This window comes from Lygodium microphyllum, chromosome 3 (genome assembly GCF_053477565.2).
Source record: "Lygodium microphyllum isolate KBCC chromosome 3, Lygodium_microphyllum_v1.1.10, whole genome shotgun sequence".
NCBI classification, from domain to species: Eukaryota; Viridiplantae; Streptophyta; class Polypodiopsida; order Schizaeales; family Lygodiaceae; genus Lygodium; species Lygodium microphyllum.
Genome location: NC_141137.1, coordinates 150,244,640 through 150,388,818, shown reverse-complemented (window position 1 = coordinate 150,388,818; position 144,179 = coordinate 150,244,640). Strand labels below are relative to the sequence as shown.

Sequence of the window (144,179 nt, the reverse complement as noted above, 5' to 3'; positions counted from 1 at the left end):
TGATTATTCACACCCCTTCAAGATCTTCAATTAGTGAGGGAGAGTTGCCTCTCTTTTGTCCCACTATCTTTTTCGGCATCTACTTTTTTTCTCGGTGGGTATATACATAGCAAGTGCATTCTATTTTATGAAAACATAGATGAAATGCATTATTGAAATAAATCTTTCAACCTTTTATGATATGCATGGATTGATCGTTCAAAAGAAAATTGAAAAATGAGAATTGTGAAAAATGAGAATCGAATGAGGGTCTTACCACCACAAATCAGTGACTCACTGATTGAAATGCTTACACTTTATAATTCCTCTCTTCCTCCCTCTTTAATTCTCTCTCCCCCTCCTCGGCCTCTCTCTCTCTCTCTCTCTCTCTCTCTCTCTTTTCTCTTCTTTTCTTTTAGCTCTCCCTCCCTCCTTCCCTCCCTCTATTTCTCCCTCTCCCTTCCTCCTCTTTATCACTATCCCTCTTCTCTTTCTCTTTTTTCTTTTCCTCTCTCTATTTTCTCTATTTCTCTCTCTCCCCCTCTATCGTTGTCTCTCTCTTTCTCTCTCTATTTATTTTTCTCTCCCTCCCTAGCCTCTCTCTACTTCTCTTTCTCTCCTATCACTACAACATATAGACCCAATAGTGACGTTTAAAGCGACGAAATTATTCATGGAAAAAATTACCCCCGTCACTACTATTTGCGTCGCTATTAGCGATACGATCGATTCGTCGCTATTATCATCGCTATTTATGTCACTATTAGTGTCGCTATAAGCATCACTATTTGTGTCGCTATTAGCGTCGCTAATTGGGTTAGCGACGCTTATAGCGATGGTTGCAGAGTAAATTTTCGACGCAAATAGTGCCATTTACAGAGGGGAAAAAAATTAGGTGGCAGGGCATGCAGCCCTCCCACCCTTCTAGCTATATGCACTAAATATTCTTGCATAATTCATTTGCCAATGTCACCTACACCTAATGTCTAAAAATTGTATATTAGATTTTTAAAAAAAACCTGAATCCTTTGACTGCAAAAGATAGATATAATTAATTTAAAAATGTATTTCACATGGAGCTTTTTCATCACTTTCTTAGGCCCAAGAAGAAAAAGAGCTTGTGATTGCAAAAGCTAGATATAATCAATTCAAAAAAGTATTTTTTCTTCACTTGTTAGGTCCAAGAAGAAGAGCTTCACTTCAAGCTTTCATTATAGTCAGGACCTTGAGGTATGAATAAGTCCCATTGATCTTCTGCTCACTCCAACTTATTCCAAACTTGTTCAAGTTTTTTTGGGGGAGCATTTGGACATCTGTAAGAGTTATACCATGGTGTTGGAGCCAGAAACATTTATATAGGGAGTGGTAGTGTCTCTAAGCTCTACTTCTTCCTTTATGTTTTTACCTACGTCCAAGTCATCTCCCATCTCTTCTTTCTTGTCTTCATCCTTAATCTCAATGGATGGAGGTGTTTTAAGATCAAAAGAATCAAGCTCATCCTCCCCCTTCTCAAACTCCATTTCTTGACTCAGACTAGTTGTTGTACTCTAACTAGATCCCTGAAATTTTACCAAGTGATTTGGTAAAGATATCGGCTACTTGGTCTTCTGTCTTCACTACAACACAATGCCGCCATACACGCGTCCATTACACGCGAAAAGTTACGGGCGCGTGTATGGTCGTTTATACTTACAGCAATATCGGGCGCGTGTATACATGCATGTAACAGCGCGTGTATATGCGCCAAGTTACGAGCGCGTGTATGGTCGTGTATAGTTACAGCAGTATCAGGCGCGTGTATAATTGCATGTGAGGGCGCGTGTATTTGCGCGTTAAGTCTGTCATAATACACGCTCTATTACACGCGACACAGAGCCTAACTACAGAAATCCATTTCTTTTCAAAACAGAAAACCATTAAGTTTTAAAAATGTCATTGTGCATTGCAGTGTTTACAAACCATTACAAAATCCCACTACATGCACTTACAACAACGTAATATATTGAAAAATATATCTTCATATGGTTATTGAAAGACAAAGTATACAATAGAAATGTCATGAATTTGGAACAATACAGTGATGGATTGGTTAGGGTTCGATCTCATCTTCAATAAGATCCATCCTTGCCAAACGATCAACATCAATATCCATTTGATCAATTTGTAAGGCTACGATTAAATTTATTCTACTATCGCTATTTTGCCCATTGATAATGGTACCGATGCCTTGATCATTCTCATCATCATCACCATCATCCTCAATGGAAGGGTCATCCTCATGATCATGAGAAATGGCACGCTCATCCTCATTATCATGATCATCTACATTGGCATGTTCGACATCATCTTCTTTGCGGCTTGCCACATCCTCCATATGCTCCATATCAGTGAATGTATTATACATTACTTTGGAACGTGGTGCAATAGGGATGACATACCACCATTTACTGTCATGCACCATTGGCAGATAGATAACCTGCTCAAATACACATAATTCATTAATTAATTAGCATATCAAAAGTCAAGGGGTGCGCGAGCTTAGATATATATGTACATGAAACACATTTCTAAAAAAATGCATACCTGCTCACATTGTTGTGGCAATACGAGCCTATCTTTCTTTGTTTGCCAAAACTTTGTAGAGTCAATAGTTACATAGCCACTTGCATGGCGTTTTATCGTTGCGTTAGGCCCTTTTTCCACCACGTTCATTTGCCATTTGACATCCAAAACATACACAAAGAAGCGGCGAAAGTCAAGTCTGTATATATCTTGGATTGTGCCACAATAATCATCCATTTTTCCATTGGCTCCCTCAAAGCTACTAATGACACCGCAATCTTGTGTATTCCTCTTTTCATCTATTCTTTGTGTTCGAAAATGCTTGCCTTCACACCATATAGCATTGAACATAGTGCACTGGACCAAAATATAAGCAATATCTATGTAAGCAATTAATGTGAATAAATATGAAAAGCCAATCACTTACAAAGAATGCAAATTTACATTTGTTCTATGTACCTTTAACATGCATCCTCGTGCATACTCCCATTCTTCCGCCGTGATATGCAGCCCCTCATCTCTCTCTGCTCTCTCCATTTCCTCATGCAACCAATCAACATGAATATCATTCGGAAGTGTTGCTAGATGCTTAGGGTACGCCTTACGAGAGCCATGTTGCCTCCGAAAGAGAGCTCTGTCTGCTTGCCTTTTTGTCTTTGCATCCTCGTATCTTGTAACCCATCTGCTCATCACATCACTATTAAGGATGCAAGTGAAATTAAGATCATCAATCAATGTTCTCTCAATTACTTTGCTCTGTCCTTTTCCTTGAGGCACAATAGACGTCATCCTCAAGTCCTCTTCATTGCTCCATAGTCGCGGCAAAGAGCTATCCACCTGATCAAGAAATTCTGATATATATACAAGAGACTCTTGTATCAACCAACCCTCAGCCATGCTTCCTTCGGGCCTTGCATTTTGCCTCACAAAGTCTTTTAAGGTCTTCATGAAGCGCTCTAGGAAGAACATCCAACGGGCATGCACAGTGCCACATAAAGCAATTTCATCCACTAAATGCACAATGAGATGTAGTTGACTTGTGAGAATGGTTCGCGGAAAAGTCTCCTCTACCATACAAACCACCTCCACTGCCATAACACGCGCATCATCCAATGTGGCTGGATCAATTGCTTTGGAACTAACATATCTGAAAAATAAATGCACAGTACGTTATACCTCATGCACATTCATTTTGCAAGGTATAATGAAGGGTGATCTTACATGGGATTTACATACCTCACAAGCTCGCCCATCTTATAAATACATCTTTTCAAACTCCTGTCTGCACAATGGTCGATGCTAGTAGGTAGTATGAACTGCGCACATAAGAGCACATGTATATTTGGGTTAGGGCATTACAAAATTTAATTTCAACCTACAATAATTGGAAAACACTTACTTGGAGCATCTTGTGCCAATCGTGGGACTTCAACCCATGTAGTTGCTCAACCCCTCTTTTCTTAGTGGTTGTAAACGCTCCCTTCAACGATCTCATGCATCCAGTGGGAGTACGCAAAGTGGTGATGGCTTGCTTTACCTGTTTCTCCTCCTTCTTTGATATAATCCAAGGAGCAGGCGGAAGACGAACGTGCCCACCCTCCTCTCGTGGCCAAGCTTGACGCATACGTCCTGCGACCTGCAAGTCCTCCCGTACGCTAACATTGTCTCTTTTACCAATAACATGTTCCCAAATACTAGATCCCACATTCTTGAAGATGTGCATGGGATCAAGAAGATGGTTGATCTTGAGATGGGTCCAATATGGTAGCCGGAAAAAAATGGAGTACCTACACAAGGGATTGCAGACTGTCATCTTTATTCCAACTTTAGAGACTACACAAAACAAGATTGAAAACAATGGAGATGTACCTGTTCATGCCATCTGGAGGAAGAACATTTGAAGACTCCCAAATGTGCTTCCAATCTTTTGCACGAAGTGTCTGTGGATGAATGTTCCTCTTACTAGGAGCATATTTAGGGTGATCTGATGGGAGAAATCGATGATGATTATCGAATATGGTCTTACACAAACCATCAGCATACTCATGTACCAATGAAGGGCCACATATAGGACATGCATGTTTACCCGATGTCCTCAAACCTGTTAAAATAAAAAAAAAGTTAGAATAATAAAGTCAATAGTTATAATTGATATAGCTAGTAGTATTAGAGTCGGGAGGTAGTTAGAATTCTTACCAGAACAATCGCTGTATCCTGGAAAGTCATGCATTGTCCACATCAACACTGCTTTTAAGTCGAAGTGTCGAGAGGAGGGAGGCATACTAATGTCCACTACCGCAACACCTCTCCATAGTTCCTCCAACTCATCAATCAACGGTTCAAAATAAACATCCATATGCTTGACTTTATGTTTCCCTGGAATCAGAAGGGATAACATAAGATGTCCCTTCTTGATCGCCATTGATGGTGGAAGGTTGTAATTCACCAACACAACCGGCCACACGCTGTATGTGGTGCTCTTGAAACCAAACGGATTCACTCCATCCATACCTAGGCCAAGTCTCAAGTTTCTGGGCTCTGTTTTAAAGCTGGGCCACTCATCTTCAATATGCTTCCAAGCAGGAGTGTCTGCAGGAATTCTCCACATGCCATCATCCGATCGATGCGAGGAATGCCATGACATGAGCTCTGCTATGGATTTGCACTTGAACATGTGTTTGATGCGAGGAATTATAGAAAAGTGTCGCAAGACTTTACGAGGTACATCAAAACTCTTCACATCTGTTCTATACCTTGCTTCACCACAAGTGGGACACTGTCGAGCCTCCTTATGCGTCCCACGAAAGAGAATGCAATCATTGACGCATGCATGTATGCGATCATAATCCAATCCTCCAAGAGATGTCACATAGCGCCTCGCTTTGTCTCTTGAGGTGGGTAGTCTATTCCCCTTTGGAAGCATGTTTGATAATAGCCTGCATCCAATATCATCAATTAGCCCATAACCCTAAACCCTATACTGTAAACCAAAAACCACTAACTCAAATTTGCAAGTTACAATGCTTACTTCAATAATGCATCAAGACTTGCATTGCTCCATCCATAAACTGTTTGTATATTGAGCAGTTCAAGTGAAGCACGTAAAATAGAGAATGTGCACCCTTCAAAAACCGGTGTCGATGAAGCGTTGTAGAGATGCTCTTGTTCCATATCATTGTCGTCCACACCTTTGCGATCATCCCTAAAAAGATTCCGCACCATGTCATCAAACACTTCCTCTTCCACAACTTCGTGGGGTGCAGGGCTATTGTCATCCCTTTCCCACTCATCTCCGACAACAGATCCCGAAGCTCCAGCATCATCTCGTCGACGCTTTGCATGCTCTCGCCGTGCGTATGGCACCATGTTAGGGTGTGGTACTGCATCCTGCTTCAATCACAGTATATATATTACAACGCGCTCCATTAATTTGCACACCATGAGTTATTTTAATACTTTCAATTCACATCTTCTCACCTCTAAACCTGTTTGAATCCATTCTCCATACATCGAGATGTGATTCAATGTAATTCGACGCGCTCGTACAATGCACCCTTGACATCAATTACACGTACACTTGATCCTTTGTGCCAGCCACACGTCACGATCACGATGACGCATTGTCTCATCCTCACCAGAACTGCTTGAAGAGGATGATGACATGCTATGTCCAAAATAACCAATACAGAAGTAGGATCAGTTTTTAGTGAAATCATACACATCCTATGCACAAAACAATGGATACACAAGAACAATCAGTTTTTAAAAAAAGTATACACAGTCTCTATGTCGCGTGTACAGGCGCGTCTACTCTGTGTGAAAACGCGTGTATGAGGGCGTCTGCGTTTACCTACCGCGCGCGTCGCTTTCTTTCTTTCAAAAGCCCTCTTTCAAAACACTTCTTCTTCTTCTTTCTTTGTCGCTACAGTACCTCTGCCTCCAGCTCTTCCAAACCCCCGAACCTGCCTCTTCCAACCAGCCTTCTCCCTCTTGGACTACCCAAAAGAAGCAAAGGGTGCAGACAACACAGAAAGGGAGAGAGAAGCAAGAATCAACGAACTCACTTTTCAAAGACTTTTCAAAGAGGTTGGTTGTCGTTTGTTTGTTTTGGCAAATCTGTCACTTTCTTTCTTTCCACCCGTGCTATGTGTACTTGAAAGCGACAGAGGATAGAATTTATAAGTACATCTGACCATTTCGGTGGTCGGTCCCTTTCAAAATTTTTATCGTCGGTACCGCATGTAGCAGCGCGTGTAGACTCGCGTCTGGTCTGTGTGCACAGACAGTACACGCGATTTTACACGCGGTTCTTTTCACGGGCCGGTACACGCGCTGTGTCTGTTCATTTTTTTCTCGAGTTTGAGCTGCAAATTTGGGCACCATGTCTGTTCATTCTTTACTCTTGAGTTTTAGCTGCAAGTTTGGACTTGGATTGCGGTGTTTTTCATGAATTTCGTCACTAATTCGAAATGAACTTCTTCTTTTAGCTTATGATCTTCTACTAATTCGATGTCCTCAAGATAGAGGAAAGAGAGAGGAAGGAATTCACATGCATTCTATATGTGCTTAACTATTTCTCTCTTGACCGATATGGTCCGTTAAGATAGAGGAAACAGAGAAGAAGGAATTCACACACATTGTATATGTGCTTAACTATTTATTTCTTGACAAACGACATCCGTCAAGATAGAGGAAAGAGAGAAGAAGGAACCCTTGTGTATGTGTTTAGTCATTTCTCCCTTGATGGACAATGTCCGTCAAGATAGAGGAAAGAGTTTTTGTTTTTCATGAATTTCGTCACTAATTCGAAATGAACTTCTTCTTTTGGCTTATGATCTTCTACTAATTCGATGTTTGGTATTGTAAGAGATATGTTGATTTTCTAGAATGGTAGATATATGTTGTAGGTTATATATTGTAGGAGATATATTGAGGAGATATATTGTAGGAGATATGTTTATTTTTTATATGCATGTTTTGCTTGGTTCATTGAGGCGGAATTTCGACGCTTTGCAGATTCTTCATGGATCCAGGCTCTTCCTCCGATTCGTGGGCATACGCCACTTGGATGATGGAGATGATAAACCATTTTGGGCGCCATCCTAATCCAGTGGAGCTGACAGAGTATATGTATGCCCATCCTCCTCCTAGACTCCCAGGTCACACCGCGCCCCCAAGTACACAAGCCTCTCCACTGCCGTCTACGCCTGCGAGTCCGGCGAGACGTACCCCTGCGCATACACGCTCACCGAGGAGACACACCCCTGCACGGACACACTCACGCACACCCTCCTCTGTACCGTCACATGAGGGCTCACGGCCACCATCACGTGCTCCCTCACAGCCACAGTCACGTACACAGTCACGTGCAGCCACCCCTAGTCATGGCTACTCCTGCAGTACAGATGAGAGCCGACGCCGCAGTAGGGAGAGCGGGAGTGGAGGATGCGGCGGGTGCTTTGGTGGGGGGGGTAGTAGGGCACGCGGTGAGAGAGGGCATGGAGGGAGGCATGTACGAGGAGACAGTGAGGAGTCGGAGGAGGCGAGAGAGGTGGAGGGAGAGATTTTCTACGATGTTACGGATAGGGGCAGGGTAGTCATGGATGCGAGAGGGAAAGAGGTGGAGTATATGCGGGGGGTAGTTTCAAACATGTATAGAAACTGTTTTGTAAAATTTAAAGATCAGGATAGCCGGTTAGTTAGGGAGGTCCTAGATAGTGTACATAGTCGGTACCCCAATCCCCCACGAGCGACATTCTCGGATGTATGGGGAAGGACGCGAATAAGGGAGATCTTAAGTAATAAAAGATCTCACCTTAAGAAACTCGCGTACGATGATGGGGTGAATGTAGCTGCAGGTGGCTATCCTTGTGAGAAACCTGCCACTGCCCACAAACGCGAGTGGAAGGAGGCAAAGAAGCGCGCAGAGGGAGGCGTGAAGAGCAGGCAGCATGTGAAGGCACGACGGATCCAGATGGAGACCATTGGATCGTCGCATTTCGGATCTGGCGGCGTCGAGTCGTGGGAGGCAGAGTTCGTAAGTAACTTGCCTCTTTATTTGATTGTTTGCCAAATTCATTGATTCTATGATTGTTTTGATCTTACAAACTATCTTGATTATGTTACAGCGACGGGTTATGGGGAGGAGGCCCACAGCCCACGAGACTGGGTATGCTCGCCGCAATAGCAGACGTGACACGTGGGCCATCTTCAGAAACGAGGGACGTATTACGGATGCGCAGTTTGACGCGGCCATGAGACCATACGGTCGACCGGTACTTGAAAACTCTAAATGAATGATTTCGGTTTATTTAATTGCATATATATGTATACTTACATACGGTATATTTCTTGAATAGGCACAAGCTGCTGATGCTCCTGCCCCTGATGATCCAGCCGCCACTGCTGATGTTCGTGCCACTGCTCCTGGTGGAGGCGAGCACCACTCATCGGAATATACCGATGGGAGCTCCTCTGATCATGGAGAGAGCACAGGGTCCTCATCATCCTCTGATTAGCTTTCAGAATACTGTAGGATGTGGTTGTACAAAAAAATTTTGTAACTGAAGCCACATGGGCTTTTTTGCACCTAGCTCCCTATTTGACTTTGTATATATTTGTTCCTAATTAAAGCCATGGGCTATTTTGACATATGGACTCCCTTGTACACAAATGTATCATGTATTGACAATGTATTGAATCGTGAGTCTTGAGTCGTGTATTAAGTTTTAGATAGTAATATTGAATCGTGTATTCATAGAGAGTGAGTCTTGATTCGTGTCTTGAAATCTAAATCGCTCTTTTTTTATGGTGCAATGCACCAAAAAAAAAATCCAGAGAGTGCCTTTGGGTGGCTGGATGCTGGAACAGCATCCAGGCACCCAAAAGCACTCTCTGGATTTTTTTTTTCCCTCTGTAATCGCGTGTATAAGCGCGTGTCATCTGTCAAAATCGCGTATATTTGCGCGGATAGTCTGTTAGATTCGCGTGTAAATTTGCAGCAAAACTGCGCAGAACGCGTGTATGGGGTCGTGTATTCGCGCGACTGACTGTCACTGTACACGCGCTTTTACACGCATGTCTCTGGCCGCGATGATACACGCGCTATTACACGGGCCCGACACTTTTTTTCCCAAGTCATTTTGTGCGGCTAGGAGCGCGGGTATGAGCCCGATCCCTTGTAGTGCTTTACATGAAGTAGATCAATCTGTCCTGCAAGTACCATTTCTCTGATGAAATTGTAATGAATCTCTATGTGTTTGGATCTAGCATGATAGATGGGGTTGCTAACTAGCATCCATATACACCTCACGTTGTATATAAAACCCTCACACTACTCCATATATACCTCTTTAAGCAAGTCACCATTCAGGAATGTATTTTTGACATCCATTTTTCATAATTTTCAGCCCTTAGAAGCCACTAATTGAATGACTATTCTCACCATTTCCATCTCGGCTACCGAGCTGAAAGTCTCCTCATAATCTAGGCCATATTGTTGTGCATATCCCTTTGCAACGAGCCAGGCTTTATACCTTTCCAACAAACCATGTGACTTGCATTTATCTTTATAAACCCATTTGCTTAAATACATTGAGTACCTCATCCTTGTACTTCCGAATGTACAGCCATGTGTGTCAGTTGAAATCATCTATCCAACCGACACTAGATTCTTGCAAATTTTATTGTGCCATCTATCCAATCGATAATAGATTCTTGGTAATAGAAGGTACATGTAGTACATCATGTAGGTTCTTCTTTCTATCATCATAGCTGTAGCATTCTACCTTCCTACTAGTGGGTTGGCTCGCACTCGTGCCCAAAATCTTTCCATCCCTTTCAGCTCCAAGTCTTGCATGACTTACCGAACAACGTCCTTATGAAAAGATCTTTTTGGGATGAGAAGCTTGTATCCGCATTGCATTCTCCTTATCTCCCGAAGGGTGATAGTGCCCGGTTTCCATCTCCTCTTCTTCTCTGGTGGTCATTGTGCTCTATGGGGAGCACATGTTACTGCACTAGAGGAGGCTCCACCTTGTGCTCCAGGTGGCGGGCTTTGGCATCACTACAACAAAAAGGCCTCATAGACGCACTTCTAGACGCGATTTTTGAATATAGAGAAAATCTTACGGGCACTTTTATCCGCCCGTCTATTTGCGCATCTACCATGTCGCGCCTATAATCGCATGTATGAACGAATTTACACGCAAAAATAGACGCGCAATAGATGCACATATACACGCGTGAATACATGCGTATAATAAACCAAAATTTCTATTTATTTAATTCATTTTGCGCATCTATTAGCGTGTCTATTTTGCAGTTAGACGGGCATATAGACGCGCGTATAGACGCGCTTTTACAAGCACTGGTAGACGCGAACGGAAAATAAAAAAATCTCCTTTAAAAAACAAGATATTTAATTTCTTTTTTAAATTTGAATTATCTAGCTCGTGTATAAGCGCATGTACTCTGCACTATAGACGTGCGTATAAACGCGCATTTTCTGCAATTTAGATGCGCGGATAGATGCGCAAAACAGAACTGAAAAAAAAACCACATACTCTCTGGTTTTTTTTTTCCTCCTCCCATACATCAGATTGTGCATTTGGGAAAAAGACAATGTATCTTACGGGCACGAGAATTGAAAATAAAAATCCATGTATTCATTATAGATCAAAAGCATTTACATGGAAAGTTTAAGTGCTTACGACCTAAAGCGTGGCCGCAAGCAGTAGGCTCAAAGATCAATCATACATATACAAGAAAACAAGGCCTCATGAGGAGGTATGGTGCTCCTCTACGAATCTGAAGAAGAAACATCTTCGCTAGTACTACCATGGCTACTAGCGTCGCTATCCCCATCCTCGCTATGCTCCACATCCGAGTTCACCTACACACACAAAAGATCAAGGTTGCTTACATAGACATGGTGGAGGAAAAGTTATAATTAGCTATACTTTTAATAGGAAAGTAAGAAAAACATACCTCCTCTGGCTGTCGAATCCTCATAGCCTAGTTGTATTGGTCCTCAGTGATGAGACCCTCCTCATAGAAGTGAAGCCATGTGGCTGCATGGTTATGGCCTCGATGGTAACCTACCTCTCTAGGAGTAGGTATCCTACCAACGATAGTAGTGTGCAAAACAATTATGATATATACAAACAATTATGAGACACAATATATTAGAACAAATTATATAAAGAATTGAAAGAAATATAAATTTAAAAAAATTAGAAATAAAAATATACTTACAAACTCTGCCTCCCACGACTCTCTGCCACCTGATCCGTAATGCGACGATCCCATTGTTTTCATTTGGATCCGTCGCGCCTCTGCGTGCTGGCGACTCTTCACTTTCTCTGCTGCTTTCTTCTTGGCTTTCTTCCACTCTATGCAGTGGCACATAGGTGGTTGGCTATAGACTCCATGCCCCTCCTCCTGCCTCCCCAGTGAGTCCCTGGCACGTGTCATGAGGTGGGATCTTTTGTTGTGAAGCATATCCCTAACTTTTGTGCGTACCCAATCATCCGAGAATCGCTGACCCTCAGGATTTAGGTACCTCCTATGGACTGCCCTCAACACCTCCTCCCACAAGCCGCTTTTCTGATTTTTGAAGACAATGAAACAATCTTTATACGTCGCATGCACGACGCTCCTCATGTACGCCATTACGTCCCTTCCTTCATTATCATGGAAGATGCCACCAGCATCTGTAACTCTATAGTACTGGTGTACAATCTCCTCTACGTGATCTACTGGTGAGGGTGATCGCTCACCACCTCCTAGGCAACCCCTACACAAGCCTTGTCGTCCCCCTTGACTCTCCCTCCTCCCTCTCTGTCGACTACCTTCTACCTCACTGGATGCATGTGCTTCTGCAGATGCACGTGCTTCTGTAGATGCTTGTGCTTCAGCCGATGCACGTACAGGTGCTGCACATGGAGTACCTGCATATGGAGTACCTGCATGTGGAGTATCTGCATGTGGAGTTTGGGAAGTAGTGCTAAGCAAAGACGTCAGAAGAGTTCCAGACATGACACTGAACACCTCGTCCGCTGTGGGACAGCGGCCAAGGTGTCTGGTCATCTCTCCCATGAAGTCTTCCCTACTAGGAAAACCTCCAAAAAATGCATTGACCCCCCTACCAAACGAGGCCAATGTATCATTGATCATGCGATCCAAATCCAGGTCATTGCTAGATAAACCAAGATATGACATCTGCAAAAAAACACAGGAAAAAGACAAATTTATTTGCATACAAAAATCATATATTACCTACATTTTCAAAGAGCTTTCTTTAGACATTGAGCGTAAAACTTAAGTGCTAATGCTTCTCATAAACAAGAAAACTGATAAACACAAACATGGGATTGGTCACATTCATCATTGCAAAAATATATTATTTTTTATCAGAGTTGGAAGAGCTGGCATGTGTATAACCACGTCTAAATTGCAGGTTAGATGTGCCCTCAGATGCGCTCCCAAAGTCAACCTTCTGTCCAGCGCGTCTATATTCGCATCTAAGATGCAGCACAGACGCGCTGTTAGATGCAAATTCCAGGTCAATCTATGCGCGCGTGTATCCTCACATGTAGATTGACCTGTACACGTGCCAATACACGCGCTCTAAGACGCGCCCTCAGACGCAATGAGAGGACAAATTTTTTCGTGTCTATACTTACGTCTACACTGAAATGTAGACGCGCTATCAGACGCGCATAGTCGGCTGATTTTAGCCCGACTGCCATTGATGATTTACAAAATACAATACATAATGGAATCAGAAATCTTAAATACACAGACAGAGCAGAGAGAGAAAGAGAGAAACAAAGAGAGAGAGAGAGAGAGAGAGAGGGGGAGAGAGAGAGACTCACCTTGGGTGTTTGGTATGGCGGGTGGTGGCGCTTCTTCCTTCTCCTTCTTTCTCTCCTTGGTAAGTTACCCTCCCTTGATGCTTGCTTGCTGCTTTTTCTTATTCTCCTCTCTCTTGTTCTCTCTTTCTTCTTCTCCTTGGCTTTCCTTTTTCCCTTCTTGTGTGTTTGAAATGAAAGAAGAGGACGTGAGTCATGAGGAGGTGAGGCATGAAGAGACTAGGTGAGGCATGAAGAGACTGCATGTCGGCTAAACTCAAGCTTCAGAACCGCAAAAAACGCAGGAAAGGAAAGGCGCAGTTTGAAAAGAAATGATTTAAGTATGGTTTGAATTTTGACGTGTGCGTCTATTTTTGCGTGTATATGCTCGTCTATTGTTCAGATAGACGTGAGTATAGACACGAACATAGACGCAGAAATAGACGCCAATATAGACGCGTAGATAAACACGGATGTAGACGTGTATTTAGGCTTTATCATAATTTTTTATTTTTAAGATAAGTTTTGATAGTGAATTCTTATCATAAGTTTTAATGTATTTATGATGATTTTTGTGTATTTAAAATTGAGATCTTATGTAAATATATAAATGACAAATATTTTGATGTTGTCATGAATTAGGTTTAATCATGTTGACGTCATCATCACCTAGTGCGGTGCAAGATAATGAGTCAATGAGCACATCCTCAAGTGAGGATGAAACATTGCGTCTTCATAATCGAGATGCATGGCTACGACGAAAAATTAAATGCATGTGTGATCATTGTCGAGGGTGTATTTTTCGAGCACGTCAAATTGCAATGTCACACCTCAGCTTGTATGGAGAATGGGACCGAGAAAAATCACCGGTATTCATTGTTTTTTTTTACCACTAAGATTGCTAGTCTATGTTACGGGAATTATATATCAACGTACATGAAACTCCCTTTTGTGGTTGACCAGGATGCAGTGCCACATCCTCAGATGCTCCCTCCCGGGTGTTGAGAGGCTGCAAAATGTCGACGCGAGGAGGCAGAGTCTTCAAGAAGAGTAGAGATTGACGAACATGATAGTAGCCCTCATGTAATGCTCCATTAAGTCATAGAGGATGAGATTTTGGACAACATGGTACACCATCTATTTTTGCAACCGCTTCAGGGAGAAGGTCACTCTACGAAGCCAGATGATCCACTATATGTAGCGTCATCTACTCCGTTGTATGAAGGTTGTATGTACTCCATTCTTCGTGCATCCCTCGAGATACTTAACTTGCAAACAATTTATGGATGGATTAATGTCAGTTTGGATGTGTTATTGAAGTAGGTATCAATTCAGTTTGGCTTATGAATCATAATATTAGTTGTTCTATTTTGAAATCAGACATAAAGATATGTTGGTGGTTTTTTAACTCACTTTTAAAAATATATGTAGGTTATTATCACAAATGCTTCCAAAAGGAAACAAATTGCCAACTAAGAGAGAGCAAGCAAGATATTACTTGACATCTCTGTGAGGCCTCGATTATGTCAACATCCATGCATGTGTCAATGACTGTGTCTTATTTCGTGGGATTCATGAGTTTGCACGAGAGTGTCTTGTTTGTGGCGAATCAAGATACGAAGTGGAGATGAAGTCAATGGATATGCCTCGTAAGGTTTTGCGACATTTTCCGATTGTTCCATGTATAAAACTTATGTTCAAGTGCAAGTCTATTGGAAAGCTCATGTCATTGCATGTTAGTCATCGTTCAAGTGATGGAAAATGGAGGATCCCTGCAGACACACCGGCATGGCAACATATGGATAATTTGTGGCCCGTTTTCAAAGAAGAGCCAAGAAATTTGAGATTTGGTTTAGGTATGGATGGAATCAATCCATTTGGCATCAGTGTATGGCCAGTGGTATTAGTAAACTATAATATTCCTCGATCCATGGCAATTAAAAAGGGATAAATAATGTTGTCCCTTCTGATTCCTGGAAAGCACAAGGTAAAAAACATGGATATTTACTTAGAGCCTTTGATTGGAGAGTTAGAAATGTTATGGGAAGGTATTGAAGTGCAAGATACAAGTGCATCTGCATCCTCTAGAGATTTCACATTGAAGGCCATGTTGTTGTGGACCATGCATGACTTTCCAGGATTCGGAGAGTGTTCACGTACATGTATGCAACTCTATATTTGAAATTCAAGACTTGAATCAATTGCATTTTATTAATTCACTTGTTTTTTCAGGTTTAACCACATCAAGATATCATGCATGTCCTATTTGCGGTCCCTCTCTAGTTTCATCTAGGCCGGCACGTTTAAAGAAGGTTATCTACGACAATCATCATCGATTCCTTCCTATTGACTATTCCAAATATGTTCTCCCTACTAATGGAATGACTTCACAATCTCTAACTATTCGAGATTGGATGGAGAGATGGATTAATGCCGACAGCCACCCTCCACTCGGCATGAGTCGGTAAGAAGTGCATTTCTCTCGATTGACTTTAAAGTATTTAGCATGATGAATTGTTTACATAATATATTGTTTGTTTGTTAGGTTCTCTATATTTTTTCGTCTTCCATACTGGACTGAACTCAAGATCAGTCACCTATTGGACCCCATGCACATATTAAAAAATGTTGTATCCACATTATGGGATCACTTGATAGGGGCTCGTGATTTAGGTAATGTAAGGGAGGATTTACGTAACATTAGTCGTATGAGACGAGCCTGGCCATGCATTGGACCCAGAGGAAAGATTGAGCTACCCCATGCACCTTGGATGTTGTCAAAGAACGAGGAAAAAATAATGAAGGAATAAATATATAGCTTTCGAACACCCACATGATGTATGAGATGTCTCAAGGGAGCCTTCATAAAGAAAAAGAAAAGAGGTGTGGAGCAACTATCTAGTTTGAAGTCCCACAATTGGCACAAAATGATTCAAGTAAGGGTATCTCTAACCATGAATATAGTAATTAGTGGAGTAACTATGTGTAAACTTTGGGGTATGATGACTTTTTCCTCAACTAATCATTTGATCTATGAATATTGTTTACATTCAGTTCGTACTTCCGACTAGCATATCCCATTGTGTATCCAAAGATGTACGTGATATCATTTACAAGATGGGAGAGCTTGTGAGGTGTGTATACATTGTATTTTTTCATTATATATCTTTGAATTTCTACACAAAAATAAACAATTCTCAAATACATCTTGACAGATACGTGAGCTCGAAGGAAATTGATCCAAACACATTGCAAGATGCTCGAGTATTATCTATTGAGGTGGTTTGTTTGGTGGAGGAAATTTTTCCTTGATCCATTTTGACTACTCAATTACATTTACTCGTACATTAGATTAATGAGATCGCACTTTGTGGGGCAGTTCATGTAAGGTGGATGTTTTTTCTTGAGCGCTTCATGAAAACCTTGAAAGATTTTGTGAGGCAAAAAGCACGACCTGAGGGAAGCATGGCTGAGGGTTGGTTAGTGCAATCATCCCTTGTTTATATCTCTGAATATCTTGCTGAAGTGGATCCCTCTCAACCACGACTATGAAAAAATGATGAAGACTTGAGGATGACCTCTATAGTACCTTAAGAAAAAGGAATAAGTAAAGTGCTAACAAAAGAAGAACTTCGTAGGTTAAATAGTTTTTGTGTGCTCAATAGTGATGTAATGAGCAAATGGGTGACACTATATAATGAAGCAAGGGCAAGAAGAAAAAGCGAAAGACAAGAATTTTGCACTAGATATGGACGTAATGTCTCATTTCCAGATCATCTAAATGTGCTCCCACGTCATATTGATATAGATTGGTTACATGAGGAAATGGAGAGAATGGAAAAAGAGGAGGAAATTAATATATCTCAAGAAGAGTGGGAATACGCACGAGGTTGCTTATCAAAGGTGAGACATACTATCAATTAATTTGTTTCTATAAGTTTTATTTTATATAAATAATTGACATGTTTGATCTTTTATCTTTTACTACTAGTGCACATTATTCAATGCACTTTGGTGTGAGGGTAAATATCTTCAAACTCAACGTATAGATGAAAAGAGAAATACCAAAGATTGTGGTGTCCTTGCTCACTTCGAGGATACCAATGGTACCATGGAAGGTTATTGTGGCTTGATCCAAGATATTCTGAAGCTTGACTTCAGACGATTCTTTATATATGTACTGGATGTGAAGTGGTTTAAAGAAGTGGTAACAAATGGTGAGCATTGCACAATCAGACATCATCCAATTGGTTTTGTAATCATTGACTCTATAAAATTTCACCAAAACAAGAATGACATATTAGTACTACCTCAACAATGCGAGCAGGTATATATGCAAAGGCTAATTTTTTAACATGTATACATGTGATACATATACACAATATAATAAGTATTTAAGTTTCTTGCTTTTGTTTTTCAAATACAAGTTGTGTATCATCCAATGGTAAACAATAACCGATGGTGGTATGTCATCCCTATATCTAATCATTCAAAACCAATATATGGTAATATTACCGACATGGAGATAGCAGATGACAATCCAATAATTAATGATGATGTACATGATGACAGCATAATGGATGATATGTGTGATATAGTACAAGATGAACCTCGCGAGGATGTTCAAGGAAACGCAGAAGAAGGCAATAATGTGATTGTCGATGATATTGATGAAGTTATTGAGCAATATAGCAACACATCTGATAGTGGGATAGACTTATTTGTTTCATTACCTCTTGGTAACATAGACCTAGAAGTAGATAGTTTAGCAAGGGCTGATCTCATTGAAGATGAGATGGATCATTCATTGTAACATACTTAATTTGCTTAATGATACAATGTGTATTCCTAATTCTATGGTTTTTATCATGCGCACACGTGCATACTCAAGAATCAATAGTCAAGTTTAAAGTTAAATTGAAATTTTCATAATAAAAAGGAAGTATTTTTTATCATCTTCAAGTAGAGAAATTACGAGATACATATTGCAATGCTTGCTACTAATTGTAAGGTTTCTATCGCTTGCCGCTAATTATTTATATCAGGCTTGTCAACTAGAGGAACTGCCATTCATTAGAGAGCAATGAAAAAGTAATTATTAACTCTATTTTTTTAATTCAATGATTCAATGTGTATTCTTAATTCTATAGTTTTTATCATGCGCACACATGCATGCTCAAGAATCAATTTTAGGTGGTTAAATAATTATTAACTTTGGTTTTTTAATTATGTGAATTGTAATTTTAGGTGGTTAAATAATTGTGCGTATGCTGGTGCATCTATATTGGCATCTATTTGCGCGGATATATAGACGCAAAATGCACGTCTATTTACACGCACTTATAGACGCAATGATAGACGCGCCCGACTTTGCGCATCTAACATGCGTGTCTATGCCTCGTTTCTGTTGTAGTGCATGAGGCCCTCCCATGACCGAGAAACGGGGACATGCTTGCTTGGTGCCTACCATGCAAGCTCGAGGAGGGCAAGATGGAGAAGAGACAGAGGTTGGGGGTTCCCTCCTCCTTTGTAGTTGTCCCCTCTCTTTTATTGGATGCGGTGGCAATGGTAATGGCAGTGGCAGCCTCTCTCTCTCTCTCCCTCTCTCTCAATCTCCCTTGTGTTGATCTGTCTCCCTTCTTCTCTCTATACATCTCTTCATCAACAAAAAGAAAAATAGAAGTAAAGAAAAGAGAAAAACAAAGAAAGAAGAGATAATGCATTTACCTCAAAGCTTGAGAAAGAATCCTTTTGCGCTTCTCTCCTTCTTCTTCTTCCTCTCCTTCATGGGTTCCCTCATTCTTCTTTGCAGTTGTCCCCTTTATTTTTGTGGTGAATTGGCAGTGGCAGTGACCTCTCTCTCTCTCTCTCTCTCTCTCTCTCTCTCTCTCTCTCTAATCTTTCTCTCTCTCTCTCCCTTGCGCACGTTGATATCTCTCACTTCTTCTCTCTATACACTCTTCATCAGCAAAAAAAAAAGAGAAAAGTAAAGAAAAGAGAAAAACAAAGAGAGAAGAGATAATACACTTACCTCAACGCTTGAAGAAGAATCCTTTCGCACTTCTCTCTTTCTTCTTCTTCTCCTTCATAGGTTCCCTCCTTCTTCTTTGCAGTTGTCCCCTCTCTTTTTGTGGTGGATTGGCAGTGGCAGCTCTCTCTCTCTCTCTCTCTCTCAATCTCCCTTGCGCACGTTGATCTCTCTCACTTCTTCTCTCTATACACTCTTCATCAACAAAAAGAAAGAGAGAAGTAAAGAAAAGAGAAAAACAAAGAGAGAAGAGATAATGCACTTACCTCAAAGCTTGAAGAAGAATCCCTTCGCGCTTCTCTCCTTCTTCTTCTTCTCCTTCATGGGTTCCCTCCTTTACAGTTTTTCCCTCTCTTTTTGACTTCTTCTCTCTATACACTCTTCATCAACAAAAAGAAAGAGAGAAGTAAACAAAAGAGAAAAACAAAGAGAGAAGAGATAATGCACTTACCTCAAAGCTTGAAGAAGAATCCTTTCGCGCTTCTCTCCTTCTTCTTCTTCTTCTCCTTCACGGGTTCCCTCCTTTTCTCTCTATATACTCTTTATCTCCCTTGCACACGTTGATCTCTCTTACTTCTTCTCTCTATACACTCTTCATCAACAAAAAGAAAGAGAGAAGTAAAGAAAATATAAAAACAAAGACAGAAGAGATAATGCACTTACCTCAAAGCTTAAAGAAGAATCCCTTCGTACTTCTCTCATTTTTTTTCTCTTTCGGGAGTTCATTCCTTCTCCTTTAAACTTGTCTCCTCCCTCTTCGTGGATGGCGACAGTGGGCAGCGGCCTCTTTCTCTCTCTCTCTCTCTCTGTCTCTCTCTCTCTCTCTCTCTCTCTCTCTCTCTTTTGCTTGTTTACAAACCTATAAAATTCCATGCTCGGGTTTTGACACTTTTTTATGAAGCCCCTCTCTCTCCCGTTTTTTATTTCTCTCCATCTCTCTCTTCCTTCCCCTCCCTTCTTCTCTCTATTTCTCTCCCTCCTTCCCTCCCCACTCTCATTCAACTTATCTCATTGCAAAGACAATCAAAGATAGAAAATAAAAAGCTTAAGAAACAAAGATATTGAAAGAAATGTCATCCCACCTTTCTTTATCTCTCTCTCCCCCCTCTCCCTTTACTTGTATTTATTAACCTTCTCTCTCATTCTCTCATTGTTTTCCTATTTCTCTCTCCCTCTCTCTTGCTCTCTATTTTCTCTCTCTCTTTCTCCCTCTCTCTCTCTTCTTTTCACTCTCCTTCCTCTCGTTACCTTACCTTTATTTCCTACCTCCTCTTCCTCTCTTCCTTCCCTCTCCCTCTCTCTATTTCTCTCCCCCTCTCTTTCTTTCTCTATTTCCCTTTTTTTGTTTCCTCTCTCTTTGTTTCTCCCCCCTCTCTCTCTCGTTGTTTCTCTCACTCATCCTCTCTCCCTCCCTTAATCTCTCATTTCTTTCTTCCTCTTTCTCTTTATTTCCTTTCTCTCCCTCTTTCTCTTCCTCTCCCTTCATTCTTCTCCCTCCCTTCCTTCCTCTCTCTGTTTCCATGTATCTCTTTGTAAATAAAAACAAAAAAAGAAAACAAGAGAACACAAAAATAAAGCAAGAAGAGGCAATGTACGTATCTCAAAGGCCTGAAGATGAAACCCTTTGTACCTTCTCTTTGCTCCTTCCCTCCCTTCTCTCTTGCATACTTCTCTTTCTCTTCGTGATAGCGGCGGCGGCAGTGACAATGGTGATGAGCTCTCTCTCTCTCTCTCTCTCTCTCTCTCTCTCTCTCTCTCTCTCTCTCTCAAAGCTTTAAGCTCTCTCACCCTCTCTTTCATTCTTTCTCGCAAATGTTTTATCGGCAAATGTTACGCTCGGGTTTTCGAAATTTTTTCCTCAGACCGGCATCGCTATTAGTGGCGCTATATGTGTTGCTATTTGCGTCGCTATATGCATCGCTATTTGCGTCGCTATTTGCTATATGTGTCACTATATGCATCGCTATTTGCGTTGCTAATAGAATTAGCGACGCAAATAGCGACGCATATAGCGATGCATATAGCGACACCGATTTTTGCGTCGCAAATGGCCGTCGCTATTGCCCCATTCCCTTGTAGTGTATCTCTATTTCTCTCTCCCTCTCTCTCTCAATATTCTCTCTCTCTCTCTCTATTTATATATATCTCTCTCTATTTCTCTTTTTCTATCTCTCTCTCCCTCTCGCTATTTCTCTCTCTCCCTTCTCATCATAACTTAGATGAGATAATGGTATCATAGTCTACATTGCACTTTCATGTATTAGTCAACTATTTGTCCATTGCTTAAGTCATACTTTGATTTATTAGAAAACTACTTGGCCATTTATGTAGCATTAATCAATCATGCAACTTTGATATTTATAATGTGTTCCTATTATTGATATGATATTATTCCATCCCATGTTTTTTATTTGATTTAACCTCAAAAAATTTAGCTAGAAAAATATAAATGTGGCAATAACCTATCATTCTTCAATTCTTGAACTTGGGTTGTGTATACTACATCTATCCTATATACCTATCAAGTATTGTGGGGACGGGCATGAGAGAGAGAGAGAGAGTGTGTGTGTGTGTGTGTGTGTGAGTGAGAGAGCTATGGAAGAGAGAGAGAAATAGAGAAAGAGGAAGTTAGAGAGTGAGGGAGTTAGAGAGAGTGTGAGGAAGTAAGAGAGAGACTAAGGAAATCAAAATAGTAAGAGATAGAGAGAGTATGTGATAGGAGATTATATGGTATTTAAAAACTAATTAACCTTACTTAAGTGACATTTAAATGCACGTGTTGCTTATGCAAGGCTTATGCAAGGGTTACCATCGCATATGCAATGCATCACTATATTTGAGGAATTGATATTGGAGGCACGTTACAGTGCCCAGCCAATTCTATGACTATGTGGATCATTAATCCTTATAAGAACATCAAAGAATATATTGTTTGTGCAAGAGTTTTATTGAATTTTGTAATGGTGAAGAAAATCGAAAAGAACATTTAGGAGATGTAAGAAAGAATAGCTTTAACACTACAATGGTGGAGCTAGATGTATTAATGTCCTAAGATGGGATGAAACATGAGAGATAGCTTGAATGGATGAGGAAATCTTTTGGTTTTTTTGGGGGGAGTCACTATGTAAACCCTGTATATCACGTGCATTCAAATGATATTATTAGAAAATACCCTTTCCTTACACGTTGTAAGGTAATAAAATGACCCTTTTTCCTTTAAGAAACTTATAGATTTTTTCAAATTGTAACTAAAAAACCCTTTTTGTAAATATAATCCTATATTTTTTAGTGAGTAAAATAAACCTTCTATTGATTGCACATGGTGCACTTACATTTTCTTAGGTGAACAACCCCCCCCCCCCCCTCGAGGAGGGAATGTAGGAAAAAGAAGCTTTAAGTGTATACATAAACCTAACTGGTAAAAATAGAGGTAAAGCAATAATAGAGTTGGAGGAGGTAAAAATGGTAAGAGAAAACATAAACCTATCCTAAAATAGAGGGAAGCTGAGAGATTCCTTTTGGGAGGAGAGAGCCAAATAGCTTGAAAAGTGGACGAACAAAAAAATGAGATTTGAAAGGCAACCAATGGAATGAGAGAAATCTAATCAAATATTAAGAAGTTGGAGGACTCATATATGGAACAAAAAAATGGACCCCCAAATGTACACTTAGAGCATCATGCTAGCTAACATTCAAGGGTAAAAAATGTTGTAAGCCTAATACTAGGGTCTTGGTAGGATTAGTTCTCCCACAATCATAGCATGTATGCATGATATGTATGCAACTTGTACTAAATACTATTATGTGTTCTCGTTATTTTCTTCTTTATGTAATTTGTCAAATGTTTTCCATTGATCAAAATTGATTATGTTAATAGCACCTTCAATCCAGAGATATCAATGTCATTATATGCATAGTGTTTTTAGTGACTCACATCTCATTTTACAATAACTGTGAGCACTAAATTTGTATGCATATTGATATTTCTTCTCATATTATCATGAAAATACTTATTCTTTTTAGGCCCACAAAGTTAGGCATGTTGCTACTAGCAATGGTGCAAAAATACCTAACAAAATGGTGCTTCATTCTCATTCATGTTCGAAAGCCACTTCAAGCATACGACCACCTCCCCTTTTTTTTTGTAATGTGTAGATTATATTAGTTGCAAAAGTGGTAAATATTTACATCACCCTTGAAGGGTTAAACAACTAGCTACATAAGTAGCTAGAAGAGGGCTTAAACTCCTATCCTTTTCTAGCTAGCTTCTTAAACATAGCACAAAAGTTAGCAAAAATGCTAGAGGCAAACCGAGAGGGTGAAGCATACATAAGAGTGACATGACAAAAGATGACATTGTTTCTAAGTGACCAAAGGCTAAGGAGATTGATCCCCCTAATGACCCCCTAGATCTTCTCTAAAATATCATTAACGTTGCCTTGATCCCCCAACAACATTTGTTTCTAGCTCGCCTTGCAATGAACGTCATAGGTTTTAAGGGGAAAGCATGCACCCTCCCCATGTGGCCACCTGCCTTGGAACCCATTTTGCATTGGAAACCACATGAAAACTCCCTCAAAAAATCCCTCATGTGAACTGCAACTCTTTCTATCTCTCTCTCTTTCTCTTTGTGGAGTCTATGGAGAAGAAACCATGTGTGAACAGGACCCAAATAACTAAATGTGATTATATGATTATGAAAGGACTTCTGATCAATTAACAATTAAGAAGCAATGCATTATTAAACATATGCATCATTATGAGACATGATTCTTAGAGAATATATGATTAGCTAAGAGCCCTTGCTTGTGCATGTCAATTGACTCGCACATTGGTAGGCAAGAAGATGAAGAATCAAGGACAGGTGTAAGTGTAGAGTAGACACTTGCTCCCATTGCCAATGAGCCCAAGACCATGTGGGATGAGAGAGAAATGTAATGGGAGGAGAGAGAAAAACATTTTAGGTGAGGCTTAATTAGGAGGTGTCAATGTTAACTGGTCATGTGTGAGCATGGGTCATTGTAGATAAAGCGAGCAAACCTGAGAGAGGCTTCCCATGGGTCTACCTCAAACAAGGTCTAATGACTAAAACAAATTACACAACAACATTCCCATGCCAAGAGAATCATGGATGTTTCAGACCTCTAGTATGTAAACTTACCATTAAGGTAGCTTGCTCACCTCCAAATTTGTGTGTTTACAAGCTATAGGCGTACAACAAAAGTTTCAAACTTTTGGACTTTAGCAAAAGTTGTAGAACACAACGATAGCAGTTCGAAAGGCTTGCCTATTGGTCAATTCTAGGCTTTGACCATTCTGTAACGGCCTCGTGGGAAGCCATTCTTAGTAGCTTCATTTTTTGTGACTTAGTTAACCGGTGAGAGTTCCCCATTATCCCAAGTTCAATTCAAGACTATATGAACTCGTGCAAGTCAATTGAATTAAGACCATGGAACATTGACTGAATCTCAATACACAGGTTAAAAATGAAAAAACAGATGGATTAAAGAATAACAAAGCACACGGGGATCTTTTTGTTGTTGGCTTAATCATGGCGCTTGGTGTGAGTTAGATTATTGTTTTGTTAGAACTTTTCTTCTTCTGGGACCCTAACGGCGGCAGACGATGCCCCCGCCGGTGGAGGAGCTGGTGCACTTGGCCTCGAAACGGCCGGCCAGGGAGGAGGAGGTGGAGTCGTCAGTGGCGGCAGCAGCTTCGAAGTTGGTGCAGGCCTGGCAGTCGGTGGCGAAGAGGGAGGAGACGCGGAACTTGTTTTCGCCGCCCATGATGGGCATCGGCACGCCCACCTTGACCGGGTTCTGGAAGCCCGGGCGGTAGGTCTGGCCGAGGACACCGTCCACGCTGGCGGTGAGGTCGTAGAACTTGAACTGGACGTTGAGGTGGGCGAAGCAGTCGTCCTTGGGCAGCTGGTAGTGGTGGACTTTGTCCTCGCTCTCGCTGATGGGCACCACGTCGGCCGTGAAGGATAGCAGCCCGTCGATCACCACCTCCACGCTGTTGGCATTAGCCAGCCTCTCCACGCGCACCTCCTCCTCCGGCGACTCCCACGTGGACACGCTTCCCGCCGGCAGGGCGAACTCCTGGCCGTCGTACGCGAAGAGCAGCTGGTCCACGCTGGCGTCCCAGGTGGCCACCTTCTTGACGGAGATGCTGAAGGAGTGACCGGCGCCGTAGCGGATGCCCAGGCCCTGCACCCACGTGTAGTCGCGCTTCCGGCCCTCGGGACGCAGCCCGATGAAGTGCGCGTTGATGTGGAGGTTGCGGTCGTTCACCAGGCAGAAGTCCTGGCCGGCCTTGCCGTGGAAGTAGAACATGATGCCGTCGCCGCCCACGAAGCGCGGGTCGTAGCATACGGAAGCGTATCCGTAGCAGTTAGGCTTGCGGTCTGCGACGGTCGGACGTCATGATCAGGTGTTGCATTAGCGTTTAGTAATTAATATATATTCTTTTCGGTTGGAAGATCTTATGATTTCCCAGTCTGCAATTACTGCTATTGTAGGAAAATGCTGATGTAGTTCAGTGTTATATACTTACGCTTGCAGCTGGTCTCGCACTTCGGAGAGCAGTCCATGAAGCACGCGCACTTGCCCGGCCTGGTGTCCGCGCGCTTGGGGCATTCCCTGGGGCACCTGAGCCTGGTCCCCTTGCACCTGTTGTTGCCGATGCACCGCGCCGCCTCCGGCTCGTTGGGGTCCGCCGACGTACGCACCATCACGTACTGCGTCGCCGGATCGTCGGTGTAGGGGTTGTACGCCTCTGCCGCCAGCAGAAGCACCAGAGCTGCCACCGCCAGCACCACCACCGACGCCAGCGCGCCACCCACGCTAGGCGCACGGAGCAGGAAAGCCATAGGTGATAATAATGATAAAAAGATGCGGTATGTTGATTGCTTCGTCTTCGATCCTATCGATTATATTCAAGCTGCTGCTGGAATATTGCGGCTGAAGACGACGTACTATCTTTTTCCTGCTATCCCTCGGGGTCTGCTTAATATACCACTAGTAAAACTTCGTGATCCTACGCAGCTCCCACCGACTCCAGCCACAAACATCGATGATCATCCAGTGTCAACGCGGGAACGTGGCCTAGCACGTCGAAGTCATATCTCAGTCCATCCCTCAATATATGCAAGGCACGCCGTCGCACGTCCTCCGGTTAATCAAACTCATTATTTTTTTCCCATTTGCATCCTTCATGAACGTGCTTGTTTATCTATGGACATCAACGATACCCTACGAACATACTCTAGCACTAGCTGGTTTGAGTGTAGGTTGAGGGTGTGTGAGTTCTAACCCTGGTCCCGGTTCCTCTATGGCACAAATCATTTATCATTTCACATTCAGAAAACGATGAAACCCACGTTGTATCTGACCGGTAGAACCTCACCACGAAACAAGTGAGGTTATTGCCTACGCCATTGCTCACTAGTAGCTAAAGAACCATTAGAACATACTTGCATTTGTTACCATATGATTGATGACTAGTAGCTAAAGAACCATATATGATTGCTGGCTAGTAGCCAAAGAACCGTTGGGACATACTTGCATTTGTTACCATATGATTGATGACTAGTAGCTAAAGAACCATTTATGATTGCTGATCGGTAAGCTAAAGAAGTGTTAGAACATATGATCTCTATACTAGAGCTTCTAGACAGTAAAATTGCTTCTACTTACATTGTTACCATATGTTTACTAAATAGTAGCTGTTGCTTCTTCTTCAAGGTGTTCGTACAAACACCACAACAAATGTTCCTAGAGTTTTGAAATTTTGTTTGTCACCAAGTATTTTTCAAGCGTAGGTTTTTTGCATTGCTAGTATTTCCACCAATTTTGTAGATTCTAAAGAAATTGAGAATGTTAAGTTGTAGCATTTTGGGCTACAATTTTAGATTTCAAGTTCCAAAAAATGTGTCATATGAATATCCTAGAAGTTATATGTCCCCTTACCATGACATCCCCTTGACAATAAAAACTAGGTCCTATTTGCAACAATTATAGATTACAAATTCCAAAAGTTTGTCGTATGCATAGTATAGAAGCTATGGTAGGTTGTAATTGTCATTCCAAGTAGAAGAAAATTCAAATACTTTAATATTTTTACTCCTCATACCTTATGCCTTCAAATTTGAGAAAATATAATGGTTTGATATTAATTTCAAAGTTTGAAGCCTCCATGAAACTAGAAAACCAAAACATGAACCTTTAGCTATACCATGTGACTCAAAGGAAATCCTCATGTGCAAACCTCTCTTGCTTCTTTGAGTTCCCTTATACTTGTCCAGAATCTAACAACAACAATCCTGGAACTCAACATTTTTACTCTAGGATTTACCTCAAACATTCATTGGAACATGTTTTGCACTCAAGGTGTTGACCAGCTTTTGTGGAGGATATGCCCTTCTAACAAATGCAGAAAAAATAATTCTAGTTGAGAAGCGACATACATTGCAAGTGTTTGGCATTGGATATGGATGCCAATCTTTGCGGGCCCCTTACATATCGTATACCGCTCATGGCATTGCAGTGGGGGCTCGGGAGTTGCATCCTTATGCAAAACAAGAATTCTTGTGGTGGAGGAAGTGCAAGGTTCCTATAGAGCCTACCCCTCAAGGAGTGTTGGGTATAGAATCAGTGCCTCCAACGGAACCAATACCACTTGTATATCTGCCAACCTTGGGTGAAGAGGGTGATGAGGATGGCAAGAATATGAAATTGTCCCTTTCAAGCTCAAGTAGCAGGAAATGAATACCTTCTTATTCGCTCCTTAAGCCCCATCTCTGGCCTTGTCTCTCCCTAGAGGCCACCCATTATTAAAAAAAAATCAATTGTATACGAGTTATTATATGCTTCTTGTCTCTTTTTTTAATATTTTTAAAGCAAAAGCAATTTTCAAGTTTTGGCACATTCTTTTTGCTTCTTCTAACCTTATTTTGTGCAAAATTAATCTATAAAGCCACTAAAAAACTTCCAGTGGATTGTTTGCCTTTTGCGCACCACTATCATCTCTTATATGCCTAAAGTATCTAGTCCTTCCTTGGTAATGGGACTTCTACATTCCTTGGGTGGATCAAATCAACAAACTCCCATACTACCTTGCAAACCAGGGACTGTGACTATAAATAATACGATGCACATAAGAAAAGATATGGAATTAGTTAAGTGCTAAGTAGTAAGTTCAAGGCCTACTGAAATTCCATATGAAGTTTGAAAAAACTCAAGTGCTATCTGCTTGATTGTGAGTTCCTTCCAATTAGTTATTTTTGTCATTTACTTATCATCTACCTTGAATGGAATGAGTTGGATTGTTTGTATCTCATTCCTAGAGAGGATCAAAACCAAGTAAAATGGGCCTCTACATTCAGAGAGCAAAGCTCCCATTTCGCATGGTAGTGACCTCTTTTCATGGTCTACCTTGATATCAGGGAATTACAGTGTTGGGCCCCTCATTTCTATAGAGGGTCACTATCAAGTGAGAAAACACCTCCCTCAAAGAGAAAGGGTCCCATTCCCCTTGGTAATGACCCCTTTTGTAGTTGTCACTAAAGCCTCATATTTGCTTTCCCTTTTTTTTTAAACTTTTTTTTTAATCGAAGTAGCCTCCTCACGATGTAATGCATGAAATTTTTTCTCCCCACGCTGTCGAAGGGTTTCGAAAGCAATGTCGCGACTTCAGAAGTCCTTGATAAATTTCAGGATAGAAGATCAAGCAAGTGAATGAAGTCTAATCTGTTATGACTGCAATTACTTATTGTGATGTTGATCAGTTGGAAAGAACAATAATGTTCATGATCATACATAATTCTTTGTATTGAATGAACCAGTAATCCTTCAAAAACATGGAAGAGTTCTGCATGGTATATATCATGTGTTTGCTGTAAATTCACTGTCTTTTCACTCAGAATTCTATGCAGAAATTTTGTATCAAGTAACCATGAAATACTTCAGCCAGTTCTTAAGGATCAAAATTTGACACTACAGGACTCTCTAGCTTTTATCAAGCTATCAAATCTATTATCCAATCAGTGATTGCACTCCAACAAAGTGGACATTCTTTACATGTTACAGCACAGGGTTTGTATAAACAGAAATGTCTCTGTATTTCTTGACAGTTTGGATAGGCTTCAAATGTCTCTGTATTTCTTGACAGTTTGGATAGGCTTCAAATCCATGAATTTAGCAAGTGTGGTTATGAGTATGGAGAAGTCAATACACCAAAACATTGGAGAGTAGGAATGCCTTGAAGCGACATTTGAGCTTTTGGAAAACATTAGCAACAGGATTCATAGTATTACACCTGTGCCACTGATGATTCTGCCGCCCTGTATCGACTCCTCAAGCTTTGCAAAATCATTTGCAAACAGATCCAAATTCAAAATCAATTGTATTAAAGCTTCTATTGTCTCCTTAAGCCCTTTCACTTGACATTCGTGTGATGGTGGCACTGGCCCAAATTGAAGCTCCTTTCGCATCGCAATCTCCCAAAATCTGCCAATCTCTTGTCCGGAACCATGAGCACACTTAATCACCCCGCTTCTGACACTGTCTAGAATCCGACTCTGATTCTGCTGCTGAATCCCCCAGTCTCCAACTCTGATGCATGCAATCTTCTCAACTCTGAACCTGCAGAACAGGCTGCATGTTTTGCTTGCTAATGATCACTTCTGTCCTCCTCGGTGATTATGGGTTTTACAAGAAGGGTATCAGTCTAGCTATCACAAGACGGTATCAATTTGTAGAAACATGATGGGTATCAATCTATGGAAACGGGACAGGTTTCAATCTGTGGAAATGCGACGGTTTCAATCAGACTGGACAGCGCTGCCCTTTTGCAATGAGTCGGCCCTGTTGTTCCATTTATCGTCTGCATCATTGTCCTCGATTTTGGCCTACACCTCTACATCTAAGGTTTTTGAACGACCTACTTTGAGACTCCTCTATCACCACAGAGAGCATCGCAAAGGATGGAAAGGAATCTGTTGCTACTTGTGGGTACCATCCTGGTAAGCATTCTCGATCCAATCATCTACAAACCATAATTCTATTTTTGTCCTTCTGCATTTGATATATCGAACAATCTTCCTTCATAGCTCTCCTTCTCCCTTTCACCCGTCGTATGGAGATTGCCTGCACCACTCACAACAGCTTGAGTGCATCCTCTTGAATCATCGATCACCACTAACTCCAGCTTCTGTAATCTTCTTCAAGCTTTTTCCTTTCTTTTCGTACGCTCACGACAATCAGAAAAAACTTCCCCCGCCATCCCAAAATACGAATCTCCTTCCAAAAATAATTGGTATCTCCCCAGAAAAGCCCCTTCTTGCCGAATTTTCCTGTGTTCTTCTGAAAACACTTTTCCCCCCAAAAATAGCCTTCAAACTTCGAATCTCATCTATTGTCATATTAACAGAAAAGAAGCCCAGTAATTTTTGAAACTGAGTATTGCTGCTTCGTCTCTCTTCCAACAAATTTGAACACCTTGAGTCCCGTCAAATGCAGGGTTTCTCTTAAGACCAAAATTCTGCTCTGGACTGTACATAATAGCCTTCAAAGCCAGAATATACAAAGTATTTGCAAGAAATTTCACCCAACAAGCCTTCCTGACACGTTCTCCATAGATCCCATAATCTTGGCTTTCAACAAAAGCCTAAGATGACAGAAAATTATTTGTCCCTATTTCAGAAATGATGAACTCAGTACAAATGGCGCACAAGTCCTACAAATCAAGAAAAGAAGCAGCAGCCAACACACGAAATGCATTTCCATCATTCAACTTGGGATGGTGTCCATAAAGGTAAGCCAAAGAGATAGCCATTGCACTCCATGATACGACATTTCGAAACGGTAAGCGAATAAACATACTCTCTACTTCTTGTATGGTCCCATGTGCTCCATACATACTCACAAGGCCACTACCAACAAAGACATCTGAAGTATAACCCCTCATACAAGCATCATGATGCAATGTCTGACCAATTTCCAGAAACCCAAGTAGAGGCAATTGTTCCTTCCAAACAATAGCTTCTGCATCTGTAAGTGCACCACAGGCTTGAAGGGCAATCATGTATGTCAACTCATCACGACTTATTTCTTTCTCTTGCTTCAAACCCCTCTTCACTATATTACCCACATAAAATAAAAGAGCAAACATAATGACTAAGTATGTACAAAGTATCAAATCACACACACAACTTTTGGGTGGTTTTCACACCTCGAATGCGCAGCAATACGACAACGCATCCTTCATGGAGGTTTTGAATTTGTCAAGGGCCTTCTTGAAGTTGGGGAGATCCTCAATGGAACAAGGTGTTTTGTCACAATATAGGAATAATGTGTCCTTCAGCCTTCTTGTTTCTTGCTCTTCCATCATCCTTGTGGTCTTTGACTACATTGTGTAGTGCTTTCCATTGGTTGTGATGAATACGAGAAGAACCTTCTCCAGGCTTTCCATGGAAGCCCAAAAACCTTCATGCCTTAACCCCACCTATCAGGGGTTTCTTGGAAACACTATTTCCATTTTTGGATCTCTAAGAATCAGCCTTGAACACAACATTCCCCCCATGGATACCAATGTCTAACAAAACCCTCTCATTAGCCCTGATAGCACCGTCTGTGGCATTTTGGGGTTGTAATTTCCATGCAAATCCAATGTACAGATGCATAATTGTCTCAATTAATTTTCACAAGGTATGCAGTGTGTACATATCGATGTTTGTTAAAGGAATATCTAGAATGGCCTAAAAGTTTGGATCTTTAATGTGTCTATTAGGTGCCTTGTTCCAACTAGTGGCATTGCACTCCTTGGCCATGGCCATGAAGTAAATGCAATGACTCTTGGCAATAGCACATTTGGACACATTATACATGCACTTTAGTATCTTTAAATTTGTGGCCAGGTGCCACTCCACTTTATATTGTCCAAACCCTTTGACACTTAGTTCCTCCCCTAATTATTGAGCAGTTATCGTCTTTGGGTATAGAAGTTCATTGAAACACCTAGCTCAATACTTCAAAATATTTTGTGTCAACTTGAAATGCTCACAACCACCAAATATCTTACTCTGATTGCATGCTAAGGTGCACTAAGTTCTCAAACCCTTCACCCCCCTCAGTACATGGTTGAACATCCATGTTCATCAAGGTGAAATTCATAGCCATTTATGATGTTCGAATCGGATACAATTTATGGTTTGTCACAACCTTTACGAGAAACTCTCTCCATTTTCTTGCCCTTCACAATGTTAGTTTAATCCATCTTGATAACAAAAATGGCAACCCCATTTGCATTTGCATGCTCTAGTATGTAAAACATGATCATTGTTGTTTGCAACATCCTCAGGTCAAAGAATATGCTCTTATAGTTATCATAGTGTAGCACTCTATTTTTTTGAATGAAATGGCTTCCCAAGGATGTCCAAGACTTGTTGGTTGATGTTGCATCTTGTTTGTTGAACTGAAGATGGGTTTGGAATCAAAGACCCCTTGACTTTTACACATGGAAGTCAAAATGGCATTGGGTATTTCACATTTTTCTTCTTCAATATCTCTTGCATAACTTTGAAGAGTTGGGTGTAGCCTTGACCTTGTCTAGGGTGCTTTGCATGTCCTCTTTGTCTAGGCAAGACCCTTGCAAGAGCTTTTCAACACACTGCTCCTTCGCTTTCTTAAACCTCTTCTTGGTCAATATTCTTCTTACGGCTTTAGGAGGAATGATATTGACGAAGGAAATTCGGTATGGTAGCCTCTATACTATGCCAAACTCCCTTCTACCAAAAAGTGAATGAGGTAAGGACACCCCCTAGTCATGGCAGAGCGGACTAGGACACTATGCAAGAGGGAGAGGAGCTTGTGAGGAAGAAGAGAGGAAAACTAAGAGAGGGAGAGGGAGAGAGAGAGAGAGAGAGAGAGAGAGATAGTGAGAACTACAAAAAATAGATGAATCAATAAAACTTAAGAGGGCACAAGAGATGGAGAACCATCAAGACATAACCAATATACATAATATGGACACCAATAGCATGGGCTTATTACACTGTAGAGCACGCATAAGCTATAGTAAGGGAATGAAATGCATAAGCTCATGAGAGAGAATGGGGAAGGCTCAATAGGGCTGAAGAAGGCCTCTTGGCTCTCTCTCTTGCAAATTACAAAGGAGAAGGCCTCTTTATATAGCCCTTGAGGGTGTTTAGGGAGGAGGTTAAGATAGAATAGGAATTAACACCTCCAAATCTGCATTAAGGCGGTTCCACCAATGTGGAAGCTCCATCTAGATATTTTGTTAATCAATTTTGTACTTAATCAAGTTCCATCATAGGTGAGTCGTCTCCATTCTCCCCCCCATAGCTTGAGTCCAACTTAGAGCTCTCCTATAAAAAAATATAGAGAATCTTCATAAAATAAGATCATATCTAGCAATAATGGAGAGAGAGTAGTGAGAATTCATACATTACTACTACAATTAAGGATGATTTGAGGGTGATTTAGGAGGGGAATTCTAATGGTTTATTAGCTTGAGAGAGAGGAGAAGAGAGGAGAAAGGGTTGGGAGTCTAATGAATGATGTTTTATGGAAGTGTTAAGTGTGGGGAAGAAACTGTGGGTGTGTATAAAATTGGGAGGCGTTCTCCACTGCAGTTGGAAAAAGTTGGCGTCCACCATTTTGGCCATATCTCTCGATTCGTAGCTCCAAAAATTTATAAAAAAATACCTGCCAACACTTTAGCTTACGTGCTACAACTTTCATGCTGAAAAGTTTTTTGGATTGGAGTGGAAGTATTTTTAAAAAATCTTACAAAATCATGTGCGTGATTTTTCTTCCACTAATGCTTCCAAGAAGGGTCCCATTTGTTTGAATAAGGCTCCAAAGCCATGACATTATAAGCCTCACATGCCCTTTGGATGGCTCCAAATCCATTTCATGTCTTTTCGTTTCACATTACATATTTTCCCTTCACCTTCCTCCATTGATCTTTACTCTTCACCCCCCCTTGGTAAACCGGTCCATGAAATATTTCCATCCGGTGATTTCTTGGATTTCCCAAGAGGTTGTTTCCACCCTCTTCTTTATTTCAAACCTCCAAAAAATCAACAAAGTGTTAGACAAATATTTTTTTGTGACTTTCTCGGATCATATAGCTCCCCGCAACCTGGCTAGAGGTATTTATGCCTCTAGATACTCTTTGGTATCTTGAGCTAACCCCACCCTGATGTGATAGGGTTTTAAGCGCCATCCATTTACCCTGGTCTTGTACACTTTTCCCTCAATGTCTTGAAGTTTGTAGGAGCCATTGTTGAATTTTTTTGTGACCCAAAATGGTCCCTCCCACCGGTAGAGAAACTTGCCATCCTTTCTTTTATCAAAGCGATTGTCATATCGAAGCACTAAAGATCCCTCCCTGATGTTTTTATCTGTTAGCTTCTTGTTGAACTTTTCTCTACACTTCTCAGCTTCTTGGGAGTAGTGGTTGATGGCTTCTTCACGATCCAATTGTAGCCTCTCTAGGTCCAATAATCTTTTATGTAACTTCTCCTTTTGAGAGCCTACTGTGCCACCTAATACCCAAAGGCTAGCTAAATTCACCTCAATAGGCAAAAGAGCCTCTTGTCTATAAACTAGATGAAAATGTGTGAACCCTAACATGGTTTTGAAGGAGGTTCTGTAAGCCCATAGAGCTCCATTAAGGTGCTTGTCCCAATCCCAGGGCCTTGAATATACCTGTTTGCTGATGATTTTACAAATCATTCCATTTACCTTATCCACCAATCCATTGCATTGAGGGTAGTAAGGGGTAGAGTGTTGTCGTTGAATATTTATCTTTTGCATGAGTTCACCCACCACATTAGCTCTAAACCCTGGTCCTCTATCTGATAGTATTTCAAGAGGGGTACCAAACCTACAACAAATGTGGTCAAAGATGAATTTACTCACTTTCTTAACAGTGATTCTTCTAGTTGGCATAGCCTCGGCCCATCTAGTCATGTAATCTATCCCCATGATAATATACTCTTTTCCTGATGGAGTGCATGGTAGAGGCCCTATGGCATCAATTCTTCATTTCTCAAAGGGTCCATAGACCTTGATTGGGGTTTGGGGTTCTGCTATGAGCCGTCGTGGTCCTGATTTCTGACATGCTTCACATGTTTGACACCAATATTTGACATCTTGGTGTAGACTAGGCCAAGTAAAGCAGGCTTGTAGAACCTTTCTACTTTGTGACGTCATGTGCAAAGTGGCCTCCACACACCTCATCATGGCAAGCTTTTAAAATTTCTTCAATTTTCCACTTTGAAGGCACTTTCCTAAGTACACCATCCTTACCAAGACAATACAAACTATCATTTACCATGCGATATCTTGTAGCCTTCCGAGCTAGCCACTGTCTTTCTCCCTTAGTTAGGTGTTTGGGAGCTTCTCCTTGCTCTAAGAGGTGTAGAATATCTTCTAAGTCTTCCTTGCCTTACTGAAGTGGGAGTTTGATAGCCACTGCTTCCACCACTGACTCATTCAACTCTGATGATGCTAGATGGTCCGCATCCTTGTTCTGGTCTCTTGGCACATGATGTACTTGTGCCTCCCTAAATATTCTCATAAGAGATTTGGCCTCTCTCATTTTACTAGAGAGATTTGTATTTTTGCATGCCCATGTACCTTGCATCAGCCTTACCAATAGCATAGAGTCTCCAAAAGCATTCAACCTCTCGATTGAGTTACTAAGACACCAACAAAGACCATGAATTAAAGCTTGATATTCTGCCTCATTGTTAGAGTGGACACATTCCAAGATGATTCCTTCACCATAGATTTTCTCTCCTAAAGGAAAGAAAACAACAATGCTTGCGGCTGCCTTATCCTTAGTTCTCTTGTATGCACCATTAAAGTAGAGGCTATAAGCATCTACAAGAGTATTTATGGATGGGGGTGGTGGAAGGTCCTTTCTTTTCACCCTGATATTTTTTTCATAGCACCTGTTTGTCAAAATATCAGCCAGGCATGCTGAGTTGTTTTTTCAACCTGCAATGTATAATCAAACTCTTGAAATTGGACCACCCACTTTGCTATTTTGTCAGAGATTTCCATATGTTGTAGTGCATAGGGAAACATATCCTCCACAGTGATAATCACAAACCTCTTTGGAAGCAAATATGGCCGAAATTTTGTTACTGCAAACATGAGGGCCAACACTAGTTGTTCCATGGAGGTGTAAGCCTTCTCTGAGGCTTTCATGAGGTGGCTGGAAAAATACACAGGCCTCATGAAGGATGTTTTTGGATCTTTTTATAGGAGAGTAGCACCAATGGCCTCTTCTCCCATGCTAGGGTTTACAAAGAATGTTTCTTTCCAACAAGGCTGGACAATTATAGGAAGTGACCCCAATATTTTCTTTATCTCCTTAAAATGTCCTTCACTTTGTTCACTCCATACAAGTATTTCTTGGCATGGTAGTTGCTGCAGGGGATATATGGCCTGAGAGAGTAAGTGTATAAATCTACCCAAATATCTTAGCTTTTGTAAGAAGGAGACTAATTGTTTGATGGAGGTTGGGGAAGGTAGAGCTAGCAATGTTTCTACCTTTTTTGGATCTACCTCAATTCCTTCAATTGACACTATATGCCCTAGTAGTGTAATCTTGCTTTCCCCAATGTGACATCTATACTATTAGTTAAAGGTGGGGGGCGGGTGCCATGTGGCAGTCCCCCACCTCCCCCACAAAAAAAAAGAGAACGCGGGGGCGGGTACCACGCGTCCAGCACCCCCCCGCAAAAATCGCACCTGCTGCGCCGGGGCAAGCCTAGGCGTGGAGCGCCTAGTTTATCCTTATTTAGTTGTCCACCCAACCTAGCTAAGCAAGTAAATCCTTCATCAACCTTGCGTAGATGTATGTTCCTTGAGCTGTAAATACAAAACTCATCTATGAAAACCCTTATGGACTTACCAAAGTAAGGTTGGAAGACCATATTCATGAATCGTTGAAAGGTTGCTGGGGCATTTGTGAGACCAAAGGACATGACCCGAAAGGAAAAACAGCCCATGGTGTGATGAAAGTGGTCTTCTTTTGATCCTCCTTTGCAATGCGAATCTGGAAGTAGCCAAAGTAGCCATCACACACTGTATACCGCTCATGTCCCGCTACTTCATTCAAGATTTCATCCTGAAATGGGAGAGGGAAGTGGTCCCTCTTTGTTGCAGCATTTAGTGGCTTGTAATCTATGCATACTCGCCACTTACCATTTTTATTTGGCCTCACTACTACTGGGGAGACCCATTCTGAATCTTCCATTGGGTATATGAATCCTGCATTCAAGAGTCTCTTCACCTCTGTCAATAGTGCATCCTATTGCACAACTCCTAGTCTTCTCAATCTTTGTACTATAGGTTTGCTTCCTTCTTTTAATTGGATGTGATGCTTCATTGCAATGACACTTGTAATGTGAGTATAATCAGAAATAAACAATGATGCATGCTTCTTGAGAACATTCACATAACCCTCCCTTTCTTCATCCTTTATATCCTTGGATACCATCTTCTCTAGGCTAGCATCCCACACATCTTCTCCTTGGATTCTTGGGTTGTCTTCTGATGAGGTAGGTTCCTTTAAGGTGATGCCCATAACTTTGAGAGTGCTATCACTCTCTCCACTTGAACTCTCTTCCTCTTCTACCGATGAGGAACATCCACTTGAGCTCCACTCATTGGCTGATGTTTTTAGTTCAAGGTTCTCTTGGCCCCCACTCTTCAAGTTATAAACCACCTTTTGATCATGGCCACCCACCTTACGTGGCCTCAACTCCAGATCCCCTGTTGTCCAATCTTGTGTAGCTCCGATGCCCATAAGCCAAGGTCTCCCTAGGATGAGGGGATATCCTTCTCCCTTTATACTGGCATAACATAAACATCCACTGCTGCAGTGATTCCAAAAACAGAAACCCTCAAAGCTTTCACTACACCCACACATGTGACTGCATCATTGTTGGCCATCTTTTCCCTAAAGGTTGAGGATTCCATTACTTCTAAGCCTAATTGATGCATAAGCTTTTCTGTCATGACACAAACCTCTACTCCACTTGATGTATATTTTTCGAATCTTTTGACCTTTGATTTGAGCCTCCACTAAAGGCACTATATCTTTAAGGCCATATGCCTTGATTGCACTAACCGTTTTACCTTGCCTTACCCTTGTGCTTACCATTTTTTACCATTGTAGTCATAGCTTTGGAGAGGCATGAAGTAGTTGTGGCCAAGTAATTTTTGGCCCTTGAAAGCTTACATCTGCTATCAGATCATAAGGTTGTGTCCGAGAACCCAAAGGAAAGTCAAAGATATCAATTTTAGACCTAGTTCAAGTCTTTCTCTTCTTCCCTTCATCTCTAAGTGCCCGTGATGTACTTGCCTCATTGATTGCTTCCTTGCTTGCCTTAGTTTTGGACACGTACCCACTTGATAGGCATGGTCTCTACTACATCTACCTTTATTTTACCTCTCGCTATTTCTTCTTGGAGCCTTCTATCCATGACCACCTCCTCTATTTTTATGACATTAAAATTTGGTTGAACAACAGAGGTTTCAGCTTGAACATAAGGTGATTGTAAAATTGCAGTCGCTATTAGCGTTGCAAATTTACTGCACGCATCGCTATTAGCATCGCAATATGTGTCACAAAGCATCTCTATCATCGTCACTATCTGTGGTTGGTATCAGCGATGCTGATAACGATGCTCATAGCGACTGTTCTATGGCATTGCTAATACCAACGTTTTTTACGACGACGGGGAAATTTTTATTTATGAACATTTTCATCGCTTTGAACATCAGTATAAGGCCTGTATCTTGTAGTGACTATTTAGTGGAGAACCCCCCATCACTTGGTAGTTTTTTAGTAATTTTGATATTATTTTGTGCTTTTTATTTTTTAATATCAAATATTGTTTGGTACTCCCATCCCTTGGCAAAGAACCCCCCCCATTACTTAAGAGAGGACTCCCATCACTTGGTACTTTTTTGATATTTTTGGTGTTGTTTGATACTTTTTGATATTTTTGAATATCTAATATTATTTGGAGCTCCCTATCCCTTGGTGGAGGATCCCCCATCCCTTGGGTAGAGGACCCTCCATCACTTGGTAGTGACCCTCATGGGAACATTTTTGGAGGGACCCCCATCTCTTTGCAGAGGAATCCCCATCACTTGATACTTTCTAGTACTTTTGATATTGTTTGAGAGTGGATTCTTAGAGTGCACTTTAAAGTGGAAAAAAGCTCGGGAGGCCATTAAGGACCAACTTTTCATGTAAAATGAAACGGTTGTGGATCAATGAGCTGGAGTTTTCCAAGATGGAGTTTGATGCCAGGATCCCAATGCAAGTCTCACTTTCTCGATCGGAGTTTGTTTGACCCCCCATTTAATACCTGCAAGGTTTTGCATTATAAAGCAGCCATGTGATCCGAAAGTCGAAAAGTGCATGACGGTGGCTAGGTTATAGAGTTCGACATCACAAAGCCAATTGTCCAATCGGATCTCAAATTGGAGTTCGTTTAGGCCTCCATTTGTGAAAAAACCACTTAGGCCAAAGTGTGAATACAAAAATTTGAACTAGTTTTTTAAAACAAAAACTTAAGCTTAATTAAGCTTTAGGGAATGAAAAGACACAATTTTTGAAATGGGGGGGGGGGGGAGGGGGGTTTTCGACGCCCCCAAAATCATTAAAAAATATCAATTTCCTGATGTTGATGATGGAAGAAATGCTTCAGGCCTTGAGATGCTCAATTTCTTTGCCCTCCATCACGACAAATTGATTAAAAAAAGATGCATTAATGGAAGAGATATGATTTTAGTATTTCTCTCTCCTCTCTCCTCTTGTGGTTTGTTCTCATGGATTAGTATATGAGAGAAGGGAATGGACTGAGATGAAAGAATTTGATCGTGCGATGATGCAAGAGCATAAAGAAGTATAGATTGGGGTTGGACGAAACCATCAACGGCTGTTGGGACGCGTCAGCGAGCCTCCAATTGTGAGATTTTATTATTTTATAATAAATTTTAATTAAAAATGGTTTTAAAATTTGTCTTTGATTGCCAATGCTTTGATTTATGAGTCATATTCAAGAAATCAAGAAAAATCAGTCATATAATAATTCTATGCTAAACACATAAAACCTGCAACTATGTGGTTTTTAGGAAAATATGTGATCTTTGGGGTTTTGTCGGTGCATATAGTATTCTTATGGGTTCAAATATGATAGGAAAATTATTCTTAGTAAGATCAATCATTCTAAATTAGTAAATTAGAAAATATTCATATTTATTTATAAATAAATAGAAAAAAATTAAAAAATATAAAAAATAGATTTCTCACATCTCAAAAATAAGAAAAAATAAGATTTGTGTTTGTGGATGTATAGTAAAGCTGAACCATGAGGTTTAGCCTTAGTTCAACCCTCTCTTTATGTTAAAGTGGATTTTTATTGCTTTCGTGAAAAAAAAACATGGAAAATCTACATTAAACCTACCAACGTGCATACAAAATCCTAAGGTGGTAGGGAGAAGGTGATTGTTAAGTGGTTAAAGTATGCCAAATTCTGATTTTTTCTAATGCATGACATATAGGATACGTGTGTGTTAAAATTTAAGGGGTCTAGTAGTACGAGAAAGCTCAATACTAGCCTTAAGCAACGAAACACTCTCGATTTAGAAGAAAAGCATAAAAAGAACTATCTTCGCACTTTCACAATGCTAGTTATTAATGAATAATTTTTTTTTAGCATGGTAATTATACACAATTGCATTGCACGCACGATATGATATCATATCCTTGATGAATGACAATTGTTTTGTGAAGGATGACCTACATAGAGAGCATGAGGTACCTTAAGCCATGGGGCTAGATATTCCATTCCACTACAAGATACAGGCCTCATAGTGACATTCCAAGTGATGAAAATATTCATTAAAAAATTTACCCTCGTCATAGCAAAAAAATGTCAGTATTAGTGACGCCATAGAACAATCACTATATTCGTTGCTATCAGCGTCGCATATGTGACGCTGATAGAGACGCAAATAGTGACGATTTGTGACGTTAATTGCGATACTAATAGCGATGCATGCAGTAAATTTATGATGCTAATAGCAACGATTACAAGGAAAAAAAATTATTTGTGGCAAAGCACCAAGCTGCCTTGCCATAAATAGCACTATGAGCTTTATTTGGGCCATACAAAAGAGTTACAGTAAAGTGTACAATGCTCGTCTCCATGAAGGCAAAGTTTACTTGAATCCATAAGACTGATACATAAAATCAATACAAGATTGCATAATGAAAGCGACGATAAAATCATGGCAATATACAAAGATGATAATAAGATATTTCATAAAAAATGCCTACATGAATCACATGACAAAAAAAAAAGAGGATGTGCGCTCCACGGATCCAAGGGCGAGCTATAGATCCTCACCATCGGAAACCTCGTCCCACCGCAAAGGAGCATTGAACGGACTCTATAAAAAAAGAAATAACTACACATCAGTCCACCATACAATAATGCATTTTAATTAAAATTAGTAACCACGGACAAGAAAGATGAGTGACTTATTGGGCTCTGCATAATGAGTCTCTAGGCTGGTGGGATCGCGGTTTGTAATGGAGTACTGCAAAGAAAACCTCATTGGTGGCTCTTCGTTGAATGACTACTCCAAAGTGTTCATATTTCTTTGAAAATAAGGCTTCAGTCGCCATCCAAAATACGACTATTGGAAAGACGATGGTTAGTACAAGGGATATTGCAAAAAAAAAAAGCAAGCAGAACAAAAGAAACACTTACAAAGTCCTCCAGATAAGTCCTATGGCCGCCACTCCCAAGATGATGGACCATTCCTGCCTCCAATCATGCCTCCAGTCGTGCCCTTGCCACCTTGCACTGCTGTCTCCAACATCGTGGAGAATCTGTAGCCTCCTCCTTGAGTCAGTGCCAATCATCTACATCTAGCCACTCGGGATTTGAGGACCTACTCTTAAGTGCCTTGCGTGCGTCCGATCGTCCTCTGTGTGACATGTACGTACGTATACACCCTATCATCCAGCTTGTGGAAAACCTATCTACTGCATTGGATACCAGAAACTCCTCATGCTAGGATGGTACTATGTTTTTCTTTCTCCCCTCCGGTATGCTCTTCCAATGATCCAAGACATTGTGTCAAAAAACTTGTTGGCACAACTCTTTCATACGAGCCATCACCCTCCTCCCCTCATCATTCATGATGATGGTTCCTATCTTATCATCTACAAGGTATCAATACCCCTCTAGGGTATGCCTAAGATGTGTCCTTTCCCACCTGCAACCACGCTCCTCGGCATATTCAACAGACCCCTATACATTTGGTATACCTATGAGGGTAGTATCTCTCGGAGTAGTACCCATAAGGGTGCCACTTGTGACGGCCGAGAAAAAGCTAGAGTGACTAGAGGAGACATTCACGTAGGTGTGACAAATCCCATAGGTGATGCAACTCTAGCAGAACGATAAGACGGAGACACTGCGTTGGTGCCTCTACAATAACCACCTAAGCCATGCTTTCTCGAATATGCACGAGATCGAGGAGTAGCTCCTGTATTCCAAGCTGCTTACATCCATGTCTCCACAGCATCCCCCAGAACCACTCCCTCTGTCCCACCCAAGTCTGGAGCGTTGACCTCATCTACTGGAAACTGAAGCATTATAGTCACCAAAGTAGATCTAACAAAATGGCATGATGGTGTCCAAGAGAGCTCCTGGTCTTCCATATCTCTGAATCGAGCCATCTGATCCCAAGACATACATATGAAGATCTCCTATAGCTCCTCGTCGCTCATCCCTCGACTCATCATGCGGATCCAAATATCCACAAAGATCACCTGCACAAACAAAAATTGATGTTAGCATAGTCAATATAAATCAAGCAAAGCATGGTAATATAAATCTTCAAAAAATGATCTTACTTAAAACTTATATCTTATGTACCCTTATAAGCAATTCATCAACAAATTGAGTAGGTGGATGCTCCAAGTATGAAGTACCCTATGGTCTAATGTGAATCTCATGACACAACTTTCCGTGCACTGGAAGGTCGATAGATAGGTCACCATAAAAGCATGAGTCAACCTCATTCTCAAAGAATTCTTGGACTCTTGTATTTCCATCATTGTTACCTAATTTTGGCTCCTCTACATGCTCCAAGCTTTTGGTGGCCTCCACTCCTTGCAATATCAACCTCTCTATTTGCATATTGTCCTCATCTATGCTGGGAACATTGCTTTGATCATATACTCTTGCACTTTAAGGAGCTAAAGGTACAATATACCACCATCAAAGTTGTTAAGAATTTGGATAGAAAATTACTTGTTCAAAATCACGTATAAGAGAGATTTAACTTTTGTGACATGTACCATGTCGCAATAAAATTTAAAAAAATATGAGTTTCATAGGCTTGTTCACAATGGGCCAGTAATACAACGTGTCATGTAAATCCGTCCATCTTTTTTCACAATTTATTTTAAGAAATCCAGATGAACCTCGTCGAACTATTGCCCCAGCTCCTTCAAGTACCACTTTGAACCATTGCACATCAAATAGGATCATGGAGTAGCTATAGTAATCCACTGTGATAATACTTTGCAAGTTCCCAAAATACTCCATCTCATCTATAACCGTGTTTGGATCCATTGTTCATTGTCGGCTCTCTTGCTCGAACTTTGCCATGATACCACAATTTGTTATGGAGCGCATTTTTTCAATACGCTCCACACGGAAATGCCGTTCGCGTGACCACACCGCATTGTATATTTTGTATTGTACATTGAAAGAGTCAATTAGTTGTCGCATATAGAATCTAAATATGATAAACCCTAAACATGTCGTTACCTTTGGACTATATCCCCTCGAGAATTCCCACTCCTCAGTTGAGACCTCCTCCCCTTTGCGAGACGCTACAGTCAATGCTCCATGCAACCATTGTGTTGACATAAACCACGACATCTCATCCATGCCCTTGAGATATCTAATCAATCAATGGAACATACTACGTTGAAATTCAGATCGCGCTTCTTCTCAACCTTTCATGGCTTGCTTGTACCTAGCACTCCATGTCTCCATGGAGGCATGGTGCAACATACAAAAATGACCATAGCATACTGTTGTCTAAATCTACCGTTGGTAGCCATTGTGAAATATGCACTAATGCCTCGAACACCAACCAACCTTCAACCATGCTACCTTTTGGCTGAGCTCGTTGTCGCACAAAGCCTTTGAGGGTTTTCATGAAGTGCTTCAAGAAGAACATCTATCGCATATGAACAGGTCCACCAATCTCCACTTCATCTACAAGATGCACAAGAAGGTGGATTTGTATCGTGAGCATGCTACTAGGCAGGTATTTCTCAAAGTGATAGACTGTCTCCACTGCTCCCCCCTTGCGGATTCAATAGAGGACATCTTAATCTCCTTTTGTGAGATCCATTTCACTAAGGTTGACAACCTGTAAATTGCCCCATGGAGTAAGGCATCATGCGATCGCGATCAGTAGTACAAATTGCTACAAATGAGGAAGTATTATGGAAAACAACTACACTCCAAATAGCAAAATATGCAGGCCACTTACAATCCATTTGTAGTACAAACCTAACATATATTATGCCAATTCATTCATAGTACAAACCTTATGTAACCAAACATGTTCCAACACCTCTATCCAATGAATACAAACTTGAACGAGCTATGATAGATATTACCAACTAGAATGAAAGCCTACTTACCTGAGCACTCCCTGAATCCCAGAAAGTCATGCATGGTCCACATAAGAATGGCTCGAATATTGGCGGATCATCGACCATTGTGCTTGCTCATATCTTCCACCATGACCCCCTCCTCCCACAAAATCTTAAGCTCGTCAACTAATGGACGAAGATACACATCCATGTTCTTGACTTTATAGCGGTTAGGAACGAGCAAGATAAGGATGAGGTATCCTTTCTTCCTAGTAAGCGATGCAGGAATATTGTAGTTAACAAGGACTATAGGCCACACACTGTAAGAAGTTGAGCGCAGACCAAATGGGTTCACGCCATCCATAGCAAGACCAAGCCAAAGATTCCTTGGCTCTCAAGTAAAGCCTAGAAAGATAGAGTCAATGTGGCTCCATACACGTGAATCCGCAGATATTTTTTAGACTCCACCTATGGATCTATTCTGTGCATGCCACATTGTCAAGCTTGCCATGCTGGATGTATGAAACATGTGATGTATACGGGGGATAAGCGACAAGTGTCAAAGGACTTTTTGAGAGATGGTTTGCCCTTGCGAGTCCTGTCGATACTTGTGAGCACCACACTTTGGACATGTCTCCATAGTCTTGTATTCTCCTCGAAACAGTACGCAATCGTTGATACATGCATGGAGACTATTGTAGTCCATGCCAAGCTTTTGTAAAACATGTCACATAGCATCATGAGACTCAGGCATGGTATTTACAAGTGGTAATATATGATACTTTAGTAACTTGAAAAAAAATTATAAAACACCTTAAAAAAGCACAAATTTTTTAAATGATAGTACAGAAAAGAAATCAACAAAGCGTCCGTAGAAGGTACCTGAACAACTCGATCACACTTACATCTCTCCACCCGTATTTTGCTTGCATACTTAGAAGTGCAAGCAATGTCTTCAGGTGAGATACTCTACACCCATCATATAATGGTATGGATGCTTCCTCTCTAAGTGGATCAGATGTCTCGACATCCATGGGCATCAATGCATCGATCGTCTCCTCCATCTCAGACTCCAAGATTTTAGAAAATTCTGGAAGGCTACTTGTCTCCTCAGGTATTGATGGTATAGATTGGGTAGTACCTTCCAAGTGGTGGATTGGCTTAGGCACTCCATCTATCGCACGCCCACAAACTCTTCTAACTAGCCACAAAGGGTGCACTCCTCCTCGAGATGAGAGGTCACCTCCTTGTAATAAATTTTACAGCTATATCCAATGTTTTGTATATAATATTTAATTGGTGTGCAAATATAATGCATGATTGATATACATTATCGTTTGCTCAAAATCTGAGATTGCTTGATCGATGATCTCTGATTGGAACTCGTTGAACGTCATACATGTTCCATAGAAAATTGACGTTTTCGTCTAATTGCCGTCTACGTTACAATAAACAACTTGTTTTTGTTATCTTTTATTTTTTCTTTCTTAAATTGTTTGAGAAGGGATTTTTTCTCTTGTAACTCAACAAAATTAACATATATAAAGTCTCCACCTGCCTACAGATGGGCCTATAGTATGTAAAGTTTAATATGCTATGCATAGGGACGAGGGAGTAGCTACCCTACGTCGGAGTGTTTCCCGTCCCACCGTGGTATTGCACTGGACCACTACTACTACTAGTACTCACCTTCTCGAACACACCAAAGATGCACCTTTAACAAAACCTCTCTCTCTCTCTCTCTCTCTACCACCACCACCACCACTACTACTACTACTTGCCTTCCTGAAGCATCGAACATACCCAAGGAGCACCTTTAACAAAACATCTCTCTCTCTCTCTCTCTCTCTCTCTCTCTCTCTCTTCTACTACAACAACAAAAAAACAAAAAAAGAAGAAATTAAAGTACTACTACTACTACCACCACCACCACCACAACAACAACAAAAAACAAGAAAAGAAGAAATTAAAGAATTGCTACTACAAAAAAAAACAAGAAAAGAAGAAATTAAAGAACTACCACTACCACCACCACCACAACAAAAAAATAATAATAATAAAGAACTGCTACTACTACAAAAAAAAAACAAGAAAAGAAAAAATTAAAGAACTACCACTACCACTACCACTACTACAAATAAGAAAAGAAGAAATTAAAGAACTACTGCTACCACCACCACTACTACTACTACCACTACAAATAAGAAAAGAAGAAATTAAAGAACTACTACTACTACTACAAACAAGAAAAGAAGAAATTAAAGAACAAGATTTTACCCTCCCTTTGTTTTTTATCCATTCATTCTCCTCTCTCCCTCCCTCTCTCTCTCTCTTTCTCTTTTACTACTACTACTGCTGCTGCTGCTGCTGCTACTACCACAAACAAAAAAAGAAGAAATTAAAGAACAAGATCTTACCCTCTCTTTGTTTTTTATCCATTCATTCTCCTCTCCCTCCCCCTCTCTCTCTTTCTCTTTTTTTAATTATGTTTCATGTTTATTCCCTCTCTATCTCTCGTTCATTCTTTCTTTTTCTCTCTTCCTCTCCTTCTCTCATTTCATCTTAGGACACATCATTTTTAACAAAAGCAAGCAAAAGAAAAGGAGAAAAATAAAAAACAAACCAAGAGCGAGAAATACACTCACTGCAAAGGTTCGAGGATGGATTCGGCTGCTCCTCTTCGCGACGGGGACTCCTCTTCGCCCTTCGTATACTTTCTTCTCGTCTTCGCAAACGGTGGCAATGGCAGTGAGAAGCTCTCCATCTCCCTCTTTCTCTCTTTCTCTCCCTCTCCCTCTCAATTGCACGATGCAGTTTGCTCCCTCTTTCACTCTTACCCGCAAAATGCCGTGCTCGGGTTTTGGCCTACTTTGTTTTCGTCTGAGTACCGTTACTATTTGCGTCGCAAATGCAACGCAAATAGTGATGCTACTAATATGCGTCCAAAATGGCTATTGCTATTCTCCTATATCCTTGTAGTGTTCCTTGGGAGTTGTTTAGTAAGGATTATCTATTATCTCTTGGATCGATCAATCAAAAGAGTAGACTATGTTTCGAATGTGCTCTATGTTCATCGCGCATATCTTGGGGCAAATCCCAGAGGTTTACGAGAACCGTAGTGGAGCTGTGGTAATCAATCGAGGGGCTCTCTCTTTATGTGTGTTTATGTGGTGAATAATACCATTATGTTTAGGGACTTGCTCTGAGAAGTATGGGGAGACAATGATCCGCTGGACTAAGAACTATAGAAACACAAAGTTCTTCAACTCTCTTGACCCTGAGGCTATGTGGGGTAGTTTGAGGTGTGTGGTAGAGGCCCGGCTAGTACCATAGAGCCACTATCATGCCTATTTTAGGTCCCAAAAGGTGGTATGTTTTGAGGGAGCCACTAATAAGTAGTGGATTTTGAATTTTGGTCAATAGGAAGGACAAGTTTAGTAGTATATACCAAAAGACAGTGAGATAGATTCAAAGGACCATCAAGTCGAGCTTTAGAAGCAAGAAAGGGCTGAATGAGCTAGACGACATACTCAAATTATTAGAATATATTCTTCGCAAAGGAGTGGTTCGATATCCCTACAAGGGAGGGGTTTTAGCAACCCTAGCCCTACGTATAGTCCGTTATAGGAGGAGGAAGTTCCAGTACTTCTCCTCTTCTAGTTCATCAGCCCACTTTGAATGGAGTAATAGTTTCCATCATTCAAACACCTTTAGTGAATCGGGTTATTACAATGGCGTAACCCATTGTAATCCCAACAGGAATATCAGACTCACCAGTTGCCTTAGGATTTCCACTACCCAATTTTCATGGGTTAGTAGAGGAAGACGCGGAACTTTGTATCAACGAATTCCAAAAGTTAATATTTAACTCTCGAATCCAAGATGTGAAGGATACTTGATGATGTTCTTTAATATGACTCTGAAAGGACAAGCTCTGCAGTATGGTATCATAGCCTAGAGGCTGGAACCATAATTATGATTAATTTATTGTTGGTGGCCTTTCGAAAGAGAGTTTGCCACTAAAAGGGGAGGTCAGTATTGGCTATGTGTTCTTAATGTAACATGTAAAGAACCTCATGAGAATGTTCGTGGCTATGCCAAGAAACTAAAGGAAGTATTTCGTAAGTTACAAACCCATATTTCTATTTAGCTGCTGCTGAGTTGGAATACTTTTTGAATGGGCTGGACTTAAACATTCAAGTACAGTTCAGTAGTGTTGCTCTTGCTGACATTGATATAGCTATAACACGAGCAGAGGAGGTAGAGTTGCGATTACAAGCGGCCTATACCTCTAGGGCAAACTAGAATTCGAGTTTAGGTGTTGAAAATACTTTGGCATTGACAAATGGAGGAGAAGGGATGCCCATGAGTACTCCTAGTGGGAGATAAAGCATGATCCAAAATCTACCCATGTTGCCAACTCCTTCCAATGTGACTAATGGGCTCCAATGCCTTGGCTAAGAGAATTAAGAACAACATTACCATATTTAAGCAATGCCTCCAGAAGCTACACCGAATCACTGGGATTTGCAGTATCTTTTCAAAGAGGTGGAAGCTCCACAATTACTTTTGCCTTACATTTTGGCATTATCCTTTTCTTTTGGTAGCTAATGTACTTCATTGGCCTAGTGTTGTATTTATTTTGGTGCCTCTTAAATATTTTGGGTCATTTTAGAACACTTTAGTACTTTTGTTACATTTTCATCCAAACAGTTTTGCGCATTTTGAAACATTTTGGTATATTAGGCTTGGTATTGACCCTCATATACATTGAATGTTGTATGGATCACCACCAAGTGAGGGAGGCCCATCACTATGGTAGAGGGTACCCACATCACTTGGTGGTAACCCCCATATGCACGAATGCCCTACGGGTCACTACCAAGAGAGGGGGGCCCCTCGCTAGAATGGAGGGCCCTTGCATCACTTGTAGTAACTCTCATATACATCAATCATTCTATGGGTCACCACCAAGCGAGGGAGTCTCTCACTATGGCAGATGGCCCCCCTTCACTTGGTGGTGACCCTCATGTGAACTTTTTCGAAGGTCTGTCCATTGGTACTTTTTCAGTACTTTTGGTACTCTTTAGTGGAACCCCCCATCACTTGGCACTTTTTTAGTACTTTTGATATTGTTTGGTACTTTTTATTTTTGAATATCAAATATTATTTGGTACTCCCATCACTTGGTACTTTTTGGATATTTTTGGTGTTGTTTGATACTTTTTGATATTTTTGAATATCAAATATTATTTGGTGCTCCCTATCGCTTGGTGGAGGACCCCCCATCCCTTGGGCAGAGGACCCTCCATCACTTGGTAGTGACCCTCATGCAAACATTTTCGGAGGGACCCCCATCTCTTTGGAGAGGACCCCCCCTTGCATGTTACTTTCTAATACTTTTGATAGTATTTGAGAGCGGATTCTTAGAGCCCATTTTAAAGCCAAAAAGAGCTGGGGAGGCCCTAAAGGATCAACTTTTCATGCAAAATGAAATGGTTGTGGATCGATGAGCTGGAGTTTTCCTAGGTGGAGTTCGATCTAGGAACCCAACGCAAGTCTTGGTTCGTCGATCAAAGTCCATTAGACCCCCATTTAATCCCCGCAAGGTTTCACATTATAAAGCAACCATGTGATCCCAAATCTGGAAAGTGCATGACGGTAGTCTGATTTATAGAGTTTAACATCGCAAAGCCAGTCGTCTAGTCAGATCTTGAATCGGAGTTCTTTCGGCCTCTGTTTGCGAAAAAAACCACTTAGGCCAAAGCGTGAATACAAAAATTTGAACTAGTTTTTTCAAACAAAATCTTAAGCGTAACTAAGCTTTAGGGAATGAAAAGACACAATTTTTGAAATGTGGGGGGAGGGGGGACACCGTTCTTTTTTGCGCCCCCAAAATCATTTAAAAATGTTAATTTTCTGTTGTTAATGATGGAAGGAATGCTCCAGGCCTTGAGATGCTCAATCTTTTTACCCTCCATCATGACAAATTGATCAAAAAATGATGCATTACTGGAAGAGATCTGATTTTACTCTTTCTCTCTCATGTCTCTCCTCTCTCCTCTTGTGGTTTGTTCTCATGGATTAGTGTATGAGAGAATGGGGTGGGCTGAGATGAAAGAATTTGATCGTGTGATGACGCAAGAGCATAAAGAAGCATAGATCGGGGTTGGGTGGATCATCAATGGTTGTTGGAAAGTGTCAGCGAGTCTCCAATTGTGAAATACGTACATCATAATATGCAGTTTTATGAGCAAAAGGTAAATTTCATTGTTTTATAATGAATTTTGGTTGAAATTTGTTAAAAACAATTTTCTTTGATTACCAATGCTCTGATTTATCAGTAATATTGTTACAGGTTGTGATCTGGACAAGGATCATAGGGCTTTGATAGGCCTTGAAAAGAGCCACATTTCCATACAAAAATATTTGAAAATGATCAACCATAGCTCCTACAATCAGCAAAAAACCAGGCCCTTGTCATGAAACCCTAAAAATCCACCATAGCCAATTTTCCACTCAAGCTCAAAAATCTCATTATTTTCTCTCTCTTGCCACCTGGAGCAACACACTGTCACTCTGGTCTATTTTCCCAGCATCAAATCAAGGAGGGGAGAACTTGGAAAGATTAAAGAATGATCGAAGACCCCGAACAAAGAAGATTCAAGCTCAACATCAACACAGACATAGTCTCCACATAGTGTGTTTTCACACTATCATTACTTGTGTCTCTTGACACATTGTAATCTGCTCTTCCACTGATAAATCTCAAATTTCTGAATTTGATTTGCTACTGTTTCCGTAAGTCTAACATGGGCAAAGACTCTCCAACTACTCGTTTCAAAGGAATCGGGTTTCACACCTGGCAGACCTGCATCAAACTCATCCTGATGAAGAAGGGGCTCTGGGCCATTACCACTGGAAAAGAAAAGAAGCCTCATGATGCGGATCTTGCTATAACTTGGCAAAAGAATGATGATAAGGCCCAGGCCATTACTGGAGCTAAACGATAGCTATATCCACCATGTGGATAACTGTGAGACCTCACAGGATACATGGAAGAGACTTGACACCTTGTTCGGTGCACAGTCTAAATCATCAAAGTATGGTCTCCTGATTGAGTTTTTCAGGCTTGAAATGAAGTCCAGTACATCACTTGCCACACATCTAAATTACATGGAAGTACTTCTAACCCAACTTACAAGAATCAACATTAAATGGAAGAAGATGTTTGCATTGGTGTTCTACTTAAGAGTTTGCCTCCTGAATATAATAATGTATCAACAACCTTAATCAACATGCCAAATCCTGAACTTGTTGATATCCAATCATCACTGTTAAAAGATGAAAAGAAGCTAAAAACTAACGAAGAACCAAGTACCTCTAGAGATGAGCATGCATTATATGTTGGCAACAGGTACAAAGGCAAGAAGGATCAGCTCTTTTGTGACTTGTGCAAAAGAACCGGACACACCGAGAAGTTCTGCCACGCAAGGAAGAGGTCCCAAAAGGCCTATCTAGTTGCAGTCCAAGAAGCCCTTTAGAACAACATATCCTCATCAAAAACCAACATAAACCCTTCAAACATACTCAAAACATTCCAAAAACTTCAAAAAATCTTCAAATTCAAATAATCAATCACCAAAATCAACCATTCAGCAACAAAAACAACAAAAAAATCAACCCAAAAAACAAATCATTTCCACACTCAACATATCCCCACACTTAGAAAGGAAGTGTCCTCATGACCTCAGAAAGAAAAGTGAAATAAAACCTCTTAAAAATCCTTCTTAGGTCGTGGATACACCTCCCAAAAGGTGTGCCATATGCAAAGAGGCACCAGAGACATCATAGTGTCCTGTGAGATCTGGCTTCTATCACTGTTCTTCTGTAACCTTCTGTAAATCTTCATCAACCACTTCTTCATTTCAATTAGCTTGAATAGAGCTTCATTCATCCTTTTCTAAAACAAGAATAGTTCCCAAAACATCCATACATCCAACAAAACACTCAACAAAAACAAATTGAATAGACCATAGAACAACAGGACAACAGAAGAACAAAACTATATAACCTTATATAAGATCAACAAAACTGTAAAAACCACAAAAACCAAACCAATCTTTCATAAACCTTTTAACAAAACCTCAACCATCTCTCAAAACATCCATTCAACCATCTCAACTACCAAAACAAAAACACAACAGAACAAAACAAAAGAAAATTAGACCTTATAGAACCAAACAAAGAGAATCACATAACCCTTTAGAACAAAATATCCTCATCAAAAACCAACATAAACCCTTCAAACATACTCAAACCATTCCAAACACTTCAAAACGTCTTTAAATTCAAACAATCAATCATCAACCATTCAACAACAAAAACAACAAAAAAACAAAAAAAAAAAACATTTCCACACTCAACATATACCCACACTTAGAAAGGAAGCATCCTCGCGACCTTAGAAAGAAAAGGAGAATAAAAGCTCTAATATTTGCTAAAAAGAATCTGCAATCCATCACAAGTCACCAACTACTATCACATCCCCAACATATTAGCTTCATGGAACCTGTATCTAAAACACATATGAAAGGAAAACCAATAATACCAAGAACCATTCCAACATCACAAAACCAAAATAACTCAAATTATTAAAGGATATAAAAGCTTGGCATCTAAGTCTTCAGCTGCAACCATGTTATAACTAACATCATCAATCTTCACATCTTCATCTTCATTAGCTCCACATGATCAAAAACAAAAAAACACATCACCCAACACAAAAAATACCCATATACAAATATAGTCTGAATGGCATGGATCCTTAAAAATTGGAGAGAAAAAAGGAATTTCCATTAAGAAAAATATGATACAATCATAAAAAGATCCACTGCTAAGTAGGATGAAGGTATCTCTTCTTAAATTGCATACTAAGCTTGAGGTGCTCCAAAGCTTTACTCTCATCAACAAAATGCTGAGGCACATTTTGGAGGAATTGTAAACAACACATCTAATGAACCTGGTAGGGAAGGCTTGTGCAAAGTAGTACAGTACATCCATTTGAGCAACAGCCACATCCACATTTGGATTGATGGTCAATGAGGGGATACTCTTCCGAGCATTCAGATTTGACTGTTGATGCATGAAAGAAAGATACCAACAAAAATGAGCTGCAAGACGAAGAGTGGTATCCTTGGAAGTAACATGCACTTTGGAAAAATAAAGATAAGAGTTCAAACATGCTGCAGACGTATCCCAAGACCCTGGAATAAGAGGCCAATTAAATATCGGTCCTGTCATAGAATCATGCAGCGTCCATTATCTTCAACGGAGAATGTCATGATCATAACTAGGAGTATCTAGCACTGACTGAGGAGGAAGGTTAATATAATCGGAGGGAGAGGGTAATGGAATAAGGGGAGAACATTGTAAAGGGGGATAAGATAAATCATAGAATGAGGGTAAATGAAGTGATAAGGAAGGTGGAAAAGATGGAGAATTCAACAAAAAGGTTCAAAGGGAATCCGTTGAGAAAAAGAGAAGGAATAGGAAGAGCAATAGGTGGAGGTTCAAAAGGGGTAGGAGATAATGTGGGATCAGCAATAAAAGGACAAATAGTAAAAATAGGGATATGAGGAGATCCAAAAGGGGTAAAAGATAAAAGCGGAATGGTGTGACTAGAGAAAAGAAGGGAAACATAAAAAGGGAAACAATATGCCATAAAAGAATAAGAAAGGAGATCAGCAAGATCCAAAGGATAGAAAGAACAATGAAAATTAAGATCCTGGAAAAATGACTCAGTAAATAACAAATGATCAGCAATAAAGCTCAATAGTTGGGTTTGTAATGGCTGGATATTGGATTTATGAAATACACTCCTAAGATGAAGAGGTTCCAAAGCAGTAGCCTCCAAAGGTGAGTGCCAAGCATGCCCTCTATACCAAGATGCCTGCTCATGATAAGTCTTCAAACTTGTTGCTAGTAGAAGCTCAACTGAATGCACATACATGACAGCTTGTAAGATCACATCCCCCACATAAGCATTCAAGTCCTCCTCATCAGGGATTTGCAAATGGCTTGTAAGATACATGAAAGATAACAACTGGACCTCATGGGAAACCAGCTCATCCATGAATCTATCAAATACAGCTCTCAGTAAGTCTACAGACCACAGATTTGACCGCCCATTCTCTGAAGGTTCCAAATCCACATTGCTTAAAGAAATATACAAGGAAAATTATATTTGATCCAAAGGGATGGAGGAGGAGACACCAATTCAGTATAATTGATAAAATCTTGATGAATGTGATCCACACACTATTGAAGGCGGTCCACTTTAGTAGCAAACCCATCCCATAGTTTAGGTTTATATTGCAACTGATCAAGCTTCTCTTTGAAAGACAAAATAGAAGATACAGGAGCTCGAGGAGGAATAGAAAGAACAACCACCTTTTGATGAAGTTCTTCAATCTGTTTCTTTTGGGACTCTATAGTTTTCTGAGAGTGTTGCAACTGACCCTCACTAGTACCAAGTTTACTAGTCAAAGTGACCATTTTCTCAAGGGCAGAATTTTTCTCAAGCATCAGAGATGCATTCTCCTCCACCAATTTAGCAACCTTAGATTCCAGCTCTTGAATGGTTGTCTTCTATGAATCCATTAAGGCTATGGCAACAATCATTTGTTTATGGATGTCAGTGAGTGTAGCCCTTTCTAAAGATAGATCCTCCAGTGCCTTACTCAATTGACTGGTTAGGGAATCCACCTTGTCTTGCATGGAAGTGTAAACACTTGTGTACATTGTATGAAGACAAGAAGTGAGGGAGGTTTCCAGAGTAGACTAGACACATAGGGAAGCATGGGTCCACATAATATGGTTTGTAAAGATGAAGAGATTTGCAAATCTAGATGTCCTTCCCTTTGTGTTGCAAATAAATTGGTATAGGAGAGGAATGAAGGAAGGGCACTTCCAGAAATAGCAAGAGTATATGCTTGTACATGGGAATCTAGTACAAGAGAAATGGAAGGACCCTTTGTATAAAGGCATTTCTGTTGAAAAAAAACAACAGGGGACTCTTCATATTCTGAATTAGGTTGCATGGATGGAGGAGAAGGGACTGAATGTGGAGGCTACATCGGCAAAGGAGGAGGATCAAGCACTGGTACACCACCAGGAGGAGGTGCAAAAATGATTATGCGTTGTAAGAAAGTACCATAAGAGACATTACTGAGTTGACCCCTCTGTACTCACTGAAAATCTTGATCCATTTTGGATAGTAGAAAACCTGCCCAATTGAACTTAGCACCCTCTAGAATCTTCACAAAAGTTGTGAATAGTTCCTTGGATAGATACTTAGATGCAAGTTTGTGCCCGTCCTAGAGGAACTGACATAGCTGCTTCCATATACTGGAGAAGTGATATGGGCAATAGATACCCTTGAACTTTTAAAAAGCTAGTTGAGAAGCAAGGGGGTAGAAGTTTCCTTCTTCAAGAGCGTGACAATCTCTTCAGCAGTAAGTAGCTAGTTACTGTTGGGCACAAATGAAGTAGAAATGGGCAAGCACAGTGCTTCATTAATATTAGGTGTAGATATAAACAGAAGGTGCGCTTATAAACCAAACCAAACTAGTTTTTATAAAAAGCTAAGAAGGAGTAACTGATCTTCTCATCCAGAGGCAGCAATGTTAGGGCAACAAAGGCCTGCATGTCAAATGCAATCTGCCTCTAAAAGGAGGGAATAATCATGGACTGCGAGGGAAACATGTTGTACCACAATCGGAGGGGTAGATGGTGCGCAGATCGGACGTTGTATGCTCGCGTAGTGAATGCCGGAAGGTCCCCAAGAACAATGAACTCTACTTTTTGCACAAGTTATAAGGTAAAAAGCATGAACGACAAGAGCAAGAGACCAATTGGGTGCAATCTCCCCCTATGCCTTGTGTGAGCGCTTCACAAAGCATATATTTTATGTATATTTCTTCTTCATGCTCAATAATAGCCCAATTTACAAAAATATAACAAGCTTTTAGCTTTTGAGTTTGCTTTTACACAAAAATAGGAATAAAGCTAATGGACGGTGCCCAAAGAGTCTGGCACGCCCAATACAATGTCCAAATAGAAATAACATAACCGTGCGCCCATGCGCATACAAAATAATAATAAATAATCGATGCCTCAATAAATAGGCATGACAAAATATAGGCGTGGCGCCCTATCAGAATATAATCCATAGATCGAATACTCGCTATCCTCCAATGCTTTCCTGGGCCACTGCTGCTATCTCTACACATCAACTGAAGCATTCACAATTGTTAGTAAAATAATACAATTAAACCGACAAAAGTGAATACCTAGCAGTCTTCAGCTACATAAATAAATCAACTGGTTAGAAATAAATCCTAACCTTAATTTATTACGAGTGCGCACTCTAAACTCATAAACATTTATTAATTTAATATGCATTTTGCAGAATCACCCGCTATGGAATCACCCATGTACACACTAAATTAATGAAATGCCCGAAAAGGACAGGCATCCCCATCAACTTCTCGCACAAAGAATCCACTTTGTGTATGAGCCCCGGTCATCAAAGTTTACGGAATCCACCGTAAAACCTCACGGAATCCACCGTGGCATGGAATCCACCGTGAAATATGCCTCCTGGCATCATACCCCCGGGGTGGGATAGCAATTGACCTCAATTGCTATTAGCTCAATGTGGAGCTAACAGAGTGGGGAAAGCATTTAAGTCTCTAGCGTGCATCCATTGTGCTTCCTCTAAAGGATGGTTCTTAAATTTAACTAGATATCTAGAATACCTTCGGCCAGTTCTAGTGGTCATAAAGTCAGTGTCTATAATAGCTTCTGGTTCAAGTATTTCAGTCTCTTCCTCTAATAAAGGTGGGTTTTCATAAACAGGGTGTACAGGTAATTGGCCTCTAAATGATCTCAATAAACTAATGTGAAATGTGTTGTGAATTTTCCAATGAGGTGGTAATTCTAACTTGAATGCATTGTCATTAATTTTATGAATGATCCTAAATGGTCCATAGAATCTGGGGGCTAATTTCACAACTGGATGTCTATCTACACTTTGCAGCCTACGTTTTTCTATTCTCAACCAAACATAATCATCAACTTTGAAATTCATTGCTTGTCTTTTCTTGTTGGCTTGTTTGGTATATGATTGCTGGGCTTTAGCAATCATATCTTTGACCTCATCAAAAATACTGTTATGCATACTAGCAATATCATCAGCATTTTGAATTCTATTTGACAAAGATGCAACAGGTGTAGATAATCTATATCCATAAATCACTTCAAACGGTGCTTTCTTTGTAGATGTGTGTGGTGTATTGTTATATGCAAACTGTAATAAATGCAAATGTGTGTCCTATATCTGTGGTTTAGAAATAGTATATGCACGTAAAAGATCTAGAATGGTGCTATTAGTAGCTTCTATTTGTCCATTAGTTTCTGGATGAAATGCAGATGAGAAATCAATCTTTGTGCCTAGGTTAGCAAACAGAGTAATCCAAAAATTGTTACAAAATCTAGAATCACGATCTGAAATAATAACTTTTGGCAATCCATGGTTAGTAAAAACAGTTTTCAAAAATAACTGTGCTGCTTGTGATGCTGTTAAAGTTTTCTTACATGGAATGAAATATGTTTGTTTACTAAATCTATCTACAACTGTCCAAATCATATCATGGTTAGATTTAGTATTAGGTAAACCAGTAATGAAATGCATAGAAATTTGTTCCCAAGGTTTAGATGGAATAGACAAAGGCATAAGTAATCCATACTGTTTTCCATGATGTCTCTTAACTCTTTGACAAATCAAACATTCAGAAATAAAGTTAGATACATCAGCATCCATATGCGGCCAATAAAAATCTTCAGTTAATATACGTAAGGTAGATATGATACCTCTATGACCTTGATATGGGGGACAATGAATTTCATTCAAAACAAAAGATCGGAATGGAATTGTAACACACAATCTCTTTTCATAAAACATAAATCCATCATTATATGACAATGAATCAATAGGAATGAAATTATTTTGAACTTATTTATTCCAATCAACATGAAAAGTAATATCCTCGTGATATGTATCTTTCATAGCAATCAAAGAATCAAAAGATATGATAGAAATATTATGAATGGCAGGTCTTCTACTCAATGCATCAGCCACTACATTTTCTTTTCCAGGTTGGTATTGAATAATAGGATGAAAACTTTGAATAAAGGAGGCCCATGTGATATGACGGTCAGAGATTTGGGGTTGGCTAAGTAAATGTCTAATACTTTGCTGATCGGTCTTAATCATAAATTCTGAACCCATTAAGTAGTGTTTCCACTCTCTTAATGCTTGTACAACTGCTAATAGTTCTTTGTCATATGTGGAATATTTCAGTTCAGAAGGTTTCAGCTTAGAACTAGAATAGGCTATAGGATGATTGTCTTGCATAAGTACAGCTCCTATTCCTGATCCACTAGCATCGGTCACTACTAAAAAGAATGTCTATTAAAATCAGGCAACTGTAGAACAGGGGCATGGGTTAATGCATGTTTCAGTAAGTCAAAGGGTTTCTGTTGATTTTCGGTCCAATGATAAACAATTCCTTTCTTCAGAAGTTTGGTTAATGGTAAAGCAAGTAATGAAAAATTATGTACAAACTTCCTATAGAAACTAGCAAGACTAAGGAATGAGCGTAACTCATGCACGTTTTTAGGTACGTGCCAATTCAATATTGCATCAATTTTCTTAGGATCAACTTTAATTCCATCAGATGATACAATATGACCTAAATACTCAATTTCTGTTTTAAAGAATTCACTCTTTTCAGGATTTGCATACAGTTGATTTTCTTTCAATAACTGGAAAACCAATGACAAATGCTCATAATGTTCTTTCTCATTTTGACTAAACACCAAAATATCATCAAAGAAGACAATTACACAATACTGATATTTTAGAAATATACGGTTCATCATTCTACTAAACGTAGCAGGTGCATTAGTCAATCCAAATGGCATGACTAAAAATTCGTAATGACCAAACTGTGTTCTAAATGCAGTCTTGAATATGTCAGACTTATCTAGTCTCACCTGATGATAACCAGACTTAAGGTCTATTTTACTAAATATAGCAGATCCTTGCAATTTGTCCATAAGGTCATCAACTCTAGGAATAGGATACCTATTCTTTACAGTGATCTTATTTAAAGCGCGATAGTCAATGCACATACGATAGGTATTATTCTTTTTCTTGACTAACAGAACAGGTGCACCGAATGGAGAACTGTTAGGTCTAATCAATCCTCTATTTAGTAATTTCTCAACTTGACTCTGGATTTCTTTTTGCTCTATCTGGTTATGCCTATATGGTGCTTTGCAAGGTGGTTGTGTGCCAGGGATCAAATCTATCTTATGGTCTTCTGGACGTGAAGGAGGTAAACCAGGTGGTAGGTCTTCTGCAAAACAGTCCTTAAAATATGCAAGAAATTCTTTATGCCTAGGGTGCATATGATTTTCTTTTACTTGCAGTTCATTCACCCAAATGAGATAGGATTTACTACTCTTGCGTAATGCACGTTTAGCTTGAGTATGCGAAAGCAGTGGAAAAACATTAGATGCATGCATACCATATAATGTAATAGATTTTCCTTGAAAATTAATATTCATTGAGTGTGTGGAATAGTCTATATCTAGGTTATGCTGGTGACACCAAGGCATACCTAAAATAATGTCACTCTGTAATATTCCCACCCGTGAATATTGACTTCCCGCACACGATGTAAACCTTGTGCAAAGGTTATCTCTCGTATTGAAATTATCGGCGGTGTAATGTGTGACCTGCACGCGAGAAATGGGGTTCTCCGCATTGGTAAATTAAAACCGGAAGTTCGAAACCGCAAGTCTTACATAAACACCCTCTTGGGAGGGGTAATTTGAATATTCAAGGCAAATTTTTTTTTATTTTTATCCCTTTTTCCCCAGCCGATGCACGGCTGGAGAAAAGGGAGTGTGGGGGGGATGGGACATGGGAAAGTCGTGGCCTGCATGGGAGGGGGGAACCCATGCAAGGGGGGCCACGTGGTGGAGGCCTTCTCTCCCCCCCCCATGCCTATAAAATCATCCCCTACGTGCTGAGGGAAAAAAGGTGGGATACACGTCGCCCTGCTGAAGAAGGGAATGCTAGTCGGAAGGCTGCGTGAGGGAGGTTCGAAGGAGGAGGAGGCTGCCGTGACCACCATCTGCTGCCGCGACCAGGAACGCCGCCGCCTTGCTGAAAGGCCCAGGCCGCCGCCCATCCTCTTCTTGACCACGACCTCCTTCCCAATCATTGGGACCCCCCGACGTTGCTGCTGTTGCCCAAAAGCTTCTTAGAAGCTTCTTTAAGAAGCTTCTAAGGATAAGGCCATAGGCCTTGATCCTATGTGGGCTTCTCAGTTCTAAAACCGAGATCGGGAAACTCCTATTCCTACGCGAGGAGAAGGTATCGACCTCCTAGCCGTCTCGAAGAGCAAGAGTAAAGGCTAGAGGGAATCTGCGGAGTCCGTATTCACGTCTACAATGGCTCCCAAGAAGACGCAAGGCGCACCTGCGGGAGGTTCATCTCCTAGCATTCAAGTGGACATCTCCCCGAGCCCACAGACCCAGGTTTTTTTTATGATTTTTGATTCTACGCTAAAGTAACGCATTAGGTATAATAACTCTCACGGAATAGAAAGCACATATGCATGTTCAAATTTACCAAGCCAAATTAAAAGGCAATTGAGGAAAATTTGTCTATTTGATCGATTACTAGAATTATTTCATGACATGAAATGGAGCTATTAACATTTTCAAAATGATGAACGTGAGTTGTCTATCCATCGTACGACCTTAGTATTATGTTGCCTTATCATGCATTTCAAATTAGCAAGCCTAGAACACCTACCGCCTATCATTCTATGGTTGAAGTTATTAAGTGTATTTTTGACTAGTCATGGAAAGAATAAGCATATGTCGCAATTTAGGAAAAATCTTTATTGTAATGGTTCATGGGGAAAAGTTGTTAACACCGTAGAAGGTTATCCGAAAAGTAATGGTGGTGTATCAAAAAATGAATCTATGGATTGGCATGTGGCGTGTGCTTGCAAGAAAGAATATACCAACACTAACTCTACAATAATCTCATTTAACTACGTTGTAGTTATGAAAGGGTTGCATGTTGCACTTTCATCGTGCATAAAATTCATTCATCAAGTGTTGCATTTGGGAAAGGTTGCAGGATTTAAACAAAGCATGAGATTCTAAAGTGTAGATAACAAGGTAGTAGACATGATTATTTGAAGTAAGTCCTAGTAGGTCCTAAGAAAGTTGGTACCCAGCTTATCATGTATTTTTACTTTACCAATAAAAGATAGAGTGAGTCGCATGTTTACATGTATTGTGGTAGTCGAAACCATTTTTCTTCTTTAGATCTAGTTTATTGTCTCTAGGGAAGGATTCATCCTTGTCGCGAGACAAGCATAGTGAATTACCCAAATCACCTAGCCGCAAAGGATTCGTATGGGCATGGTTCAGTCAATACGATAGATACCCAAACACTAACTAGGGATTAGCACGTTAAGGATTCGGCCAAGTTTTCCAATTGTCGCTAAGTCGAAACCTTCATGCCCAATAGTCCTAACCACATTCCCAAAATGTTGAGTTAATTGGATGCTCATGCAAACAATAATCTAGGGTTCCTACCTTAAGGACCAATCGCTCAAAATGATGAAGCTCGAATTGAGTTGGAACCCTAGGACTAAACGTTGTCGATCTAGTGAAATTAGGGATGGGACGGGTAAAAAGACACCCTAAACCCTGCTTCTCGTCTGAAGATAATTCCGTGACCAGAAAATGCCATTCAATAGGTGAAATGATCTCTTGGAATGGAGGCGACACTTGTGCAACTAGTTGCAACGTCGCATAGCCTTGTGGTTTGATCGTAAGAAAGTTTTGCCATTCCTTGGAATGAGGTTGGCAGGTTCTTGCGCAAGTTTAACTTGCAAGGGGATGGTTAGTCATCCTGTTACATCGCCCTCATTAGGGAAAAATTGCCAAGTTAAGGGAAGTTAAGTAATTGCTCGGCGCAAATGATTAGTCAATAAATTAAAGCGACATGGTCGCCGGGATCTACTATTAATAAAACCTAAGGTGTTGGTTAAGTTGGGTATGACCCTAACCCAAGGACGATAGGAATCTTGCCAAGTTGCAATTGATTCCGGATCGAATGCGGGGTGCATTCGGAGAGAAGGAGTCACTCCTTAACAGTTTGCCAACTAAACGACCACTGGAATTGATTGTGCTTGTAACAGTTTAGAAAGCACTGTTTGCATTGTTTGTTCAAGGAATTAAAGGATGAAAGATATATAAATGCTTCAGGTTGAAGGCCTGAAGGGAGTGGCAGCTCAGTTACCCCCGACTGCCTGCCTGACCCTAACCAAGGGGGTTGTTGACCGCGCCGGGAACGTGGACTGAACCCGCCGCGAGAGGTCTTTCCGTTGAGCTCTACTTGGAGCAGGAGGACACTTGCGTGCCAGGGGGGGCTCTGGCCGTAAATCCCTCGCCTTCCGGGTCCTGCACAAGAGGCTAACGTGACTCGGGATTGGATCTCGAGGCCCGCATACTAGTCTACGGGCAGAAGCTTGGAATAGTGATACCTAGCGGATTACTGGATAGCCTTCGGGCGGATTATGAACAAGCCTACGGGCGGAACCTCTGTATTTCAAAGATAAAATGATGATATGATAATAAAGAAGTTGTTTGATATTGTTTTTCTATGTCACGTGATAAGATTACGTGAAGGAACCAGTGCTTAACAGGGCTAATCAAAGAAGCTGTTTGTTATATGTCAAATTAATGTGTTAGGTAATTACATAACTAAAACAAACCGAGGAAAGTGCGGAGGATGGACCATGGGTCCGTCCTATGGATGGGTGGTCCCGGTTAGCCGAGAACTTTTCTCAAAATCACTCGACGAATAGCGGGATGATCATCATCATCAAAGCTAATAATGAGAATGATGTCCTAGAGTTACATCCTACCCGATTTACGCTGTTTTAGGGGAACGGAATGGGACTATGCTTTATGGCAGAGAGGTTGAGCCTTGCATCCCTCTCGTTTCCCATTCTCCTTGAACCAAGTGCAGCGTGAATCCGCTTCGGACCTAGTGTTCCTGCGTAAAGTAGTTCGCTCGGGTCTGACGCTAGTTGCTGTTAGTTAATGACCAAACAGGGAAACCCAAATTCCGGTCGATCCTAAGTGGGAAACGGCCAGGATACTTCCGCTACGTGGTAGACGCGGTAAGACCTAGATTGCAAAACCCGTAACATTCCAAGGGAGTGCCGGGCGGAGTTTTCTAGACATTCTTCCCGATGGACTACTAAGACGTGTCCTAGATGATTCTAGTGGACACGTTACAGTTGGTATCAGAGCCGACCAACAACGGAATTGTCTTCGTGAGATCTCAATAAAAATGAAGTAAAGAAATTGTTGCTGTCCAAACATTTTCTCATCTACAATACTGTCTTGCAGAACTATGAAGCGTGGAATAAGTTTTTGGTGTTCCGGATCATGTTCATGACTGCAATGCATTCTCCGCGTTATAGGCAGAGAATTGAAATGATGAACATCCTGGAGCAGATTTATAACCCATCACCTTTATATATAGAACGAAGATGGACTGGGTCTTCAGGAATCTACTACATAGCTGCCCACCGGTTCGCTTATCTACAAACCAACCTAAAGAGGATCAAGTGGTTGGAAGATTTGAAAGTCGTGAAGCTGTTCATTTTTGTGGAAGCTCACGTAAATTCGACTTTGCATATTCGAGGTCGGAGGGTTGAATTGAACTCATATGTATATGAGGAAGTAACCCGTGTAATTCCAGCTGACAGGATTAAGGTGTTGGGCCGCCATGGGAAGTATGGATTCCAGCGGAAAGGATATCCTGAACTTCCGATGAATTATCGATTCCTAAAGATTCATGACCCAAAACCCTACTATTACATAGTTCCTGTAGACAAATCCAATACAATGTTGTTCTCCCCAAACTAAATGTAATGATTGGATTATCATCACACGAGATGTTGTATAAGGCTACGCCCATGTAAATATAAATAAGGACTTTCTTTATCAATATCCGATTGTGCATCAGGGTTGTTGCGAAAAGCTAAGTAGCTTCATGATTTACGAGATAGCTGAACTAAAGATAAGCTAAAGTCAACTATCATATAATAATGTTAAGAAAACTTTTACTCAGGCACAACCCCAGGTACAGGTTCCAAATTCGCCCCCTACATCAAGTACTACTGTGATCCAGGAGAAGAAGTTCCTCCTCAAACAGATAAAGCCACCCGAGTTTGACGGGAAAGGCAGATTCGTCCAGTATGATGCTGAAATTTGGATTGAATCTATGGAGGATTACTTCGAAGCAGCTGGTACTGCACCTACCAATCAGGCCATGCTCGCCAAATTAAAACTCACCGGTGAAGCTAGACTATGGTGGAAACAATGGTGCAGGGATCAAGGGACTTCAGAGGGGTCCGTTACCTGGGAGAAGTTAAAGCAAGCCGTGCAGGGGAGATATTTGCCACCTGCATATCGTACACAGAAAATGAATGAGTTCTATGAGCTAAAACAGTTAGGACTCACCCTTGACGCTTACTACTCTAAATTTGTCTCACTCTTAAAGTATGCGCCACAAATGGACATGACGCAGCAGGTGTCCAAATTTTGCGCGGGCTTAAATCCACCTGTAAATACTCGTCTCGAATCTATGCGTCCATCAGATCTTCAGGATGCACTCATTCGAGCGGCACCTATAATTCAGGAAGTGTAAGCTAGACCGAGGGGTAACAAAAATTGGTCTTATAGCGACCCGAACAGAGGGGCATTCAGACCCCAAGTTAAGAGAGTTCAAGGCCACAATCAGGGACAAAGGAAGAAAGCAAGGACAAATAACGTCAATAACTTTGTTCCTACTCACAGTAATGGCCGAAACCTCCGATGTTTCCACTGCAATGAACTCGGTCACTTCAAAAGGCAATGTCCCAAGCTCAGCGAGGGACACCGTCAAGGTGCAGGCCGCGGTCAGGGAGCCGCCACCCGTGGAAAAGGAAGAACTGCCTGCATTACCAATAGGCAAAGATGTGAAGCAGAAGAAGAGGAAGATCCGACTATGGAAGCAGAGTTCGAAAGAGAGACAGTCCATGCCGCTTTACACAAGAAGGGCCCGAATCGCCAGTTCTCGGTAATTCAAACACCGTCGGTCTATCAAGGTAAAGGTTTCAAAACCTTGATTGATTGTGGCAGTACACATTCCTTTATCTCACCAGCGTGTGCTAAGAGATTAGGAATAGCCACATTAGAAGCACCTACCCTACTTGTGGAATTGGCAAACGGTCGTGAGGTAACTTGTACCAGGCAAACTGCTAAGGAGGAGTTCTATCTGGGAGGAAAGAAAACCTCAGTCAAATTCAGAGTCATGAATTTAGGTATCCACGAGTGTCTACTCGGGATGGATTGGCTTAAGCCTAATGACGCTCACATCCACTGTGGGAAGGGTCAAGTTTCCTTTCGGAACTCTGAAAGTGAGTTTGTTACGACTCAAGGTGAGGCAGGAGTGCCAAGAATCCAGTTAGCCAAAATATCGCGGATCATAAAAGGGGTTAGAAAAGGATTACCTGTTTACCTGATCAAACTCAACAAATTAGATCAAAGGCAGGAGTCTCATGAGGAACCCTCTTGGCTAAAGGAATACGCTGACGTATTCCCTGAGGAATTAACTGAACTTCCCCCTCCAAGAGAAGTTGATCATGAAATAAGGTTAATGCCTGGAGCTGCGCCAATTGCAAAGAGACCTTATAGAATGTCCATACCAGAAGCTATTGAGTTGAAGGAACAACTCAAGCAACTGTTAGATCAGGGTTACATCAGGCCTAGCAACTCACCATGGGGAGCTCCAGTACTATTCCAGAAAAAGAAAGATGGGACACTTCGACTATGTATTGATTACCGTGGGTTGAATCAATCAACAGTCAAGAACAAGTATCCTATTCCTAGAATAGATGAGCTTCTTGATCACCTTCAAGGTGCAAAGATCTTCTCCAAAATTGATCTTAGGTCAGGTTACTATCAAATCAGGATCAAGGATGAAGATATTCCAAAAATGGCCTTCAATACAAGATATGGGCACTTTGAATTTTTGGTTATGTCATTCGGGCTTACAAATGCACCTGCCACCTTCAATAGATTAATGCATGATATTTTTAGACCATATCTTGATGATTTCGTGCTTGTGTTCTTCGATGACACTTTAGTCTATTCTAAACAGGAAGAAGATCATGAACCTCAACTTCGGATTGTCCTTGAGACAATGAGGTCTCATAAGCTATATGCAAAAATGAAGAAGTGTGCATTTTTCAAACGACAGATTGAATATCTAGGATTCATAGTATCATCAGAAGGAATATCAGTAGATCCAGCCAAAGTCAGAGATGTGCTTGAATGGCCAATACCAGTATCCGTCAAAGAAATACGCAGTTTTCTTGGCTTGATAGGATGGTATAGGGTCTTTATCAAAAACTATGCTTTGATTGCAGCACCCCTTACCGACTTACTAAAGAAGCAGACTTCTATTACATGGTCAACTCCCGAGCAAAATAGCTTCGATCAATTGAAGCAATGTTTGATATCAGCACCTATTCTGAAACTTCCTGACCTCAATAAGGAGTTCGAGGTAGTAACTGATGCCAGCATTCTTGCCTTGGGGTGTGTACTCATGCAGGAAGGTCATCCAGTAGCATATTCTTCAAGGAAATTGAAGAGTCATGAAAAGAATTATGCCACGCATGATCTGGAGTTATTAGCTGTCATCCATGCTCTAAAGCTTTGGAGACATTACCTGTTGGGTAACAGGTTTACTCTAGTAACCGATCATAAGAGTCTCAAATGGATTTTTACCCAGAACGAGCTCAACATGAGGCAACGTCGATGGATTGAAGTATTGGAGGAATATGATTTTGAAATCAAGTATCGACCAGGGAAAGAGAATGTAGTTGCCGATGCACTCAGTCGCAAGGCATTCCTAAATTCCTTAATCTTGCAAAATCCATCAACAGCCAGATCTCTGGCTACAAAGGTATCTATGCCAAGCAACCCTATACTCGAACTAGCTAGAGAGGAAGCATGCCATGATTTGGCCTACCAAACCATGATAAAAGAAATATCTACCAAGGAGCAGAATCTGAAGTCACAAGCTAAGTATCGGGAATTTTCCATTGATAATGGACTTGTCTACTACAGAACAAGGCTATGTATACCAACAAGCCAGTCACTCACTACAACACAATGCCGCCATACACGCGTCCATTACACGCGAAAAGTTACGGGCGCGTGTATGGTCGTTTATACTTACAGCAATATCGGGCGCGTGTATACATGCATGTAACAGTGCGTGTATATGCGCCAAGTCAGGCGCGTGTATAATTGCATGTGAGGGCGCGTGTATTTGCGCGTTAAGTCTGTCATAATACACGCTCTGTTACACGCGACACAAAGCCTAACTACAGAAATCCATTTCTTTTCAAAACAGAAAACCATTAAGTTTTAAAAATGTCATTGTGCATTGCAGTGTTTACAAACCATTACAAAATCCCACTACATGCACTTACAACAACGTAATATATTGAAAAATATATCTTCATATGGTTATTGAAAGACAAAGTATACAATAGAAATGTCATGAATTTGGAACAATACAGTGATGGATTGGTTAGGGTTCGATCTCATCTTCAATAAGATCCATCCTTGCCAAACGATCAACATCAATATCCATTTGATCAATTTGTAAGGCTACGATTAAATTTATTCTACTATCGCTATTTTGCCCATTGATAATGGTACCGATGCCTTGATCATTCTCATCATCATCACCATCATCCTCAATGGAAGGGTCATCCTCATGATCATGAGAAATGGCACGCTCATCCTCATTATCATGATCATCTACATTGGCATGTTCGACATCATCTTCTTTGTGGCTTGCCACATCCTCCATATGCTCCATATCAGTGAATGTATTATACATTACTTTGGAACGTGGTGCAATAGGGATGACATACCACCATTTACTGTCATGCACCATTGGCAGATAGATAACCTGCTCAAATACACATAATTCATTAATTAATTAGGATATCAAAAGTCAAGGGGTGCGCGAGCTTAGATATATATGTACATGAAACACATTTGTAAAAAAATGCATACCTGCTCACATTGTTGTGGCAATACGAGCCTATCTTTCTTTGTTTGCCAAAACTTTGTAGAGTCAATAGTTACATACCCACTTGCATGGCGTTTTATCGTTGCGTTAGGCCCTTTTTCCACCACGTTCATTTGCCATTTGACATCCAAAACATACACAAAGAAGCGGCGAAAGTCAAGTCTGTATATGTCTTGGATTGTGCCACAATAATCATCCATTTTTCCATTGGCTCCCTCAAAGCTACTAATGACACCGCAATCTTGTGTATTCCTCTTTTCATCTATTCTTTGTGTTCGAAAATGCTTGCCTTCACACCATATAGCATTGAACATAGTGCACTGGACCAAAATATAAGCAATATCTATGTAAGCAATTAATGTGAATAAATATGAAAAGCCAATCACTTACAAAGAATGCAAATTTACATTTGTTCTATGTACCTTTAACACCTCGTGCATACTCCCATTCTTCCGCCGTGATATGCAGCCCCTCATCTCTCTCTGCTCTCTCCATTTCCTCATGCAACCAATCAACATAAATATCATTCGGAAGTGTTGCTAGATGCTTAGGGTACGCCTTACGAGAGCCATGTTGCCTCCGAAAGAGAGCTCTGTCTGCTTGCCTTTTTGTCTTTGCATCCTCGTATCTTGTAACCCATCTGCTCATCACATCACTATTAAGGATGCAAGTGAAATTAAGATCATCAATCAATGTTCTCTCAATTACTTTGCTCTGTCCTTTTCCTTGAGGCACAATAGACGTCATCCTCAAGTCCTCTTCATTGCTCCATAGTCGCGGCAAAGAGCTATCCACCTGATCAAGAAATTCTGATATATATACAAGAGACTCTTGTATCAACCAACCCTCAGCCATGCTTCCTTCGGGCCTTGCACTTTGCCTCACAAAGTCTTTTAAGGTCTTCATGAAGCGCTCTAGGAAGAACATCCAACGGGCATGCACAGTGCCACATAAAGCAATTTCATCCACTAAATGCACAATGAGATGTTGTTGACTTGTGAGAATGGTTCGCGGAAAAGTCTCCTCTACCATACAAACCACCTCCACTGCCATAACACGCGCATCATCCAATGTGGCTGGATCAATTGCTTTGGAACTAACATATCTGAAAAATAAATGCACAGTACGTTATACCTCATGCACATTCATTTTGCAAGGTATAATGAAGGGTGATCTTACATGGGATTTACATACCTCACAAGCTCGCCCATCTTATAAATACATCTTTTCAAACTCCTGTCTGCACAATGGTCGATGCTAGTAGGTAGTATGAACTGCGCACATAAGAGCACATGTATATTTGGGTTAGGGCATTACAAAATTTAATTTCAACCTACAATAATTGGAAAACACTTACTTGGAGCATCTTGTGCCAATCGTGGGACTTCAACCCATGTAGTTGCTCAACCCCTCTTTTCTTAGTGGTTGTAAACGCTCCCTTCAACGATCTCATGCATCCAGTGGGAGTACGCAAAGTGGTGATGGCTTGCTTTACCTGCTTCTCCTCCTTCTTTGATATAATCCAGGGAGCAGGCGGAAGACGAACGTGCCCACCCTCCTCTCGTGGCCAAGCTTGACGCATACGTCCTGCGACCTGCAAGTCCTCCCGTACGCTAACATTGTCTCTTTTACCAATAACATGTTCCCAAATACTAGATCCCACATTCTTGAAGATGTGCATGGGATCAAGAAGATGGTTGATCTTGAGATGGGTCCAATATGGTAGCCGGAAAAAAATGGAGTACCTACACAAGGGATTGCAGACTGTCATCTTTATTCCAACTTTAGAGACTACACAAAACAAGATTGAAAACAATGGAGATGTACCTGTTCATGCCATCTGGAGGAAGAACATTTGAAGACTCCCAAATACGCTTCCAATCTTTTGCACGAAGTGTCTGTGGATGAATGTTCCTCTTACTAGGAGCATATTTAGGGTGATCTGATGGGAGAAATCGATGATGATTATCGAATATGGTCTTACACAAACCATCAGCATACTCATGTACCAATGAAGGGCCACATATAGGACATGCATGTTAACCCGATGTCCTCAAACCTGTTAAAATAAAAAAAAAGTTAGAATAATAAAGTCAATAGTTATAATTGATATAGCTAGTAGTATTAGAGTCGGGAGGTAGTTAGAATTCTTACCTTCGGTTTATTTAATTGCATATATATGTATACTTACATACGGTATATTTCTTGAACAGGCACAAGATGCTGATGCTCCTGCCCCTGATGATCCAACCGCCACTGCTGATGTTCGTGCCACTGCTCCTGGTGGAGGCGAGCACCACTCATCGGAATATACCGATGCGAGCTCCTCTGATCATGGAGAGAGCACAGGGTCCTCATCATCCTCTGATTAGCTTTCAGAATACTGTAGGATGTGGTTGTACAAAAATTTTTTGTAACTGAAGCCACATGGGCTTTTTTGCACCTAGCTCCCTATTTGACTTTGTATATATTTGTTCCTAATTAAAGCCATGGGCTATTTTGACATATGGACTCCCTTGTACACAAATGTATCATGTATTGACAATGTATTGAATCGTGAGTCTTGAGTCGTGTATTAAGTTTTAAATAGTAATATTGAATCGTGTATTCATAGAGAGTGAGTCTTGATTCGTGTCTTGAAATCTAAATCGCTCTTTTTTTATGGTGCAATGCACCAAAAAAAAAATCCAGAGAATGCCTTTGGGTGGCTGGAACAGCATCCAGGCACCCAAAAGCACTCTCTGGATTTTTTTTTTCCCTCTGTAATCGCGTGTATAAGCGCGTGTCATCTGTCAAAATCGCGTAAATTTGCGCGGATAGTCTGTTAGATTCGCGTGTAAATTTGCAGCAAAACTGCGCAGAACGCGTGTATGGGGTCGTGTATTCGTGCGACTGACTGTACTGTACACGCGCTTTTACACGCATGTCTCTGGCCGCGATGATACACGCGCTATTACACGGGCCCGACACTTTTTTTCCCAAGTCATTTTGTGCGGCTAGGAGCGCGGGTATGAGCCCGATCCCTTGTAGTGACTTAAGCAGAAGATATTATGGGAAGCTCATGATTCCCCCTTCGCAGGACGTCCCGGCTATGCAAAAACTCTTAATGCAGTTAGGAAGAGCTACCATTGGGAGAGGCTCAAAGGTGACGTTCTCAAATATGTCACTGAATGTTTGTCTTGCCAACGTATCAAGGCTGAACATGTCATGATGCCAGGAAAATTGCAACCACTTGACATTCCCCAAATGAAATGGGAATTCATCAGTATGGATTTTGTGGTGGGCTTACCCCAAGTCCAAGGAGGATACAACTCCATTATGGTTGTAGTTGACATGCTTACTAAGGTTGCACACCTGATTCCAGTAAAGACAAACTATAAAGCCTCCGACATTGCAAGAGTGTTTATCAAGGAGATATTCAAGTTACATGGGTTACCTAGAAGGATCATTAGCGATCGAGATTCTCTCTTCACTTCACACTTCTGGAGAGCTATCTTTGAAGCTATTGGAACTCAACTCTGTTTTAGCACCGCCTACCATCCCCAAACGGATGGACAAACAGAGCGAGTAAATCAAATCATTGAGGATATGCTTAGGGCATACTGCTGTCGGGAGCCGAAGAGGTGGATTCAATACTTGCCGTTAGTAGAATTTGCCTACAATGCTTCTTACCAGCAGAGCATCCAAATGACCCCTTTCCAGGCATTGTATGGTCATGATTGTCGAAGTCCCCTAAACTTTTCTGATCCAACCCTAAGAGTTGAGGCTTCAAGACAAATGTTAGAAGACATGGATGACCAAATAAGGTCAATAAGACAAGACATACAAGCAGCCAAAGATAGACAAAAGGCATACGCGGATTTGAAGCGCCAAGAGAGGATCTTCGGAGAAGGAGACATGGTCTTCATTCGTGTACGCCCAAAAAGGAGTTCTCTATCTCTAGGACAATGCAAGAAGCTAAGTCCAAGGTATTGTGGGCCGTATAAAGCCCTCAAATGCCTGGGACCCAATGCTTATAAATTGCAACTTCCTGCTAACGTAAAAGTTCATAATGTATTCCATATTAGTCTCTTAAAAAAATATGTGCCCAACCCTAATCATGTACTCGATGACCAACAAATTGTAATGCCTAGTCAAGGAGTCCTTGAACTAAGACCGGAAAAGATTTTAGATGTTAGGGAGAGACAGTTGAGATCTAGAACCTTCAAAGAATACCTCGTCCAGTGGAAAGATTATCCCGAAGAGGATGCTACCTGGATGGATGAAAGCTCTCTCAACCTTCAATATCCCCAATTTATCTCGAGATGAGGACATCTCGATTCTTCTAAGGGGGAGAGAATGTAATATTCCCACCCGTGAATATTGACTTCCCGCACACGATGTAAACCTTGTGCAAAGGTTATCTCTCGTATTGAAATTATCGGCGGTGTAATGTGTGACCTGCACACGAGAAATGGGGTTCTCCGCATTGGTAAATTAAAACCGGAAGTTCGAAACCGCAAGTCTTACACAAACACCCTCTTGGGAGGGGTAATTTGAATATTCAAGGCAAATTTTTTTTATTTTTATCCCTTTTTCCCCAGCCGATGCACGACTGGAGAAAAGGGAGTGTGGGGGGGATGGGACATGGGAAAGTCGTGGCCTGCATGGGAGGGGGGAACCCATGCAAGGGGGGCCACGTGGTGGAGGCCTTCTCTCCCCCCCCCCATGCCTATAAAATCATCCCCTACGTGCTGAGGGAAAAAAGGTGGGATACACGTCGCCGTGCTGAAGAAGGGAATGCTAGTCGGAAGGCTGCATGAGGGAGGTTCGAAGGAGGAGGAGGCTGTCGTGACCACCGTCTGCTGCCGCGACCAGGAACGCCGCCGCCTTGCTGAAAGGCCCAGGCCGCCGCCCATCCTCTTCTTGACCACGACCTCCTTCCCAATCATTGGGACCCCCCGACGTTGCTGCTGTTGCCCAGAAGCTTCTTAGAAGCTTCTTTAAGAAGCTTCTAAGGATAAGGCCATAGGCCTTGATCCTATGTGGGCTTCTCAGTTCTAAAACCGGGATCGGGAAACTCCTATTCCTACGCGAGGAGAAGGTATCGACCTCCTAGCCGTCTCGAAGAGCAAGAGTAAAGGCTAGAGGGAATCTGCGGAGTCCGTATTCACGTCTACAATGGCTCCCAAGAAGACGCAAGGCGCACCTGCGGGAGGTTCATCTCCTAGCATTCAAGTGGACATCTCCCCGAGCCCACAGACCCAGGTTTTTTTTATGATTTTTGATTCTACGCTAAAGTAACGCATTAGGTATAATAACTCTCACGGAATAGAAAGCACATATGCATGTTCAAATTTACCAAGCCAAATTAAAAGGCAATTGAGGAAAATTTGTCTATTTGATCGATTACTAGAATTATTTCATGACATGAAATGGAGCTATTAACATTTTCAAAATGATGAACGTGAGTTGTCTATCCATCGTACGACCTTAGTATTATGTTGCCTTATCATGCATTTCAAATTAGCAAGCCTAGAACACCTACCGCCTATCATTCTATGGTTGAAGTTATTAAGTGTATTTTTGACTAGTCATGGAAAGAATAAGCATATGTCGCAATTTAGGAAAAATCTTTATTGTAATGGTTCATGGGGAAAAGTTGTTAACACCGTAGAAGGTTATCCGAAAAGTAATGGTGGTGTATCAAAAAATGAATCTATGGATTGGCATGTGGCGTGTGCTTGCAAGAAAGAATATACCAACACTAACTCTACAATAATCTCATTTAACTACGTTGTAGTTATGAAAGGGTTGCATGTTGCACTTTCATCGTGCATAAAATTCATTCATCAAGTGTTGCATTTGGGAAAGGTTGCAGGATTTAAACAAAGCATGAGATTCTAAAGTGTAGATAACAAGGTAGTAGACATGATTATTTGAAGTAAGTCCTAGTAGGTCCTAAGAAAGTTGGTACCCAGCTTATCATGTATTTTTACTTTACCAATAAAAGATAGAGTGAGTCGCATGTTTACATGTATTGTGGTAGTCGAAACCATTTTTCTTCTTTAGATCTAGTTTATTGTCTCTAGGGAAGGATTCATCCTTGTCGCGAGACAAGCATAGTGAATTACCCAAATCACCTAGCCGCAAAGGATTCGTATGGGCATGGTTCAGTCAATACGATAGATACCCAAACACTAACTAGGGATTAGCACGTTAAGGATTCGGCCAAGTTTTCCAATTGTCGCTAAGTCGAAACCTTCATGCCCAATAGTCCTAACCACATTCCCAAAATGTTGAGTTAATTGGATGCTCATGCAAACAATAATCTAGGGTTCCTACCTTAAGGACCAATCGCTCAAAATGATGAAGCTCGAATTGAGTTGGAACCCTAGGACTAAACGTTGTCGATCTAGTGAAATTAGGGATGGGACGGGTAAAAAGACACCCTAAACCCTGCTTCTCGTCTGAAGATAATTCCGTGACCAGAAAATGCCATTCAATAGGTGAAATGATCTCTTGGAATGGAGGCGACACTTGTGCAACTAGTTGCAACGTCGCATAGCCTTGTGGTTTGATCGTAAGAAAGTTTTGCCATTCCTTGGAATGAGGTTGGCAGGTTCTTGCGCAAGTTTAACTTGCAAGGGGATGGTTAGTCATCCTGTTACATCGCCCTCATTAGGGAAAAATTGCCAAGTTAAGGGAAGTTAAGTAATTGCTCGGCGCAAATGATTAGTCAATAAATTAAAGCGACATGGTCGCCGGGATCTACTATTAATAAAACCTAAGGTGTTGGTTAAGTTGGGTATGACCCTAACCCAAGGACGATAGGAATCTTGCCAAGTTGCAATTGATTCCGGATCGAATGCGGGGTGCATTCGGAGAGGAGTCACTCCTTAACAGTTTGCCAACTAAATGACCACTGGAATTGATTGTGCTTGTAACAGTTTAGAAAGCACTGTTTGCATTGTTTGTTCAAGGAATTAAAGGATGAAAGATATATAAATGCTTCAGGTTGAAGGCCTGAAGGGAGTGGCAGCTCAGTTACCCCCGACTGCCTGCCTGACCCTAACCAAGGGGGTTGTTGACCGCGCCGGGAACGTGGACTGAACCCGCCGCGAGAGGTCTTTCCGTTGAGCTCTACTTGGAGCAGGAGGACGCTTGGGTGCCAGGGGGGGCTCTGGCCGTAAATCCCTCGCCTTCCGGGTCCTGCACAAGAGGCTAACGTGACTCGGGATTGGATCTCGAGGCCCGCATACTAGTCTACGGGCAGAAGCTTGGAATAGTGATCCCTAGCGGATTACTGGATAGCCTTCGGGCGGATTATGAACAAGCCTACGGGCGGAACCTCTGTATTTCAAAGATAAAATGATGATATGATAATAAAGAAGTTGTTTGATATTGTTTTTCTATGTCACGTGATAAGATTACGTGAAGGAACCAGTGCTTAACAGGGCTAATCAAAGAAGCTGTTTGTTATATGTCAAATTAATGTGTTAGGTAATTACATAACTAAAACAAACCGAGGAAAGTGCGGAGGATGGACCATGGGTCCGTCCTATGGATGGGTGGTCTCGGTTAGCCGGGAACTTTTCTCAAAATCACTCGACGAATAGCAGGATGATCATCATCATCAAAGCTAATAATGAGAACGATGTCCTAGAGTTACATCCTACCCGATTTACGCTGTTTTAGGGGAACGGAATGGGACTATGCTTTATGGCAGAGAGGTTGAGCCTTGCATCCCTCTCGTTTCCCATTCTCCTTGAACCAAGTGCAGCGTGAATCCGCTTCGGACCTAGTGTTCCTGCGTAAAGTAGTTCGCTCGGGTCTGACGCTAGTTGCTGTTAGTTAATGACCAAACAGCGAAACCCAAATTCCGGTCGATCCTAAGTGGGAAACGGCCAGGATACTTCCGCTACGTGGTAGACACGGTAAGACCTAGATTGCAAAACCCGTAACATTCCAAGGGAGTGCCAGGCAGAGTTTTCTAGACATTCTTCCCGATGGACTACTAAGACGTGTCCTAGATGATTCTAGTGGACACGTTACACACTCGACTGTAATGGAACAACTAGAAAGTTTCTTCTTTTAGTGTATTGACCAATTTGAATCTCTAAGTCTTGCACTTCCTGTGTACCATTATGCCTAGTGCCTAAAAATGCAGCTTTGATGCGATAATACGTAGGTACAGTCTGTAATCTCAATTCTTTTACCAATTTTGCTGAAATAAAATCATGAGTACTACCATCATCATGCAAAATAGTCTTTTCTTTTCCATGCACCAAACATTTCATAGTCAATAATGGATGTGGAGTAGGCATACCTGGTAAAGTATCAGAAGTAGTAGTAGTGTTGTCCTCATCTTCAGTGAAATCATGCATATCTTCATGTTCGTCTTCGTCCATTGCTCCAAGGTAGTTGATATGAGCTGGTGGCTTCTTTGAATGACAATTTGCTGCTAGATGTCCAGGCTGGTGGCATTTATAACATACTATTGGCTTGGCTTTGGTTACATTATTTGCAATGGCAGGAAGTCGAGGTACATTAGGATTTGGCTGTGGAATAGGCTTAGGGTTTTGATTGACATTGGATGGTAATGCAGGTGGTTTTGCCCAATTTTTGCGGAAAGATGATGAAGAGAAACGACCTGGATTAAATCTTCTAAAATTGGAATTGAATTGTTTAGATCCATAGTTACCATTGGCTTGGAATTGCTGTGGACGTCTGTCTCTATCTCGTAGCTTATCTTTAGTGTCGTGAGCTAGTGAAATGGCATCTTCAAGAATAGCAGGCTTGAACATGTTAACTTCAGCGTAGTAATGTCCAAGAAGTCTAGACTTATACTTGCGCTTATGTGTCGCTTTCTTCAGGTACGTCTTCAAGCATGCGTAGATGGAGTAGTGCATTCCAAAAATGCTCTGTATACTAAGGTATAGGCTCATGATCCCGTTGTTGGAGAAGATCCCATTGCTTAATAGCTTTCTCATGAAATTGCGGTGGAAGGAAATTCTGCATGAACTTCTTCTTGAAACTCTCCCAAGTAGCAGGACATTCTATGCTCTTGCGTACTACAATCCACCAAAGAGATGCTCTGTCTACTAAATGATTAGTGACACATTGATTTTATCTTTTTCTGCATAGGTTTCCTCATGGAAATAGTCATCAAACTGACTAATGAATGCTAGAACAGTTTTTCCTTCTCGTATGCCATTGAAAGTACGGAATTTGAAACTTTGTTTACTTATCTTTGATTCCTTGCAGATGGTTTGAGCTTCAAGAGTTGCGTCGATGGTACGTCGAATCAGATCTTCAGCTTGAGGTTCTTCTTTGTCGGTAGACGCTCTTTGTAAATTTGCCAGTTGAGCTTGCAATGCTTGCCTAGCCCTTCGTTCTTCTTCCAATTGCATCATGATTAAGTCCAGCTTTTGCTCCATCATAGGCTCAGGTAAGTCGCCTTCAGCCATAAGATCATCCATATGTGGTTCCGTCATCCTGCAAAACTCAAAAGACCTTTCTCACTCAAAATTAGGTTAGCGGGATGAGCGTAGCTCAAGTTCGGGGTTACAAGGCTTATGTGTTTTTGGGTATAGCTTTCTCAATCTTCGGAAAATCTGTGATTTATCCTTCTTCGTATGCTGAAAATGCTTCAGCAAATCTGCGTATGGGTAGAGTACCTTCCAACGAACAACTTTGCAGTTCAGAGTTTCTGCGCAGGAACAGTCCTTCTAGGAGTTTTGAGCACAAGTCAGTTTTGACTCCAGTTGACTACTCTGACTTGCAGAGTTGCAGACTTATGTGACTTGCAAAGTTGCAGACTTGCAGAACTTATTCAATTTTTGGAACTTGCAAAACTTGATCAGAAAATACTTGCAGAACTTGATTTTGTTGGGTGTGACCTGAAGTTTGTGACTTGCAGGATTGATAACTTAGGTAACTAAGCTTAATTGATTAAGCTTAGAGCTTAATGAAGTGAAAACGGCGCAGATTGTGGGGGGAGGGCGTTTTTTATGACGACGCGCAAATTTCGGAGGTCTTTCGATACCTCGCAGACGAATTTTGAAGCTTTGAAAGCTTCTTAAATCTTTTAAGCTTCACTACTAAGCTTTTGAAAAGAATTAGATATGGAAATTATGAGGCTTATCTCTGGTTGTCCACGACTTGATGAAGGAGATGAAGGAGTGGTCCTCCGCCTCTGTAGCCCGGTCCTTCGCGATCTAATGACAGAAACAGGGGTTCTTGATCGCCAGAAGTCTGCCTGTATCGACGGTTCGCGACGAGATTGACCGTAGAGCCCGATCATTCCAGGAGCTCCGCCTTCGCACGAGATGGGTAGCGATTGGAAGCTCTTGATCTCAGCTCTACTCTGATACCACTGGTGCGCAGATCAGACGCTGTATGCTCGCGTAGTGAATGCCGGAAGGTCCCCAAGAACAATAAACTCTACTTTTTGCACAAGTTACAAGGTAAAAAGCATGAACAACAAGAGCAAGAGACCAATTGGGTGCAATCTCCCCCCATGCCTTGTGTGAGTGCTTCACGAAGCATGTATTTTATGTATATTTCTTCTTCATGCTCAATAATAGCCCAATTTACAAAAATATAACAAGCTTTTAGCTTTTGAGTTTGCTTTTACACAAAAATAGGAATAAAGCTAATGGACGGTGCCCAAAGAGTCTGGCACGCCCAATACAATGTCCAAATAGAAATAACATAACCGTGCGCCCATGCGCATACAAAATAATACTAAATAATCGATGCCTCAATAAATAAGCATGACAAAATATAGGTGTGGCGCCTATCAGAATATAATCCATAGATCGAATACTCGCTATCCTCCAATGCTTTCCTCCGCCACTACTGCTATCTCTACACATCAACTGAAGCATTCACAATTGTTAGTAAAATAATACAATTAAACCGACAAAAGTGAATACCTAGCAGTCTTCAGCTACATAAATAAATCCTAACCTTAATTTATTACGAGTGCGCACTCTAAACTCATAAACGTTTATTAATTTAATATGCATTTTGCGGAATCACCCGCTATGGAATCACCCATGTACACACTAAATTAATGAAACGCCTGAAAAGGACAGGCGTCCCCATCAACTTCTCGCACAAAGAATCCACTTTGTGTATGAGCCCCGGTCATCAAAGTTTACGGAATCCACCGTAAAACCTCACGGAATCCACCGTGGCATGGAATCCACCGTGAAATATGCCTCCTGGCATCAGTAGAAGAAGGTGCCATTCAAACTATATCAAAAACCCGCATGCACAAAACCAAGAATTAAAAAAAGAAAACGTGCAAAACCCACAAATAAAACCACCACTAAGACCATTGACAAGAGAAAGATTTATGATAAAACTGACTGGGCTGGACCAGACCATCCTAAGTAAACCACATCCTACAGAAAATTTGACATGACCTACGCACATATGCGACCGAAGCTTCATGATATGCATAACAATCGAGCATCGTGATCCCCCTAATCAAACACACAACAGAAAATAAAAGTGTCACGTATACCGTAACCCAGACACAGACTCAAAAAGTCATGACTAAACCAAAAACTCTAATAAAAAATAGAAAGAATACCAATCAACAAGCTAATAATCCCAAATCCCACGTAACATTCAACGTTCTATTGTGCAATGAAGTGGGTGGGTGAAACTAATGACTCATTTTTTTAGATGATCAATTAAGCACATTTCATTGTTAATTTAATCCGTTAATGCATGGTGATTTGGAAACGTAGCCCAACCCCTCTCAAACTGGACTTAACGTGATTAGGTCTCTATTGATGCAGTTCATTTTTACACTTATATGATGTGTGGCACTTGAATGCATGCATGTGTGACTCAAGGAGGTTCATTTTAATTATAATTTAAATGTGTATGTAACGTGTGTGTGTGTGTGTGTGTGTGTGTGCACTTGTGAATGGTTGTTAATTTACAAAAATTAAGTGGGTTATAGTGCAAAGGTGTGTGTGCAACTGCGGGGTTCCTTTTACAATTAACATCCAACTCTTTTTTTTTACAATTTTATGATATGCATTCTGTTAATTTGGTGTGTGCAACAGTTGATTGATTTTTATTACAATAAAATATGTGTTATGGGGCACGTGGGAGAGGAAAAAATAGAAAAAACCTAGTGATTTGTGGATTTGTTTGCAAAGTCTAATACTACATCCTTAAAGATGGATTGCGTAATCCATAAAAATCCACAAGAAAAACTGACAAAAGGGCGACTAACAATAGTCGTTCTATTGTACCAAAAAAATGGAAACCAACTAACACCTTGACCAAACAAAGAAATGATACGCATGACCAAAATAAATGAAAAGATTGATGTTTTGGATTGTGTTTTGTGTGTTTTGATTGATTTGATTTTTTGTTTCTTTTTTTGTTCTCATATCATGACGTTATAGTATAGAGGTGTTTGGTTTTGTTTGGTTTTTTTTTCTTAATGGAAAGAATTTGGGGAAGTATGATGGGATGGTTGGGTGTTTTTGTTTGATTTGTTTTGGTTTTCCTTTTTTTTTTGTAAAAGAAACCAAAAAATGGATGTGTCCCAACGGAAGGCAAAAAACCATTTTATTTCAAGTTTGTGAAATTTTTTTGATCATGTTTTGGAATTTCAAATGATTTTTCATCATAAGTGCATTTTCAAAATATTTTTCCATGAAAGAATTATGTTCCAAAAAATATGTTGATATTTTCCATTTCAAAAATGTGTCCAAAATGTGAAAGAATATAAATGTGATTTTTTAGAATTTTTTTTTTGAAAAAAATCTAATTTTTATGGATTTTTTGGAATTTTTATGAATTTTCATCATTTTATGAATGATTTTTGGCCAATTTTTTTTTATTCAAAAATTATTTAATGGAATTTTTCATGAAGAAAATTTTTTAGAATGTGGGAAAAGGTTTCTTTTTTTGCAATTTTTAATTATTTTTTAAGAATTTTAAATATTTTTTAATGGATTTAATGATTTTGAAGGGATTTTCAAGATTAACAAAATGAATACCTGAATATGTGCGTGTCAAGAGCAACGACCTCGCATGCCCACAAATGAGCCCGACGCATGTCCTCGCGCGCGAACATCCTCAAAGGCCAACACGCACGAACAGTTGGCGAGTAGAGGGGGGTGTCGTAAGGGAGGGGGCGCGCGGGGGGCGTTAGTGGGTGGGCGGGTGGGTAGGTAGGGGGTAGTGGGAGGGGTAAGAAAGGGTAGGAAAGGGTGGGGAAAAGGCGGGCAGGCAAGGGGTAGTGGGGTGGGTAGGAAAGGGACGGATAGGGGGAAAGGGCGGGCGGGTAGGGGGTGGTGTTGGTGGGCAGGTATGTGCTAGGAAAGGGAAGGGTAGGGATGGGAATGGCAGGAGTTCAATAGGTGCTGTTGTAGGTGGCGGAACGATGAGGTGGTGGCGACGACGCAGGCTGTAGTGAACGGCACACTAGGGCGATGGCGGCGATGACGGCGACAGCAAGGGCAGAGGGGAGGAGGAGGAGATAAAAGGAGGAGGAGGGAGAGGAGTGTGGAGAGGGAGGGAAGGGAGAGAAAGAGGAGAGGGAGGAGTAAGGGGAGGAGGGGAAGGTGGCAATGAGGAAGGGTGGAGATGGATGGAGGAGAGCGAGGAGTAATGGGAGGAGGGGAGGGTGGCAATGAGGAATGGTGGTGGCGGCAACGGAAAGAGGAAAAGGAGAGGGAAGAAGATGAAGGAGGAGGAGGAGGAGGAGGAGGAGGAGGAGGAGAAAAAAGAAGAAGAAGAAGAAGAAGAAGAAGAAGAAGAAGAGAGAAAGAAAGAAAGCAAGAAAGAAAGAAGCGGGGAGAAGAAGGAAAAGAAGAACAAGGGAGGAGGAGAAGGAGGAGGAGGAGGAGGAGAAGAAGAAGGAGGAGAAGGAGAAAGAAGAAGAGGAAGAAGAAGAAGAAGCAGAAGAAGAAGAAGAAGAAGAAGAAGAAGAAGAAGAAGAAGGAAAGAAAGAAAGAAAGAAGCAGGGAGAAGAAGGAAAAGAAAAAGAAGAAGGAAAAGAAAAAGAAGAAGGGAAGGAAGGAGGAGGAGGAGGAGAAGAAGAAGGAAAGAGAGAGAGAGCAGAAGCAGGGAGAGAGAGGGGAGAGAGAGGGAGGGGTCAGGGAGAGAGAAGAAAGAAAGAGAAAGAAAGAAGAGGAGAGAGAAGAGGGAGGAAGGAGAGCGGGGAGAAGGGAACCGCTGGGGAAGGGGGGAGTTAATTTTTAAAATTAAAATTTAAAAAAATATAAAAAAGAAAACAAAGGAGCCCCCTTGTCCCGCGCACATGCGCGGGGCGAGTGTAAAAAAATTTGCAATGCCGTGACCCGTAGACGGCTGGGACATCATCATGGGGGCAAACGGTGCAACAAATGCATTAAAGGATGGGTAAATTAAAAATTGCGGATGTTTGCACGCAACATGGGAGGCGCATACACACGTAAAAACACAAAAAAATGAATGAAACCCAAACTGTGCACCGGAATGAAATGTCATAAAAATAGAAAATGTGTCGGAAGGCAAGGGGAAGACAGTGGGACGACGCAACAGGGGATCTAGGGAGAATGCATGGCTATCACATGGAAAAAAGGAGAAAAACAGGCCCAAAAATACACACAGGAATTAATATAAAAAAATCCACTCACCGAAACGCAGAGACCAAAGAAGGAAAAATGTGCAAAATAATGTGCTTAACAAACCTATCACGTCAAAACATGGTTTCGACCGAGATAGGATGCGCTCACATGGGAAAAACCCAAAAAATAGACTAAAAAATGGACTTGAAAATTAAGACAGGAATAACCGAGTACCAAAATGAAGGGTAGTAAAAAGGAAAAATATCCAAGAGAAGGGGATTCACAGGGTTATTATCACATCAAAACTCATTTCCGGGGGAATGAGGAGAGGTTCACAAGCAAAAAACACAAAAAACATGCCCGAAAACACATTGAAAAATTAATAACTAAAAATATAGTGGGCAAAATAGGGTGGAGAAAAAAAGAAAAAGGTGCGGAAAGGTTGGCTGGATAGGGCTGTCAAATTGAACTAGAATTCTGGTGAAAATAGAGCATGTTCACATGGAAAAATATAAAAAACAAGCATTAAAATGTCCAAAAAACTTGCAAAAATTAATAATCGATGAACCAGGCATCGGAATGACTGGCACTAAAAAGGAAAAATGTTAAGGGAAAGGTGTAGGGAAGGGCTCGCACATCAGATTGTTGTTTTGAAACAAAAAGGATGCACTCACATGGAAACATGTCCAATTGACAAAAAATGGTTCAAATATAAAAACTCAAGAACTGTCTCACTGAAGAGGGGTTGGTAAAAAGGAAAAATGGTCAGCTCAAAGGGACGAACAGGATTGGAGGTTGGATTGGAGTTTTGATGAATGTAGGATGCATTCACATGAAAAAACTTCAAAACAAGGGATAAAGAAAAATAGAGAAGGAACAGCCCCAAGGGTGAGTTAAAAGTGGCCGGGTGGGTAGGGAAGGGACCCCATTAGGGTAAAATCGGGTCATGGCATAGATGCATGATCAAATTGAGGCATATATAGGGAGTATACATCATAGACGCGTAGGGACGCGCCCCCATACTTAAAACCTTAAACCGACAGGGTTGGATGCATCAACACAGTCTAAGACTCGCTGGACTCTGACATCCCCATATTTAACGCATAACATATACGTGCAATCATAAGGATAGGGGTAGAAAAACTTGGTTTGTTTCGCGTATGGTCGAAGGAACCATCACTACTACAGAAGGGTTGGAGTCGGCTGTAGAAGGTACCATAGCTCGCTCTAGCATTCAGCTAGCATGGCAAGGACCATGCAGCAGCAGGAGGTAGCTAGTTGATAAAGCTCACCGGGGTAGGTGTTGTTGACAAAGGATAGTCATTCAGCTCACGGGCACTCAGAGGGGATGAGAGAATAGTCACTCGCCCCATAACTTACATCACTCAATGTAATATTGATGGAAACCCAAATCTCACATCCGATTTAGGAATCGAAAAGGGGAATGGTGCAGAGGGAGTATGCCTGGGTACATAGTTGATGATGCATTAGTGCATCCAACCCCATCTGGCATAGGTGTAAGCAGGAAGGCCAAGGAGCCTTATGGTACAATGTACAGAACAGGGTGATGTGTCCTATGATGACGACAGAGACCCATCCCATGGGGGCATAGGGAAGTGAGAACGTACTTGACTCCAATTGTCATAATGTCCTTCAATCCTCACCTCTCGATAATTGATTTAGGAAACACCAGTCACAGGGAATCCCCCCTCTGTCTCACTCTCTGTTGATAAATATAGGAGTGCAACACGTTCCTAAAATCCATTGATGTTAGCCTCACAGTCACTTATGTAGAGGTTTTATGCCTTATGCGCATTTGATGGTGCAATTGTGCATCCCGACCTATGCCGATATACGGTGCAAGAAGGAAGGCCAGGGAGCCTGATAGTACAGTGCATAGGAATAGATCGTGCTTTGTGCATTGAGAAGCCCAATCTGTGTTTGGAACACTCCATTCCACATAGCTCACCTCTCATTTGAATTGAAGGGAAAGGACTGGTCACTCACCCACCCGCTATCTCCTGCTCTGTTGATAGATACAGAAGGGCAGCCCATACTCACAACCCATCATGTTAGGATGAAAGCTCGCATCACTCAAGGGGTTGTCAATGAAGATCGCTTCATCTATTATTGTCATTAGGGTGTTGAAGATGAGGCATACCCAATGAGGCAGCCAACATGTCTTGTACTTCGATTGGGTTGGAAAAGAGATCATATGTTGAAGGGGTCAAATGAGCTGATGAAGTTGTAGAGACACCGCACCAATGGAGGTGGCTTGAAATTGTATCTAAAGAAGTTCTGTTGGTGACTCAGCTATCCTCAACTGTGGGGTGTTACCGTCTTTGCCACAGCCAGCTTCCCGCCCAAGGGTGTTTACCACCTTTTCTTGGAACGAGGCCTGCTATGACCACGAGGGTTTCACTCATAGTAAAGAAGACATGTCACTTGCGTGCAAGGACTTCTGAAAAAAACCCTACTTATGAAGCTTGTAAGACTAATATATCCCCCTACTTAAGCTTATAAGATATATACATGTATGACTTTTTATGTATCCCCTTTCTTAAATGTAAGTCTTCATAGAACATATACTAACTTTCTTTTTAAAAGTTGGAATTATCCTAAGCAATTAAAAGTATCAAAATGGTCATATCACAAAGTCATATATGTAGTGGCACTTGGATACCATCGAAGTATGTGTCGCAATGTTTTTGAGTGCCTGTGTCCCCTTACCACATGAGGAGAGAGAGTAGGGGAATCGAACGCCTTTATACTTAAAGTGACTACACCAAGTGGACACTAAGCTCTCTTTGGAAGAAGGGGAGTTGAATCTCTCTACCAAAACCATGGGAGAGTGCCAACTCCCCCCCTCCCACACTATGATTAATTCAATAACCCTACTATGTGAGGGTTTAGGGTTTTAACCTTACTTGTTAAGGTCTCTTGTATGCCATGGAGAAACCAATCTATGGAGAGAGGTGATCAAATACATCCCCCCTTCTTTTTTCACTCTATCCCCTCCTTAAATTTAAGTTCAATATAGGAAATTAAGAGGGGTCTACCTCTAATCTATATGCTTAAGTATCCCCTTCCAAAAATCCCCCTCCCTTACACTCACGTGATACTATACAACATCTATAGTGAACCCCCTTATGGTGGTGATCAACTGCCAAGACCCACAAACCATTTATTGCTTCAAGCATTCCAAGCCAAGCACTAATGGCTACCTCTCACATACCTGACGCACCATCCATCTCTACGGGTGTAGTGAGCTTACCTCCATGCTCGATCGAGTTACCTCCTCTCCCAAGCACTCAAGTAGCTCCACGATCCAAGTGCAAGCTTTAAGCGAGCTCCATCCTCAAGCTCCCCACCCCAAGCTCCATTTTCATGAGCAAGAGAAGACAAGAGAAGAGAAGAGAAGAAGAGAGGAGAAGATGGAGAGCTTCTCGTCCCAGGTCCCTCACCCTCACACTCTTACACTCCCTCTCTCAAGCACAAGCTCAAGAAAGCAAGAAGAAGAAGAAGAAGAAGAAGAGGAGGAGGAGGGGAGCCACTTTTGGCCACACACAAGAATGAGCTTCTCATTCACTTTTCAACTTTGTATACAAAACCCTAAATCCCTTTTCAAATTGGGTGGTTATCCCCTTATCCCTTTTTTTACATGGCTAGCCATGGCCTAGGCCCTTTTTGCCATTGTCCTCCTATCTTCCTAGCTTCCTTCCTACCGCCCATCTACCTTTACAAATTACATGGATGAGAGCCTGCACTCTTAAAATAAATCATGGTGCACCCTGCGCCTTTTTTACAAAATTATTGACTTGCACTTTTTATCATGTACCTTTCTCCTTGATTTAGGACTTTTCTACACTTCTTATGTTTCCACATTCTTCTTGGTGCGCCTTCGTCTTCTATTTCCCTTTTGCCTTGGTCTTGTCTTCTACTTGAGATTTTCCAACTTTTCCACATTCTTTTGAGGGTTAACATTACCCCCCTCCTAGATAAGTGCTAGTCCCTTGGTACTCATTGTCATAGATAGCAGGCTTTGGCATGCATCGAAGACGTGGGTGGAAGGGACAGCTGTGGTTTGCTATGGAGGAGTTTTGGTGGTGGTGTGGATGAACGTTGTTTGGGGCTTGTGGTTGGTGGTTGGCTAGTGGTAGGGTTGTTGAAGTTGGTAATAGGGTTGGTTGTTGTTGGGGGAGTTCCACTCTTGGGTCGGTACAGGTGTTGGTATTCTGGGTATTCTGCGGCCAACGATTCTTGGTGGGCTTGCATGATGATAAAGGATAAGAATTCAAAGTTGAGTGTTGATGAAGGGTGAACGACCCTTTCATTGGAGTCTTCAATACCTGCATTTAAAAACCTTGCATATGTGGTATCTCCTTAGGGGTAGTACTAGTCTTCTTATCGTGCACAAGACATAGTTTGATTAGTTTGGGAGACAGGTCCAAACTCTAAGCAAGCTAAGAGTATTGTCTCGCACTTGAGGACCCAAAATGTGTATATATTTTGGTGTAGATATTATGTGAATGCTCGTGCATACTTAGATATTACGTAGTTAGAAGATGGCAGGTCTGGTTCCTCATAACAACGTGTGGATGAAGCAAGGTTGTCCATGTTGAGGAGAAGTACACAAGAAGGTGTATGAGACATCCTTTGCGTTGTGACAGCATCATGTAGCATAATTGAACACATTGACACCAAACTTTCGGTAGCTGGTAGTTATTCGGCTTGCTCGACGAGTACAGTGTACTTCTGATGGCCATTCGTGCAATGCTTACCACAATCAATTGCAATGATACTAAGGCGGAGTGTAAAAAGGAATCATACAATTGGGTCAAGGTGACAAGTCTAACCATAGGCGAGACAAGCTCCCGAGGTATGTCCTACCCTTGATGTGCCCTAAACAATTGTGGGGGATGTGTAGAGGGCTAAGGGACTAGGGACGGAGCTAGTCGACCAAGGTCACAAGGCGTACCTAATTTGAGGACCCCTAGGTGTCGTGCTGTGATTGTGAGTGATTTTTCTTTTATTTTTTATTCTCTTCTTTTCTTTTCTTTTCTTTTCTTTTCTTTTAAAAATAATAACCTAACTATAACCATTGCAATACGTTGAGGCTATTAGCCTTTCAATGGGTTGGGAAATGTCGAGATTCAAAGGCTCTGGAAATGGATATTACAGCGATGATTATGCCCTAGCCTCATTGCTAGAGAAATAGTTGTTGAGATGGGGAGATACACTGGAGATTTTGCAAAACCTCTTTGTACCATGCGAGGTTGGTACAATTGAGGTAACAACTGTTGTGAGTGCTAGGTGTAGAGTTTAACTCAGAAAGAGAGAGTAGCCCCTGATCCTACTTTGGGTCATACGATGTAGGCGATTGGTAAGGGTGATTTTCGCTTTCGGCAGTGAGGCTTCTGCCATGGCTCTTCGTGAGGTTGGTGGTCTTGCGGTGACTTGGACCCTAAACACTTTCGTACAAAGACTTGTGTCATCCTGCATCCACTTCACACTTTGTGAGAGTATATGCAAATCACATGCGTCAATTATGATGAACAAATGCGACACAAAAAGATATTACTTCATCTAAATCCTATGGTGTTGATTGCAATGCATCTCATTCACACTTGTTAAAGACATGCCATGTATTAGTAGTAAGGGAGTTTTGTATAGGTTGGGGGAGCTTGTCCCTTTAACCACTTAAGGACAAAAACTTTATGGCAAGATGGCCTTTGTTAAGTAGCTTATACAACACAAGGGCTATTCTATTTGTATGAGGTGGGGTGAGTTTGGGTGGTTGGGCGACTGGGGTTGTGCTGGTGAGGGGCTCCCCATCAGGTCGGGTAGGGAAGATATCGGTTGGGATTTGAATGGTGTAGTCCCTTGCCATAGCTCTTTCAAGCATGCTTTTAAATAATTCATCGAATTCTTTCTTGTTTCTAGCTTCCATCTCCTCTTTCAAGCACCTGGTGCTCGAGCATCTAGTAAGGGCCTGCACAGCTAGGGGGGTTCCCTTGAGCCTTCGTTTTCCTAGGCTAGGAAGTCTTTGGCCTACGTCCGGGGTGGTGTCGCTTAGGGCCTTTTTTGGTGCATACCTCTTAAGGGTAGGCACATAGCACTTTGGCAGAGAAGCTTGTGCCGTATGCTCCCTCTGACGGCGGATAACATCCTTGAAAGCTACTCCACTGGGTACTCCGTGATGACTACTGTGAGGAAACTTGTAAAAATTGAACCAAGGGTTAGAACCTGAGGTAGGATGAAATTATTCACATGACAGGGATTAACTAGTAGATTATCAAGTGCATAGTAGTCGTTGTAGAGGGACGGCCCCCGTGATAATATTCGTCCTGCTTCAACCGTGGGGCGTATTCTAGCTAGTAAGTAGATCTTTGCTCACCCCAAATCACACGGACTGGTTGTGATGAACTATGGCAGGACTCATCTCTAGAAGGGGAGATCAAAAGCCGAGGGAGAGCTCGTAGAAAGGGACAATGCCCCTTGTACATCCTCAAAGGTGTTGGTCAAGGCTTCCCATGGCAGTCATGAGGACTATCTGCCCTTTACTTGGAGGCGGGAACGGTCACACAACTTCTAGATGTGTGGTGAGAGAAGGACCCCATGAGCTCAGCCTATCAAACCCAAACTTTTCTCTCTGTGCTTGACTATCATTGCTTGTGTGTGTGCTTGCTTGGGTATTATTTATTCCTAGTCAGAAAACACATTGTTCATTTATGTACAATTTATGTTTCCACATCGCTTCATGAAGATAAAGACCACTTGTAGAACTCAGGATTATACTGGAGTGTGGCACACACATCCAGTACTCGGGGCAGCTTACTCAATAACAATAGATATTTTGTAACATCGAGTAGCATGGTACCTTGTCCGAGCCTATTCACAACATGTAGCTCCTCCTCAATGTGAACCTTATCAATTAGAGAGTTTTCTTGGCTAGTTTCGACTAAGTCCATACTCCAAATGGCAGATAGTACTGGAAAGGAAGTTAGTGACCCATAGGTTGGGTCTCTTTGAGACTGTCATTTGGACAATCGCTCCTCTAAGACTGTCATAATATAGGCTCCCAGTTTGGCCACTGTAATGCGAGTTTCAAACTAACATTTTTCAAATTGACTTCGACCCTCTGATTGTCACTTTAGTTGCTCTATCTCTAAGAGATTTGGTTGGTAGAGCACATCATTAAATGTCACAATTAAGCATAGTTCGTCGGCCTCCTTGTCTGAGATGAGTCGCATGCATTCATGCAAGAGCCTGTCATAGTGCTCGTCAAGATGTTCTTGCTCTTCCCAGGATAGAAAAAATGGCAAGTATTCTTCAAGCTGCTCCCTAGGGAATGCGCCCATGTCTTCAAGGACATTGACACTTGCGAACACTTTGAGCTTAGCATCCAACTCAGTTAAGCATTCTGTGACACTTCTATGTTCAATGAGGGATTGATCGATTGGTATCTCAAGCAAGGTTCTAGGAGTTTTCCTAGACTTTAGCACAGCTGGAGGATTAGGCCTAGACAAGCAAGATTGGTCAACTCTAGGATTGCTCATGTTCTCAGGGTTTCCATGTTTCTCTTGAGGCATTGTTGTTACTGCATCATGTTTCTCCTTGGATGCGACTAGTATAGATTTATCACCCTGTTGTGACAGTGTTCTATCCACTCTTGATCGATCAATGCAAGTTCTGTTTTGTCTATGGATTGAGTGTTGCAAGAAACCGCTAATGATGGTTTTTGACTTATCAGAACATACTGACATTTCTAGGGTTTCACCATTATTAGGGGAGATGGCAATGGGTTCCTTAGTGGGTGGACTCGATGCTTTATTCCCAAGTTCTTCCGTGCTCTCCGTCTCAATCTTCTTGGCATCCACAATCACTTGTAACTGCCGTTGTGTTTGCTTTATTCTATTGATGTGCTTGGTTGGGTCTTAGCACTCTCTTTCTCTAGTGTGCTCTCATGGGACTTAGTTGTGACCTGTTGAACAACCTTGCTAGGTTGATTGGTCAGATGCGCCATCTCCTAGGCAACATCTTCGAGAGGATTCTCCTCAAGCATAGGCTTTAGGTGCTTTGATAGTGTTGGAGGTATCAAGGATGTTGGTTGCGACACCTCCTCCACCGGTGAATGGCTAAGGACACATTCTGCAAGGGGCATCGTCACGACCAAAGGCTGTGACTGCTGTGATTCCTGATTGGAAGTAGTAATGGCTAGTTCAGCGGATGGCCACTATTGGTAGGCTGTAGTGTGAAGTCCTTAAGCAGATCAAAAGTGGTCATGTCTTTTTTTGCCCTTTGCACATTCACTTATGCAGATTGAGTGTAGTCACGATGGATTGCACAAGCATATCCTTAGGCTGAGAACTAAGGGTGGTATCATGTCCCGCATTTTGGACATTTGGAAGCTCAGATGGAGATAGAGATTGGGATTGAGCAGCTGCACTTGAGGATTACGGTTATGCTTCCTGTGTCCATTTAGGGAAAGAGGGTGTAGGAGACTTGGGACTCCTAAGTGGCTTTGACACTGGCTGGACGATTTTCTCATGGCTGTTAAATGATTCTGCCATTTGCTTTGTTGAGCAATTAACCTTACCATGATAAATGTTGTGCCTATGATGCTCCTTATCCTCGTGGGAAATCAAAGGCTCCTTGGGCACTAGTGGCTTTTGTGCACACTCGATGAGTACATATGATATTCGCTTATTAAGCATGCTAGGTTGAGGATCTACCCTTCGAATAGTCCCATTTGGTTTCTTGATTTTCGTGAGGGGATCAGTCACTCCAACCTTGTTGAGTGAAGACTTGGATTTTCGTCTAGATTTCCTCCTTCGCTTCTTTGCTTTTGACATGATCTGGTCTTTAGCTAATAGAGGTGATTTAGCAGGGGACTTTGGTACCCAAATCCATCAGTTACCTGTGTAATACCCTTGAGCACGTAGCAACGCTTTGGATATCCATCACGGCATTGTGCTGGCTCTCCATCCATGCCTTCGTCTATGAAGCTTGGGCTTCTTTTGTGGTATTCTATGATATTTGTAAGTCCAAAGCATGTCCTTGGCATTGTCTCCTGACCTTCTTGTTTCAAGCATGGCCTTGCTCACTAGTTCTCAGTGTTCGACATGCGCTTGTATTAACTCTTTCAACAAGTCCTTGCTCTCATTAGTAGGCTTGATTGTTATGTCAGCACCTTCTTTGCCTTTCCCTTGAGGTTCAATGAGGCTACCCTTGCTAAAGGTTGTGACTATCCTCACACCTGGTAGTGTCAAGTGTATCATCTATGCTACATAATCAACCTCACACTTTGTTGCCCTCTTGAAGGGTCTTCCTAGGAGGGTTTCTTTTCCACAATCAGCACAATTTGGAGGAACATGGAAGAGGATAGGCAAGCTTTTCGTTTCAATAGTTACAAGGATTTTGCACTTCCCTATAAGTGCTTGTGAGTGTCCCCCATAAGGACTAAGAGTTGCATTAGTCGGTGTGAGCTCTGGTTGGCCTAGTAGGGTCCATACATCATAGGTCAAGATATTAAAATCGGCTCCTTCATCAATGAGAACATCGATAGTGTGCTATCTTTTCGTGGTGAGTTCAACCCTAAGATAAGCAGATGGTACTATGACTTCATCTTCCGGGTCTTGACTTATAATTTTAAGCCTTCTGACAAATGCCCTCAAGTCCCCAACTACACCACCAGATGTGGATTCTTCACTGATGTGGGAGCTTTCACTCAACCACCAAGACCCACGGACTGCTTATTGCTTCAAGCGTTCCAAGCGAGCTCTCATGGCTATCTCTCACCTAGCCGACACGTCATTGATCCTCTCGGGGTGTAGTAAGCTTACCTTGATGCCGAAACAAGTTGCCTCCTCCCTCACACAAGTCGGTAGCCCCACGATCCTAGATGCTAACTCAAGCATCCTCAAGCCTCCTCCATCTCCAAGCTCCATTCTCCATATCCACGTGCAAGGTAAGAGAAGGGAAGGGAAGAGAGAGGAAAAGAGAAGAGGAGATGGTGAAGAGCTTCACCCTCTTGATCCCTCACTTCCACACACTCACTCACTCCCTCTTACTCTCACATTCCCTCCCTCAAGAGCACACACACTAGCAAGAAGAAGAGAAGAAGAGAAGAAGAGAGGACTCTTGTTAGCCACACACCAAAGAATGAGCTTTCATTTACTTTTTGAACTTTATATATACAAACCCTAAAACCCCCATGGACACCCATCCCTTGTTACATGACCGGCCATTGTGGCAAGGTCCCCTTTTCCTAATTCCCTCTTCTTGCTTCATGTCTATACCCGTCTATTCCCTTACAAGTGGCACAGGAGGAAGCCTGGCGCTCTTTTACAAGAGTTTTTAGAGTTTTTGAGGCGCCTTTCCTTTCAAATTGCTCTTTTTGCCTCAGTTTAGTTTTTGAGGCCGCCTCTACGCCTTTGCTCTCTTTCTATTCTTTTTGCGCTTTTTCCTTTATTTTTCCGCCATTCCGATTTGAGATTAACATTACTCCCCTCTGAGATGGGTGCTAGTCCCATGGCACGTCAAGCTGTTTGTTGGGGAAGGGAAGGCGGTCAGCAAGTTGTTGGTTAGGTTATGGTAGGGCCATAGGCAGGTTGGGTTGCCATGGGAGCGTGGACAATACTGTCAAGTGGTTGATGGGGCCTCGGAAGTTGATGGTTTGGCACATCTTATAGTGGTTGCAAGGAGAAAGTGCGGTGCTCTTACTAAGGGGAGTGTCTTCTTTATTGTGGGGTGCCCTGTGCGCATGCTAGTGGAACGGGAGCTAGGTCTAACCATAGGTAGGCTTGGGTGATGTCCCACACTTGAGGACCCCGTTCGTGCGGTAGGGGGATGCAGTGAGTGTAGCATAGGGTGACAGGTCTAACCATAGGCGAGTGTTAACTCCCTAGGTGTGTCTTGCCCTTGGTGTGCCCTAGGCATGAAGTGGGGTGAAAAAAAGGCTAGGGGGTTAGGAGTGCGGCCAACCGACCGCAATCACCAGATGCACCTAACTTAAGGAGCCCTAGGTGGAGGGATTGTGAGTAGTGTGCCAGGACCAGCGTGTGTGGATGCTTTTTTTTTTTTGGATTGGGTTTAGTTGTAGAGACTTGTTAGTCCTCATCCTCAGGGAGGGGTGGTGAAGGAGATTTAATGGAGTGGCTCAAAAATCTCCGACCCTGCACGAAATTCTTAAGGTTCAAATGAACCTGGAGGGGAATGGTGGAGAGGAAAGGATGGCTGCAGCGAGTGAACGGCTGTCGCTCATGTCTTCAAGAATAGCAATGCAGAAAGAAGGGAGGAGGCTGGCTCGCATCATGAGGTGGGTCATCACGCAGTTGTCGATTGCATTAGGATCAAGGGGAAGGCCGCGTTCATCCAGGGTGGGGTCTTGACTAAGTAAGATTTTTAGGAGCCTAAGATAGTTACAAGTTGTGATAAAGGCGGGATCCGAACAGGAGGAGAAATCAGCAATAAAGCGTATCATGGTGGCATCTAAGCTATCAGAGGTGAAGGTGAGGGCTTGGGCTAAAGTGGTGGTATATGGGTTATATATTACAGGAAAGTCATAACGGCCGTGGGCGTTTGTATCGAAGTCTACTCATATTTGTTGAGGGTATGCCATGTAGGAAGGGTCGTTCCTCTCTGAAAGGAGAGTGTTACAAAAGGCCATCCATTGCTTCGGCCATGTCTTCTTCCCCTTGTCTTCTCACCTCAGCCTCCTCTTCCCTAGCTCTTTTTTCTCTCTCTTCTTCTATTTTCCTTGCCTCCTCGGCCAACCTTTCAGCTTCTTCCTTCTCCTTCTTTTTCCACTTCATCGCCTCTCTCAGGGATTCCTTTTTTGCTCTTTCCAAATCTTCTTCTTCCTTTTTCTTGCCCTCTTTCTGTTTCTTCCTCTAAGTTGCCTTCCTCCAGCTCCTCCTTCCCTGTTTTGATTTCTGTCCGGTTGCTCGATTGCTCCTTTTTTTGATGGGTGAGTGACCTGTTTGGGGTCCTGTCTAGGGTCTCATCTGCTCCTTTGCTTCCCATTTGGGTCTCTTTCATAGCCTTTTGGATGATGGCCGTTAGTATGCTTCCATACCCGATGAAGGAGGCTTTCGAGGAGGGTTTCTTCCTCTCTATATTTTTAGATGAGGGGGATTCTCCACCTGCATGTTTGTTGCCCAAGGCTAGTGCTTTGGTTGCTTGGTCTATTTTTTTTCGCACATAGCCATTCAAATCCACCTCGTCTAGGGTGCGGGCTGTCACATTCTCTAGCACATGTACACTAATTTAATGTATAAGGGAATTGTAGCATTGGTTGGAGAAAAGGGCATGCACCAACTTTTCCTGTAGGCGAATCTCAGCATCAGGGATGTCTTGTAAGCTGATGCTATCGTAGTGCTTTCTCCACCAAGGCCTAGGTTAGCATTACCCGCACTTGCCGGGCATTGTCCCCCTTTCCCACCATCACCATTCCGCACTCTCAGTCATGGTTGTACGTTCTCAAGAACTCCATACACTTCGTGAAGTCAGGTTCGTGTGCAAACTTCTCTAGGTACTTATGGAGGTGGCACTGTTCCACTATCCTCCTTGCAGCCTGCTCCTTGGCCACCATCTTCTCAAGGTTGTGAATGTTGCAGAATTTTAGCTAAGTGTAAGCTCGATTTTCCAGGATGATGCCGTACTGTGCTCTCTCTTCTTCTGTGAAGGCGAGTTGATGGGCCCGGTCTTGTTGTGACATCTCTCGTTCATGTCATGAACCATACTTCCCATTAGTGCTATAATTATTATACATACGAGAATTTGCTAAAAAGAAGATTTTATGTTTGTTGAAGGACATCATTAAACTCCAATACAAATTCTCCTCTTTAGACTTGGTTTGTGGCATCCCTCCTATGTCACCCGTTTCTTAGGTGTTTATTGTGTTTACTTGATCTTGATTGGTTTTAATTTGATTCACCTTCACCCTATTCACCTTCATGCTACCCTCATAACCTCTCCCCTTCCAAAATGAGAAGAATCCTTCCTAGGATCGAAGGTTAGGAGATCCAAGGCATTCAACGTTCGAGTATGAGGCTTACTTGCTCATGAGCCAAGTATAGAATTCTGGGTTGTATTGCAACTGAGCCTTGGGGTCTAGAGCGAAGGGTCGGGTACTTACATATGTGATGTAAGTGAGGACATCAATTAGCAAATTTTCGGAATCGACGCAGCTAGCGATGTGGAGCTCCTCCTCGATCAAGAGGCGATCAAGATATGGGTGTCCCTTGACGTGGTCTTCCATGGGTCGGCCACAAAGAGTGGTTAACACTCTATATGAGGTGGATGCGACGTAGGTTGGGTCGTCCTCCGATGTTTTGATTGGGCGGCACTGCTTAGCATGTCAAGATTGTGGGAGAGAAAGAAGGAGTCTCACTTGAAGCTTTCTTGCTTGCACAATGGGGGAATACACACAAGGGTGGAGGCTGAAAATAGTTTTTCTCTTCTTAGTTGTGTAAGCCAAAAGAACTCTAGTACAAAGAAATAGAAGAACCCTATATATGGGTCTCAAACCAAAATCAACTAACTAAGGTGGCATACTAACTGAGCCACGAACTAGAGTAGATAAGGATAGCTATCATGTAGCTATTATTCATGGGTGGTGTACCAACCGCATCTACAACTGACAAGTCGGTGACATAAATGCACAACGGTCACCCTGGCATATCACGAGTGGAGCTCGATATCTCAACACTCCCCCTCGAGCTCAATCCCAATTCCTACACACCAAGCAGGTCTCTGAACTTGCGCAGCTTCTCTGCGCCCAATGCCTTCGTGAATATGTCAGCTACCTGATCCTCTGTGCTGACATAAACTAGATCAATAAGACCTAGTAAAACCCTCTCTCGCACATAGTGATAATGCACCTCAATGTGCTTTGTTCTAGCATGATAGACTGGGTTATTTGCCAAGTGTATACTACTCATGTTGTCACAATAAATGACAACTGGCCCACCTGTATGCTGATGCATATCATAAAGTAGCTTATGCAACCAAGCTACCTCACATGCAGCCATTGCTGCGCCCCTGTACTCAGTCTCTGTGCTCGACAAGGCAACTGCAGGCTGTTTCTTGCTGCTCCAAGTGACTGCAGCACTTCCAAAAGAGAACACATATCCACTGGTAGATCGTCTATCAGAAATACTACCAGCCCAATCAGCATCAGTGTATCCATGCAACTGTATCTGAATCCCAGTCTCATAAAATAGTCCATACTGCAATGTGGACTTCACATACCTGAGTATGCGTCTAGCCGCATCCAAATGTGGTTTCCTTGGAGCCTGCATAAACTGACTTACCAATCCAATAGCATAGCTCAAATCTGGCCTGGTAATAGTCATATAAATCAAACTTCCTACTATGCGTCTGTACATAGTAGGGTCTTCTAGAAGCCCACCTGCATCTGTGCTCAGCTTCACATTCTGCTCCAAAGGAACTGAAATAGGCTTACAGCCTGTCATCCCATATTTGGACAGCATGTCCAATCCATACTACCTCTGCAAGAGCTGTATCCCACTTGGTGATCTAATCACCTCAATGCCCAAGAAATAATGCAGCTCTCCCAAATCCTTCATTTCAAACTTCTGCTTCAATAGCATTTTCACATGAAGGATATCTTCATCACTGTCACCTGTCACAATCAAATCATCAACATAAATGACAAGTAGCATAATACCTTTCTCTGTTTTTTCTCACATAAAGTGAGAAATCTGCCTTGGAAATATGAAAGCCAATAGTGACAAGATACTGTCCTATCTTGTCAGACCATGCTTTAGGTGCTTGCTTCAAGCCATACAAGGCTTTTTTCAACCTGCAAACAAACTCAAGATGAACAACATGCACATAACCTGGTGGCTGCTCCATATAGACCTCTTCTTGCAAATCACCATGCAAGAAGGCATTCTTTACATCCATCTGATGTAAAGACCATCCCTTTGATGCAACTATAGCAATGACTGCTCTTACGGTTGCCATCCTTGCAATCGGACTGAATGTTTCTTCATAGTCAATGCCATATGTTTGTACATACCCCTTGACTACTAATCTTGCCTTGTATCTGTTCACAGAACCATCTGCATTGTGCTTCACCTTATAAACCCACTTACAGCCAATTGCATTTTTACCTTTAGGCAAAGGTACCAATATCCATGTAGCATTTGCTTCCAAGGCATCCATTTCTTCATCCATGGCTTTCTCCCATTTTTCTTTTCCCATGGCTTGCTCAAAAGAAGTGGGTTCTGGTTCTTGTATCATTTTGACCATATATGCATAGTGAATGGCTGTAAATCCATCATATTTCAGCCTATCCACAGGATACCTAGCTCTCATAGACCTGCGCAAAGTAGATTCACTCCCAGGTGCTCTCAAAACATCCGTGGTCTTCCTTACTCGAGGTGTAACAATAGAAGCAATACCCAACTCATCATCAATGCTCTGTTCTGAGCCACTAGATTCACCATCCACATAAGAGTGACCTGCATTCACATCAAACATGGGCTGATCAACCTTCTCTTTTCCTTTTCGTGATACCTACATACCACTATCTGCATTACTTTGAGAAGATTCTCCTGATCTCAATCTGCCTGTCCATGGCGAAGAATGTGAACCACTGCTAGAGGACGCTCCAGGTCCACTAATATTTTGTGATTACTGTTGTGAATTCTGTGCAGCATTACCATTTTGTGCATCTACATCATCAATCACATTTACTGGTTTATACCAGCTACTCATCTCATCAAAAACAATATCTCTGCTCACTGTAAACTTACGAGTAGAAGGGTTATAGCATCTATACCCTTTTTGCTGCAGAGAGTAACCAATAAAGATGCACTTCTCAGCTTTTGGATCCAACTTGGATCTCAACTCATCTGGCACATGTACATAGGCAATGTAACCAAAAATTTTCAAATGAGAAATATCTGGTTTCCTACCAGTATAACTCTCCTCTGGAGTCATTCCATGTATTGCTGCAGTGGGAGTCCTGTTCATTATGTAGACTGCTGTAGCAACTGCTTCAGCCCAATAAAAATCTGGCAAGTCTTTTTCATTGAGCATGGCACGAAATACCTCTCCAATATGCATGTTTTTCCTTTCTGCAATTCCATTTTGTTGTAGGGTATGACTGCATGAATATTGCTGCTTTATGCCATGCTCCTGCAGGAACCTTGCAAACTCATTTGAGAGGTACTCTCCCCCTCCATCTGACCTTAGGCATTTTATTTGCAGGCATGTTTCTTTTTCAACCATAGCTTTAAGGGTTTTGAAATGCCCAAAAACTTCACTTTTCTTTTTCATAAAATACACCCAATCTTTTCTGCTATAGTCATCAATAAAAGTGATAAAATAATGACAGCCTCCAAGAGATGCAGCTTTAGTAGTCCACACATTAGAGTGGATTAATTCCAATGGCTTCTCACTCTCTTGAACATGTCTAGGAAATGGTTTCCTTGCCTATTTTCCAAACTGACAGTTTTCACATACCTTATGCATTTCTGCAACCTTGAATTTAGGCAATCCTGCAACAATATTTTGGGCCTACATTGATTTAAGTCGCTGTACATTAACATGACCAATGTGTTTATGCTAGATATCAATATCTGCAACTACACCGGTCCCATGTGCAAACATTGCTGCACTCAATTCAGACATGTCTGCATCTAATGTAAACATTCTGCCCTTCTTCTTTCCTTTTGCTATCAAGCGACCTTTATTTTTCATATCCTCAACAAAGCATCCATGAGGATTAAATCTGACCTGCAAGCCCTGCTCAACCATTTGACCAACAGAAACGAGATTCTTGGTGATATTCGGCACATGAAATACATCGGACATGTATTTCTTTTTCCCATCCTGCATAGACAAATGAATTTTTCCAATCTGCACAATAGGATGTGCAGTATCATCACCAGTCTCCACAAATCCTGGTTTTTCCATTTTCCTTGCATCCTCCATCCATTCTGCATGACCTGTCATGTGGTTTGATGCACCTGAGTCAACATACCATACATCATTGCTTTCTTCTGCACTTGTCACAGAATTGTTCATGTGCTGCACCATAAACAAATGCTCATTTCTGTCATCACCCTGTCTACTAGAAGATGCATAATTCCCTTGTTGCAGTTTTCCATTCATGATGTCATTCTGCTTTTTATAGCAGTCTTTAGCCATATGACCCATTTTACCACAGTAGTAGCATTCAACATTACTGTTTGCATTTTGGCCTCTTTGCCATCCACCACGACCTCTTTGGCTCCCCCTTCCTCTAGAGTTACCACGTCCTCCTCCATAGGACTGGTTTTCTTGAGTTTGTTGCATATTCTTATTTCTACCATAGCCTCCATATCAGCCTCCTCTACCTCTGCCTCTACCTCTTCCAGCATTTGAGTAGAAGACAACTTCTTTTGACGTTCCTCCTGAAGAAGATGCACCACCATTTCTCTGCTCCTCAGAAATTAGAAGAGCAATCAACTCCTCAAAATCAGGAAATCTTTCACGGACGGAAATGGATGTTCGGAACTGTGCATAATCATTTCCTAGACCATTCAAGGTCACTGAGACTAAATCATCATCTTCCACTGGCGACCCAATGGAAACAAGTGCATCTGCAATCTTCTTTACCTTCATGTGGTAGTCATTGATGCTCATACTTTCTCTTTGCACATTGTGCAACTCTTGCTTGAGCTGCATTTTCCTGGCTTGCATATTTGTGCTATACATTTTTGACAAAGTATCCCATGCCTCCTTTGGCGTACTTGCATCTTGAATATGCACAATCATAGAGTCTGAAATGCTGATAGACAGCCAGTACATAACTTTCCTGGCTCTCTCATGCCATGCTTTAAATGCTTGCATTTGCTGTTGATTGGGAACATCAGGAAGAATTGGTTCTTCTTCATTTCCTGCAACAAATTCCCAATATCCTTTTCCCATAAGGAAATTCGTCATTCTAAACTTCCATGCTTGGAAGTTGTTCTTGTCAAGCTTTTCAGTGACAATCTGTGAGAGAGAATCAGATGCGCCATTACAGAACACTGCAAAGAATTCTGTCACTGCAAAGAACACAGCTTTAGTCTCACAAAGACAAATCTGCAAAACTGACGAAAGTGGTATTTGACCACACAGTCACTTCCTAGTGACGATTTTGCATCAACAGGCAACAGGGATGATTCTGTAACTCCCAATGTCTCTGCGCACAAGCATACGATGCAATTTCTACAGTAACTTTTCACCGACCTGTAGAACAGTGGCTGCACAGCATAAAACTGGGCCTTTTCCTGAGTGCGTGCAGAAAACTTCCGCCTCCAAAATAGGCCCCGAAATGGCCTCAAATAAAAAAAACAAGGTCGCCGAGGACTAAAGCCCTCACCCGCAGCATATACTACCCTCTTGCTTCACCGCGAAGGGCGTCTCAACCTGAGACAATGCACTCCTGCACTTTCCGGCTGTGCTACCTGCAGAGATCTGCTCCCAAAAAAGAAAATGAAAGCAACACTGCTCCTCTTACCAGAACACCGTGAGCTTGGCTTGCTTTCTTGAGCTCCTTACCACGAACAAGGCTCTGATACCATGTCAACATTGTGGGAGAGAAGGAAGGAGTCTCACTTGAAGCTTTCTTGCTTGCACAATGGGGGAATACACACAAGGCTGGAGGCTGAAAACAGTTTTTCTCTTCTTAGTTGTGTAAGCCAAAAGAACTCTAGTACAAAGAAATAGAAGAACCCTATATATGGGTCTCAAACCAAACTCAACTAACTAAGGTGGCATACTAACTGAGCCACGAACTAGAGTAGATAAGGATAGCTATCATGTAGCTATTATTCATGGGCGGTGTACCAACCGCATCTACAACTGACAAGTCGGTGACATAAATGCACAACGGTCACCCTGGCATATCACGAGTGGAGCTCGATATCTCAACATAGCATTGGTCATGATTTGGCATCCTTCGAGCTCCCACTGCAATCACAGAGTGTACCAGTTTCATAAAAATGGGGAGTCGGTATTAGCTAATGCTTTCAACTCCTCGATTTCTTTATCAGTGATGGAGGAAGTCACATGCTTATTGTAAGACGTAATGAGGCATTGTTTGATGGCTTGGTCTCTTGATATCTCAGCGTATAGCAACTCGGCAAGTGAGTGGGGTGTTTTGACAAAGGCAATTTTGAATGTTTCCCAAGAAAAAGGCATCGTCCGAACTTCCGTCACTAAGGGCTCTCGCAGTAGGCCCAAATCCAAGCAGTCATAACTTAGAGCCAGTGACATGAACATGGCATCCAAGCATCTAAGACAAGAAATAACGTCATCCCCTGTGTCTTTGGCTAGGTCTGTGGCTAGAGTTAAGAATGTTTTCCACTTGTAAGATGGTTTAAGGCCCGCAAGTGGCTGGGGTTTAATGGGGCTAGGAAGCGCAGCTGCAGATGGTGGTAGTTGCCCATGACATGATGGTTGAGTCCCGTGGATAAGCATCGGAGTAGTGGTTGCTACTGATGGGCTGATACACTCGGATTGGGCTTGGCAAGTTTTATTGTCATTAGTTGGGGTTGAAGGGGGTAACGTTGTTTGGGGTTTGGGCCGGGGTTTGGGCCGATAGTCTTGCTCAACTCCTCAGAGCGCATGCGTGGGTGAGCTGGTAGCAGGCAAGCTTGGAAAATGCTGCGGCTTCTAGCCTTAGGGATCCATAGCTAGGCATTCCCCTCATAGTATCATTGCACATGCAAGAGGGCTTTAGGAACCCATCTTGGATTGATCATGCTTTGATCTCTGTAACTACGTCTTGGCCTCCTAGGCTTAGAGTCTATTGAGCTACAAAGACGTGGGCGTCTACTCCTAGGAGGTGGTCGCGGTTGTTTAGGCCTCCATTGAAACTCAAGTTATTGGGCCTTAGCTTTTACCGCTGTGAGCAGAGACCCGTGAGGCTTGGTGCATGGTGGCTGAGCCCTACCCCCTCCATAGACTTGGATATGAGTATTTCTACCAATGGCCCTGTGGAATTCAACGGAATCGCGTAGCCCTTGCTGAAGGTTGTATCAATATGGACATTGCCTATGGTGAGGTGGATGCACTGCGACTCATAATCGACATTGTAGCGAGTTTTCTTCTTGAAGGTTTGCCCTAGCAGCGACTCTGCCTGCGTTTTTACACAAGGAACTTTCAATCGATCCCCATATAGGAAAAAAAGAGAATTCCCCATGGAATTCCCTAGTTGAAAATACAAATAAGTGGGGAAAGTAAAAACTAGGGAAAATGGGACATTTCCTAGTAAGAATAAGTAGGGAATCACATAAGACCTTTCCTATGTAGGAAATATTTCCTACATAGAAAAATACAAAATTTTCTATATAGGGAATAATTCCTATATAGGAAATATTTCATATATAGGAAAAAATTTCTAGAGGTGATTCCCTAGATACTCTCACTAGGAAATCTCTCATTTTTCCTATTTTTTACATTCCCTACTTATATGTACTTTCAACTAGGGAATTCCATGGAAATTCTCTTTTTTCGTTATCACTTTATCTACTTTATCCTGCCTCTTAGACATGATAATATCAAACAAGAAATTGCACAATAAATTTTTAACTAGAAAATTATATAGAGAATGTCATCATTTCTAAGTAAGGATCAATAACATACATCTAATGATCAAAATAGATTAAACAAATTAAGACATTAACATCTACTTCTAGCAACCAAAAGAAAAACGAAAATAATTTTAAAGGAGCATAGAACTAAAAACTAACTAAGCAACATGTGTGTCTTGATTGTTTTATCCCTTAAATCTCCAATATGTTGCAAAGTAATAAATGTTTGTCTACCCTCTTCTCTAAATTTCAACATAGGTGGCCAATAGATATCATCATATGATGGTATACGTATCACTCCTATTGATACTCAAGTGATCAAATATCATTAGTTAGTATAACCATTTCAAAAAATGACTCATTATCAACATAACAAAGCTAGTAATACCTGATTCTTGGCTTGAAAAAGTGTTAAGGCAAGCAATCTCAATGTCTTCCTTTCTTGCATTGTCTCTTGTGTCATCTTTAGTAACTTGTTTACCTATATATACATAGAGTTAACCAAAGCTCACGATAATACAAGGTTATGAAAAATTTCAATAACACAAAAGAAAGTAATTAGATATTTTGTATCAATTTGGGTCACCAAATTTGTACAAGTTTTTGATCCTTAAAGTTGGTACCTACATCTTGACTTGAAGAAACATAATTGCAAGTAACCTCCTGATCTCCCTTTCTTACATTACCTCTTTTCCCACCTTTTGTTGTTCTTTAATCTATATTTATATATATACACACAATTACTCAAAGTTTAAAAATATGAATAACTATGAACATTTTTAATTAGACAAAGAGACTAATTAAAGCTAGTTAATCTCAAAATGAATCACCTAATAAAGCAAGATGTAAAATATGTACAAATTTTAATTTTCAAAGTTTAGTAGAAATAAAGACATATACCTGTATCGTGATTTGAAGAGACATTAGGGCCAATGACCTCCTTAGCTTTCATTGTTCCATTATCTCTTGTACCATCATTTGTGATTTTGTTACCTTTATGTACACATAATAAACCAAAGTTTAGAAACATAAGAGACATTTGTAAAACATCAAAACACGCATTTGTAAAACATCAAAACATCAAAACACGCATACCTTTTTTGCCCTGTTCTTTACACCATCTGATAGTGATAGTAAATTGAGCAGGTGAAAACAAGGAATTCATTGTTCATACTTTTATGGGCTCACCAACTTCTCCTTCTGGTTTGAAGCATCTTACAGACTTCCTGTTGAATAGTCACTGGCTGCGTGGGCACTGGCACTGGCTCTGGCTCCTCTCTCCACAGAGTCTGCAGATGGTGAAGATGATGATGACTGAGGAGGAGCCACTGAGTATAAATAGGCTGAAAAATGGGGAGCAATAAATGCTGGTCGACTGGTGCATAAAATGCTCCACTGGCATAAAATGCCACACTAGAAAAATGCCTAAAATACCTAATAAAAATGCCCAGCCCAGATCAAGCTCAGACTCACACATGAGCTGACAAGTACTCTGCTAACACCCTGGGTGATCTGATACAATATAATAGTACAATGAAAAGGGATCAGAAACTATACAACATAGAACCACCAAGTAGAACCATGGATACCCAAGCAATGGGTGATCAAGCCACCACCAAGGTGCCTCGGAGAGAACCTGATGTCGATGTCGATCGGACCAAACACCTGAAAATAGAAAAGATCATAGCATGTCTCTGTGTTCATCACCAATGTCTTGCAGTAGCATACAAGACCATCCTGTCAAAAATGCCGTTGAATATATGTGACCATGGATTCCCCGCCTTTGGCCAGTCCCCTCATGTGAGCACCAGACGAAAGCCTCCCGCTCTCTATCAGAGAACCAACTCATCATGAACCTGGATGTCAATCCCAGCTCCAGGATTTCATTCTGCCAGACTGAAGTCGATGCATCAGGGACGTCCCTCTCTGGAACCTGTGCACCTGTATAAAAGTATAGATGAGACGCGACTGCCCCATCTGAACACCCGCTCACACTCACTCTCTGGCACAAGAGAGTCGTGAGGAATGACCTCATCAGCACCACTAGAAAGCAGCCGAGGAAGGGGCCACCAAGCCCTTCCCGCGATCCGAAGAAGAGGATCCCTTCCGCGCGTTGGACTTCACCTTGACCGGAGGATCGGAGTCGGAGTCGGAGTCTGATGAAGGAGAGGACACATCGGTAGAGTCAACATTGGTAGCAGCTCCTGTCCTGCAAGAATCAACAACATCCTGGACTGGTCTTTATGTATTGCTGGTGAAATACTCTGTAACGTAGCCAATTACCAACCCTGCCCAAAGCCCTACTCCAACACAAAAAAATAGTTTCCAGTTTTGAACCATATTTGCACCACCGTTAGGATCATATATGTAAAACGTGGATGGTAGTGCCAGCCAACAAACAAAAGCTGCACCGAATGTCATTAAGGTGGTGGATATCAGCAATTGTCTCTTCAGTGTAGATTCAATATCCCTTAGATTTGAGATCTCGAACACATCAGTTGCGAACAAGGTTGTGATGAGGCACACCACAATGCCCATAGAGCTAATGAGTAGAGGGAAGCACATAGCAGTGAAGTCATGATTTGTGCCAAATGATGACATGGAAGCCACAACAAGAGCTGCATAAGAAGCTTCAGCAAAGGAGCCAAACAAATCTGAACCCATTCCAGCAATATCTCCCACATTATCACCCACATTGTCAGCAATGATCACTGGATTTTGCGGATCGTCCCAGAAGATCTGCTCCAACATCCACAGTTTTGGTATAGATTTCACCTCCAACCCTTTCAAATAGAGCCACGGATGAGCATCCAAGCCCATAGCTAGTGATGGCCTCAAAAAGGCCCTCCAAATCATCCTTGTAATAAAGCTGAAACAGTTTTATAGTGATGTATAAAACTATGAGGCCATTAGCAGCAAGTAAGAAACCCATCACCGAACCTGATTGGAAGGCAATTTTGAATACTTTGCCTATCCCTTTTCTGGCTTCCAAAGTTGTGCGAGCATTCGCATATGTTGCGATCATCATGCCTAAAAATCCCAACACTATGGACGTCAAAGCTCCCAATATAAATGCAACTGTAGTGAAAATCGCTGTAAAGAGAGCTGGGGCACATTCTTGCTTTGGATCGTATCTGCAAGGCTGGGGCTTAGTACTGAACCCCTTCACAGATCCCAGGAACAAGAAAATGACAACAGCAAATATTCTTGTTGGGGCACATTCTTGCTTTGGATCGTATCTGCAAGGCTGGGTCATAAGATGCACACCTCCAAAACAAACGTAAAATTATAGAATGACTAAATTTCAAGACGAGTAGTTTGTATTCAAACTTTGAAGTTATTCACTGGCTTTTTACCTGAGATCTGTTAGCTATATATAGTCTGTCTATATATATATAGTCTATCTATATATAGCGCCCCAATTTGCTTGTTGCGGTCTGAGCACAATAGAAAAATAATTGCAGCCAGTAGCTTGTCACCAATAGGGAAGAACAAGGGCCCCCCTCCGATAGAATCAATCCCCCTCTGCTTGTCACGGTCGGAGCGATACAGGAAAAAGATTGCAGCTGCTGCCTCAGTGGCAACATCACCTAGTTTCAACCTTGATTACTCAAGGATCCCCCTCCGGATCTGACGCCTCCTTGGACTGAGTGAAGTCTCTCAGAAGAAAAAGATGAGGATGAAGAGGAAGTGCTGTGGCCCCATGCAGTTTGAGGACCTCACAGCCAAGGTCCCAGATCACTCAGAATTGCCCTTTGCCTTCCGGTGCATCCTCCTGGTTTTCTTGCATTGTTCCTTTTCTTTTCCCACACCTCAAAGTGGGTTTAAGATAATCCAAGTTGAAAGTGGGTTTAAGATAATCCAGGTTGCAACTGAACTTGGGTGCAGTGAACTGTAGTTCAACCATGCCTGATAACTGAAATCCATAAAGGCAGCAACCATGCCTGATAGCTGACATCTAGAAAGGCAGCTAAACAATCACTTTACAGTGGAAGCCAAAGCTAAATCTACAGGTCATCATCAGATACCACTGCTGTTTTCTAACATAATGACTACCTCTGGTCTTCTATTTGACAGGGAGCCGAGGATTCGCAGCGGAGATTGTGCGACCAGGAAGGACACCAAGACCTAAAAGCTTCCCGTCCTGCTCCTCCGTTAGCGCTTCATATAAACAGAGTAATGGATGCCACCAAGACTCATGTTATGCAGCACCAATTTTTCTGGTGTAATCTTCCACTGCAGGGCAGCTTTATTTTTGAATTTAGGATAAAAATCGATTAATTAAAGATAAGTAGGGTCTGTAGGAGCCTGAGAGGGGAAGCCGTAGCAGCGAACCAGAAGACACGAAGCTAGGAAGGCAGGAGGGGGCCGGGCGAGAGAGAGCACACTGGGCTGGGTTTCCATCTCTTCATCCTCTATTCCACTTTTGAGCGCGAAGACAACACTAGTAGCAAGCTCCAGGATGTCATCAGCAAGCAAGACCTTGGCCGCTTGCCCAGAAACTTCCGTCTCTTCTCAGGCGGACGAACTCAACCTCAGTGAACATTCTGAATTACTGGGGTCCTTCTATAAAATCCCTGCCATTGACAGAGCATGGCTCCTTCCATCAAAGACAGGGAAAAAACTTGGAAGCAAATCATCATCTTCATCAAGCCGATCACATCCCTGCTCCCTTCATACTGCCCCCTGCCTATCGCCCTTGCAGTGATGCCTCAATCGTCCTGCACGAGGTCCCTACCATCGACCTCTCGCCCTTGCTGTGCCAACAGACAAAAGGCAATGCCGGCAACGACACTGGTGAGGACTAGACACGGCACAAGGCCTTTGTGCAGGCCTTTGTGCTCTCCCAGATCCACACCGCCTGCCACGACTGAGGGTTCTTCCAGGTCGTCAACCATGGTGTCTCCCTGCGCACCCTTGAATGCCTGTGCTAATCAGGCATTAATTCAGCCTTCTCGATGTGGCACTTGAGGATCGCCGATGGCTCCGGCCCTTGGCTTCACACGCTCAATGATCATGTCGGATGATAGACATGGGAATTTGATCCTGATGCTGGCTCACCTGCAGAGTGCCATGCCGTCGAGAAAGCTCCCCAAGAATTTACAGCCAACTGCTTCGCAAAGAAGCACAGCTCCGACCTACTCATGAGAATGCAGACTTGCCAACTTAGATAATGATTTCTATGTCAGCTCCGACCTACTCATGCCTCCCCACATAGGCAATTTGGTGAAATATAGGAAATTCTCAAAGCAACAAGAGAAGACCTACCATTTTTAGTAAACTTCCTTCCCTTGATCCTAAAAGCATTGCAATCTCCCAAAGCTCCACAACATAGATCTACTCTGCTGGTTGTATGCTTCAAACCCTGTAGTCCTATCCACAACAAGACAAATAATGAAATGATATTTAAATTATTTGCTCATGGAACCATATTGTATCAAGTTGTATGGTCTTCCTTCTCAATAACAGGTTCTCTCACACTCTGTATATTCATTCCACTTCTGTCCTCACCTTCACAGTCCAACAATATCCTTCCCCATTATCAAAGGCATCTACTACTCCAGTGTAATTCCAATTCTTTATTATATTGTATGGCCCATCATGAATCTGCACTTCAATAGTGTATCCACCATTGTTGATAAGAAATATGATATTGTTCTATCCGCATCTGATCATAGTTGACACATCCTGGGCTGTGACCTGGAAACTACCATCTCCAATGCATGCAATGACACGCTTATCTGGGACTGCTTGTGCATAGCCCAGTACGGCACCCACAGACCAGCCTATAGAACCATATTAAACACAGGCAATCCTTCTTTTCTCCTTCAGCCAGCAGCAATGGCTTCAATTAATTCCTCTTCTGTAGGTTGGGAGCCCAAATTTTCTGTCCTTTCTGCGGGTCCTATCAGTCTCGATACAAGCAGCATCACTATTACATGCCCTTGCACCCAATGGAAGCATTTCTTTGATTAAATCATGCTTTTCTGTCAATGTAAGCTGATGACTGCCACCAGTTTCTTCAATGCTTTCCCCTCTGATTTCTGGCTGAATACACACACCATCTCCTGCTCCAGATGAGGCATCACTTGTTGCCATGTCCAGGCCATATTTGTTATCTCCTATCGAAACATCTTTTACCTTTTCGATAACACATATTGTACTCTTTCTGAATATGTTTCTACTTTCTAGTCCACATTTATTCTCGATATGATCTAAACTAGACTCAGTTGCCCAGGTATCTGTAAGTGGTACTATAACAGATCCGATCACCAGTGCACCTGACAACTCTTCTGCCACAGAATTGAAAATGTCTTCTTTAACTGCAGAAGAAGAACACTGTTCGTCATCTAAATGCCGAACCTCCGCATCATTGACCTTGATGTTTTCAAGCACTTGGCCGACTGAATGAGATCTTTGAGATGATTTTCTTGTCCAAAAAGAATGGCTTCCTACACTAGAAGCAGGCCATTTGGAGCCTGAAGATTTCTCCTGATAAAGTACATGCTTACTACCAGTAGAAGAGCTGCCATGGTTTGTGGCTTGGCTTTATCTCCATACATCGCAACCCCAGCCATGTAGTCCTGGAACATAGAGCATCCGAACTCTGCATTCTTACTCGTTGACGTTCATCCTTCCCCTCGTGTCAGATACACTGCGGCTTTTCTTCTGGTGTCTTTTTTCAGCATACCACACCCCGTTCTCTCCTGCTTTTTCAAAAATAGCCAGCTAATTTCTCCTTCCCTCTGCATTCCGTAACACAAAAGCACGCTCCTTCAACTCAGTCAGTTTGATTGTTCGCAATGCATTTGTTAGAAGCATAACCATTCTCCACTATTTGAATATGAAGCAGCTTGCCTCGCTGACGAAACGCTACAGCAAAGCAAGCCTTCAAGGCTGAAAGGAATGTGGCCTCATCTGGCAGTAAACCATCATGTAGCATTTGTTGATACAGGTTGAAAGTCTCCTCACCACATCCATGCATAGCATATCCTTCCATCATGACATTCCAAGTCACCACACTTGATATGCAGCTAAATATCCTGCCTGCTTTCTCTAGGCTTTTTGATGTGGCATACATGTCAATAAGGCTGTTGCAAATCATTACACTAGATTCAAACCCACGTTCAACTATGTGACCATGAATTATCTGACCTTGTAGCAAGGATTCTGTGTTGGCTGTCAAAAGGCAGTTGTACGTGATTTCATCAGGTTCAACTCCTCCATGTTGCATCTCCTGCAAAAGTTCAACAGCCCTCTGGCCAAGACCATGCTCTGCACACCCTGCCCTGGAAAAGTGACTTAACAGTGCAGAGAGCTTTCAAAGTACTTATAAATGTGATCCTATTTGGTTCCACATTTTCTTCTAGCATTGAAGTAGTACGACAACTTTATGGCCATTCTCCTGTTGAGCATGGCCAGCAATAAAGGCATTCCAAGCTACAATATCACGCTTCTGTAGCTTATGAAACAGAGATGCTACATCTTCAAGATTGTGACATTTTGCGTACAAGTCAATTAGAGTGTTGGTAACACACACATCAGTGTCCAACCCAGACTCCACAATGTCCCCATGAATCAGTTTAACCTCATACAAAGTTGTAATATTTGAGCAAGCTTTGAGCATCATGCTTCTACCCTGGTAAACTATACACCTTTCTCTCTTTTTTTTCTGGTTCCTCCTTGGAGCCTTTACTCTTCTTTGAAACATCCTTTGATGATGATACTTTGCTTATTGAAACAGAAACCTGCATATGCAGCAAATATCAGTACACTTAGTGAATGTTAGATGAGAAAACCTCACACCATCCTAGTCCTTGAAATATCAGTACACATAGTGAACGTTAGATGAGAAAACCTCACAACATCCTTGATAACCAATGTCACCTCTATAACCAATAACCATTTTTTTAATTAGTAGCAACAACACTAGTAGTCCTCAGTTTTATCACTGTAAATCATAGCAACTCCATGCCATGGATCAAGAGAGCTCAACCTAGTAGACAAACTATAAGCACATATATTTATCCTTGCAACTATAGATTGAGATACTCAAGCTCCGAGATGAAATGGAATATCCCAATCATGGCAAACATGTCATCTCCAACTCTCACTTGTAATTACTGAAAGATAGGACCAATTTAAAGCTTTTGTCAGTCATATACCAATACATCTTCTCCATGAGACAGGATGAAATATCTAAACGTATCCCCTCTCTCAATCATTCTAGCCCATCTCTACACTTTGAATACATTTTCCTTTCACATCTGCAACTTCTACTTCTCAATAGTTGGGTAAGTACAAGATGGAGACCCTTTTCAAAACAACAATCTAACTACTTCTATCTCTTTGATAGCCCCAACATTCTCTTGAAATAATTTAACATGTCATACAAATACAAGGAAGAAGATGGATTTTAAAAAAAAAGTATATTTGTCATGTACGGTAGTCTGCATCACTATCACCCCCTCCAAAGGTTCTTTTACACAATGAAACCATTCACAAAGAGACAGATTGCAAGCACTCACCTTGTGAATGAGAGCAATAACCTTCATTTGAGACAGGGCTGTCGGGGTTAAGTACATTGAAATGATATTCAATTCTTGCCAATGTATTCGCTTCACTGTAATCGCTGGTTCCCATCCTTGGAATCAACCCATGAACAGAATTGATGGACATAAACAAGATCTATGCTCACTGTAATCGCTGGTTCCCATCCTTGGAATCAACCCGCTCCAGTTGTCCCCTCCCACATTAAACCCTACTGTGCTAAAAGTCGGGAGCTTGTGTCGATCCACAATCTGTGTCTTCCCACCATCGCGCGCATAAATATCAGGCCCCTGTATTCCTATATTGCACGCAAGTTCTTCGAAGTTGTCGAAGATGCTTTGGCTGTGCTTAGCTATCTGGGCAACTTAGCTATTTGGGCAACATTCTCATTATTAACCTCAACAGTATCATGGCTAGAACCACGGCGGCATAGGCGGCTCTGTTGTTCCTCCTCCTCCTCGATGCCAATCCATCGTAAGGCCAATCCTGAGCTTTATGATCGCACTATTACGGAGGTAAAGGACATCCCAAATGTCATAATCATCGTTACAATCACAATTGTTATCCTCGTGAGTCTTTTGAAAGGGTGGATAACTACATTTGGAGTTAGGAATGGTACTTTCTTCACTTGGAACAAGTATGAGAATGCAAGAGAGAAGAGAATCCAAAACTTGCAAGAAAGAGTTGTCTTGAGAACCCAACTCTACCATGGTTTTTGGACACTCACACAATTTCTTCAATATATTGGAGCCATCTAAAGTTAATGGTAAGATAACTTGTTCTTGCCAAAGTCGAAGCCTTTTTAAGGGTAGAGACAAACCAATTATGGTATAACAAAGACAAAACCAATTAAATTTCTCAAGAAACTTTATCTAGACCTCCTCCCTTAAAGTTGGCTACATAAATAGATACTTTTTTAGGAAGTTTGGAGGAGTCTCACAGCCTTGAAAGGATCTCATCAAGCCATTTCACAAGGCATTGAACATTACAATTCGTTAGTCAATAAGCTCCTCTAGTTCTACATGTAGGTTCCCAATCTCTTATTAGGGTACGAGCACTTAGGTGTTTGCATATACATGATGGATTCTATCCTTGAAACATATATCTATTGTCACATGTTTGGTTGCTACTTGCAAAATATTGCAAGTAAATTGTGTGTGCTATAGAATATGAAGAACAACTAGATGGACTATGGGTATAGGTAGCAATGCATTTTATATAACCATGTTTCAATCTATGAGTCCCATTTTTATTTCTTTATAAGACAAACTTCCATGTGCACTCTTACCATGTCATTGGCACTCTATGTTCATTCCAAACTACTTGGGACTAAGGGCAATCCCTCAACAAGTGCTTGGTACATTCCTTGTTATTCCTACATGATACACACCACGAGGGTACCTTAACAATCTTGGAGATCCTAGCTCTAATAGGTAGCCTGCTGATTGTCATGTCCCCTCTATATACTGACTTAAGGTTTAAATATATCCCTGCTTTTGAAGATTCTTAGAGAATCTGATATTGAGTAATAAAACACGTAACTGGGAGATAGTACCTGCTCAGATAAAATCATACACAAAACCCAAGTCCTAAATGTAGATTAAAGAGTTCTCTGCCATAAGTAGGTTCCAACCTACTTGTGAAGATCAATGTCTCCTTGACACACTCCATCACTTTGAGTATGCATTAATTTTGCCTGCATCTTTCATTCATCCTGAATAACAGGCCATTCCTCTAAGCAAAAAAAAATCAATCGTCTTCAAGCAGACTACAGATGGAGGATTGGAATAAATTTCTCCATCATATGCTCAGTAATTAAGGTCTGATGCTAGAAATCTTGAAATCACCCATTCCTTTTTGCTTCTTTTGAAGTTCTTCCTTATATCAAGTATTTTCTCCTTGGCTTCTTCTTAGTTCAATTCCTTTTTGGGCATTCCTTTGCAAAGCACCCATCTTCTTTGCATTTGAAGCATGTATCCAAGAAGAGGGAGAATTTGATATCGACCAACAACTCAATCCCATTAGGATAAAAAAGCTAGAGCATCTCAAGGATCTTCTTCCTCTTATTCCAAAGTATGAGAGGCCACTTGCTCCACTAGTTAATATTATTGTAAGAACATATCTGGAGGCAATCAACATATACAGCAGGAACTGCATCCTTCTTGCTCTACAGCTTCGCACCATCTGGTTGCACATAAGAAGGTGAATGACCTTGGCACTTGGTTCAAAGAGAGTGAGAAGTGGAAGATAATAAAATGTTGATCCTCTTGCCGATAAGGCATCATCTCACATTAGCCCCCCAAAAATGAAGTTGAGCCTCATATATATCCTACTGAATTTGGAGGATCATGTATTAATAACTCCATCTAATGTTTAGAAAAGCTACCCAAATTATTAGGTCCATCTAGCCATAGATGATTGGTCATCAGGATTGAGATATTCTCACGTTCCTTGATGGGATTTATTTTACTTATCTAATTAGCAAAGGTACCATACTATTACAACATAAAAAAGCAGCTTCCTTTTATTATCATGTTACATAGGGTCCATTAACACAACATCTAGCACATGACAAACACTTTGGAAAACAACATTCTATTGCACAAAAGATAATATATAAAAACACCATTCCATGAAGTAGTATAAAATCCAACTCCCTACAGAGAAAAAAATTGTCTAGCCTAGGATATGAGCTTCCAACCCCATAAGATTGGGTTGTATGTGATTACACTACTTCTATCAACAACACACAGTAGGGAACTTATTAACTTAGAGCCATGATAAGCTTCCCTCAGCATTAAAGGTATCCTATATAATAGGGTCACTTGGCCTTTTGCCTTCTCAAGCACTCATGTAATCAAAAACACCTATCTCCTAAAAGATCATGGGATCCCAACCCATTAGTGAGTATTTTGGCATCTTATAGGATGCTAAGGCATATTGGGATGGAAATGCCAATGGCTTGAACTACAATGATAAAAAATTTGTCAGATTGTTCCATGAAAAACAATAATTTTAGAGAATAATTTCAAAATATTTTTTATAATTAGACAAAATGATAATTTCATAGAGTAATTTTAAAATATTCGTAATAATGTTTTTTGGGGTCATAAATATAGTCATTGGGATATGATCTTCACAAGTATATATGAATGGTCTTGCTAAAAATTCATGTGTCTATTTTCTCTAAGGGTAGAGAAGGGATATGATAGTGCTCATGAATTTTCTTGAGTTGTTCCAAGATTTTTGGGAGCTTTGAATTACCTCTAAGGCTTGACTTATAGGAATAAGGGCTTGAGCAAGTTAGGAGGGATTAGAGGATAGCATAAATAGACTTGTCATGGATGTTGCACTTGATGTTTGTTATGACCACAAGATGATACTAGCTAAATAGGTGCCTATAGGAGAAGTTGCTACACAAGATTGCACACATCATAATTTTTGAATTGCCAAATGCATAGCATGATTGAAATCCTCACGGAGAGTACATTAAGATCCTCTAGGGGTTCAGCCTCTCTTGTAGAGATTCAAACCTATGGTTTTTTACCCAACATGGAAGGTTTAAGATGTGTAGGAGAGAATAGCCCAACATGCTTTCCTCCCCTCCTTGCTTTTTATAGTACTCTATTTTAATATTGGCCTTGTGTTCTTAGCACAAAAAGCATGTATTTCTTTTAGCACTCTTATTTTTTCTCAAAAGATAAATTCAAAAATTTTACAATCTTAATTTGTTCTTCTTTTCCACTTGTGTTTTCCTTTTATTATGATGCACTTTCAATGTTCCATTGAGAATTTGCAAGAGTTTCTACATTGTTTGAATTATTTCACCTACCTTTGAGATTGGTGAGAATTTTCACCTACCTTTGAGATTGGTGAGAATTTGATATGCTCCCATCGATACTTTTCTATGGAATTTCTCAACTTCATACCCTAATAAAATCAGAATCTCCAATGAGGATTTCTTTGTTTTGGAGCACTAGTTCTTTGTAAAGGTAATATACTTCCACCCTTGTAAGGCTATTTAGGTGTAGCCTTCTTGTTATTCAAGTCACCTCATAGTGAACCTTAAAGTAGCTTCCCATCTATCATGTTGCAAGCTTCCACATAGAGCTAGCTACAATAGTTGGCAATCACTAGAATCCTTGGTACTTATATTTTTGTGTTAAGACATGAAGTTTATAAGTTTAATGCTAGTTTGAAAGGTGATAATATTTCATCATACAACTAGCAATGTAGTTTGCTTTATTTTCTATAGCCACATGTTTTGGGCAATGCAATTTAGCTTTTTCTCAATATGGCTATGTGCTTTGCCTTGGTGGTTCTTTTTTTCCATGTGCACTTCCATGACCAATATGGTCATGCACTTGGTAATGTGCTTTCCTTTTTAATATGGCTATCTAATTTTCATGATGGGGTATATATGATTGTGTGGTTTTCTTGCCATGCACTTTGAATGTTTGCTCTTGTTGCTCATTTGGACAGTAGGGAATATGATGTTAGTATGTGGAGTTTCTATTTAATCCATTGGTGCAATATGCTTTTTTCTCACTAATATAATCATGAGCTTTGCAATAAGATGGATGTCATGGCCATGATATATGCTTGGTCAATGTGGCCATGTACTTTGCTCAACATTGTAAGTGTTATTGTTGCTAAATGCAATGACTCTGTTGTTGGGGCCACACAGTTTGTGTTATTCATGTGTACTAAACATCTTTCTTTTAATTTTCTTTTTTGTTATTGCGATTACCTTTCAACAATTGTGGTCTTGCTTTTGTGTCAATGTGAAAAGCTTAGCCGTGAGTAAGAAGTATTATACAAATGTAAATGTCTAATCAATGAATATTTATTTACTAATTATACCTAGAAAAATCATGAGTTCCAAGTTAACTTGATAGAATATCTATAATTCCCTAGTTAGAGGATAGTACTTGCTAGTTATGACTAGTAAAAAGTAAAATTTTCTAATTAGGTTGATATTATTACTAGTTATACAATAACTTGCTAGATAATGTTACTAGATAGGGCTTCAATTTTCTAGATACTATCTAGGAAAAGGATGTTACTAGTTAGAAGAGACTAGTGATGGCAAAATTATCTAGTTATAACTAGAAAATTCTACATTCTTCCTAGTTTGGTTAGTAATCTTCCTAGTTATAATGTGAACTTTCTATATAGTAAGTGGTTTAGAGTTTCTTGTGATACCTTTGTCCTTACCTTCTCAAAACCATCATTATCAACTTGAATTGAGAAATAGAGAATTGTAATAAACATCATCTTTATCTTATCCTCATTGTACCTTTAATTCCCTATTACATAAAAGTAGGGAATCACATCCTTATAATTCCTTATGTAGGGATTTTCAAAGGAATGTGGGGAATGCTCTGTATTCCCTATTATAAGATGTAGGGAACGTAGGGACTTTCAAAGGAATGTAGGGAATGCTCTATATTCCCTATTATAAGATGTAGGGAATGCAATTTCCTAGTTATAGATGGGGAATACGTACTTGTCTACATAGGAAATATTGGAGAATTTCCTATATTTCACCAAATTGCCTATGTGGGGAACGATTGAAAGTTCCTTGTGTTAGTATTTGGCAACATGTAAAAGATCATTGGTACAGTCTCAAACTTGATAGCAACAACGGTCCGAGGAGTGCATATGAGCGGCCCCCATATGGGTTTAATTGGGCATTACTGGGCACTGTAGTGGTGGTTTACCAAGTTGGGTCCAACGATCGTGAGTTAAGACATTGAAGTCTGCTCCCTCGTTGATCAAGGCATTAAAAGAGCATGTTTGCTTGGCAATGACTGTGATGTGGAGGTATGCGGGTTCCACAGCTTCCTCGTCCTCATCACCAACTTCCATAATTGTGGCGACTCGTATCGTGACAGGGGCTTCCAACATTGGTGGCTCATGCAATGGATGCGTGAGAGGGTAGTACTTCTTAATGCGACTGCCATTAAAGAAGCCGATGGCTTCGCCATCTAGATTCTCGAGCTCAATGTTTCCGGTTCGGATGATTGCACGAACCTTGAAAGGCCCAAGACCTCTAAACTTGATTTTTTGCTTGTGTCCTTTGACTGAGTATAGGAGCACTAAGTCACCATGTTCAAAGTCGCGCTATTTGACATGCTTGTCAAACCAACTCTTGCGTCATGCCTTCTCGCATATGAGTGCATGAATGGCCACAAGGCATGTTTCCGAGAGGCATTCAAGCTATACTAGGCGTTACATCCATGCCTCCTTTCATTCCCACCATTTTTGAAGTGCTATTATTAGGCTAGGGATGAAGAACTCTATTGGTAGAATTGCTTGAGTCCCATAGGTTAACCGAAAGGGGGTCTGGCCGACAACCGTTTTATAAGTTATACAATAAGCCCACAAGACTGCCATTAGCTTGTTATCCCAGTCGTTGCGCGAAGCAGAGACTACTTTGGTCAGGACATTTACAAGGATCTTATTTGTGGATTCTGCCTGTCCGTTTGCCTGAGGGTAGTATGGTCACTGACTAATTCGATGGAACAGCCAAACCATGAGATCACCTATTCCCATAAGAACTTGGTAGTCCTTCTAGTGTCATTTTTGTGTGTCGCTCTTGCTTTTGCCCATTTTGTTAGGTAGTCCATGGCCATAATGATATATTTGGCCTGCGAATATTGTGCCATAAGACTAATGGGTCCTACCAAGTCAATTCTCCACTTTTTGAAGGGTTGGCATGCAATGATTGGGGTTAACTCCATTTTATCATTGTGAATCGGTACCTTTGTCTGCTGTGACACTCGTCACAATGCTTAACGAATCGCATTGCATCGCGAAAAAACGTGGGCCACCACAGTTGAGACTGTAGCACCTTGCGAGTTGTCCTGTCTCTGATAAAGTATCCTCCAACAATCCCGCTATGCACCTCTATGAGCATATTGTGCATCTCATGCTCGCATATGTATCTACATAGTAACCCGTCTTGCCCTAACTGTTGAGATGACAAGCTCAACACATGCGGACATTAATGATGGACCGCTTGGTTAGATGGGTCCACACGTCTACACTTAGCACGTTGGTGGTCATTATGACTCTCACATGGCCAATGACTCATTATATTTAGGTTGTTACACCTATTTACAGCTGGCATAGTTATAGCGCCAGTCAACTAGTGTAGTCAGTTATGCATTGTTTGACTTAGTAGGCCTTTTCTTTATGTTGTATCTTATCTATACTTTGTGTACATTGTAAAGTGTGTGAAAGAAGAAGAAGAAATCAGCAAGAAAACGTTTTTTCCTCCATCTCTCTTCTTGTCTCTTGAGTGAGCTTCTCCTTGTGCATTCTGTGTGTGTTTGGCGCTGCAGCTCAAGCAAGTCCCCCCACCACGTGATTCTTGACATGGTATCAGAGCCGCGCCACTAAGAGGGGCTGATTTCGAAGGCTGAAGTGAAGGAGAAGAAGCAAGGTTCGAGCAAGCAAGCCATGGGTAAGTAGCTCTCCCATCCTTCCACTCTCTCTCTTGGATAGTGCCTGTAGAGGCACCGGAAGCAGGGTCGAGCGAAAATCTCAGATCGCTGTGAGATTTGGTGTGTGAGTAGATCACTATATATTTTGCAGAAAGCCCTTTAAGGCTTGCCTGCAGTTATTTTGGGCATCTGAGGCTGTTTTAGGCCCTGTTTTAGAGCTACAAGGTTGCAGACAACAGTTTCAAGGTACACTGTGATTTCGGCTGTATTGATCGAAAGTGGGTGCACAGGTTATAGATTGCAAATCTGTAATTTTTGAGGTGTTTGCAGGAAGAAAACATAAGGTTTATTTGTAAACAGGTTGCAGTTTACATGTATTGTTGAGCAATCAGTGAAAAAGGTTGCTTGAGGGTCAATAGAAGGCATAAAAACCATATAGCTCAAATCAAAACCACTTCAAACCATTCAAAACACTCTCAATCATTCATTAAAAGACTTATTCATAATCCCAATCTCACAAATAGAAATAAAATAGATCAAAATAGAGATAAAACAGACCTTACCAGAACCAAACATACGCATTACAGAACCTATCAAAACATCATATCTCAACCAAAAACTATCATGAGCTTCTCAAACATACTCAACCCATTCCAATAGATTCCAATAGACTTTCAACTCATCCAAAATCAATCAATAAAGCCTCAAAATCAACCATTCAGCTCACAAAAACAAAAAAAATCAGTCCAAAAAATAAGTCAATTCAGCCCTCAATATATCCCCACACTTAATCAGGGAGCGTCCTTGCGACCTTGAAACAAGAGAGAATACTAAGCCCAAAAACTAGCTTGACATTACTTTCTCAAACTTTGATGAAGTAGCATCCACAAACAAACCTCAACCCCATCACTCTCTGAAACAACCTGGATCTATCAAACATATTGACGAAAGGAAAACACCTTAAAGGATAAACCAATCCTTTGTTTTCAAAATAAAACCAGAAAAACTAGTAAAGGATATAAGAGGTTCTTCCACTACGTGGTAAGTCTTCAAAACTTTAGCCAAATCCATAGATCAACATCTTCAAATCCTTTTCACTTTCTTGAACCACAACTCCATATTTACACAAATCAAACACACCCACACACTCATTCACAGAACACATAAAATTCTGAATGACACCCTAACAAGGGAGAATGAAAAAGAGAGATTTCATTAAATCTCAATCTTCCAAGCATATCCATAAATAAATCATCAATGAAGATATTCCCTTTTATTAAAGGCCTAATGATTTCGGAACCTATCCATAAAAAGAGACTCATTAACAAATATCTTGGTAGGATTTTGAAAGAATTGCAAATAGCACATCCTCTCCACAAGGATAAGATATCTACTCGGAAGACAAAAGGGCACAAAAGTACAAGATATCTAATTGACAAGGATCAATATCCACATTGGCATTCAAGCACAACTCTTGGACATGCTTCTAATCATTATGAGAGTGTTGATGCATGTACACTAGGTACCAATCAAAGTGAGCAGTTAATCTAAGAAAATTGCAAATAATTCTATTAAGCTTGGATAGGAGTCTGCCAAGCCCCTGGAATTACAGACCACTTAATTTGAGGTCTTTTCAATGAATCAGTCTAGCTCTACCCTCTTCATCTTTGTATCTGCAGATCGAAACCAAAGTGAAATGCACGAGGGTCAAGACACGCGATGTTGTGGTTCACACAGTGAGAGAGAGAGTGTAGAGGAGCACCTTGTGGTTGGAAAAGAAGAGGGGAAATAACATGAGAAGTCATTTTAAGTATGGATAGATAAGAATCTAATTTGTGGGCCATCTATTGATAATAAGTAAGGGAAGGCACTAATGGACCTAGAATAGAACAACGATTATAAGCTTCATAGAAGGAGGTATCAAAAGGGAATTGATTAGAAATATGGGATAAAAGGTCCTCCCTTAGTTGGTTAGCAGCTTGTAATCATGCAGGATCTTTCAATTGCCTCTGATTCAGTACCATAGACTCAATCATGGAATTCCAAGACACCTCAGGACGACATGCATCCACTTTAGAAGAATAGGCTTGAAAGTTCATCCACCTGCAACTCCAAGTGTCTGACATAAAGAACATCTTACAATATGACATCCCCCACATACCAAGATATATCCTCATCATTAGGAACCAGGAGATCACCTCTAAGATATATATAAGATATCAACATAGTGTTTGGTATGATTAAATCTAGAAAAACCATTCTTGCAAATTTGACTAAAAAATCTGAAGACCAAACACCACTCCTTCCATAGTAGACAGCTTCATGTAAAAACCTATCTTCTATTGCTGATAGCGCACAAAGAAGGAATCGTCTAGAAGAATGTATTCTAGAAATTGAACAAAATAAGACCATAAAAGATGCATTCTAGACTGAAGTCTTTCCACTTTAGCTTGGAACAAAGGATATAAAGTAGCTTGACGTTAAAGAATAGCCAAGTCCTAGTAGCTCTGATAAATATGGTATTGAGGGTACATTGGGACTTGAAGGAATGGAGCATAGCTGAGCCAACTATTCTTTTAACTCCTCAATCTTGGTATTTTGATTCTCAATTATACAATTGATTGATTGTAACTCCCTTGTTTGGGCAGCAATTTGAGCTTTAAGCTCTTGGGTCTCCTGAAAAAGATGGTTCTTAGGCTCATTGGTAGTTGCTACTTGAGCTTTTGCTTCAATCAACTAAGTTTGCAAAGAGGAGATTTCTAATTTCTGGGCTTCTATCAACTTAGTCTAGAACTCCATCTATTTGAAAAGATTGGAAAGAGTTTCCTTAGTTGAGGCAAGCTCAGTGGTAACCTTATGTAACTCCTCCATGGAGTACTGCATCTCCTCATGAAAAGAAGAGTACAGCTACTGAACACAAGCTATAATTGATATCTCTATAGAACTCTAAATATCCTAACAGAGGAACGGAATAGTGTCTCTTGAAACTAGGTGATGTAGAGAAGGAATTGGTATGTCCAAACCAACATCTCTGTGTGCCGTGAATAAATTTGGAGCTGTGAGGTACGGAGGAAGGGTACTACTGGATGTAGCAGGGATCCTACACTAGAGGAACTGAAGCAAGAACTATTTCTGCTACTCGCTTTAAGCACTTTCTTTGAACGACCACAAGAGGAGGAGAGTTGTGATCTTTAGGGATGAATTTAGAATCCTTAAGAGGAGGGGAAACTATTGGAGGATTTTTAGGAGGTGGTGGAATTTCTTTGGCAGGGGCAGAGTATGTCAGGAAAACATAAAAATAAGAGCCATACGTGACATTAGTCACATTACCTCTAGTCACCCTAATGAAATGTTGATCCATTTTAGCCAGGAGATAGGAACTCCAGTCAATGGTCTTACCATTGAGCACCATTCTGGAAGCACTAAATACTTCCTTAAACATGTAAAAGGACGGAGTCTTGGAAGGTATAAACCTGTCCTGAAGGAACTGACATAGCTGTTTCCAAAAATGATAAAAAATCATGGAGACACAGACCCTAGATGTAGTGATCACCCATTTGACATCTAGTAATTTGTTAGTTTGTCTCTATAAGAACTTTAGAATATCAGCATTGGAGAAGAGCTGGTGGGCTGCTGGAAAAGATTCCCCACAATAGGGAAGAGACAAAGCCTTCCTTAATCCTCAAGGTGTCATTAGAATAGTGGTACCTTAAGTAGAGCCAAACTGCTTACTATATGAGGTTAAAAACTCATCACATAGGGTGGGATCATCAGGGATAAGTGGAAATGAGAGAGTATGGCCTTAGTAATAAGGTTCGATGTTGTCAGGTGGCTGAGAGAATAATCTCGACTCACCAACGAAACATATTGTACATGAGGAGGAGTTCGGGGTGCCATTTAGATAGAAAACACAAAATACACACCACAAACAGACACAAAGGAGGCCTGCAAAATAGTGGAACAAAGAACCAATAAGATCTTGACAAAGGATCCGTTCATCCACAATATAGAAGACCATCCCAAGCAAACCACATCCTAGAAAATATTCGGCATGACAACCTACCCACACATGCGACCAATAGCTTTGTGAAATGCAACAAACATACACCTTAATTCCCATATTAAGCAAGAAAATTAAAAGAAGTATACATACCATATCCCAAACCACATCAACATGACCAACAAAGCAAAAGAATACCAAAAACTACACCACTTGCGTCACAATGGAACAAGGACTAGACTGAAACCTCTCAACATCAAATGAGTAATCAACTGTGTCTCCCTCTTTCCTACGTATCCCGTTCATTGATTAGCCTCTCCAAGCAATCCAAAAGATAATCCCACTAAGTTAAAAATTCACATCATGAGAAAAAAATACCAAAATATTACATATAATATTTTTTATTTTCATTTTTATTTTGGTTTTTTAGAAATATTTTTTCTACTTTTTATTTGATTTTTTGATTGTATGGTTGACAAATAAACCATCTAAAAGTTAAACATAAGTCATGGAAAATTTTTAGATTTTTTTCAAAATTTTAGGAGATTTTTTAGCTTTTTTTGAATTTTTATGGATTTTAAAAAGATTTTTCATATTTTTATTATTTTTTTGGTTTTTTATTTACAATTTATAGTTGAGATGTGTGAGAAAAAAGGTCAATGAAATCTTAAATTTTTTTAAGAATTTTCTATTTTTATTTTATTTTACTTTTTATGTATTTTTAAAAGATTCTTTAGTGTTTTTGGTATCTTTAACCATTTAAAATTGCAAAAAATATATGTACTGAGATCCTGATACTATGTGTGAAGAGCAACACCACCTCCGCACGACTGAGACCCTACGCGCGTCCTCATACATGAACGATATAGCTGAATCAACACATCTACGTCCACCACGACAAAGTCTTGGGCAAACAATGACGAAGAAAAATGGGGGTAGGAAGACTCTAAAACGAAGGTCACAAGGGTGTACCGAGAAGAAATGGGAAAAAGTAACTATGGGCGTGACAGGGGGTGGGAAAAAAGGGTTTTGTGTTTAAAACGGGGGCATAGGAAAAAAATGGGTGTGCGTATGGAGGAGTATGAGTGGGGGAAAGGGGGGTTTTAACAGGGGAAATGAGGGCTCATTAGGGGGAGAGGATGGGTGTGCAGGGGGTGAAATGGGTGGGCATGTGGGGTACAAAGGGGTAGGGGTGGGATGCATAGGGGGGGTACAAATGGGAAGGGGTGGGATGGTAGGGGGGGACAAAGGGTTTTTGGGGGCATGCAAGTGGCTGAAATGGGGGTACAAAGGGGTAGGGGTGGGATGCATAGGGGGGGGTACAAATGGGAAGAGGTGGGATGGTAGGGGGGACAAAGCGTTTTTGGGGGTAGGCAAGTGGCTGAAATGGGGGTGGGGAGGTACAATGGTGGGAGTGGGTGGTAGGCAAAGGGGGGGTGAGGGGGCCATAGGAGGGTGGACAGTTGGGCAAATGGAGGTGGGCGGCCCATAAGAGGGTGGGCAGGCAGTAGGGGAGGTGCGGGGTGGACGGCATGCAAAGGGGGGATGGGGGGGCCACTGGAGGGTGGGCGGGAGCATAGAGGTCAACGGGCTAGCCAAGCAATCCACGAGTGTAGCACCGGCAAAGGAGTCCATGGGTGGCGACGGCCATTGGAGGTGGCAACGACAGCACCTAGGGCGCAGGCACATGGGGTGAGGAACCTACGAAGGTGGCTGACTAATACAAAAGTACATAACGTATGTATACATGATGACTACGTGTGAACCTACTAAGAGTCCTCATGTCAGTCACCAAACCCATCAGTGAATAATATTGTGCCACATCACCAAGGCACATAGTAGATGTCAGCTCATGTAGAGCTTAGAATGTCAACACTCCCCCTTAAGCTCAAGAAGAGCTCATGAACTTCAAGCAAAGTCCTAAAGCATTAAAGCTTCTCAGGTCCTAAGGCCTTGGTGAAAATGTCAGTAGCTTGATCCTCTATCCTAACATAAACCAAGTCAATATCACCTATTAGAACCTACTCCCAAATGAAATGGTAATGAATCTTTATATGTTTGGTTTGAGCGTGATACACTGGGTTTTTAGCCAATTAAATACTACTAAGGTTATCATCTACTATGATAACCTTCTTATCCACCTACATCTCTGATCCGAGAACATCACAAAAAAATATTTGTCTAACACTTTGTTGATTTTTTGTACATTTGGAGGTTTGAAATAAAGAAGAGGGTGGGAACAACCTTTTGGGAAATCCAAGAAATCACTAGATGGAAATATTTCATGGACCGGCTTACCAAGGGGGGGGGGGTGAAGAGTAAAGATCAATGGAGGAAGGTGAAGGGAAAATGTGCAATGTGAAAAGAAAAGACATGAAATGGATTTGGAGCCATCCAAAGGGCATGTGAGGCTCATAATGTCATGGCTTTGGAGCCTTATGATAATTCAACCAAATGGGACCCTTCTTGGAAGCATTAGTGGAAGAAAAATCAGGAACATGATTTTGTAAGATTTTTTAAAAATACTTTCACTCCAATCCAAAAAAACTTTTCAACATGAAAGTTGAAGTGCGTGAGCTGAAGTTTTGGCTGGTATTTTTTTATAAGTTTTTACAGCTACAAGTCGGGACTTATGGCCAAAATGGTGGACGCCAACTTTTTCCAACTGCGATGGAGACCACCTCCCAATTTGATACACACCCACACTTTCTTCCCCACACTTAACACTTCCATAAAACATCATTCATTAGACTCCCAACCCTTTCCTCTCTCTTCTCCTCTCTCTCAAGCTAATAAACCATTAGAATTCCCCTCCTAAATCACCCTCAGATCATCCTTAATTATAGTAGTAATGTATGAATTCTCATTACTCTCTCTCCATTATTGCAACCCATTAGAAGAGTTCGTGGGCATGCAATGGATGGAGTGCCTAAGATGATATACCAATTGGAGGGCACACTACTAGAGACTACACCCTTGATACTAGAGGACACAGTGGAACTTTCAGACATTTCTCCAATCTTGGAGCCTGAGATGGAGACAATGATTGATGCATTACTACCCATGGATGCTAAGTCATTTGATCCATTGAGAGAGGAAGCATCCATACCATTGCATGATGGGTGGTGAGTATCTCTCTTAAAGATGTTTCTTGCACTCCTAAGTGTGTAGGTAAAGTACAGGTGGAGTGAGGCGAGTGTGATGGAGTTGTTTTAGTACATTCTATGCTCCGTTGATTTTGACTCCATTATAATAAATGCTTTTTATGCTCTTCAAAGGTGCTTCATTTTTTTCTTCAAGCTGTTAAAACATCACATATTACCACCTAGAAACACAATGCGTGAATCTCGTGATGATGCACAATTGGTGTTACAAAAGCTTTACATGGACTACAAGAGCATCCATGCATGTCTTTAACAATTGTGTGCTATTTTGAGGAGACTACGGGACTATGGAGACATGTCTGAAGTGTGATGCTCACAGGTATCAACAAGACTTGCAAGGGTAAACTGTCCCTCAGAAGGTTCTCAAACACTTTCCACTTATATCACATATACATCACATGTTTTACATGTCAAGCATGGTGAGCTTATCAATGTGGCATGCACAGAATAGATCCATAGATGGTGTCCAATGAATATGAGCAGATTCATGCATATGGAGCCACATTGACTCCACCTTTCTAGCCTTTACATGAGAGCCAAGGAATCTTCTGCTTGGTCTTGCTATGGATGATGTGAATCCATTCAGTCTCCGCTCAACTTTTTACAGTGTGTGGCATGTAGTCCTTGTAAACTACAACATCCTGCCATGGCTTTCTACGAAGAAATGACACCTGATCCTTAGCTTGCTCATCCCTGGGGGATGCCACAAAGTCAAGAATATGGATGTCTACCTCTGTCCATTACTTGATAAGCTTAAGATTTTGTGGGACGAGGGGGTCGCTGTGGAATACATGAGCAAGCACAATGGTCTGCAATCGGCTAATACACGAGCCACTCTCATGTGGACCATGCATGACTTTTTGGGATTTAAGGAGTATTCAAGTAAGTGGGCTTCCATTCTCGTTGTTGATATCTAGCATGGCTCGTTCAAGTTTTTCTTAACTAGATAAGGGTAATGTGACATGTCTAGTTACCTCAAGTTATCATGCATGTCCATTGTGTGGGCCACAGTTAAACTCTTGAAGGTCATGGATCATGAAGAAGATGGTATATCAGAGACATGTTTCTTTCTTGCTGGGGTCATGAACTGAGGGAAGGTTTGCTTGGATGACCTCCAGCACCGCCACATAAATGAATATCCAAAGCTTTTATGAGTTGAAAATGGTCCACAAGGAGTCAAATCCAAGCCGAATGCAATGGTTCTCAGTTTTCAATGAGTTGCCATATTGGACCCACCTACAAATCAACCATTTTTTGAATCCCATGCATATTTTCAAGAATATGGGTAGCTTATTATGAGACCATATCGCAAGAAAGAGAGACACTGTAGGGGTACAAATGGATTTGAAGGAGGTAGACAAGATGGAGGCACTTTGGTCACAGTCGAGCTCTGACAGTTACTTGCAACAAGTACGTTGCGCTCCTTAGGTCCTATGCACTAAAGAAAAGCACATAGTGAAGCAAATTATTAGGTCTATTCGCACTCAGAGGATGTCTTGATCTCCTTCTGTGAGATCTATTGCACTAAATTTGATAACTTATAAATCATTGAGAGTATTTCCGGAGTGAGACACCCCGTGATTGTGATTCTTAGTAAGAATTCTAAAAAATTTGAAGTATTACAAATATCTAATCGACACTAAATAGTGAAATATTGAGGTTACTTGATATTAAGATTAGAACAAACCTAGCATATCTTATGCCAATCATGGGATTTCATCCCTAATAGTTAATCATCTATAGAAAAAGTAGACCTAAGGAAATGCTTCATACCCATCGTTGAATCTGCAAGGCAGTGACCAATGGACATGGACTGTCTCTTTGAGAAGTACCTACCCACATGCATGCTCACAATACAATCTCACATCTTGGTACATATCATAGATGAAGTGGAAATTATGGGACCTGTCCATATGTTTTGGATGTTCTTCTTAGAGCACTTCATGAAAACCCTAAAGGGCTTTGTGCGACAATGAAATCAGCTAGAAGGTAGCATGGCCAAAGGTTCACTAGTGTCAGAGGCATTAGTGCATATTTCAGAGTGGCTACCCACTACAGATTTAGACAACAGTATTCTATGGTTGTCGTTTGAAGGATGATAATAGACTAATCGGAGATGTGGTGGCTATAAATGGGGTAGAAAAAAGGATGGATGGTGCCATGGAGGAGAAAGTGAATCATTTTTGTATATTGTATCATGCATCCATGGAGAAGTGGCTTGCTAAGTAGGGCTGTCCGCCAAAAGAGAGCGGGAGGGTGCACAATTAGAATTTCGACATAGTACATGCCATTAACCGGTTCAATATCCCAAGGGCATGGAGGAGATGCCATGATTTATTTCTCTACGATGGTTGCATCAATCTTGGATCGCAGCTTCTCGTGAAGGGGTAGAGGTCTCTACTAAGGAGTGGAAATTCTCAAGGGGATGTAGTCCAAAGGTGACGGCATGCTTTATTTACTACAAGTATTTAGGCACAAAATTTTGAACCTTTGGAAGAATATACCGAAGGGGAGCCAGGACTATGTAGTGGCATCTTTGTATGAGGAGTTTTCAGTACCTACGATGGTAGAAAGGTTTTCCACTGGGTGGATGATGGAGTGTATGCATGCATGTATATCACATAGATGATTAGATGCACACAAGGTAATCAAGAGTGGCATCTCAAAGCTTGAATGGTTGGATGTAGAGGATTGGTGGAGACTTAGGGAGGAGTCCATAGACTCTCCAGGACAATGGCGGCAACAGCACAAGGCAGGGGTCATGCATCATCTGGGGAGTGGTGATCACATGACTTATTTGGAAGACTTGTAAGTTTTATTTTGGTTCTTCTCGCTTTCTTATTTGGAATATCACTTATACTAACAACCTTGTTTCTAATAATACTATTTTGTTTTCTTTGCACCACTCCATCACAAACCCTGATCCCACAGGTTTGGAGACTCGATATCAGAGAGGCACGATCTCACTACACTTATCAATATATTGTATGTGCATGGAAGCCTAGTAAGTCAATTCTCTTTCTTGTTTGTAGTCATTAGTTTTTTTGTGATGCATTATGTATGGTGGACTAATGTTTGGTTTTTTATTTTGCAGAATCCGTTCGACACTCCTTTGCTTCGACATGAGCTTTCATATGGTGAGGATCTGTAGCATGTGCTTGGATTTATGGAGTGCATATCATTTGCATTTTTGATCATGTGATCTATGGAGACCTCTTCCATGTAGCATTCCTTAAATATATTTATCATCCTTTGTATAAAATCGCACTTTGCGATATTTACAAATAGATTTTCATATTTATTTTGGACTCTCCTCTTCATGGTTTCATGTAATTTTATGAGTTGTCATCACGAGTGTTGTACTTATTTTATGAGTTATCAGTCTTGTGGTTTTAAGTAGTTTATGTGTCTATCTTGATGACAATTGCACATTCAATATGTAATTGCTTTGCAGAATACTATTAAGCACATGGTGCTGAATGGGTAATTTTTTTTCTCTAGAATCATTGTTATTTGCATCACTAATTTACTGCATTTGCATTACTATCCCAGTCCCTATACGCATCACTAATAGGGTCATCATTTGTGCCACTATCAATGTCCCATTTTTGGGTCACTATTATCATCGTCACTATTTGCATCACTATCAGCATAGCAAAAAAAAAAGTAACGTTAATAGATGTAAATAGCGATGAATTTGTAGAGAGTCCTATACCAACTCTTTTAGCGATGATGAGAAAAATTTTCTTAATAAATATTTACATCACTTTGAATATCGGTATGTGGCATGTATCTTGTAGTGATACTCATTTATAGATATATTTTCTTTCTTCAAGGTATTTACCTCTTTCTTGAGTTGAATCTTCCATATCTTTGTATTTATTGAAAATATATTCTCGAAGATTGTCCAAGATACATGTGAATTTTTTGTATTTTTGATATACCCTAACATAGTATTATCAATGACTACCGATAACCAATACATTACCTTTTTGTCATTTGTATTCAATCTCTCCACGCCTTTAATTATTCATACAATCATAGGATTACTTAGCTCTAGCTCCTTTTCTTCACCTGAAACAAACTCATAAAGACTTTTTCCAATAAGGATATTTGTCACCCAAAACTTCCATGATGGGCAGTTTTTCTTGTCTATCTTCTCAATGATAGGGTTTCCACTATTCTCTGCTACTATCAAAAAATGAGCGCAAAAAAACAAGCAAGTCTTTTGTAACCTTTTACAACAAGTGTACAACAATACAGAAGCAACATTTTTCACTGACTGCTCAAAAGTATATGTAATCTGTAACATGTTAGCAAATAAAACTTGATTTTGCTTTTTGGAAAACACCTCAAATCCTATAGATTCAAAGTCTATAACCTATGCAGTCATTTTCGATCAATATAACTAAAATCGTAGTATACCTAAAAACTATTGTCCGCAACCTTGTAGGTCTAAAATGGGGCCTACAACAACAGCCTTAGATGGCCAAAAAACACTTGCATATCAAATCTCATAGCAATCTTAGATTTTTTCTATGTCCTACTTATAATGCCTTCACATGCACTATCCAAGAGAAATACTTGAAGAATGGGAGAGCTTCTTTGCTCGAGTCCTTTTTTCTTTTTCCACTATAAGGGAATGGGCCAATATAGTGACAACTCATTTTGACGAAAAATATCGGTGTTGCTATATCGATGTCGCTATATCGGCATTGCTAATTTGAGTTTGAAATGCTAATAACGATGCTCATAGAAACATCGATAGAGACGCTGATAGAGACATCGATAGTAACATCGATAGCGATGCTAATAGCAACACCAATAGTGACACAAATAGTGATGTTGCTCTAAGAAAAAAAAGCGCCAAAAACTTGAGTGAGACATTTCTTGAAACCATTTGTGAAAGAGAATAAAAGAGAGAGTGAGAGATCTCAAAGATTTGAGAGAGAGAGAGAGAGAGAGAGAGAGAGAGAGAGAGAGAGAGAGAGAGAGAGAGAGAGAGAGAGAGAGAGAGCAAGGAAGGGAAAGAGGCATTTCTCAAAGAAGAAAAAGAAGGGTGCAAAGAAGAAGGGATGGAAGCCATGAAAGGGAGATGCAAAGGGTTTCATCTTCAACCCTTTGAGGTAGGTACAATGCCTCTTCTTTGTTTTGTATTTTTTTCTTTATTTTTGTTTGTGGAGAGATACATTGAGAGAGAGGGAGAAATGAAGGGAGGAAGGGAGAGGGAGGGAGAGGAAGATAGAAAGAGAAGGGAAACAAAGGAGGGATAGAGAGAGGAAGAGAGAAATGGAGAGAGGAGGGTGAGTAAGAGAAATAATGAGGGAGAGAGAAGGGGAAGGGAGAAACAAAGAGAGAGTAAGGGAAGGAAACAAAGAAAGGGAAAGAGAGAGAGAAAGAGGGGTGGGGAGAGAAATAGAGAGGGAGGAGATAAAAATACAGGAGAGAGAGAAGAAAGGGAGAGAGAGAGAGGAGTGATAAAAATAGAGAGGGGGAGAGAGAAATAAGGGAAAGAGAGGGAGGAGAGAGAAAAGAAGAGTGAGATAAAGAGAGAGAGGAGAGTGAAAAGAAGAGGGAGGGAGGAAGAGACAAATAATGACATGGAGGGAAAGAGAAAAAAATAGAGAGAGGGAGAAAGAGAGATACGGAGAGAGAAAAAGAGAGATGGATGTAAAAATAAAAATAGAGAGTGAGGGAGAAATAGAGAAACAATGAGAGAATGAGAGAGAGGGGAAAGAGAGAAAAGTAAAGGGAGAGAGGGGGAGAGAGAGATAAAGAGAGGGAGAGAGATATTGATTCCCATTTCTTTGTTTTTTAAGTTTTTTATTTTCTCTTCTTACTTTTGTTTGTAGAAAGATGCATTGAGAAAGAGGGGGAGAGGGAGGGAGAGAGAATTAGAGAGAAGAAGGGAGCGAGAGGAAGAGAGAAAGAAGGAGAGAGAAAAACATGGAGAGAGGGGGCTTTATGAAAAATAGAGAGATGGAGAAAGAAAGAGAGAGAGGGAATGGGAAGAGAGAAATAGAGAGATAGAGAGATAGAGGGAGGGTGAGGGAGAGATCTACATGATACATTTATCTTTCGTGATCATTGTGAACATGTGCATAATCTTTCTATTAATTTTTTCATGACACAAAATAGTCACAAATGCTCATTCATTCTTTGCAACACACTTATATGTGATATTGAACAGGTAATCTTCTATCCAAATACCTAGCAACTTTATTGGTAATATATTATACCATCAACATCTCAAAGCACTCAAGTGTATGATGAAAGTACTCTAGCGGAGGAGACAAACATGGGTAATATAGACGAAGAGACAAGAGGCCAAGAAATTTTTGAGAATGAGGCAGACTCCTCTCTCTATGGAGACCTATGTATAGACCTTTCAATGTACACCGAGCTATGCTAAGATCTTGACATGGAGCCGTAGGGCTAGTTGTATTTGCATCCGCTTGCTCAATTTATTGATAACTCACTTTTACTAGTATTTTAGTATATGCATTTTAATTAACATCCTTTTTTGTAGAGCTATGTTTTCATGCTTTACGTAAATCCTTATATTGATTACAGTAACATCATTTTTTGACTGTGGAGGTTACCTTTGATGATACCCAAAGACTAGGATGAGTCGAGGGATGACAAACAAGGAGCTACAAGAGATCTTCGCACGTATATCTCCAAATCAAATGGCCCACCTTCAGAGATATGGTAGACTAGGAGTTTTCTTGGTCATGATGTGCATGTTCTATGCGATCTATCTCAATATGCTCTGATACTTTGATCTCCAGTAGGCAAAGTCGATGCTCTACACTAAAGGGAAACTCAAGGATGCCTTGCTCGACTAGTGGAGGGGGTGGTTCTAGGGGATGCTATAGAGATCCAAAGGGAGAATCCTCACTCTCGTAACTAGTTCCAAAGAGGGTGGCTCAATTGGTTCTTGTGGAGACACCAATGCAGTGTCCCCGTCTCGTCGATCTAGTGGACACTTATCACCTCCAGGGTTTGTCACACCTATAGGGACATCTACTCCCGTGACTCTAGGTTTCACTTAGCCTCCCAAGTGGTACCCCTATGGATGCTACTTTGAGATACCATGCCTGTAGGTACACCAGATGGGCAGGGATCTCTTGGTTATGCCCAAGAGCATAGTCATAGGTGGGAGAGGGTGCACCTTAGATGTACCCCAATAAGGTAGGATACCTAGTGGATGAAAAAACATGTGCCATGATCACAATGATTAGGGAAGGAGGGTGATGTCTTGCATGAGAGAGTTGTGCCAACAAGTATTTAGGCGCACTTTTTTAGACCACAGGTGGAAAATACCATAGAAAAGCAAGAAATATGTGGTAGTATTCTTGCACGAGGAGTTCTCGGTACCTACAATGAAGAGAGGTTTTTCACAAGATGGATGATGGATTATATGCATGTATACATGTTATATAGATTATCAGATGCGCACAAGGCAATCAAGAGTGGTGGTTCAAAGCCTAACTCATTAGATGCATTTTGGTTGAGCATAGAGGCCTAGCTAAAGCCTTAGAGCCAGCGTCGGGCCCATTTTTTAGTCTCCACATTGGTGGTTATTATGATCCTCACATGGCCCCACTGACTTATCACTTATTATATTTGATTTGTTGCACCTACCTACAACTAGCATAGTTATAGTGCTAGTTGACTAGCATCATCAATTATGCATTGTTTGACTTAGTAGGCCACTTTCCTTTATGTTGTATCTTACCTATACTTTGTGTACATTTTATTGTGTATGAAAGAAGAAGAAGAAGAAGAAACTAGCAAGAAGATGTTTTGAACTCCATCTCTGTTCTTATGTTCTTGAGTAGATGATGGATTCAAGCTTATAATGCCAGTTGATTAGTTATAGTGCCAATTGATTAGCATAGTTATGTTTTGGACTCAAGAAAGCCCCCCCATCACATGATTCATTACATTTACTTAGGTAGATGATAGCTTCAAGTTGATGAAACAAAGAAATCCAATTTTGAAGAATTATCATTGTTGAGGATATGGTACTTGAAGAGCATCATGCGGAGACACTATCGGTTGCTGTTCATTGATGTAGGGTAGGGTCTTTTATGGTCACAATTGTAGGCATAATTGTGACCATTGATTTCTCTATGCAGTGCCTTCCTCATCTTGGTTCTCTTGTTAAAGCGTTGTTGGCACTGAGGTAAATGAAAAGTAAGATAATTAGAGAGAAAATCTACAAGTGATTCAAGGGGATAGCTCTAACTATAGGTAAGTCAAGCTTCCTAGGTGCAATGGAGCTAGTTGGTTAGAGCCATTAGATGTTTATAGCTCGAAGATCTCTATGTGCAGTGTAATGATTCTACATGTATATTCATTTTTTCTCCTTTTTCACTTTGTTTTGAATAAATATATAAGTATTAATACAATGAGGCTTTGACTACTATGAGAACAAATGGAACATTGAGGATTAGGAAACTGATTTGCATAGAGATTTTGTCTTTTGTATTGGTTATCCACTAGATGAATATTGAGTTGAGACAATTGAAGCATTGACCTTAATCGAGGACTTAACGCTGAGAAATTGTGGTGGTTGAAGATTAACCATGATTATCAACATGATTGGAATTTTTAGAGTGATTCACACATCCCTTAAGGAAGTAGAGGGTCATGAGGTACAAGTCAAGGTATATGTTTCGTGCAAAATTTTAGGGCCTCAATATTGGTGGTTTCTTATAGGCCTTAAGAGTAGTAGAGGCTCCTGACTACATGGTGACTTCAGTGTTTTTATGCTTCCAAGCTCTTCTCATATTCAAGAATAGTCTTATATGTCCTCTTATGTCAAATCAACCTTGTTTGTATTTATGGGAAGTAAGAATAGCCATGTATATTCTCTTACATCAAATTAGCTCTTCTTTTATTTATGAACATCTCTCATATTCAAGAATAGTCCTATATATTCTCTTGTATAAGAGAATAGTCCTATATATTCTATTGTATAAGATCAACCTTGTTTTATATCCATCAATCATGTCAAAAAGTTGCCTCAAATATGTCTTCGCATCTACCCTATTTCTAACAAGTCTTATCTTGCTTTATTTTAGTCCACTCTTGATTATAATAGTTCAACTCTACATATCTCCTATCATATGGAAATTTAGCCCTTCCCTTCTTGATTTAATTTATCCCTATAGGACTCTATAACATTTTAGCCATATGTAGTTTACCTCAACCCTACTTATGCTTGTTTCTTTCTCTATACTTCAAACCTTCTTATCTTAGATTTTGTCTCCTTATAGTTTTCCCTTCTTACCCTCATTCTACACCATAGATGAGCCCTACCATGATTATTCAAATGAACTCTATGCACCTAAAATTTGCACTTCATTCAAACCTTTCTCATCATGATTACTTTATCCTAAAAATATCCCCCCTTTACCTCCTAATGTTTCTATTTTCTACTAATGTTTCTAACCATATGGTTTGGCTTAGACACATTTTCACTTTCTTGGTGACAAAGGGAATCAAATAGGGGCAAGTTGATATGGAAGTCTTGTATAATAGCATCAATTCTAGAAACTCATAGTACAATAAACTCCAAAATTCCAAAGTGCAGTATATCAAGAACAACATCATTTGAACTAGACAAATCATCCAAATATGTCTACCCATAGAGTTTTCATATCCTATCTTCAAAATCATATGACAATATCAAAACTCCAATCTCCTACCTCTTGTTCAATTTTGGCAACTTTGTATCTAGCCACATCTCCATCATACGATAACATCAAAACTCCAACCATAGTGCCTCTTGTTCAATTCTAGTAGCTTTGTATCTAGCCACTTTTCCATGATGCATGGTGCACTATATAGAAATAATTTACCTTATTCTCCATGCTTCCATCCATCCTCTTCTCTATTTATTTTTTTTGACTACCACATTTCCACTCACTCCATCATCCTCCTTGAGATTCCATAGCAATGTGTATCCACCATTAGGAGCCACTCAGAAATGTATTTTAGGGCCTCTAACACTAACTAGCCTTCAACCGTACTCTCTTCTAGATGAGCCCATTGTCATATAAATCCCTTTAAGGGCTTCATGAGCTACTCCAAAAAGACATCCATTGGCTATACTCTAGTATTTCGCCCTTTAGTTTGTCCACAAGTTTTACTAGGAGGTGGGCTTATATCATGAGCATGATCATGGGTAAGTACTTCTTATAGGAAAACGGTCTCTAGAGCTTCCTACCTTGGCAGTTGAATTGATGATGTCCTTATCATCTTCTATGAGATCCACTTCACCAATTCTAATAACTCATAAAAGGTTAAATGTTTCTCTAGAGGGGAAACCAAGATTACAATTGGTACTAGGAATGTCACAAGTTAAATGCATTATCTATCACATATAAATCCATAAGAGAAAATACGAGAAGCACTTAATCAAGTTAGTGGCTATCTTGGCCAGTACAAACTTCACACATCTTATGCCAATCATGGGATTTGAGTTGTGTTAGCTAGTGAGCCTTAGTAAACATGGTCCTAAAAGAGCATATCACACCTATGCGTGTTTGAGAAAATGATTTTCTTTACCATATGCTCCTCTTTGATGTACCACAATATGAGTAAGGTCAAAATTTTCATCACTCTACTACTTCCTAACATACTCTATGTCGTACTCTCTCCCTCTCTCTATTTTTCTTTCTTCATTACCTACTCTCTTTGTCTCTCTCTCCTATTAAAATATTGAGGATGAATGCTAGGGTGGATCACTAATGAGCAAGTACACAATCATAATGAGACATAAGTAACGACAAGAGAGAACAATTGATATTATTCAAGGACAATATAAGTACAACTGAATGAGAATGATAGATAGAATGAGTGTGGGGATGAGTGCCTTTTATAGGCTTACAGTAGGTGGTATTGGTAAGTGGAAAAAGGTGGAAAGGGACCATGGTATTCACCAATAGTGGTTTTAATAAACCATGCATATACGATCTAGTCTAATGATTTATTTGCAATGTGATCCTTTGCCTTGCTGTTCATTACAAAGCGGCTATAGAGTGGGTGTGATTGCACATTTCTCAACACCCCTCCTCAATCACAACCAAGAAAAGAATTGAGTACACAAAGGCTGTCATGAGTAGAACCTTGCTAACTGTAGACATGGAAAAAAAGAACAACCATATAAAGCGAGAGGCTATCACAAGGCCTCACTAAGTGTGTAGAGGAGGCTATAGTGCAAAGGTTACATGAGGAGTACAAGAGCTTATGGCAAGAACATTAGGCAAGTACACATTCAAAACCTAAAAGAGTCTATTAAAAAATGAGCTGCAAAAGAGGGATTGGTGAGTCCTATCCTTTTACTCTTGAGTGTATTCTTCTTCTTCTTCTTTATTGTTGTCTTCATCTTTTTTGACTGTTGCAAGATATGCTCTTTGAGATATTTTCCTAGCATGAAAAAACTTCTCAATATGCCCAATTCTTTTACAAAAATCAGAAACTATGTCCTTCTTCCCTTTGTCCTTCACATAGAGGAGTTGCTGGTCTCCTCTTGGGGTATCTGCTTCTCCTTTGCTCTTGATCTTCTTTTCCTCTTTAAGGAGGGAAGCTTTGATATCCACTAGCTTCGGGTTTGGCATGCTGATTAATGTGGTAGAAACATTTTCATATTTGGGTGGAAGACTTTTGAGATGTACTCCAATACAAATGTCTTCATCCATCTTAAAGTTGATTCCTACAAGTTGTCTCAACAAGCTTTCCATATAATTAAAATGAGTTGCAAGTGAGGTACTACTTTTCATATCAAGCCTAAAGAATTCAATTAGCAAACCATATTTGGAGGATTTTGAGTGATCTCCAAACAAGGTTTCTAACTGATCCCATGTTGCTTGAGAGGTTTCACAATCATCAACATGATGAATGTAGCTGTCATCAAGTTTGAGCTTAATAAGCTTGAGCCTTATCATCATTTTTATCCCATATTACTGAGAGTGCAGCTTCCCTTAGTTTCTTCTCTTGAACACTTGTGAACAACCACAAGCCTTTCTTCATCACGATAAGTTTGATCCTTGTTTGCTGCCATGTGTGAAACCTGACACCTTTGAATCAACATGAGAAAGTATTATAAGATCTGAGATACACACTCGATCTTCTTATATTCTTAAAAGATATATGGTGAATATTATGCTAGCACAGAGAGAGAATTGATGAGAGAAAAGAAATATGTAGAGAGAGAGAGAGAGATTGACAACACACTAGGACTGGAATGGGGCCAATGCCCCCCCTTGTAGAGTTATATTATTGACAAGGAGCAAGTTCCTTTGTTACACATAAAGCAGTTCTTAAATTGTAGATCTTGGGAACAAGATCACAGTTCCTTGCATGGTATACAACCGGCTAATACTCGCACAACTTGGAAGTTGGCACCTTTTGATCCTTCTTGAGTCTCTCCTTCTCTCCTACACAATATGTGTAGGCTCTCCTATTGGAGCATGATTTCAGCAGAGCTTCCATAGCACTTGCACCTTCTCTCCTACACAATATGTGTAGGGATCTCTTCTTGGAGCTTGATTTCAATAGAGCTTTCGCAACACTTGTACCTTCTCTTCTCCTCTTGGAACTTGATTTTAGCAGAGCTTCCATAGCACTTGCACCTTCTCTTCTCCTCTTGGAACTTGATTTCAATAGAGCTTCCGTAGCACTTGATCCTTCTCTTCTTCTCTTGGATGCATCCAAAGTGATGCTTTCTTCACCTCCTCCACACCCAAGGAGAGCCTCCCTTTTTATAGGCTCCAAGACCTTCTCTTCTTGGGGAGAGACTTGAGTGTGCCAAGATTGAAAAGGTTGATCTTCATGCAAGATGTGGTCATTCCAGGACCTACTCTATAGCACAAATTTTGAGATATCTCTCTATGCATTGCTCGGATGGTTTGGAAAAATGTTGTTGCATGAAATTCGCGTGGGGGGTTTGTGATTGTCGCTCATCACAAGGACGCTAAATGAGATGGGAATAATGAAAGAAGAGCATTCAAGATTAATTCATGGATGTACACTGATTTTACATATTGAAGATCACAATAAGGAAGATGTTTTGATTTTAGTTTGAAAATGTTTGGGAACAATTCTTACAGGCTTCTTTTGTATACAAAGGTTCTTGCTTTCAAGAAAGGATAATTTGACTTGGATAAATAAGGATATCCATGACATCAAGGATTTGAACCCTTATGATGTTGTGGGTTGATAGACAGTTTGAAAGGAAAAAGGACTTGATTATTGTTCAGACACATGGAATGAAGTCCGCACCCAAATATATAGAAGAAGAAGTTAATATCTTTCAGAGCTCACTAAAGTTTCCAATCTTCGTCCTTTTTTCCACATCCACTCCTACTGCTGATCTGATGTCGCCTCCTTTTTAGCCGAATATGCATAGAATTCAGTCAGAGAGATCAACATCACACGTAAAAAGAAGTAGTCGTTTGGTGAATGCCACTCGTTGGCAGCCGGTATGGCAATCACGATCGAAAGGAAAATCTTCACATCAGAGGTTTCGTTCTTCTTCTCCTTCTACATTGCCCTTCATCGCTTACTTCGTTAACTTCACGTTTTCTTCAATCCTTCTTTTGTCAGCATGATGCAGTGTTCACCAAACGTCCTCCGATTCCGCACCTCCATCCAGAGCACCTTTAACAATTGACTTGTCTTCTACTTCTCAAATAAACCCATATAGGATATTCTTGTAAGAGAAGGAGTTTGACAAAGACTCACATCTCTTAGACATCAAACAACGATGCAAATTGGTGCATAATAAGCTGAGCAAAACTAGTTGTGACCGCATATTAAGGCTCTGATCAAACTGGCAATAAGGCTTAAGCAGAAACTGATCCTTGACAGCAGATCCTGGTAGAACAACATGGCAGTGAGCTACGGAAGGTGGTGAGTGGCAAGCCTATCCACCAATCGACAATGTAGCGGTTGATGTCATCGAATCCCTCCTTTGATTACCTTTGACAACGTAACATTCTTTGATCAAGACGAAGTAGCGTCCACTCTCCATCGCTTCGTGTTCATTGATGCCGTCGAATAGAACTTGATGTCTCAAACAGTCTTCAGCTTCGTTCTCGGCTTCGTCTTTGGTGCAGTCTTCTACAGCATCTTTGGTCTCTTCAGCTTCATGGGCTTTTCTTCTACTTCAATCACCTTTTCATCTTCGACTCTATCATCCACTCCGTCTGCCGTCGCTTCCCTACTTCGTCGTCTTGAACTCCGTTGTTCCCCCCCCCTTTGAAGTCATCGCCGATCCCTTTATATATTTTTCCACCACCTCAAAATTTCCAAGAAAGCATCGTAGCTTTTAAACTGTTAATTTTCTCATTCTCTGCTTTTCTCATTACACACTTTTGTCCCGTGTTAACCAATCCTCTTCATGCCTTCATCACCTCCATATCCTGCGTCATCTCATCCTCGTCCTTTTTTTTCTTCACTTCATCACCTCCTGCCATTACAAAATCTCGTAGCTTTTTCCTAGAAAGGCTTCGAGAAGCTTCATTTGTCATCGATAAGTATAGCATTCGCTAATTCTACGTCCATCTAACATCAAGGTTGTCGTTGTAGTGTTGTCACTTTTTTTTCTTCTGAAGCTTAATCACATCAAAGCTTTCATCATCATTCTGCTTGCTTGTAATGCTTCACAGCAAAAATATCAACAATTTATTCTTATCCATGCTAGTAATCCATGATCTTCAGTAGCTTGAAGTTGGCCAGAGGTAGGATTAGGTGGACTTCAGCTCCTACATTCATGTGTCTTCCAAGTGACCATCTATTGATGTCTCTGATTACATAATGGCAAGATGGAAAGAATGTATTAGTTTGGGAATAACTATGAGTTCCCTTCCCAATGCCAAGATTGTCCCTACGTCATTTTCAATGTCACAATAATTAGTAGTTGTTGCGACTTTGAATTGGCCTCTTTGAGCTTTTGAATTGCTTTCTCAATATCTTCAAGCCTTCTTTCCAACTGACGAATACGAAGAGCCAAAATATCTTCCCTAGTCATCTCTTCTTGTTGCCACGGTAAGGCACTCCAAGTAAGTGTGAATGTCTCTGTAGGCATGACTTGCTTCTGTCCATACATTAGCTCAGCTGGCATATATCTTGTAGTCACACTATGAGTAGTGCGATCAGCCCATAAGGCATAAGGCAACAACCTAGGCCACTCTCGAACTTGTCCACCGCATGCTTTGGCCAAGGCTTTTACAATTGGCAGATGGCCTCTTTCGATCTTCCCGTTGCTTTCTGGATTAAATGCCAAAGTCAAAGCAAGTTTAATGCTAAGGCGAGAGAAAAAATCCCTAGCCTCATTAGCATCCAACTCACCTCTATCTACAATAACTTTCCCAATACATCCATACCTGCAAAAAACATCCTCCAATAGGAACTTATAAACCACTAAAGTAGACTTTGTTCATAATGCTCTTCCTTCCACTTGATTTGTGAGATCTTCTCGTGCCAAAACAATATAGCGCATCTGCCATAAACCAATAGGCATAGTAATCAAATCAAGAACCCACTTGTAATGAATACATAGTGGGTGGGTAGGATGAAGCTCATCTTTATGCCTCACTAAAGAGAACAACTAACAATCAGGGCATGTCTCAACAAACTGTGAGATATCTTTATACATTCCTTTCCACCAATAATGCTCTTTGATCTTCTCATAGGTCACCCAAATAGCTCGATGCCCAACCCAAATACTTTCATGGAATTCTTTCATGATACGCACCTGTGAAGCTCTATCACAAACAACTCTCAATGGCTGTCCTCCTCGCTTTCGTGGATGCTTCCAAAGTAGTCCACTTTGCAAGAAGAAACCATAAGCTTTTCTTCAAATTTTCTTGAAATCCACATCAGTCCATCCATCCTGTTTAGACATTGTGCTCAAATAACGACCAATCTGCAAATACTCTCATGTATACAAAGACTCATCAAAGATTTCCAAAGCAAACACATGACAAGTATGATCAGTATGCATGGCTGAAAGATTAGTCCCATCATCAACATCATCAATGAAAGAAAAATACATATCATCATATCTTGCTCGTGAAAGCATATCAGCTATTGGGCTGTCTTTACTTGCTATGTGCCTGAACTCAGGGTTCATGGATCTTATGTACCCAATCCACCTAAGCATAGCAATATCTAGAGTAAAATAACTCATAAGCATACTAGAAGAGGCAAAAAATCTGTCTCAACCACCATAGCAGCTCCAATGAAATACTCTCTATCATTCTTGAGAGCCGTGACAACTCCCAAGAGCTCTCTCTTAATTTGTGGATACCTTCATTGTTGCTCA

General features: G+C 41.0%; 4 protein-coding genes and 1 pseudogene across 6 annotated transcripts; all 5 read right to left on the bottom strand.

Moving 5' to 3' along the window:
• Nucleotides 1–24,845: 24,845 nt before the first annotated feature.
• Nucleotides 24,846–26,418, bottom strand: LOC148039039 (uncharacterized). Its single transcript, XM_087675530.1, has 2 exons — nt 25,978–26,418; nt 24,846–25,828 (listed from the first exon to the last, which is right to left on the bottom strand). Exons 1-2 carry the CDS (start codon nt 26,291–26,293, stop codon nt 25,032–25,034), a joined length of 1,113 nt encoding a protein of 370 aa, XP_087531656.1. The 5' UTR covers nt 26,294–26,418; the 3' UTR covers nt 24,846–25,031.
• Nucleotides 26,419–43,168: 16,750 nt separating this feature from the next.
• LOC148039036 (uncharacterized) lies at nt 43,169–105,904 on the bottom strand. The gene is made up of 4 exons (XM_087675310.1): nt 105,768–105,904; nt 105,573–105,665; nt 105,061–105,153; nt 43,169–43,326 (listed from the first exon to the last, which is right to left on the bottom strand). Exons 1-4 carry the CDS (start codon nt 105,835–105,837, stop codon nt 43,169–43,171), a joined length of 414 nt encoding a protein of 137 aa, XP_087531436.1. The 5' UTR covers nt 105,838–105,904.
• Nucleotides 57,181–78,684, bottom strand: LOC148039037 (uncharacterized). 2 transcript variants are annotated; one of them, XR_015690359.1, is made up of 3 exons: nt 77,811–77,865; nt 71,330–71,561; nt 71,128–71,247 (listed from the first exon to the last, which is right to left on the bottom strand). XR_015690359.1 is itself a non-coding variant. In XM_087674907.1 (2 exons), the coding sequence occupies exons 1-2, from the start codon at nt 78,472–78,474 to the stop codon at nt 57,460–57,462; spliced, it is 675 nt and encodes a 224-aa protein (XP_087531033.1). In that variant the 5' UTR covers nt 78,475–78,684; the 3' UTR covers nt 57,181–57,459. The 2 variants fall into 2 exon arrangements, 1 of the variants encoding a protein (XP_087531033.1); XM_087674907.1 differs by lacking the exons at nt 71,128–71,247; nt 71,330–71,561 and adding an exon at nt 57,181–57,470 and having other exon boundaries at nt 77,811–78,684.
• On the bottom strand, nt 68,965–70,997 carry LOC148039038 (uncharacterized). 2 transcript variants are annotated; one of them, XM_087675529.1, is made up of 5 exons: nt 70,860–70,997; nt 70,697–70,776; nt 69,925–70,607; nt 69,487–69,822; nt 68,965–69,379 (listed from the first exon to the last, which is right to left on the bottom strand). In XM_087675529.1, exons 3-5 carry the CDS (start codon nt 70,027–70,029, stop codon nt 68,993–68,995), a joined length of 828 nt encoding a protein of 275 aa, XP_087531655.1. In that variant the 5' UTR covers nt 70,030–70,607; nt 70,697–70,776; nt 70,860–70,997; the 3' UTR covers nt 68,965–68,992. The 2 variants fall into 2 exon arrangements, with proteins under 2 accessions (XP_087531655.1, XP_087531653.1); XM_087675527.1 differs by lacking the exon at nt 68,965–69,379 and having other exon boundaries at nt 69,686–69,822; nt 70,860–70,991.
• Nucleotides 105,905–106,913: 1,009 nt separating the features above from the next.
• On the bottom strand, nt 106,914–107,492 carry LOC148039035 (pyrophosphate-energized vacuolar membrane proton pump pseudogene; annotated as a pseudogene).
• Between the last annotated feature and the right edge of the window lie 36,687 nt (nt 107,493–144,179).

What these genes read in the sequence shown, in the direction of transcription:
- LOC148039039 (XM_087675530.1), bottom strand. Translation starts at nt 26,293, where the DNA reads ATGGCTTTCCTGCTCCGTGCGCCTAGCGTGGGTGGCGCGCTGGCGTCG. An exon ending in GTGCGAGACCAGCTGCAAGC is followed by an intron (nt 25,829 to 25,977) that starts GTAAGTATATAA and finishes CGACCGTCGCAG; the next exon opens with ACCGCAAGCCTAACTGCTAC.
- LOC148039038 (XM_087675527.1), bottom strand. Translation starts at nt 70,955, where the DNA reads ATGAGATCGTTGAAGGGAGCGTTTACAACCACTAAGAAAAGAGGGGTT. An exon ending in ATTGGCACAAGATGCTCCAA is followed by an intron (nt 70,777 to 70,859) that starts GTAAGTGTTTTC and finishes TTATGTGCGCAG; the next exon opens with TTCATACTACCTACTAGCAT. An exon ending in AAGATGGGCGAGCTTGTGAG is followed by an intron (nt 70,608 to 70,696) that starts GTATGTAAATCC and finishes TTTATTTTTCAG; the next exon opens with ATATGTTAGTTCCAAAGCAA.
- LOC148039037 (XM_087674907.1), bottom strand. Translation starts at nt 78,474, where the DNA reads ATGAGAAAGCTATTAAGCAATGGGATCTTCTCCAACAACGGGATCATG.
- LOC148039036 (XM_087675310.1), bottom strand. Translation starts at nt 105,837, where the DNA reads ATGAATTCCTTGTTTTCACCTGCTCAATTTACTATCACTATCAGATGG. An exon ending in TAAAGAACAGGGCAAAAAAG is followed by an intron (nt 105,666 to 105,767) that starts GTATGCGTGTTT and finishes GTGTACATAAAG; the next exon opens with GTAACAAAATCACAAATGAT. An exon ending in TTTTTCAAGCCAAGAATCAG is followed by an intron (nt 43,327 to 105,060) that starts GTATTACTAGCT and finishes TTGTTTGTGCAG; the next exon opens with GTGATCTTTGTGGATATTTG.